Source organism: Xyrauchen texanus, chromosome 21, assembly GCF_025860055.1.
Source record: "Xyrauchen texanus isolate HMW12.3.18 chromosome 21, RBS_HiC_50CHRs, whole genome shotgun sequence".
NCBI classification, from domain to species: domain Eukaryota; kingdom Metazoa; phylum Chordata; class Actinopteri; order Cypriniformes; family Catostomidae; genus Xyrauchen; species Xyrauchen texanus.
Window position 1 is genome coordinate 36,203,915 of NC_068296.1, and position 144,179 is coordinate 36,348,093.

General features: G+C 39.4%; 1 long non-coding RNA gene across 2 annotated transcripts; it reads right to left on the reverse strand.

Moving 5' to 3' along the window:
- Window positions 1-50,524: 50,524 nt before the first annotated feature.
- LOC127661427 (uncharacterized) lies at window positions 50,525-106,628 on the reverse strand. Of its 2 annotated transcripts, none has more exons than XR_007972760.1 (3): window positions 106,420-106,628; window positions 57,523-57,608; window positions 50,525-50,664 (listed from the first exon to the last, which is right to left on the reverse strand). It is a non-coding gene; the product is annotated as an uncharacterized LOC127661427 (long non-coding RNA). The 2 variants fall into 2 exon arrangements; XR_007972761.1 differs by lacking the exon at window positions 50,525-50,664 and adding an exon at window positions 55,996-56,160.
- Between the last annotated feature and the right edge of the window lie 37,551 nt (window positions 106,629-144,179).

The window sequence follows — 144,179 nt, forward strand, 5'->3', positions numbered from 1 at the left end:
CAAAAATAAATAAGTTTTAATCTGTTAAAGTCAGTAAAAATCAACCCCTGGGACATGAACATGCCAGAATTGAAATAAACACCTAGGTGACAAATGACCAGAAAAGTTCATCTGCCTAGAAAAGTTCCAATGATTTTGAAAAGACAACAATGCAAATAATACACATTTTAAGGAAGAGTTAATCTTAGTGCTTTAGAAAAAAAAACAAGCTGCAAAATGTGTACTCTTAAACCCTTCAGAATATCTTGCCCCATTGACTTCCATTGTAAGTGCTTTGCAATAACTATGTTTATTTTAATTTTTTTAAACTGAGGAACAATTCAAAATAATTTTCTGCGTAATGGATATTATGCCACATTTGCTGTCAATATACCGTAACTTGTAGTGAACCCCCAGAACATTCCTGTAATTGTGTATGTGTGTATGTGTTGTGAATATATGTGAGGCTGTAACTCACTTGCCAGTGTTTGGATCAGTAAGGATGTTTTCTGCTGCTGTGGAGATGGGGACAGTTTAGATAAATACATGTATTTTCTCTTTTTGTGTGTCTGTGGCCCAACTGACTGAATCAAATGGGCCAAAGTGTCAGATTGTTTTCTGGGAGAAAGACTATTACGCCTGTGTGTGTGTGTGTGTGTGTGTGTGTGTGTGTTATACAGCTGTAAGCTGATGGGGATACATTCACTTCTCTGACCTCATTAGCCTCCGCATATTTAACATTTATATTTCAGCTCTACACACACACACACACACACTGAAAAGAAAAGCTGTTTTTAAATAAGGCTTAGAATTCTGTGCTATTTTTTGGGCTATGTTATGAATGTTTGCCAACACCATCTTTTATCTGGGTTTTGGAGTGCACACAGAGAAAGAGGCCAAGATAATACTTGTGTGTGTGTGTGTGTTATCATGCTATAAGATTGCGGAAACAGCTACAGATATGTTAGCTAGTGTGTCGCAATTGACAATTTTGCCAAAAAACACCTTTTAGTTATTGGCTCAGATTCTGCACCGGTAGGCTCTCATGTGTGTGTGTGTGTGTGACAGAGACAGGATTAAACCTGAGATGATTATAACACACTTTCAAGTATATGAACAGGTGGAGCAACATTAAGGGCAGTTTTCACACCATATCTTTTGGCATCAACATAAGTGCATTTGATGTCAGAGTTTGGTTCATTTGGTTGGTGTGAAAGCTGTTTTCCAATCTCTGGTGTGTACTTAGAAACCAAACCCGAGCCTACGTTTCATGTGAACTCTAGTACGATTCACAGCTGTTACGAAAGCAATCTGTTCTTATTTGCAGACAATAGTATTTGCATCTCTGGCAATGAATCCATGGCAGACATAGTAAAGTGTCATTCTAGGTTAGCATTCCATTTTTTGGGGGGTTTACATAAGATTACATAAGGTTACATGGGCAACAGTGACCATTGTCGATGCAACAAATTTGAGCAAATGTTCATGAACTTTTATGCAAATGAGGGTTTATTTTAGGGTTATTACATGTAAAATTAGCCAAATTTCAGAAACTTCAACGGCTGATATTTTCAAATTTTTTCACACTTCTGAAAGATAAACATAACTAATGATGAAAGCCAAAATATTAAATGACATGGATCAATATTTACTAAGTAATCCATTATTGTAGTCCGGGATAAACATTTTATTTTATTTTTTTTGCCTTTTGATTTAAAAAAATAAAATAAAAAATACATGTCAAAAAATGTACCTTAGAAAGGTGCAGGTATTGTTTTTTACACAAAGATTTGCAGGTATATTACTAAATCAGTTGACTTTAGCACCCCTTGTTGCATCATATGCCAGCAGAGTGAGTCCAAACACCTCTGTCCAAAAACATTCCAAAAAATAAGGCTGGGCATAGAAATGCATCAATTCTTCTACTATAAACTCTTCAGACATGTTTAGTAAGTTCTGTTCTCTGTTTTGTGTGCAGCTGTGTTGTGTTCTGTTGTCACTATCACTGTGGACCTGTTTTTAATAAAACAAATGAGTTTTCGCTTAAACACTCCAATGTCAAAAGGACGATGCATGAACTATTGGTTTCATGCCCTAACATAAACGTGCACAGGAGATCAACGGTCAGTGAACATTTTCACAAAATAATACATTATATTTAGGTTTGTTTCTCACCAAACCTTATCATATGATTTCGTAGCAATCATGAGTCTCATGAAATCATTTATTAGACTTCTGAATTATACTTTTGTATTCTTTTGAAGCTTGAAGAGGTGGTCACCATAAACAGCCATTTTATGACATCACTGAGCAGAATTTTTTTCACAATTTCTCCTTTGTGTTAAGAAAAAGAAAGAAAGTCATATAGGGTTCTAACAACACAGGGGTGAGTAAACAATGACAGAATTTTCATTTTTGGGTGAACTAATCACAATCTCAGGTTAAAACTCTGAATCGAAAGAGAACATTTATAGCGAGCGTCTTGTGATCGCTGAACCCGATCTAAACTGGTTTGCTTCTATCTAGTTTTTTCAACCTGAAACTTTGGGTTTTGTTCAAATAGCTTTCTGAAACAGGGCTCTGTAGTCCAACTTTGGAAAAACAACACAGAAAATTCCCCAACCAATCTCTGTATAAAAATACAATTATGATGCTGTCACCTTATTAAGGTTACTGTTGACGGAGAACAGCGATAATCATATTAACTAGTAACTGTAATCTGATTATAAGTATTTTAAATGTAATGCTCTACACTTTTGTTACTAAAAAGTAATGAGATTACAGTATTTAATGACTTTGTATTTAGATTACACTCAAAACTGTAGGAAACTCATTTAGTCAGTTTGTGAGACAAAACTAAATTATTCTCTGTAACAACACAAGAATGATAAAATACACAGATATCGCATTGATTATACTCTGAATGTACACTTTGCTCTTCATTTCATTGCAGTAGCAATCTGAAAGAAAAACCATATACTATCCCTAAACTAATGGATACATTTTATTCCTACCAGAATAATTTGAATGCACACTATAATTACCACATCCAAACTCATAAGAACGAAGACTTGAATGTAGTAGTTGCATCGCAACCAAAGTACAATGGTAAACAGCTGCCATAAGTAGCTAATAATACAGTTATACCAATGTTATAACAATTCTGACACAAAAGTATGAATTGTACATGTGAAAAGATTGAATTGGACTTAGATTGGAATTGAATTCAGATTCGGACCAAGTGTAATAGCTTATTCACCTAACAGTAAGGTTAGTATGTATTTCACACACACGCGCACGCATGCACACGCACACACACTTCAGCGTTATCTGAAGGAGCAGCAGGTGCATGTCTTAAGTTAAAAGATATTTCTTGACTGAATGCATAATTTCAAAAGAAGTCTGTGAAAAGTTCAACAGATAGCCCTTAAATCTGACAATATGCTTGACAATGAGCAACTCATGAGAACAAAGAACTGCCGTGTAGTAGCAGCACACTACCTCTTTGCCCTCCACCACAAGAGGAACAATGAGTAATCCTGTCTTTCACATAAACCTATTATTATCATCATCGGTTTTGTTTTCCTTTTTTATTAAAGCAAACTCTAGGGCACAGAATATCATAGTGACTTGGAGGTGAGCTCCTAGTTAACTCTGGGAAGCCCGATTCATTTGAGGGAAACACATCATTCGGACAATTCGATACATTAAACATTACAACCGAGTCATCACTCAAAAAGTGTTCTCAGAAGTCCCCGCGCAACATTTACGTTTATTTATTTTTCAAAAATTGTTGTTTATCACATCATTTTTACTAACAGATTGCTAATTATTATTTTTGTAATTATTGTTTATATTACAGTTATTGTGTACTGTTCTTTATATTAAGTAGACTTATTTATCGCATATAAACCTGGACCAATGACAAGGCTTCGTAACTGTATGAGATGGTGTAATCATAAGAAAAAGTTGGCATACAACATTTACTCCCATAGAGAAAAATAAACGAACCAACAAACAATGTTATAACGATTCTTTTTTACAAAACTTAACCCCTAACCCAAACCTAAACCTAAACTTAACTAAGTGTAACCTCTTACCTAAACCCTAAAACAAACCACGATTTAAATAACTTTTGCATAACATGGAAGAAAGAAAACACGAGAACGTGACGAGGGAAGCATATTACAGGTTTTTATATACATTAGTCATATATATTGCATAAATAAACGTGGAATAAGTGACTATATTTGTTTCCTTTCTTAAAATAAAGTGTTTGATAGGAGGCTAGGTGACATTTGATGTCTGTGTTGTATTGTTTTGAAATGTTGTTTGTTTATTCGGAGGGGTGGGTAAAAATATTGATTTCCTGATGCATTGCGATCTTCATTTGAACGATCTCGATAACGATTCTTAAATCCAAAGATTGATCTTTTACTCTTTGCGCAAACCCTCCGCTATAGTCAGAGGAAATCACTCGCATTTACAACCAAATTTAAACTTAATGCATTAAAAAAATTATATATTTGGCAACTAGCTGGTAAATATTTACATTTCACTCACCAGTGAATGAATTGTGTAGTATAGCGGTGGAGCATTCAGCCGCGAGATCCTTTCGTTGCTTGTTGAAAGTAAAAGTTGTTCTGTCTCTGTCCAAAGACGAGATCCACTCAGACGATTTGTCAATAAATAATATCTCTTTTAATACCTGTTATGTTCTAAAACGGTGTAAAAAAATTACATTTAATTTTAATCAGGCAACGCACAGATGAGATGGAGCCATTAGAGTATCTCTTGTTAACGTGCTTATTTACAGACACTTATTACAGAAATGGCGATTTTCTTAGACATTACTGGTTTTTAGCATGTGTTCAATGTAAATACCTGTAAATAGTACAAATTATACAATTAAACTATAAGCATGTAACAAAATATATGGAATGTAATATCATATTTATTGATTAAATACATTGATTTGCTCAAGATGAATCGATGTATCGAATTGATATCGGAATCGGATTGGGAAATCAACACACCGCCCTATTGATTCGTTGGTCTCTATGGGAATAAAAGTAGTACCTTTTTGTACGGGCCAAGTCATAGAAGTCGTTATCTTATGACTCCGCCTTCTCATTGGAATTATAAGCACATGTGGTATTATATGTATCAATATTTGTCATTCCAGTATGGCACAAAGCTCAGTTGGATATGTGAGATTAACATAATCTATTCAGATTAAACAGAAGTTTTCTGTTTCTACTAGATTAGATGTGTGTGTGTGTAGGGAGGGGCGGGCAGGTTTGGCTGGTTTACGAGGAAATTTATTTAGGTTATAAACAGGGTATTATGCTATAAATGTTGTTTATAAGAATATTTCTAGTGTCCCCATAATTCAAATCACTTAAAAAACATACTAAACAATGTTTATTTGAAAATTTAAAAATGCAGAAAGGTTTAGTGAGGGTTACGTTTCAGGGTAGAGTTAGGGTTAGGAGATATAATCTATAGTTTGTACAGTATAATAATCATAATGTCTATGGGGAGTCCTCATAATGATAGCCCCACCAACATGTGTGTTTGTGTATGATTGTGTGTGTGTGTGTGTGTGTGTGTGTGTGTGTGTGAATTATGCTCTCTGTACATCACACTGTCAGTGCCTAATACAGCCTGACACCCACACATCCATACTGATCTCTCTATCAGCGCAAGAGTGAAAGACAAAGAGCATTGTGGGTTTTTCTCGAGAGAATTGAGGCTCTATTGTGGGTTTAAATCGACGTAGTTCGAACCCCTGAGAGTTTTATAACCCCAACACAAAGTGCCCCTCATTAGCATATGAACGGGAGGGTGGCAGAGTCTCTTTATGGACTGTTTGCACAGAGCCGAGCATCCCCCTCTCCCCTCCCGTCTCCTAACACTGGGCTGCTGGCACTCACATGGGTCTGTATGAGAATGTGGCCCGTTACCATTCACACAATCACACAGCGTTTCCTCCCTCAGCAGCACAACTGTCTCTTTTTCTCTCTGTGTGTAGGAGGTGAAGGTTAAATATGTTTTGTTTTGTAAGAGGTCAGAGTGTAACACATAAAGAGCTTCACTTTTGCCATCTGGTTGCTAGGTGAATGGACCCGCGGCTACAAACAGTTGTCTACTAGTTTAACCTGTAATGATTCCATAATTAGCAAGTTCAAACACATATATCAAAAAGATCTTGAATAATATTCTTGAGAAAAAATATGCATACACACCTGTCCATACATGACTTTGTTAAAGGAATAGTTCATCCAAAATGTCATTATTTAAAGTGATTGTAACACTTCAAAAGACTTGAAATGCTTGTTTCTATGTGTAAGTGCATATGTTTTTTTCCCCCTAGATGTTGTTTATGCATAATGCTAATTTATCACAAGAAAAACAGGTTCAACGGGTTCTTAAATTCTTAATTTTGAATAATTGATTACTCATTATTTTATGTGTTGGAGTACTCGATTACAAAAATGCTCATGCTACTAAATGCATTAAGGCTACCAATACCTCAACGTCAGAAGCAAAATAATATGTATTGTATGTATTTTACTGTTAGTACATATTGAATAAAGACATCTTATAGAACAATCCCATTGTTTACAAATATTTCAGCGCATACGAAAGCCGGCAAACTATTGAAAGGCTAGATTTGAAAGACTATACTGTACAATTAAACAAAAGCATGACAAAAAAGAATCATAAAAACAGGCATATTCTTAGCTATACAATTACTGTATTATAATGATATGGGTTATTAATATAAATGTAATAATGTTTGCTGCAAACCCATGAGTTGAAATGATCTCCTCTGTCTAGTCAGCTCTGTTGATGGCTTGAAACCACAGCTGTCTACGAGAGCCTTAGAAATAATTTTTCAACAACGGAATCCGATAAAAGCATGGTTTTTGCCACCACTTCTGTGTGTGAGACATAAGCGGTGATGTTGCCAAAGGATTAGTCTATATAAAGTGGAACCGGATGTTTTATTAAGCGTAAGCTGTACATTTGCTAAATACTGTGAAAGTGTGAAAATGTTATTTAATTGTGTTTATTCAGGATATATAAAGTGTTAGTTATGAAACTGAAACGTTGCCAAAGGATTGGTCTATATAAAGTTGAACTGAATATTTTTTATTAAGTGTAAGCTGTTCTTTTGCCAAATTCTGTGAAAAGTGTGAAAATATGATTGAATTGTATACATTCAGGATACATAAATTGTTATCTATGAAATTAGCCTTCACAAGACAAAAGAGTCAGACATTTTATTTCAAAAACGTTAAAAATGTCATTTCCATCAGTGCCATTTCCACCTTAGAATTCAATTAAACACCATACAGTATTTGAGATGTTATGAAAATGACACTGTGGTAGGAATTTCAGAAAAACATGACATGACTGAAATCTTCTTGGGTGCATGTACATACGCTGTTGAACAATGTTTGACGAATGGTAGATTAATTTAACAGGTCTAAACAAGACTTTACATAGCAAAGAATATGCAAAGTTGAAGAAACATCCAGTTGTACTTCAATCGACTCAGTTCCGTATTGTTCAATCTAATTGAAAATGAACTATTTTACCCAATATTTGTTTGTGTGTTGTATTATTATGTTTTTTAGTGCATCATTAGCTTAGCACCATGCTAACACCAAACTTTGAAATCAACTGTGAATCAAGTCTCCTCTGCGTTTTGTGTGAGGAATACTATTTGTGTGTTTCAAAACAGCAACCTATGAGGTTTCATTTCAGATATGATGCTGTCTTACTCTCAGAAGATAGCTATCTATGTAGGCAATAGACAGCAAGGCAGCTCACTTGGTTATGGAACAGAGATTATGAGTTAAAGAGCATCTTCAATAAAGCTTTCATTGTTTTCCAACAGTACCTATGTGGTGACAATGCTGTATCATCGTCTGGTTGTACAAAGGCTCATACAGGTATTAGTCATTTAAAAGATTTACAGTTCACTTCTGAGTAATAAAGTACTTCCTGGAGTTATCACAGGATGAAGTGTCTTTCTCAAGAGCCCAATGATGAAACCAAGGATTCCAGTAATTTACCCACTGAATCACCCCTTCTGAGATTTGAACCTTTTAATTTTAGTTTAGAAATCCAGGTTTCCCAAAAGCATGGTAATTTATGTAGTACTTGAAAATGGCCTTCACAGGGCCTCCACTGTCTTCACTAATCCTGTAAGCTTTTATATTGAGAGAAATGTGTGAAAACAAAATATTACACATGCACGCCTGATTATGGAAACAGATTGTATAAAATAAATACATCGTTCTGCACAAAATGATTGTGAAACAATATGTAAATATATGTAGTTAATTAGGACTAAAATTTAAGAAAATATTTTTCAACAAATTTTAGCAAGGTAAATTACAAATGATTGTTACACACAAATATAATAAAGTTACAATGACGAGCAGCATTATATGGTCACATTTCAGCACTGTCACATGGACAGCGACTCTCTTAAAGGGTTAGTTCATCCAAAATTGTACTCACCCTCAAGCCATCCAAGGCCTACAAGACTTTCTTCTTTCAGCCAAACACAATCTGAGTTATATAAAAATAATATCCTGGCTCTTCCAATCTTTATAATGGGAGTGAATGGTACCTTAGATTTTGAAGCCCAAAAAAGCACATCCATCCATCAAAAAAGTTATCTGTATGGCTCCAGGGGGTTAATAAAGGCCTTCTGAAGTGAAGCGATTGTCACGAACCCCGCTCCTCTGCCCCATCCCCGCTTCGTCGCACACACACACTCCCTCGACCTCACTCCCTCGCTCCGCCCCCTCAAGCTTTTCACGCTCTTTTTGCTCGCTCGAGCCCTCACGCCCACTTTGCTCCTATTCGCTCACATGCTCGTAGGCAATCTTCCTTCCTCGAGTCCCTCACGCGTTTCCAATCCCCCAGAACATTATGACCACCTGCACTCGCGTCATCTGCACTCCCGCACATTAGTTTCATCACCTATCATTGTTTACACCTGCACTCGCCCCTATATATTTCACAACCCGTTCGTCTCACTCCTGTTGGTTATTGTATTTAGTTTCCCGTGTCTTTGCCCCCGCTAGTCTCGTCTAGTTTTGATTCCCTCTTGAACTCCTCTTGATTACCCCCTTAGCTTGCCAGCTCCTCATTCCCCTAGTACCCCTGACTACTCCCTTTGTAAGTTTACCCACCTCTCGATCCTGTTTACCCCGGCTTTGACCCTCGCTCCCCTCGACTACTCTCCCGGATTGGCCCCCTTTACTCTCTTTGATCCTACGCTACCCTGACCATTCTCCCTCTGGATTTTCCGTGCTGTACTTTTGTTTGCCTGCAAATAAACGCAGTTTTGATATACATTGTGACTGTCTCATATTGTGTGTGTGTGTGTGTGCGGGTTACAGCGATGTGTTTTTGTAAGAAAAGTATCCATATTTATAACCATATTTATAACTGCGTGTTCACTGGCTCCCTCTATCCTCTGTGCTTTTGCGTTGATCACTCCTCACAGGAGCTTACACTACACCTACGTCCTACGCTGGAACTCGACTCTCTCATGAATGTGAGGGCAGCCAGTGATTATAGTTTATAAAGATATAAATATTAATATTTTTCTTACAAAAATGCATCACTTCGCTTCAGAAGGTCTTTATTAACCCCCTGGAGCCATATGGATTACTTTTTGATGGATGGATGCACTTTTTTAGGCTTTAAAATCTAAGGTACCATTCACTCCCATTATAAAGCTTGGAAGAGCCAGGATATTTTTTAATATAACTCTGATTGTGTTTGGCTGAAAGAAGAATGACATATACAACTAGGATGGCTTGAGGGTGAGTCAATTATGGGATCATTTTTATTTTTGGGTGAACTAACCCTTTAAGTAGCACTTAAAACATGTCCTCCCTCGATCATGTTAAGTGCAGTTTTGGGAAACACACGTAAACAATAACAAACATTCGTAGAATCGCTCGTACCGCTCTTAAATGCTAATATCGATCGTTATTGGAAACGAGGCCCTGATCTTTAACCACTTACAAGAATCCTATGTCAATAAAACCTCAAAATTATTCTTGTACACATGATTCTTGTTTGTCTTTTGAAAAGTTTATCTTGTCCTGGGGTTCTGTGATATTTTGAAGATTCTCTCTATCTTTACTTTGGACATATTGATATAAAATATGAATTACTGAAAATAAGATAACTTTTAAAAGTTTTAATAAGTTTACTTTTTAGATTTTTATTTAATTTCATTTTCAATTCAATTTGAGTTAGTTTTAATTATTTATTATTTTTATTTGCAGGGTTCCTCTGGTCATGGAAAACCTGGAAATCATGGGGAATTTTAAATTGGTGTTTTCCAGGCCTGGAAAATTAATGGGCGTTTCTGTAGATATTTCTAAAAATTATGTAGTTTTCATTTGTTTGCAAACTCGCGTTTTTATTTGATCATAATAAAAATATTTCGGGGAAGAACTGCTACTGTGATGTCAATTGTCATCCCAACCTGGTTGGCTAATTCACAATGAATAATATAAAAATTAAATGAACAATGAAATAAGGTCTAAAAATTACTCGAAGAGACATTCATGTTTTGTTATAGAACATAAATTACACAAAGTCATACCTCAAATGTACATTTTGAAGCTGCCGTGTTTTAAAAAATGCATGTTTCTAACATGTTTGTAAAAAAAAAAAAAAAAACTACAATGGTTGTGTGATTCATCAAGCATGTATACTCACATGCCGGTGGTAATTGTAGTCCTTATTTAGCAAATAAAAATAAAACACAGCCGCTTCAAAATTGTCATGTTTAAGGCATGACTGTGTCATTTATGTTCTATAACAAAACTAAGTCTCTTCAAGTCATCCTAACCACAAAATTATTTTACTCATAAATTCAAAACTAGAGGAAGAGTGACTCACTCAGGAAGAACGATGCATTTACATACCTACCCACAGCATAATGAAGCTGATTTTGTCATGTGAAGTCTCATTCTGGTCCTGCATTTATATATGTCAGCTTTAACACTGAACAGATGGTGTCAACAATGGCAGACTCCACCCGCACCTCTCACCCCAAGCCTCATGCGGACGGGCCCGTACATGCGTCTGCCGTCTCCTTGGGAAAAGCTGTCAGCTCCTTGTGGTAAATCATGGCAGGTTATCTGTTATTTTAAAGGCAGAGTGCTCCCGTGATGCTATCAAGAGTGTAGTAGTCCAAAAATGACCTTCAGCTCTATGTCCAGGATCAACACATGCAACATAATCCAGCCTTAAAAGGAATGTTAAAAGTCAATTACTAATAGTATAATATCTGGACTTGATTTGCAACTTGATGGACTTAATGGTTTTTTGGCGGGTCAAAATTGACCCGCCAAAGGAAATGAATGGGAAATACTAAAATACATAGATTTTTTTATTTTATTTTATTTGTCAAATAAAAATGTATAAATCAGACACAATGCAGAAAACAACCACACATAAATGAAGGGGTGAGACTATAAAACATCCACAATGCAGAAATCACATGCATGCAAGCACACACACATACAGGTTGGTTTGATTATATTAGTGTTCTCTCATTGACTTCCATTGATTTCATATCAGGCTAATGATATGTTCTATTTCCAAACTCTACCCATAAACATAAACCTAACCATTACACAAACATGTGCACATCACTAGATTTGAAGATCAACATAATCTTACTCATTTTTTTTATTTTTTACTGATGAGGACATTTGGCCCTCACAGGTAAATACAAACCTGTCTATATAACATATCACTGTCATGTTCATTGTTGTTCTTTTGTGTACTTTTATTTTGAAATTCCTGTTCTATTCCTAGTCTTGTCACACCCTGTTTTCCCTCCATGTTTTGTATCTGGTTTTTATTGGTTCATTGTTTGATTACTTTGATTCAGTTCTTGTTTGTCATTGGTTTTAGTTAATTATCTTGTTATCCTGTTTCAGAGTTCTGTTTGTTGATTGGCCTTGTTACCCTTGTCCTTGTGTATTTAAACCCTGTTTATTCCTCCATTCCCTTGTCGGTCGTTGAATGTTTGCACTTCATGTGTATGTTTATGGTTCCTTGTTCGCGTCGTTACCTGTCCTGCCGTGTTTTATTTGTTCCATGTTCCTCCGTGGTTTGTTTCTTATGTTTTCGTCTTTGTTATCCCATCGTGGATGTTTTATTTATTCTCAGTGTTTTGTTTAATTCTGTGTTTACCTGTTTACTCAATAAAGAGCTGCGCTTAGATCCCCACTCCTCGTCTGCAATCCTTACAGAACGACCGACCCTCAAATGGATCTAGCAGCCTACTTCACGGAACTGGCCCAGGCGGATCTGTCGCCATCTACACCGGGTTCGACGACGCTTCCCTGAAATCCATCTACTGGATTGGGTTACCATCATGGCGGCGGAGGGAAGCGCCGGAACCCGGAAAGCACACGTGGAGGGAGTATGTGAGTCTCGTGGTAGAGAAACTCGCTGCCGAGGAACTACCCCTCTTGATTCCGGCCAACGAGCCAGAGCCCACGCCGGCCACGGTCAGCGAGCCAGAGCCCACGCCGGCCACGGTCAGCGAGCCAGAGCTCACGCCTGCCACGGTCAGCAAGCCAGCGTTGCTAGCCTCATCCGCCAGGAGGAGGAGGAGAAAAGGAAAGGCCTCTGCCCTCCAGCTTCTGCCTACCTCTGCCAAGCTGCCAGCGCCTGTAGCCTCGACCGTCCCGCAGCCAGCGCCAGTAGCCTTGACCGTCCCAGGGCTAGCGACCCTCGAGCCATCCAGGGCTCCTCCTCCTGAGCCATCCAGGGCTCCTCCTCCCGAGCCGTCTAGGGCTCCGCCTCTCATGTCTCTCGAGCCTTCCAGGGCTCTGCCCCTCAAGTCACACGAGCCTTCCAGGGCTCTGCCCCTCAAGTCACACGAGCCTTCCAGGGCTCTGCCCCTCAAGTCACACGAGCCTTCCAGGGCTCTGCCCCTCAAGTCACACGAGCCTTCCAGGGCTCTGCCCCTCAAGTCTCTCGAGCCTCCCAGGGCTCTGCCTCTCGAGCCTCCCAGGGCTCCGCCCCTCGAGCCTCCCGAGCCTCCTAGGGCTCCGCCTCTCAAGTCTCTCGAGCCTTCCAGGGCTCCGCCTCAAGTCTCTCGAGCCTCCCAGGGCTCCGTCTCTCGAGCCTCCCAGGGCTCCTCCTCCCGAGCCTTCCAGGGCTCTGCCCTCCCGAGCCTCCCAGGGCTCCGCCTCTCAAGTCTCCCGAGCCTTCCAGGGCTCCGCCTCCCGAGCCTTCCAGGTCTCTGCTTCTCGAGCCCCTCGCGCCTTCCAGGGCTCCGCTTCCAGAGCCTTCCAGGGCTCCGCCTCCAGAGCCTTCCAGGGCTCCGCCTCCCGAGCCTCCTACGGCTCTGTCCCCAGAGCCTCCAGAGCCTTCCAGGTCTCCGCCTCCAGAGCCATCCAGGGCTCCGCCTCCAGAGCCCCGCATCACACAGCTCTGTCAGCTTCCCCTGTGGCCACCTCCCTGGCCTCCTAAACCTGTCCTTACTCGGTGGACACCCCCCAGACCACCTGACCCGGTCCCCGTCACATACCCCCATGGACTTCCTGTCTGCCCCTTGCGCCTCCGAGACCTGCCTGTCTTGCCCTCTGTGCCCCCTGGACTTCCTGCCTGCCCCTTGTGCCCCCCTGGACTGTCGGTCTTCCCCTTATGCTCCCTTGGACTGTCTGTCTGCCCCTTTTGCTCCCTTGGTCTGTCTGTTTGCCCTGTCATGTGTTTAGGATCGTCTGGAATCCGATCCTCTGAGGGGGGATTCAGTCATGTTCATTGTTGTTCTTTTGTGTACTTTTATTTTGAAATTCCTGTTCTGTTCCTAGTCTTGTCACATCCTGTTTTCCCTCCATGTTTTGTATCTGGTTTTTATTGGTTCATTGTTTGATTACTTTAATTCAGTTCTTGTTTGTCATTGGTTTTAGTTAATTATCTTGTTATCCTGTTTCAGAGTTCTGTTTGTTGATTGGCCTTGTTACCCTTGTCCTTGTGTATTTAAACCCTGTTTATTCCTCCATTCCCTTGTTGGTCGTTGAATGTTTGCACTTCACGTGTATGTTTATGGTTCCTTGTTCGCGTCGTTACCTGTCCTGCCGTGTTTTCTTTGTTCCGTGTTCCTCCGTGGTTTGTTTCTTATGTTTTCGTCTTTGTTATCCCATCGTGGATGTTTTATTTATTCCCAGTGTTTTGTTTAATTCTGTGTTTACCTGTTTACTCAATAAAGAGCTGCGCTTAGATCCCCACTCCTCGTCTGCAATCCTTACAATCACATAGGTCGAGGTCTGAGTCTGGCCCCTGTGTGACAAAGTTTATGGTGGAATTTTGATGTTTACAATCAATGAGAGGTAACATATTAATTACTCTGTCTTTGTAGCACAATCAGATTTGACTGTAGCAGCATGATCATGTTTGACAGCATATTGGAGCATCATTGCATAATCTGGTAATTCAACACAAGTGGTTTAGAAAAAAATGCTACAATTTGACAAATCTTTTTCATAATGTCTAAAAATATATATCCAATCCATAACTTGTGATAATATCTAGAAATTAAGTTTGTTGCAACATTGACTTATAGAGATCAGCCAATGCATGGAGCACTGGAGCCATCTACTGTACATAGTTGTTATTTCATGAAATTATTTTTTTTTATTCCAGCAGATGTCACCAGAGACACAAGTGCATTACAAATTGTAATGTTTTGACACTTTCAATTTACTGAAATGAAGGTTTTTATTGAAATGAAGATAACATGAAACGTGTTTATTTTATATGGAAATAAATGGTGTCATTTTGCAATTTAGAGCTAAATAAGGTCTAAATGACATGAAAAGCAAAAACACTAAAGTTGGGTTATCTTAAAAAAATAAAAATAAAAAAAGATATTACACATGTATTTTCGGGTAATTTTTGACCTGCAAACACCACGAATGTGACTCACAAACAAACACTGCAAAATGGTTAATATGGTGATTTTATGAATAGAAGTCCCACCCTACAGATAAAAGAGCCAATCACACTTTTCATAGAGACATTGCCTCTTGGTTTTTATCGAGAAATAGTGTGGGGTTTTTTTTTAGCATGATTGTAGCTCAATTATGGCACAATTATGATACAAATCAAAAATATGTTATTTATTTTGGAGGACATCTACAAAATTAATTATGTTTCTACTGTCCTAAACAGATTAAGTTTTAGCTATTCGTCATGAATGTAATTACTGTGGGTGGATTTTTCTTAGATTAAATAGCCATTTCCTTGTATCCTTGCATATATAATGCTAAAGTTAAAGGATTTACTAGCTGTACACAGTCATGACAGGAGTTAAAATCTATTTAGATAAAACTACACTAAAAGGTTTGATAAGTGATAATTCGTACGGTATGGTGAAATCATAAAATATTGTATGACTTGGCTTATATGAAAAGGTATGACTTTTACTCCCATAGAGACCAACCAATCAACAAACAGTTGAGTTTCAAATTGATTCAAAACAGGCATCAAATTTGATCTAGCTTCCTATCCAACACATTAATAGCTTTGGGATTTGGGTAGGGGGTTAGACTTTATGGTTGGGTAATGATTTGGGGTCTGGGTAAGGGGTTAAACTTCAACTATCTGCAAAAATGGTAATACCATGTTCGTTGGCTTGTACATCTCTTTGGAACTAAAAGAGTTTCTTACGATTTCACCATCTTGTACTATTATTACAACTTATAAAGCCTTTTTATGAGGTCTTTAAGAGTGGCTTGTCTTTATTTAAGACTGTAATTAAAGGTTTACTCAAGTCTCTAAGAAGTCTCTTTGCTGAAAGTTCCGCAACCTGAAAATGGACAAATGCTAATAGCAAAACTTGTGTAACACTGACAATGACATCTGTTTTTTCATTTGCAGGTACTCTGAAAGCGCTGACCTGCTGTTCCGGTGAGTACTGATTCATGAATCTCATTTACATTCTGTTTCATAAGCGCCACAATACAGCAATAATGTCTCATCAAACGCGCTAAGCACGGCAATCGCTTCAGAACTCGACAGGAGCCCACACAGTCTCTCCCTGTGGTGCTGGCCTGCTTTCACAGCCAAACCATCCTTATTCAAGCTGGCTCTCATTTCTTCTCTCTCTCTGAACAGCAGAAATCGTGTTTTTTCTTTCGCTGAATGTGGACTTTAATCCATTTATTAGCCTGAAAGCTACTGGGACGTGAAGACAAACCACATGATTCCTCCGACCCTGCTCCTCTCTCACCCCCCACCCCAAGGGAGGAGAACTTTGCTCAAACTAACTGCTAGCATGATTTATACTTATCTTGGCTCCTGCTATCTCCCCTAACACCCACATAATGTGTCCCTCTTGCTGTGCCGCCCAGGCTAGGCTAAACGACTAAACGACTGACAGCAAAACAGCAGAGTTGGGTCAGATGAGCCATGTCCTCCAGTCTTCTAATTAGCAACCACTGCTCTCAATTACATACACACATACATACATACACACTCTTTATACAGCTAATGGCTCAAACACACATTCTTTCAAAAAGCATAGAAACCATTATACCTTTTTATACTAGCATCAATGATCGGCCGATTTTCACGTCCTACGACTCGATCGGTGAACGCAATTTGGCTGATTGGCAAAGGGAAAACAGCACGAGATGTGAAACGGTCCTTATTATCGTTCATGGTGGCAGCTTCTCAGACTCCACCAGGCATAGAAATCTCAGTAATATCTTGAGTTACAAGATATGGTGTAATTAAAACATCTTTTTTTAAATATCTTCCGATTAAATGGCATTAACAATAGTAGCACCTGTACAGTCCAGAAAATGTGCTCTTTCTCTTGCTCTCATGAGCAGGGCCGCATTAATGCACAGGCTAACCTGGGCTTAAAACAAGGGCCCCAACTCGCAGAGGGCCCTCACTCGCAACGTCTACCGCTACCATATTCTCCACCTTCGAACATCGCAGGAGGAGCACATATAAAGACAAATGAGATTCTGATAAGGATGCAGAGATGGAGGGTTAATTACTGGCATGCGAGCATTAGTGAGAGAGGAGTTTGGATTTTATTTAGATGAAGTCCCTCACGAACCAGCATGTCCGTCAACCTCTTGATGTAATCCTTCCTCGTGATCAAGCAGCATGTTTATGTAAATATGTGCAGAATGAGAAGCTAAACTATAAAAGTGTGACAAGACTAATCAAAAGATGCACTATTCACTATGGCAGGCTAGGCTAGCACCTTGCATGGCAGCTCTGCCGCCATTGGTGTATGAGTGTGTGTGTGAATGGGTGATTGGGACACAGTTTAAAGCGCTTTGGTAACCTCTAAGGTTAAAAAAAGCGCTATATGAGTGCAGACCATTTACCATTTACCATTTTATTCAACAGACAAATGCAGTGCTTGCAAAAAATGTGCACATCATGAGTGGGTGATACTGTAAACGCATCCGCTTTGCATTCATCAAGCAGCGCGGTTGAGCGCATTTCAGCCTTTGTTGTAGATTTTTGCTTTAAAAAAACACTTAATGCAAACAAGAACAAACGCTATCAGTGTTTTAGATTTTAAATTCACATTTATGCTTTTTAAACCACAATGATAGGGACTTATCATTAGCCTATTATGGGAAACAAGCAAACACAAACGCACAAAGTGGGGTTCAAAAGTCTGAGACTGATTCAAAATCTAAACTGTCAAAATTTCAAAATTCTAAATTGTAACAAAATCAAAAAGGTTGTCATTCCCTGGTCTAATACAAGTTCAAATAATAACGATCTGGTAACTTAATATAGAAAATATTTTTGTTAGCCTATTCTTGATTTAAAAGTTTTTTTGTAAAATGTTTTTTGTCAGCTAAAACTAGGCAAAGTGATATTACTGGGAAGAGGAAAATTAAATGAATAGTGACAGTGTACAGAAAGCTTACATATAGCCAGATATAACAGATATCCTGATAAAAGGTGAAATGACCAGTATCGGGATCTGTAATGGCCGATCGGTTATCGGCATCGGCTATAAAAAGCCTGATGGGAGCATCCCTAACTTAAGTGACCTTATTGCATTCAATCACGTTCACTACAATCTCAAAAATCTGGCCTGTTAATAATACCTAGAATATCATAATCTACAAAAGGAGGTAGATCCTTTTCCTATTTGGCTCCTAAACTATGGAATAGTCTTCCTAGCATTGTTCAAGTTTCAGACACACTCTCTCAGTTTAAGTTTAGACTAAAGACTCATCATTTCAGCCAGAAATACACCTAATTTATCCCTCATCTCATAGTTATGCTGCACTAGTTAGATCTGACAGAACAGGAAACACCTCTCATAATCTACATGTAACAGGACTGGATGTTGTTAGAATTAGGAAGCGAGGTGTGGCAGGGCGGAGGGCGGGTCCGTGTGGTGATTCTACACACCCGGTCCCTTATCAGGCTAATCAAGCCTCCGAGAGGGATAAAGGCCAACTGCGGAAGATGGTGCGGGAGAGAGAGATCGTTTACGGACGAGTGTCTTACACTGACACTAAAGTTCATAACATTAAAGAAAATTACAATTGTACTTTTAAAATAAAATTTTCACCCTACATTTTTTTAGAGGCTTAAATGTGATTAAAATAGTTGTAAGTGTAATATAAAATTACAAGGCGCTAGCCTGCCATTGGGAGCTATTTGGGGTTCAGTGTCTTGCCCAAGGACACTTTGGCATGTAGAGTCGTGTGGGCCAGGAATCGAACCACCAACCCTGTGATTAGTGGCCAAACCGCTCTACCACCTGAGCCATAGCCGCCACTTAAGCCAAGGCAGTCCAGCGCTTATGCCACCCATGTATAAAATGTGAGTAAAACACTTGCATACATGACCAAATTTCACTGAGTGACTAAAACATTTCAGATTTTCTTTACACAAAGCACTCGTATGGCTTTGGACAACTTGGAATATAAAACACAAGTCGTGTGGGCTACTTTTATGGTCCTTTATGCTGTTTTAGATCCTGTTTGGAGCTTCTTGAAGATTTGTCAAAGACATATGTGTGTTCCACGGAAAAAACAAAACATAAAAAAACAGCACAAGTTTAGAACAGAATTTCATTTTTGGGCAAAGCAGACCAAGCAGGAGCCTTTCAGCAAATCGGTGAGTGCCACATCACCTAATTAATATTCATGAGTCAAACTCATATGTGTCCTTCGCACGATGAAAAATAGCCACTGCCACCCGCCTACACACATACTCAGTTGTTAATGCCACACTCAGTCTGAATGCTCCAGGGTGAACATTTTGAGATGTGTGAGCCAAAATAATACAGCGGCCACTGTAAATATTTACTATTATATATTAGACAGTGTGGCTAGTGTGCCCCAAGCATCCAGACAACATTCATCATCATTCATCATTCAAATTGAGATATGACTGAATGATCAATACTGACAGAGGTGTCAGATCTTATTAACCATGGAAAGAAAGAAAGATGGAAAGAAAGTAAGAAAGAGAAAGAAAGCACCAGTTTGTTTTTATTCAGATGAGAGCACAATATGACTGCTTGCTAACGTTTCTGGCTGCAGTAATGTTTATTCTGATAGGAGTGACCAGACCAGCATTCTCTATCAAAGAGACATGTTGTTCATACTTTAACAGATGAGAAGATCTATTCATCTTCCTTTGATATCTAATTTCAATAGCTTTACAAATATTCTTGTCACATAACAGATGATTTTTTTCTATCCACCTGTAATGCTTTCATTAATATTACATAATCATCTTGACTTAAATCATGTCCTTTCAGCCTGTGCTGCATGCAATGATAAAGGTTTGTTGAAACATGACTGAATCAAATAAAAATGGGGCGAAGCTGTAGCACACAAACACAAAAACAGTATACATATTAATGTACAGTGCTGGATAGTAATGGATTACCTGTAATCTGGATTACATAATCATATATAAAAAAATCAAGTAATTGTAATTGGATTACATTTAAAAAAAATACTCATAATCAGACTAAAGTTACTTTTTATAGATTACATGATTACATATTAACAAGGCAATGACAGTAAATTGTTAATCATTTATTGATAGTTTTCGTATCAATATCATCATATTCTTACCCTGAACCACAATAGTCTTACAGATCAACATTTTGAGCATGTGCTCCTTTTACGGAGCTTTGGAATTGGAGATGGACTATTAGTAAGCAGTAACAGTTAAAAGTGTTTTATTGGTTTTTAGATGAAAGCTTTGATCTAGGCAACATTGTTTCTGTTGATTTTATGGTCATTATAATTTTCATGAATTTTAGGATGGTTTTATGTTGATTTTATGGTCATTAATGTTTTTAATGCTGCTATTGTCATATGCACTTAAAATGATGTCTCAGTGTCTCAATATGCTTAAAAATGCATATAGGATGTAAAATAGCATAGAAATACCATAAAAACGATTTCATCTTTTGATTTTGGGGTGAAAAATATCCTGGACATTTCTTCATCAGATTTACATGTACGCATGCCCTCACCATATTACCTTATCACGGTTATTTAAGGCGAGACTTCTCTCAAAGTACATCCATTATACACATACGTCTAAAAGATGAAATCTTTATATCACTCGCAATAATAACAGCTTTGAATAACTGCAGTCTGGGCATTGAATTCATAAATAAATGACAAAAATGTATCATGACTAAAGTTCATTGAAGCACCATATAGAATGGTTTAAAACATTTCTTAAAGTAGCCAAGTAGCAAGTCTGTCTCCAGGAAAACATCTATAGTGATTACTTTGGACTTCACCAGTTTGGCTTTAGTGTAAAACACATAAAGCAGCTGTCTTGACTCCAAGAACCCTTATGTTGGATTTGAGGCCTAAAACCGTGAGGGACTTTGTGTGCCATATACGGAGAGCAGAATATGTTGCTAGTGTCAACCTCTAATGTTTTTCAGACATTTTCACAGATTAAACCAAACAAACTGCAGTAACATTTCTGGACTACCATTTCTGGTAAATGCTTTTCACATGTCAGTTATTTACTTTCTGTCCAATTTGACAAATTTATTTCCACAATTTTTTTAAATAATTTTTTTGTTATCATGCCCTGACTTGAATCAACCAGCCTGATCTCATGAAAATTACATTACTGTGGCTACATTTTTGCAAAATGACATTACAGTTCATTACACATTTCACAGGTTCCGAGGGAAACTGTCCACTCTGTGGCGCTAAAAGCGAGGATTTTTTTAGGTTAATGCTCTATCGAGTTTTAAATCAAATAAATCGACCTACCTCCCTACCCTAAACCTTAAACCTAATCCTAACCGATTGTGTCATAAATGCAAATGTGAAATGAAAAACAATTGATGAGTTGAATTACTCGAGATGCATAAATCACTATGAGTGTCACACGGTCTGAAGCCCTTATTCATCATGGCAATCTGTCTGAGAAGTTGGAGTGTGAACAGACAGCGGTTTCTTCACAGTGCTTGTCATACTGCCCCTGAGCAAAAACACAAGTCTCGTCAGACATGCTCTGAGGCCTAGCTCGGCAGCCATTTTCTGATGATCAAAGCATGCAAAAGAGATACCATGCATGTCTTGAGCTGTCACTATTAAAAAACACTGTATAGAAATTAAGTATCAGAACGTAAGGAATAAATTTGCCCCTTGTCCTTATTGTCTTTTTATGTGTTATTCTGGGAGAAAATATATGAATAAGGCAATGGAGGAGCGGCCTCTTCCTTTCTCTCTCTCTCCCCTCCCCAGCTCGCACTGGAGAACGAGTTGGTCAAGGGGATGCCTTTGTTCTGCGAGGATGTTTCGCACTATCTGGGTAGCACTCATTGTTCCCCCATTAAATGCTGGGAACATTTTGTTGTCTAACCCGTTTGTTTCTTAAGTAAACTAATTTAGCTCAGTTTCCCCCATAAATTATGCTGGTGAATGGGCATTGAATATTTTCAGCTTGAGTTTTGCCTCTGCCTCCATGACTAACAGTCTCGGGGCACACTGTGTAATGAAAGATGAGCCCCCTTTAGTGAGCAAAATTGCCCATCAGCCAATATCAAAATGAGTTGCTTCAAACGTCCAACAACCAGAATATGGTTCAGTTTTCCCCCGCGGCTTGCCAGGGAGCGAAACATGTAAAATAAAAACTGCTTCCTGAATTAAGCCCGTCTCTCCATGACCAAGGGTCTCAAGATATGCGTAACAGAATTTGCTGTTTATCAAGGCACAAGCATATGCAAAGGCACACATTGAACATAAGCACCACATGTTGTCCCCCCATAAGAATGCAGGGGCTATTGTGTGAGCCTGCTTGTTTCTCAATTCCCTTCACATTTGCATTCTTCCCTGTTTCTATTGCTAGGGAAGATGGTTTATCTGGGGTGCTCTGCTGTAAATACATTCAGAGTGGCCGGCCCTTCTAATTACCTGATTTAATTCGGCCTCTTTCTCCTCTTTTCTGAACAAAGGCTCTGAGACATGCATAACAGAACTTGATGTACACAAATCACACAGTGAGCCTAAGCACCACATGTTATCCCCACATATAGAATGCTGAGGCCATTGTACGAGCCAGCTTGTTTTCTCAATCCCCTTCATGATTGCATTCTTCCCCATTTCTATGCTAGTGAAGATCATTTATTTGGCATCCTCTGCTATAAATACATTCAGAGTGGCCTTTATAATTGCCTGATCTAATTCGGCCTCTGTCTCCATGTCCAAGGGTTTGGAGACATGCATAACAGAATTTGATGTGCACAAAACAAACATTTCCCTAATGTGCATATATTTTTCCCCATTGAGAATACCAGAGAAGAGTTTATTCTATCAGTGTCACTGCTGCAATGTCATCTCAGGGTATTCATTTTTCATGCCTGAATAGAATAAAGGCAAAACATGATCAAATCCTCCTCAACCAGCCGGTATTCCCTCCGCTGTGCCGCTGGTTCAAGGACAGCCACCAAAAATAAGTCAAGCGTGCCATCTAGTGGTAACAAGTCACGCTGCAGACAAAGGCCATGAATGAATTTATCTGCCCATCAGCTGGCTTTGCAGTACCTGTAGGGCTTTTTGAAATGGGTATTTCAAACAATAAAGCATGACGCCTTGCGTCCCATTCTGGGTTTAAGCCGCTTGAATTACAAGCGAATGAAATGTCAATTCAGAATGATAACGCAAAAGCAAATAATTTCACAAGTGCAGCCGGGGGACTGGTTTGTGATAATAGATTTGAAGGATGCTTAGTTCCATAATCAGATTGTGGTGAAGCACAGGTGCTTTCTCAGATTCACTTTTGGAGGCAAAGCGTATACATTTTGCTTCCTTCCGTTCGGACTTGCACTAGCACTATGCACTGGATGCGATTTTGATGCCCTTGAGGCTTCAGGGAATCCATGTTTTGAATTATCTCGACAACTAGTTGGTGCTAGCCTACACAGAGACTCTGGCTGCCCAACATCAAGAGGTCATTCTCTGCTGTCTGAGCAATCTAGGGCTGTGTGTAAACCTAGAAAAGAGTGTCCTGTTGCCAAGCTAGATTTGTCCAGTTTCTGTCTCCAGTTTGCTCTGTCATTTCGCCAGTGTCTAGTGGTGTTTGGATGGGCCAGCGGCGATACTGGCACATCAACTGTCTGGAGATGTTCTCGGTGCTGTTGACATTAGAATTTTTCGGACAGGAGGACGATTGTTCCCTACATCAATCTCCAGGGATTAGTGCGCACTCATGACATAGTGAAGCTGGTGTGGCACATTTTTCTGTAGGCATGGGACAATGTGCTGTCTCTGCGAGCTGTACATGTTCTGTTTTTGTAGCTGCTGTTCGCATGGCCTGAATGTACGTCCTTCCCTTTGATGCAGCTCAAGTTCCTCGAGAGGGAATGTCTCGGTTACATGAAGCGTAACCCTGGTTCCCTGAGAAGGAACGAGATGCTGCATAAGCTTGACATACTCTCTAGTCTAGGCTTGTGCCTTCCTGCAGAAAATCTGATGCGCTGGTGCGAAACGAGCACCTTTATGGAGCTCATGACATAGCTCCCTGGTGGTGTCGCTAAGCGCCATCAGCCAATAAATTGGCATGATTGTAGAAGGGCTTCAGACCACGTGACACTCAAGGCATGTCCCCATAGCGATTACTCAGCGTCTCGTTCCTTCTCAGGTAACCAGGGTTGTGCTTCACGTAACCGAGACGGTTTAGCATTTATTTGTCATAAAATGTAACATGGACCTGCCATGGACACCATGCATTTTTAATGTTTTCATGAACAGGGGTGTTAACCAGTTCCAATGTTTCCTTAAAGTCTTTAAATGTCACTCTATGGTTCTTTTTTACCTCATTGAGCATTCTGCGGTGTGTCCTTTGAGTCATCATGGCTGGACGGACAATTCTAGGGAGAGTAGCCACTGTACTAAATCGTCTCCATTTATAGATAGCTGTGGACAAAGGAATATCTAAGCTCTTTGAGATAACTTTGTAACCCTTTACAGCTTTATGCCAAGAAACAGTTCTTGATCATAGGCCTTCTGAGATCCCTTTTTTGCATGGTCCACATCAGCAGATGCTTTTTGTGAATAGCAAACTTTAAATTATTTAGTGCTTTTTATAAGTCAAAGTAGCTCTAACTCACACCTCCAATCTTGTTTCATTAATTGGATGCCAGGTTTGCCAACTCCTGACTCTAATCAGCTTTTTTGCAGACAGTTATCCCATCAACATGTTTAAGCCGGATTGCTTTTGCGGTTGCGTGCTGTCTCCGTGTTTATATCTGTGTCTCCCGCTGAACACGTTAAATGTGTTCTACAATATGGAATAGTCTGTCTGTGGACCAACCCTCCAGTCTGGGCCCCTGTCAAGACCGCGCCCGGGACAAAAGGTCCAGTTGTCCCCATTATCAGCGGCCCTGGTTCTAGTGTTCATTTCACCAGGAAACTGCAAGAATATAGGTATAGTAAAGTAATTATATGAGACCAGTTTAAAAAGACACCTAAATTATGAAGAATTATCTATTCCTTTAAACAAACAATCACCATTGAAAACATTTGATGTTTTGATATAGTGTTATCTGTTGAAAAATATACTTCTGATTCTTCTTCAATACCTTCTTACAAGCTGAACAAAAGTACATCCCATCCACCAACAGCATCCAAAAACTCCCAGGCAGTGAAGAAAGTTGGTGTGGCCATTAACTCAGTTGAGTTAGTTCAATTGATGGGTCTGTGAACACTCATTGACAGACATTTTTCACTGCGTTTTTCGAACACTTATGTAAATGAGGCTCTTGCCTGAACACTGGTTGAAAAGTTAAGGAGCCACTACAATGGAAATGGACCATTATTGCATCTCCAAATCCCTGTCTCTAGGTTAACTTTTGTTGGAATTGAACTTGTAACCTCTGTGTTAACAGATCAAGTTCTTAACCATAAAGCCTGGCACAACAACTTAGTGATTTTCTAACTCTATGATCACAAATGATAAACTCAAAATCCAACGCTCTCACATGCATAAAAGACAGCCACACATACATCCACATATAAAAAAAGACTCCATTAAACCTCAACATTATATAAGATGTGTTATATAAGGACAACAGCCCACTAAAAATACAGACATTTCTGTGACCTCAAAAGGGCCATGAAAAATGTAAAAGATAAAAGGTGGACTCCAAAATTAAGACATTTATGCAACTGCTTTGGTTGCATGAAACCATGAACTCTTCAACTGTTGCCCTAAAGTAGGGCGTTAGAGCTCTCTCACTGCCTGTGTAAGAATCGAAATGCAATCACAGCATGTTTTTAACCGACAAAGCCTCCTCTCTAGGTCAGGGCTTCTCTAGTACAGCCAAGCAGGAAAATAATGGTGCATGAAAACCTATTGCAGCTGTGCATATGTGTTTATGTTCTCGCTCTGTTTGCAGGATAATTCCCCTTTTTGGCCCTTTGCACTCTGCCAGGCCCCTTTATTTCCAAACAACAGAACAGATACTCTGGACGGCTTTAAGCTATTGCTGAAACACTATCCACCCATTGTTGAACCATTTGTTAATGCCTGCATCCGTGGTGCTGCCTGCTCAACAGACTCAGTCAACACAGTCTAACCAGCCCCGTAGAGCAGCAGCAATCTCCTTGTTAGCAGGCCTGACAACACTCCATGGACATAGCAGAGGGGATTAGATTGGACTCTAGAGAGGGAAGACAGAAGCGCTCAGTCCGGGCTGCCCATACATGTGTATCGAACAACTCAACTGGGTGGGGGGGGGGGGGGGGGGGGGGTTAAAGAAGGATATGAGCAATGCCAGACTGGCAGTGACTCAAACCCAGTGAGAGATAAAGAGAGAGGAAAAGAGAGAGAATTGTTGTGTGTGAACAAGAAGGTGTAATGTTCCAGGTTCAATACAAGTTATTGTCTATTATAGTCTCAGTTTTTTTTTTTAACGCAACAGTTGCAGTTCCAGTAACCGCACATGTGCAGCACATTGCAATGTCACAAAACCCATTATGATAAAGAGAACTATCTATACTCAAAGACTCCAACCTGGTCTTAAGACAAGTCATACTAATAGTATGAGATGGTAAAATTTTAGGAAATTGTATGAGTTGGCTTGTACTCCCAATGAGAAAAACAGAACAACATTGTTATTACATTTTTTCCCTATATTTAACCCTTTACCGAAACCTAAACCTAACCATTAAGTTTAACCCCTTACCCAAACCCTTAACCTAACCATGATTTTAATAGGAAAATATGTAACACTTTACATTAATGTATATAGGGGTTCATTAATGACTAATAATTCAGTTTACAAATGCATTATAAATTATCCATATGTGGTTATAACAGCATGCATAAATATGTCTTCCATGTTTACTTACCAAATATTAAGCCATTTTACCTCACATGTTTTAAGTGAACCCATATGCCACATTTATTAAGGAATTGCCAACATTACAATCCTATGTACATAAAGTTCAGTATGGTTTAATGGTCATCAGGTTTTACTCAGTATTTATGATATACTGTATGCTGTGAATGAGCATAAAGACCTGAAAAGTGTTTTTCCAAAAGGAATTTATTTAACTACGTCTAGGTAAACCGTGACAACACTCGGAGTAGCACTATTCTTTTGACCTTAACGTGACAAGGAAAGTGACAACACAATTGAATCAGGACATACAGTAATGAATATCAACCCAAAGCGGACTGTTGCAAAATGATATAATCCCACTTTTTAATCTCATTATAAAAGTCTATTTTTGCTACATTGTGAAATATATAATAAATTAGGGAATTTTATGTTTTTGATTCATATAAGTATGAATAATTGTATTTATTGAACATTTATAACATATAAGCCATTTTTATGTATGTTGCTAAAACTGTATAGACAGTAAATGATTTATAAAGCATTTGTAATTAACATATTAGTCATTAATAAACCCCTTTATAAATACATAACAAAGGGGACATTAATGTAAAGTGTTACCAGAAAATGTTTTTGTGTAGGTGGCTAGCTACTTGACTTAAACTTTTCTGTATGTATTGTATCAGTTTGAAATTCTGTTTGCTAAATGGTTGGTCTGTACAGGAAATACAATTTATAACTTTTCATACAAGAAAAGTCATTGATATCTTACCATATTTCCATTTCATATGTCACAAGACTATGTTGGCACACCTTTCCTTCCTGTATTGATGTGTTACAAATTAAAACTGCAAGTTGAGGCGTAATGCCATTGAATGGTTCATTCTCGTTTTCATCACAAAACCATGATTGTGTTATTCCTATTGTTTCTTGGAGGCAGGTAGTATTTATAATCATGGGAAGTGGACATTCTCATTCGTGTATCAAGATTAGTCCTCAATCATTTTTGGATCCGTTTTCCTTCAGGAAGACTCTAAATATTAATGCTAATGTTAATGTTTAGTCAACTTTCAGGATTACACTAGCATATAGTATATTGCCTCAAGGCTAAAAGACATGGACTAAAAGCCACAAAACTCAAATATTTAATTTGTGGTGGTCTTTAAAAGTTATAGTAATTTAAAAAATAAACTAGCAATGTATGAAAGACAATGTCCCTCTCCATGCATCAATATGCATTTTAGGAAGTGGGAGTGGTTCGGTATTGTCTGTTGTAGTTTTTGTGTAACTTGTATAGCGCTACATCAAGCGTGGAGAGGAGAGGGGGTAGTTGTGCCCCTGACCCTGTCAGACTGATCCTGAGATGACTTCTTGGGGCCCCTCACCCACTCAAAGCGCTCTTTCAGCCCTGCTCTGTGATTGGCCCCAGGGTCAAAGGCAGAAAGATGAGCCCTAGGTGCCGAGTTTAGAGGGAATATGTTGTTTTGTGAAGGATCTGAAAGAGCTTTACAACTTCCGAAAGTTTTCCTGACCACCCCAATAACCTCTTCCCATGATTCCGATTTTTGTATGTTAATATGCATCAAATGCTGCTGGAATACAATGAGGGGGCTCGGGTTCGGAAATAAAAAGAGAGTGGGCGGGAAACCGACATAGCTTTTGCAGTCTTTGACCTGAAAATAATACTCTGGTTAGGAGCGTCAGCTTTGATCATTTCGTTTGACTTAAACAGTAGACTTGACTTGACTTGACTCTCGGTAATGTGCCAAAATGAAGATTTGCCAGAGCTACGGGAATATCTCAAGCCAAATAAATCCACAGGCATTATCTTTGACCTTTGCTTGTTTGTTTTTAGTTTTCAAACTCTGTAATTGTAATAAAGGGTCAAGTAGTAACAATACAGTCAACATCATTTTATCATCAGACATCAGGGATGCTTTGGCCTCAGAAATAAAAAGATTTTTGGATTGTTTATATATTATATATAATTCCTCAGGGCTATAACTGTCAAGAAATGTAGTTGAAGTTCACCCCAGAATAATAAAAAAAGGAGACAGCAACATTGGCTCAACAAATGGCATGATTTTTAAGCAGCACAATCTGTTTGTAACACCAATGGACGATGGGAGGAACATTTCTGGAATCTGTTCCATCCATCTATCATCATCTGTTTGCTGTCTATCTATCCATCCATCCATCCATCCATCCATCTGACATTTTCATGAGTGGTGGGCTTGTAAATCTTTCAAATTTCACACTTTTAATATTATTTTAAACTTTCAGGCAAGGCCTTTTGAAGCTAACCAAAAAGTTTGTACTCACACACTTAACCATAGAAACATATATAAAAAAATATAAATGCTAAACACTGGCTATTTCTTAATGCTAAGAATGCAAAGAATGGACTTGCCATCTCACAAAGACCAGTCTTACTTTTCCACCTTGAATCTATGAGTTTTGAGATGTGTTGCAATATGTAGATTCAAAAACCTCATATCCATTTTCTTTTCTTTCTTTCTGGCTGTGGATAATGACATCAAATGAATCCATAAGAACACACATTGTAAAGCAGCCACTTTCTCCTATGGACAGGACTGTTTGTCCGGCCAATACCCGAATATGCTCGGGAAATGTATTTGAAAGCATTTATTGTATTTGCAATTACATTTGGTGATGGTAGTGTTGTAGAAATTACACACTTCACCTTTAAAGTTTTTGTTTGAATCTGAGTCTTGCAGGTCTAGTCTTGGTCTGGGCCTAGTTTCCTAGTCTTGGCTCCGACTCTGCCCACTACAGTAAATTGTTATTGTCCTTGATTATATGATAGGGCTATAGTTCCGGAGTACAGTTCAGGGTTTGGCAACACATTAAAAATGAATGTTTTTTTGCTGATAGAAAACATGTTCAATCCATCTGCCACTACAGAGAGATCTACTCCCCCAGTCCTCTCTCTCTCGCTCTCTCTCTCTCTCTCTCTCTCTCTCTCTCTCTCTCATTTGTTCATCTGTCTCTTTGGCTGGTATACTGTATAATATGAGGGATGACCTGCTGCTGTCTGCTGCCTCTGGTATGCAAACTGCCATATGAAGGACATCCCAACCTTCTCACATTTGCCGTCTCTTCTGTAAGATGCCAAATTCTGCTTTTTAATTTTTCATTTCACAGCCATGTCCTGGGAATGCAACTGTGCTGTGTTCAGGTGCAGACGTGGATGGTTGCCATAGTGCAGAGCTGGCTCGTTCTAGCTCTAATGTTCCCTACCATCTGGCTAGGTTCCGAGCAGCAGTAAGTGAGGGGATGTTTTGATTTCTTTTAACACTCTGTTTAGTGTGTCCTGGCGTGTCACACCCACATTTCCTTCTGTTTTGATTCTAATGAGTGCAGTGCATGCACACGGCCACCCACAGGCTGAGCCTACTCTTCTAATATTCCTCTCAAACAGGTCATAGCATGCTCACTGCACTGATTCTGTGTGTTTTTGCATCTGTGTTATGTCATTTTAAAAACTACAGAGACGTGTTGGTTGTGACGTCACAAAATGGGGAAGGCTTAGCTCATGGATATGCTCAATGCTCTTTGGTGCCAACATGCCAGTTTGCATGACAAATTATATATACATATATATATACACTCACCTAAAGGATTATTAGGAACACCATACTAATACTGTGTTTGACCCCCTTTCGGCTTCAGAACTGCCTTAATTCTACGTGGCATTGATTCAACAAGGTGCTGAAAGCATTCTTTAGAAATGTTGGCCCATATTGATAGGATAGCATCTTGCAGTTGATGGAGATTTGTGGGATGTACATCCAGGGCACTAAGCTCCCGTTCCACCACATCCCAAAGATGCTCTATTGGGTTGAGATCTGGTGACTGTGGGGGCCATTTTAGTACAGTGAACTCATTGTCATGTTCAAGAAACCAATTTGAAATGATTCGAGCTTTGTGACATGGTGCATTATCCTGTTGGAAGTAGCTATCAGAGGATGGGTACATGGTGGCCATAAAGGGATGGACATGGTCAGAAACAATGTTCAGGTAGGCCGTGGCATTTAAACGATGCCCAATTGGCACTAAGGGGCCTAAAGTGTGCCAAGAAAACATCCCCCACACCATTACACCACCACCACCAGCCTGCACAGTGGTAACAAGGCATGATGGATCCATGTTCTCATTCTGTTTACGCCAAATTCTGACTCTACCATCTGAATGTCTCAACAGAAATCGAGACTCATCAGACCAGGCAACATTTTTCCAGTCTTCAACTGTCCAATTTTGGTGAGCTCTTGCAAATTGTAGCCTCTTTTTCCTATTTGTAGTGGATATGAGTGGTACCCGGCGGGGTCTTCTGCTGTTGTAGCCCATCCGCCTCAAGGTTGTGCGTGCTGTGGCTTCACAAATGCTTTGCTGCATACCTCGGTTGTAACGAGTGGTTATTTCAGGCAAAGTTGCTCTTCTATCAGCTTGAATCAGTCGGCCCATTCTCCTCTGACCTCTAGCATCAACAAAGCATTTTCGCCCACAGGACTGCCGCATACTGGATGTTTTTCCCTTTTCACACCATTCTTTGTAAACCCTAGAAATGATTGTGTGTGAAAATCCCAGTAACTGAGCAGATTGTGAAATACTCAGACCGGCCCGTCTGGCACCAACAACCATGCCACGCTCAAAATTGCTTAAATCACCTTTCTTTCCCATTCTGACATTCAGTTTGGAGTTTAGGATATTGTCTTGACCAGGACCACACCCCTAAATGCATTGAAGCAACTGCCATGTGATTGGTTGATAGATAATTGCATTAATGAGAAATTGAACAGGTGTTCCTAATAATCCTTTAGGTGAGTGTATATATATATATATATTATAATTATTTCATGTATATATAAATTATAATTTTACATATAATTTTACCCACCAACTGTGGAGGGCAAGATCACCAACAACACCCTTACAAAACTCGAGAGTTCTGGCAAACTTGTCGCAAACAAGGCACTCATTATTTGCACATGCAAATAAGTATTGCGGCAAAATCTGCATTGCCACCAAAAGTTTGCTTCAGGTTTACACCTTCCGGTGAAGAGCTGCAAACCTCTGGCAAGCATTTGTGGTAAATCACAAGCTCATGATTGGGAAATTAGTGGCAAGTTTGCAGCAATTTTGTGTAAAGTTTGTCAGAACTATAGATTTTTGTAAGGGGTGTCGCTAATGGTGACAACCCCCACCCAAATTGAGTTATTCGAGTCTACTAGTGTGGCGCCAGCTTTAAATAATTCGATTTTACCAGTGCCACATGAGATAGAGATGACAGTTTATGTAAGAATGTTTGATTACTCCCTTGCCTCCATTGCTGCATTCGCAATACAATGTGAAAAATGTCTACTCCCCTGCCAATTAAAAATGTATTATAACATGTTGGTCTAGTAATAACATTTTCACGTTCAATTTGAGGGTTTCAGGGTTCAAATTCAAACAAGTGTAACATTTTAATTGAACCAACATAGCAGCTGTACATCATTTAAGGTATATCAACAGCAAAGGGAACACATTTGTTGGGATTTGTTTTGTGATTTCACTGAAATGGATCACAAGCCACGGAAAAGCTGTAAATGAACACGATAGTAAACAAATGTTGTGATCACTGCTCTTGTCCTTGTTTTTCTGTATATAGTCTGTGTATAGTATATTGGTATGTATTTATTAATTTCTGTGTGTAACATCAACCTGCCAGAGGGTTTGCAGATGGAAATTAGCCTAAGGCTATAATCTGACATATTTACATTTGTGAAAATGTTCATTAATATGTATTGTCCCTTTTAAGAAATTAAATTAAAATAAATCCTTGAAAAATTATTGTTTATTCCTCAAATGAACAATTGCTTTACATAGCAGCATACAGTTCTCGAGTTTAACTCACTGACTAAATTTGTCTGTTCCTCACACAAAGCTATCATTTTACTGATTATTTTTATGACGCTTTTTTGGTGTTTTAATATGTGGAAATAACATATATGGTCACTCTGAACTGTTGTTGTATGGAAAATACCAGTTGTATGATTGGTCTTTATGTAAAAGTTGAGTGAGTTAAGATTCTTAAAAATATCAAATATTAAGTTCCACAGAAATAACAACATCCTACAGGTTTGGAAAAACATCAGTGTCAGTTAATAATGATTTGATTTTGGGTGAACTATACCTTGGTGATTTTGACAAAATTAGCTACAGAAAAAAGTGGTCCGGACAAGTCCCCATGCACCATTACAATTATAAATTATGCCTATGTTTGTGTGTCTCATCAGCGTCTCCTTGCCAGGGCGAGGAAAGACAATATTTACAAGCTGAATGGTACCTTATGCTACCTATCTCTCTTTCGGAACATCCTATCCTATCATTCTCCATGTTGACTTTGTTTGAGATAATCCATTGTTTTTGATAAGCTCATTTTCTCTCTTTCTTATCAAGCTGTGAGCAGAAGCGGGACAGAGAGGTGGCCGAGGATCCTGAGGGTCGATGGGGGCCGGGGCAGTAGGGACAGTGCAAACACTAATCAGCTTAATTTCAGGATCTCATCACGAGGTACCCTGTGTGTGTTTGTGTGTTCTGTATTAACCGCTCAGTAATGGGTCTTTCTGCAGTGCAGCTGTTGAAAAGTAATCTCGGACCATTCACAGACCGGATGATGCATATTGCATACTAAAATGGCTAAATTTGCCCATTCCATTCTGATTGGCTGACTATACGGAACGTCTGGGATTGAGGCTGTACATGTTTGTATCACAAGTTGTTTATAAGTCATGCTTACAAGGTACCAGATGGCTACAATGCATGCTTTTGTGTGTTTTTGAGGTTTGTGGGACCGAATCTTTGAAAGATACTGTGAGAAGAGCTATAACTTCTAACTACAGTAATTTTCAATCCTGTGACAAAATGTCCTTGAGGTTGCTCTTGTATAGCTCAAGAGACTTAATGGAGTTGTCAGTCATGTTTAAATTAAAAATCAACCTTATCTCAACATTTTCTCCTAATAGTATTGAGGAGAAATGAAAATAAACACAAATGAGATGATTGCTGACATAAAGTAAGAGGGTGTTCATGGTGAACACATTCTTAGTAAAAAAAAAAAAAGCTAGACGCAGAACAACAGATGGAACCAAATGCAGGAGTCTCGAGATGCGCTTTTAAAAGTCTTTAAAAGGTTTCTTAAAAGTTTTAAAAGTTCTTTTTACTTGACACTGGATCTTATAAACACATCTTAAAAAGATGTCTGTCAAGTGCATGTTTACATAGAAAAACTAATCCAAAACTGCTCAAACAGATATAAGAATATAATTATAAAATGAATGTGGATAGCATAGCTTAGATAATTGGATCGTGTTACAATTTAGGATTGTTACATAGGATGTTGGTGTGCTGGTCCCATTAGACTTCTTTAATAGCTTAAACTGCCCTTATATCATTGTTTTTATCTTTTCATTGTCTACACGACCCATCTGTCAAAAATGATCTAGCTTTTCATTGGCCAGCTTTATCCAGAGACAAATATGGACGATGCAAATCTTTACATCACTCGTGTTGACTGACTTGTTTGGCTATTTTGAGTGACTACCCAATCACAACTGCAGAGAAAATCTTGATGGAGGGCTCATTTTGTTCGTAAGACCCTCCCAAATATCATGTTTGGGTATTTTGCTACTGAAACACTACACTGTGCAAGATTTTGCAGAGAATGTACATGAATGATAACTTGTGTTGAATAAATAAAACCTGAACAAAGACAGATTGATCAATATTTCTTCATATTTGTACATTTTTGGACTAAAATCGAATGGATTTTATTTACTTACTTGCAATGAACAGCATACCGAAGTTTGGAGGATTGTGTTCATCGTCGTTTGCCTGGAATACAATAAAAGTCTGAACTTCCGGTTTCATTTTCCGTGTTTTGATTTTCACTCTTGACACGTTTAATAAAATGTTATTGTTGTAGTTTTGCGATCATCAAATTTGCTTTAAAATATCAAATCTTGAGACTAAGATCTTTCAAATGATATATTGGATGTCAATATTATTTTACAATTTCACAGTTTAAATATGCATTAAACATAAATTAAATGTAAATAAATACGCAAGTGGGTAATTTTTGAACCACCCGTCGTTAAGAGGTTAAGGTTTTTTCAAATTGTAATAGTAATTTTTCACATTATTAATGTCCTGACTATACATTGTGATCAGTTAAATGTCACTTTGGTGAATAAAAGTACCAATTTCTTCCCATAAGAGCAAAATCTATACATTATTCCAAACTTTTGGGTGCCAGTGTATATATATTCACCGATCAGACACAACATTCTCATGCTGCTCACTGGATGTTTTTTGTTTTTGGCACCATTCTGAGTAAATTCTAGAGACTGCTGTGTGTGAAAATCCCAGGAGATCAGCAGTTACAGAAATACTCAAACCAGCCCGTCTGACACTAACAATCATGCCATGCGATTATCTAATCAGCCAATCGTGTAACAGCAGTTCAGTGCATAAAATCATGCAGATACGGGTCAGGAGCTTCAGTTAATGTTCACAACAACTATCAGAATGGGGAAAAAATGAGATCTCAGTGATTTGGACTTTGGCAGGACTGTGGCATTAGGAAACTACATAAGAAGTCAAAAAAAGACTTAGGGGGGGTCCCCAAATATTTGCTTGCGAATGCAGAAAATTATTTGTCCGCACTAGTGAGAGTACAGCTGATCTAACGGCAAACGTTATTATTGCAGCCTACCATCAGAATTAAAACTTCCTAATGTATCTTCCCTCATATACCAAGGGGGAGATACACCACGTGAAGACGGTTTAAGCAGTTTCTTGATTGTTACTTACGTCAAAATTATGGACAGCATTTTGAGTAATGACGGATTAATCTCACGCTCACACGTAGGATTCTGTATAACAGTAAACAGCTTGTCAGCATACTCATCTAACTTAACATGATAAGCAAAATCACAAACATAAACAAAATAAAATAAGAAATATCACTCTACTAATAACAGCCTCTTTGCACAACTGCGTGAGGATGACGCAGACCATATTGACAGTATTCTGCTACTAACGTTGGTGCGCTGGCAGTCGCGTAGACGAGTGCTTCTGGGTTTCATTTTCTCAGAATGCAGTTGTAAGATGCGGGATGGCGCTGTTTTGGTGGCATGAGGGGGACCTACACAATATTAGGCAGGTGGTTTTAATTTTGTGGCTGTTTGGTGTACATACTGTATATTCAACTTTGTTATGCCTAATTTCATATTTACTTGCCACTTAAATGTCATGTAAAAACTAAAATAAAAAAATCAACAACTGTGGCTTGTCGCTTTACATGTTGGTTAGACAATCTCTTCTTATTATGTCCAGTTCTTGGCCAAAATGTGTTACACAGTGGACCAGAGTTTAGGGTAATAGTAAAAAGTCTTGCAAAACTTGTTTAACAGTACAATGAGAATCTAACTGTGCCTTTCCAGCTGGCTGTTTATTCTTGTCTGTTCTGAAAATGCTTACAAAAGGAGGTGATGAGGAGGAGACAGTGTGTTTGTGTGTGTGTGTGTGTGTGTGTGTGTGTGTGAAGAGAGAGAAAGAGAACGGGGACGATTTCTGACTTTTATATTGCCGCTGTGTTCCCCTGACACCTGTGTGCTAATTAGGGTATTAGTGCATTCCATGCTAATGACTTCATTCTGCATACAGTAGCTGTAAACATTTACTCACATCCTCTGCCCAATGCTGTTATCTCATCCATGGCATGCATTTGTTATAAACACTAAATCTTCTCACTGCTTTTTAACGCCTGCTAGAGATTTTTATCAGCTGTTAAATAGACTAGAGGTAGGCTTTACCAGCTGTAGATACACACTGAAAATCACACATTAAACCTGAAGTAGGCGTTGAGGAACATGGCAAAATTATTTTGAATGATAATCAACATTATAGCCACAAATGCTGTCGATTGAGGCTAACTTGTTTTCTAGAGGTTTCCTGCGTTTTAGTTGAGTTACCTGTTTGCTATATAAAATGAAAGTATATAAAAAAAATATTATCTATGATATTTAAATTTGCATGTGTTTCTGAGGGTTTGCAAGTGTATGATTGCATTTGCACATTTGTAAATGTGTGTGAGAATTAGTATGTGTGTGTATCTGACGCATCATTGTCGTGCTTTATGCAGTTCAGCGCAGAATCACACCATTGTTCAGGAGAAACGTTCAATGCTCTCAGGAGAAACGTGCAATGCTCTATTCATTCGGACAAAAAACACAGCTCCAGCGCTGCACTCTTAATTTAACGCTGCTGTGACTTCTCTCACAGACTGACATCAGATTACACAGGCACTGTATATATATACAGCCTAAGCCACAGGAAACACGACAATCACTGTTATGACACACTATGAAGACACTGGTGCTGTCCGATGGAGCATTAGATACTGCAGTTGACTTTATTCACATGGAAATATGGAGAGCTGTTTTCAGTTAAAAGTGTTTGTGTGAGGTGTTAAAGGGATAGTTCACCCAAAATGGAAATTGAATTAATTTACTTATCCAGATGTTGTTCCAAACCCATATGACTTTCTATCATGGAGCACAAAAGCAGATGCTAGACATGATGTTTACACTTTCCATACAGTTGAAGTGATTGGAAATGACAAAAATTATTTCAAGTCCATTATTTGCTGTAGCTTTCATATCTCATTTGCGTTCCTGTATGGGCGATTCTCACAAAACCTGACAAAAAAATGTCCTGGACCTATTTTATTCGAAAGAAACAAATAAGAAATTATATTTTGCAAATAGATGATGACGCCTATTTTTAGGGCCATTTTCATTTTTCACATTGTGACATTATCGTCATGACAGTTACATCCACCATTTCTTGGCCAAAATGTGTTACACAGTGGACCAGATTTTAGGGTAATAGTAAAAAGTCTTGCAAAACTAGTTTAACAGTACAATGTGAATCTAACTGTGCCTTTCCAGCTGGCTGTTATATATATACATTCACCTAAAGGATTATTAGGAACACCTGTTCAATTTCTCATTAATGCAATTATCTAATCAACCAATCACATGGCAGTTGCTTCAATGCATTTAGGGGTGTGGTCCTGGTCAAGACAATCTCCTGAACTCCAAACTGAATGTCAGAATGGGAAACAAAGGTGATTTAAGCAATTTTGAGCGTGGCATGGTTGTTGGTGCCAGACGGGCCGGTCTGAGTATTTCACAATCTGCTCAGTTACTGGGATTTTCACGCACAACCATTTCTAGGGTTTACAAAGAATGGTGTGAAAAGGGAAAAACATCCAGTATTCGGCAGTCCTGTGGGCAAAAATGCCTCGTTGATGCTAGAGGTCAGAGGAGAATGAGCCGACTGATTCAAGCTGATAGAAGAGCAACTTTGCCTGAAATAACCACTCGTTACAACCGAGGTATGCAGCAAAGCATTTGTGAAGCCACAACACGCACAACCTTGAGGCGGATGGGCTACAACAGCAGAAGACCCCACCGGGTACCACTCATCTCCACTACAAATAGGAAAAAGAGGCTACAATTTGCAAGAGCTCACCAAAATTGGACAGTTGAAGACTGGAAAAATGTTGCCTGGTCTGAGTTTCGATTTCTGTTGAGACATTCAGATGGTAGAGTCAGAATTTGGCGTAAACAGAATGAGAACATGGATCCATCATGCCTTGTTACCACGGTGCAGGCTGCTGGTGGTGGTGTAATGGTGTGGGGGATGTTTTCTTGGCACACTTTAGGCCCCTTAGTGCCAATTGGGCATCGTTTAAATGCCACGGCCTACCTGAGCATTGTTTCTGACCATGTCCATCCCTTTATGGCCACCATGTACCCATCCTCTGATGGCTACTTCCAGCAGGATAATGCACCATGTCACAAAGCTCGAATCATTTCAAATTGGTTTCTTGAACATGGCAATGAGTTCACTGTACTAAAATGGCCCCCACAGTCACCAGATCTCAACCCAATAGAGCATCTTTGGGATGTGGTGGAACGGGAGCTTCGTGCCCTGGATGTGCATCCCACAAATTTCCATTAACTGCAAGATGCTATCCTATCAGTATGGGCCAACATTTCTAAAGAATGCTTTCAGCACCTTGTTGAATCAATGCCACGTAGAATTAAGGCAGTTCTGAAGGCGAAAGGGAGTCAAACACAGTATTAGTATGGTGTTCCTAATAATCCTTTAGGTGAGTGTATATATATATATTTATATATTAGTACATAAATGACTATGTTACTGTAATGAGAATCATCATTGAAAACAGTAGGAATGGTAAAGTAAAACGTCTGGAGATGTTACGGTAATGAGAATTGGGGGTAAAATGTGCTTAAGTGTCTTGAAAATAATGTCAACAATGACTATAGTTTTAAAAACTTTTCTAAATAAGAATAATTCACATCTTTTTCTGTCATCTTGGCCAAAAAAAACAACATATTAATTCTCTTATTTTGAATTATTTATAAAGTTTTCTTAAATGCATTTAAGCAACATTATATCAAAATAGTATAGATTATCCTACTATCAAATTAACAATAGTTCAATTCTTATCTCTGGGTAATCTAAAAGTAATCCAAAAATAATCCAAGAGATTACGTTACTGATTACAATTTTAGTCATGTAATTTGTAATTAATACCAAAGTAATCAACCTAGCACTGTTCCCCAATGATCAAAACAAGCAAGCACAGCCCCGATTTTTATACCATGATCAATGGAAACATGAACTGTAAATGCTTCATGTCCCAACCCCCCACACACCCTTGCAGGATATTCACCATCTCTGTGAAATATGCATTCACACGCAATGCTCTTCGTATGATGCCATTAAATGCACATTATTTCCATCATAAGAGATGCTGCCACTACCGGCAGCATATGCTGCATTCATTATGGATTACATATTCTGGATTTACCTCAGAATATGTAAGGTCATGAGAAATGAATATGTCCTTGATTTTTTTTTATAAAAGAGTTCAATGTACTATGAAAACATACTGTAAGAGTGAAATGAGGAGAAATCTGCTACAAATTGTTCACACAAACACCAAGCAGTAGTCATTTATTTCTAACGCTCACACTAAGCCCATACACAGGATGTGACCCAACCTCACCAGTACTATCGAAATGTATGATTGAACATGGCTCAAACCCAGAATTGCTGGCTGTTTTTGTATTTCCCCATTATTCAATGTAGACCCAAACACACAGATTATTACAAGCGTTGACTCAAAAAGAAAGTCAGTCTGATTAATTGGCCAATATTTGGTTATTTTAAGAATATTGGCTGATAACTATACCCACTTGGATATGATTGCCACATTTCACCTGTTTAACAGTTCAAAATATACTAACATCTTTGTCAATGAATAATGTACATTTTCTCGTTTCATGTTAGTGTATTTCGATTAAACTTTTGTGTATATCTCTTTGAGTTTGTTAAATTATGCTATTGGTAACACTTTACATTATGCTGAATACGTGATACTATGCATTTATAACATGTAAGATAAAATGGCTCAATATTTTGCAGATATTGCATGGAAGACACCCTTTTTTATGCATGTCGTTACATATTTATAATGCATTTGTAAATGAATTAGTATTAATGTATGAATCCATTTATAAACCCTTATCAAAGAGAATGTAATTATAACGTGTTACACTAGTGTGTGTGCACTATATACAAATTTTAACCCAAATTTCTAAATGAAACACTGACCCAAATCCAGTCTGAAATATCTTACCTGACATGATCTTGAGGATTTGATCTGACGTGGATCTGTCTGAGTGATCTGTTATGGTTCCCCGACAGCTAGTGAACCTTAAATCACCCTTAGTAATGAGATTTAGTATGTTTAAATTAGGCCATTATCAAGGGATGAAGTGAGATATATTTAGCCTGATGTTCAGTCTTTATGTGATTGAACACTGTCAATAGTTTGCCATGCAGTCGAATGACTCATGCTAAAAAAGACTAGCATAAATGGTCAGCATATGTTGTGTTTTGGATCCTGTTCTCTAGCATGGGATGACCTTGTGCTGGTGTATCCTTAATAACTAGCTTAACCAGAAATACTTTTGTGGTCAACCAGCTTCACTAGCAAAGTTTAGCTGGTGAAGAGCATAGCTATACTGACTCCTCTGCTAGAAAAGACCAGTTTGGCTAGGCAGGGTGACCAGCAAGACCATCTTAAACCAGCTAAGACCAACAACTGAAATTCATACTGGTCTATTCTGGCCTTTTCCTCAGGGACAATAGAGGAAAAGACATGGGTGTGTTGATTGACTCAACAGTACAGTGGGAATAGCAGGAGCTAAAGATCAGATCAGATAAACACAAATGCTAACGCAAATCCGTCAGGCGCTTAGATCCATCAGACTTTTAAATCCGTCAGAGGTTAGAGATAAGACCCAGGTGGGCAGCAGTATGTCTGTATAAACACATTTTAGACAGGTTGCTCTCCAGCATGCTGGCCATATGCCTGTAAGTCTCTTGACTCACAATCCTTTCCACTGTCACCATGCTCAGCGCTCAGCTCACCTGTTCAGCAGTGGCACATGGGGGGCATGAGTTTTGTATTTAATACAGCCTGTCAAGTACAGGTCTGCTACCCGACTCAAGCCTGATGGGACCCGACAAACCATTGTGGTTCAATCTGGGTTTAAAATGAACCATGGTTTAATTATAGTAATTTTGTAGTAACCATTTTCTCTTTTTATAAAGCATAGTTTTAATGTAATTAAACATGGTGTTACTATATTAATATGGTGTTGATATAGTAACCATGTTTAATTTTCTGGTTACTATGATTTTACTACAAAATAAAACGTGCTTAAATCCCGCTCTAAAGAGAAATATTTCTCTCTAGTGCAGAATGCGCTATTCCCGCTCTACGCACATATAGACTTATGCTTATACAATAACTTAGCCAGGTGTCAGATAAGTAGCACAAAGATTTAGCTCTAGGTCCAGACTGAAGTGTCCTTCGGTCTGGATTACACCTATTGAGGACCCCTAGTGTAAATAGTAATAGAGCCACTATTTGCATGGGGGTTTAAATAGCATCTATCGCTATTTGCACATATTGTAGATAGCATCTATATAAAAAAAGAGTCTTTAAAAGTAAAAATAATTGTTTTATTTCCATTTTATTGAACATAACCCTATTATTGGCCTATTTAAACATTTTCGTCTATGTACTCATGCATCACACAAACACTTTTTGAGTGTCTTACTTTGGTGGCGTCGCATCTCACTCGTTTTTAGAATTTCTAGGAATACGGACTGTGTTTTTAAGACAATGCCAAATTAAACATATTTTGAAACATTGAAAAAACGTGTCTCAAATCCCTGCATTCTGTTGTGCTCAGTCCAGCTGTCTTTGAGCAAAAAAGGGCGTCTGTAGAAAGCTGAGCTGCTGCTCATTGGTTTAACAAGGCACGTTGCCTGTACACCTGGAATGCTGACTGCCCCCTACTGCAACATCAAGGTTGTATATCAAGCTTGAATTGCCACTATCGTAGGTACATTCTTTATTAAGGAATTTAAAAGTACAGATCATGGCATGATTAACTAAATATTAATATTATTATTGTTCTAAATATTTTATAATATAATGTATACTTTATATATTTAAAACAGTATAATAGGCTACATTTATTTAATATATACTATTATTTTTTAATTAATTATATATAATTTTGAATAATATTTTCACGCACGCACAGTCACTCACAGACATAAGAACAGAGTTGTTGAAACCGAACATGCCTGTAAATTCAATCAACCCACCTACTAAAATTTTGAAAGTGTGTGGTTTTGCAGATTTCTAAATAAAATATTTTGCTTCCAGTTATTTCAAATACCACTTGACTTTGTGTACACAACTGCAGGTGTAGCAGATTTCAACTGACCTCTGACCTTAATGACCTTGTGAAATGGGGCAACATTGCCCCATTGGGACACACAATGATGTTATTGTGTGAGTGTAGTTCATCCATTTGACTGTTAACATAATAGCTTGTTCTGCTGAGATTATATCTCTGTTTCAAAACCATAGTGAGCTACCTTGCAGTGCAGTGCCTACATAGGCAACCTCTTTATCCTCATGGAAGCTCATAAATGGATGTTTTGCAAAATCTGAATGGGCTGTAAAATACTGTTACACACACACCGTTCCTCACACGACTTTGCAGAAGTGATGTGAGTTTGGTATTAGCATGTCGCTAAGCTAACAACACAATAGTCTAATAAGCAAACACAAATATTGGAAGAAAATAGTTAATTTTAATGGAATACAAGTAAATAATGTTGTCAATATTCTTTCAAATTTGTCCGCATCTTAGATTAATTTGTTTCACTGTCTTGGTAGGGAGCTCACCAGGTTTTGTAACAAAATATATATCTAATAATACTACATTAAAGTCCACCTGTTCTATTTCTAGAACTCTCTTTCTACTTAAGTATGTTTTTTAAAGTGTGTGTGTGTGTGTGTGTGTGTGTGTGTGTACTTACTAGTTTAGGGACAATATGTCTAACCCAAAAGTGAGACAAATCGGACAAAGCCTCCCTCTAAGGACATTTTGGGATGTCCTCAGTTGGAAAAGTGATCAATACATGAATTAAATTAGGATTTTTAAAATTCTAACAATGCAAAATGTTTTCTGTTAGGATTAGGTTGTGGGTTAAAGTTCGTTTATAGTTAGCGTTTTATATATACAATATAAATTTATTGAATGTCCCCATTCAGATAGCTGAGCAAACATGTGTGCACGTGTGTATTAGTGTGTATTATTTTCCCTTGACAAGTAGAAAGGCAGGATAATGGGCTCTGTGTGTGTGTGTGTGTGTTTATCCATGGATAGACAAAAGACTGTGTGTTTTAAATAACTGCGTGTCTCTGAACAGAAAATACAAGCTCCAAAATAATTACAATAGGTTTGACAGCAGTTTTCGATAGACTTGATTTAATCGCTAACTATTGATATTCCTGTCCAAAGGTATTTGTCGGATCGACTGGAACCAGAGGTACTAAATTAACATGATTCATCAGAACAGGTGTGCTTTCCATGACAGAGTCTTGGAAATCTTTCCATACCTGTCTCCATCTGTGATCAGGTCTCCGAAACTTTAATTAATTCACAAGTTGCTTTCTGGTTTATACCAGATCTGGCACCAGACATCAGCATAACTAGAAATGTGTACTTGTCACACATTTTAGCAATCAGAATCAATCATCTGATTCAATAAATGTAGTTTGTAGAGGCTAATTTCTAACAAGGCTTTAAACATGATGTTCCAGGGTGGATATTAATTGTTTAACTGCAGGACTGTATGAATCGACAGAGAATTTGTTAATAAACACAGATCTGATGGGTTAAGCTGATATAATTGCTTATATTGTATTTCTGTCCAGCGATAGAGAAAAACACAAACCAGCCTAAATGTAATTCGACAGATGTATTCTGCTCAGAACCTCTAAATGAATGTGCTTTGAAAATGACACCAGTTCAGTCTAGAGTGCATTAACTTCTCTATTACTGTTGCAGCCTTGTGTGTGTGTGTGTGTGTGTGTGTGTGAGATGAGATGAGAGTGCTCTTTAATTCTGATTACTGTGCCAGCAGTTAGTGTTTATGGTAATATCTGCACAACAATAAAGCCATCTGCCTATGGCTTTCATTAAGCTGATTGTTTGGATGAAATTATGACACACACACACACACACACACACACACACACACACACACACACACACACACACACACACACACCATTATTAGCCGGGGGATAAATGGATAGCTGGTGTGTTTGGTCGTGGCATGGGGTTATAGGGGACAGACTTGTGTTCTACCTCAGGAAGTACGTCTATAAACTCTTGATTTATCACAGAGTAGATAATGATGATAACTGGAAATTGGGTTTGTCTATGAAGCATACTAACAAAAGTATTAAGAATGTATACTGTGCACAGTGTGGGTTGAGAGGTAACTCACTCTCTTTCTGTCCCTGCGTTCACTGTTAACTGGCACGAGACACTTCATTGTTTGACTTTCATATTATGATTTGTTCCTGTTGTGTCTCCACTAGTATCCACAGCCAAATCCCTCTAAATCTTGTTTTTAGAATCTTTCTGGCCACTTTTCACCTTTGTAAGTTGCAGGTCAGAGTCTGAAATGGATCTGTAAAACTTAGTGACTGCAGTCTCATAGGCTTAGCAGGAGTGGGGAGCTGAGCCGGGCGTTCTCACCAATCTGCGCCTTCCAAAACAACTCAGAGGAGATATTTAATACCCCAGCCAACCCCCTCTGCACCAACCCTCTGTTTTCCGCTTTGCCTGACCTTTGCTTTGGGTTTAAAGCAAATAAAATTACTGCAGAAAATAGCACATTAATTTTTAAACAGAAACCCAAGTTAGAAGATGGCGAAAACTTGACTTGTATGAAAAAGTTTGACTTTTGTTCTCATAGAGACGATAAATGTTTGGCCAACCAATTAACTAACCAATTTCAAACCAATAAAATACAGGCATCAAATTTTAACTAGCCTCCTATCCAACACTTTATTAGGTTTAGGGTTTAGGGTTTTGGTAAGGGGTAGGTTTTATGATTAGGTTTAAGTTTGTGTTAAGGGTTAAACTTAAGAAAAACCATAATAACATTGTCAATTGGTTCGTTAATTTTTCTCGATGGGAGTAAAAATTGTAAATTTTTGTACAAGCAAATTTGTGAGATTTCAAACGATTTCACCATCTCATACTATTATCATGACTTCTCATTAAAGCTGTTTTGTTTAATTTAATATGTTAAAATTCTTTCACATATCACAAATAGTTCACCTCATAATAATAATAATAATAATAATAATAATAATAATAAAAGTAATTCAGAGTAAATCATTTGCTCATGTTTTTCCAAATGCTTGTGACTTTCTTTCTGATGCAGAGTTGTTTTTAATGAATTTCACATGATGTCTTGTCAATTCAATGGCATTGGCCAATTAACCAGTAAAATATATTTGAAAATAGCAGTACTTGCAAGTCAGGTAAAGAAAGGTGTTACACCGGTTTCAGGGGTGAGCGAGGCATGAGCAGTGCGTTTTCATTTCGGCGCCCATATTAACAGTTTACACGCTTCACACTGCGAGCGTGAGACAGGAGGTGAAGCGTCCCAGACGGGGCAGTGAGCGAATAGTTTCAGCGCCGAGCCTATTTTTGCCGTGCGTCTCATGCTGAACTCATTGGCGCTAGGTGCAGTAGAAAACTAAAATAATAAGGGGATTTTAGAAAAGACGCAAAAACAAATAAACAATAATTAAACCGAACCAAATATACACTACAATTTATAGGTCTGCATCTTGACCAACCTTTTAGGAAATTTCAATTTTTTCCCATTCAATTAGATAGGAGTTGTACTTTTATGTTGCTTGTTTACAAAGAAAAGAGCCGTGGAATTATTTATTAAGCATTTATAACATTTAAGTTAAATGCTCACTATTTGGAAGGTATTGCATGAAAGTTGTTCATGTCTTTCATGTTGTTATGAATGCATATCAATGTTTTATAATGCATTTGTATGCATATTACATATTAAAGTCATTAATTAACCCCTTCATAAAGCCTTAACAAAAGAATATTAATATAAATGTTTCCGGTTAATTATATGCAAGGACAACAATACCAATCACAATTCAGTAAGTAAATAGATTAATCGGAATCATGAAAAGAATGCAAATATTACGATGACAGTACTATCAATTACATTTTTTTAATGTGGAATATTCTATCAATGTAAGTTTTACAAAAATGAATTACAAAAATGTAATACATAAAGTATGGTTTAGGGATTTAGAGCAAACCATAACCTCAATGTTTGAGGAACATCAATGCAGCGCTCTCTTGCAAGCATGATAAAAACTAGATTGTTAAAGTAGGCTTCATAACATATCAGGGTTGTATGTATTTAATGTGTATAAAGAAAGACATAGAGAGACAACGAGGGCAAGAAAAGCAGAAAAGGGACTGAATCCTGATAGATGTGTTAATGCTAGTAAAGGTCTGCTGATAGTGCTGTCCTCCAGTGAGCTGTGTACTGTTTCCTGACAGACTGATTCATGTGAGCTCTGTCTGTGTTTATCTGTGTCTGATCAACACTTCAGACATTAGCTATCCACCAACGTTTCAAACACTCAAACGCATAACTCTCATATATAAACCAGAAACATTCATGTACAGAGAAACACCTTTTCTCTATCTCTATCCCGCTCTTTGTCTGTTTTGATCACAGCACTCATAAAAGCAATGAGCTGCTCTGTCATTAAACATAGCCTAGTTAAAAGTATTTGTTGTTTATAGCAGGAGGTTCCAGCCCTGCTAGACGAGAGAGTGATGGAGAGAGGGTGGGATGGGTTTTGTTTCTGATTGTCTGTGTGGGTGTTAGACAGGTGTTGGAATGGGTTGTGAGGGGGTGGAGCAGAGATAGGTGGTAGGGAAGGGGATCATATAATACAAAATCAAATTTTCTGGGGATGTCATGAGAGCAGATTGGAGACCACCGATACAATACTCGCCAATACGTACAGTATTGTGAGACTTATGATGTTTCTGCAACTTACTCAAAGACATCATTAAAAAAAGTCATAAAATATATCAGTAGTATTTCAGTAGTCAGTACCTGTATACCTGTGAAATTTGACAATTCCCAATCCCAAAACTAATTCTAACTAATTTGTTCATTATAGGTAAACATTGTTTACATTTCTGTAAGAAATTAATCAGGACAAGGAAACAACAGTAATAAAATAAGACCAAAGAAACAAATTAAGAAAACAGCAGTATCAATATGTATTCAAATATACGTTTAGAAGAAGAAAAAAAAAAGAACACTTTTTTTTTTTACCATAAAACTTAATTGATCACCGGCTTTCACTGCATGATTATCATACATTAATATTTTTTAAAGCTACTAAATTTATCCAGCCAAGAGCAATAAATAGTCTCGATTTGTAGTTATTGTTGTTTGATTAATATTAAAGCCATAGACGGGCAGGTCTATCAGGTTTGTATGTTTACTTTAGACATAACTAATTGTGTTTTAATTAATACATCATGGCAAAAAAAGCATTTTACAGTGTACTACTGTCACAGTCACACTGGAGAACATCCGCATTACTGTAAATGCTCTTACCGCACACACACACACAGAAAGAAGGCATATGTCTGTCAGACGTAGGATGGCAAGTGGATGGTCCTTTATATTCATGAGAAATACGATACCAGATTGGTCCAAGAATCTATTACCCAACCCTCACCCTACCCATAAACCTAACACTATCCAATCAATTATCGTTTTACTCATTAATATGAATAAGTCTTCCCCTGCCATCCTGCATTTCAGAAATCTGTGCACGGTGGAGCCAAAATAAGGAAATAAAACATGATCTTCAATATTATCATTATTTGTGTAGTTTATATCGCTTTCCATTTTGACCTGTTAACGAGATCGGCCAGTGGTTGTCTTGCGATCGATTGGTCGATCACGACTGACGTAATAAGCATCCCTGCCCTAAACCAATGCCTGAACCTTACCGATTGTGTTCTAAAAGCAAATGTGAAATGAAAAGCACATTTTCTGAATCAACCACTTCATCTTGTGTTGTTTCTATGACACTTCCATCTGATGTGTCAGTTTGCGTGTTTGGCTGGGCTCGAGACTCGATCAAAGTCCAATACTCTATCAGGTGAGCTACCGTACTCTCATTGGAGTAATAGAAAATGATTCGGTCTGAAACGTAATTGTCCTCATATTCCATCGAAGGTTGCGCAAAGTAACATTAACAACGCTATCAAACAACAGGCACAACAACACCGCTAGAACATGGGCCGCCATCTTGATTGTTTTGGGTTGAATGGATCACATGACTGCATCACATGACAACAAATATGTCATTGTTATCAGATATCAGCAGTTCGTGGACAGCAGTTTGAGGGGCAGATTTTAAGAGGACATCAGCAATAAATTATAATAAATAAATAAAATATAACATCTTTAAAGGAGCACTCAGTAATTTTTGGTTGATGTCATCTTGGACTTACACTGATCCCTAGGGACCTGAATAGAGCACCATTGAAATGCAATAGTTTTCACAATGCAAAAAAAATCTTAATTACTATTTTTGTCTTGCTTTCCAGTAATAAATGTTCTTAAACCAAGATATATTTACTTGACATGCAAAATGGCACGAGATAATTTGTCTTGTTTTCAGAGAAATCTGAAAAAAGTATGTAAACTTCATGCATAAAACAAGAAAAAAAAGGGGCTGACCTGTTTTAGACAAGACAAAAATACTAATTAAGAAAATGATGCCACTTTAGAAATGTACAGTCAGCCATGATTACTTTAATCCATGTGTGAAATAATCCATTAACAGGGCAACATTTCCCAAAAGCATCACAAGCTTAAGTTAATCGTAGAGACCATTGGCGCCAATGGTTTCTATGATCTACATAGGCTTACCATACTTTTGGGAAATGCAGCTCTGTAAAAAAAAGAGTGCACCTTTAAAAAAGCAAATGGTAAGCCCCATGTGTGTATGAACCTGCTTTCATGTTTGTTTGTGTGTGTGGTATAGTGATTAGCAGTGCGTTGTGTGTTATAGTTCAGTTCAAAGGGCTGAAGTTTGTCTCATTTATCCGTGCTGTCAGTGTGAGCTGATCAAAGTTAACTAAGACACACACAGATCACCGTTTCTGTCACTCTCCATTAATCCATGTTTGATCAGCACAGACACACCTTTCCAAGGACGTTCAGTCACTTTTTAAACACATCTAAACGTGTTGAAAAACAGAAGGTGTCAATCCACTATTGTCCTTTGTCATATCCTCTATTTCATAATTCTAATTAATGTATGGCATCGCCAAACCCCCATACACACCTGCATCAGAGTGAGATACCACTTTTGTTTTAGATCAGTGGTTCTCAACCCATTTGACTCCAAGGCCCTCATAGTCCAAGACTATATTTGAAGGCCCCCTCATCCGAAACTAGACGTGTCTGATTAAAATAATCAATCATGGATATTATTTTACACTAGAAGTTTCAGAGAGAGTTTGTGTAAGTCAACTTGAGGCCACCATTTTCATGTAATGATTAGTATTCATTTACAACCCTGACATCCATATTAGTATACAGTACATAGTCACCTGATAGATCTCCTGCTGCTGAAATGACACCAGTTTGCCAAATAGTGACTAACCCTTAACAACATTCTGAGGGTCGTTTAGCACTCGTTTAGGCCCATCTGCAGTCACAGCCCCATGACCCTTGATCACCCCAACACACTCACTGCTCACTCACTCACAGGGCTCCCTGTGGGGCTGCTGTCATGCTAAACTACATACATTTTAATGGCCAAGTGGCAAAATGTGAGTTCACTAAAGGTCTCAGTCAGTGGGCTGGAATTTAGAGTTGTGAAAGTGTGCAAGTTTACAAAATTTGTTCAAGAGAACCATGTACCTTCATGTCAGATTTTATTGATGTTCAGAGTATAAAATAAAACAGCATGATAATGTCTCTTCCTGTTTTACTGTTTTTGTTTAAACGTACATTTTTTGTGAGGTTAATGTATTTTTCCTTCCTCTTGGGTTTGGACACTTCCCACAGACCTACACGATCAATCTGGGCCTGAGGTGGAGTTGATTGCGATCTTTGTTTTACAGATGGTCCGCCTACAGAGATACAAAAGTTTTATCTTACTGTTTGTTTTTGATAATTTCCTTGCCAAATCAGTTGCTTGCCGGTGCTCTTTTTATTGATCTCTTACCTGAAGGAAGTTCCATAAAATCTACTTCAAGCAGTTGCACTTTAGATTTAAGAGTTCAGATACAGTTCAACTTCTGTTGATTCACTTAAAGCTGAAGTGTGTAACTTTTTCAGTGTTACATAAATACTTCCTCCTATCTCAGCTTAAATAAGTAAGCCATTTGTAGGTTCATTTAAAAATGTGATCTCAGAGTACAGAGCGATTACCTTTCTGTCAGCTCGAAACAGTCTGGTCATTCTCCGTTGCCCTCTCTCATCAAAAAGGCATTTCCGTCTGCAGAACATCCGCTTACTGGATGTTTTTTTTTTTTTTGGCACCATTCTGAGTAAACTCAAGTGACTGTTGTGTGTGAAAATCCCAGGAGTTCAGCAGTTACAGAAATACTCAAACCAGCCCGTCTGGCACAAACAATCATACCATAATCGAAGTCACTGAGATCACATTTTTTCCCCAATCTGATGGTTGATGTGAACATTAACTGAAGCTCCTGACCGTATCTGCATAATTGTATGCATTGCACTGCTGCCACATGATTGGCTGATTAGATAATCACATGAATAATTAGGTGTACATGTGTACCTAATAAAGTGCTCAGTGAGTGTATATCCATATGCACTGTGTAGGTGGGCACATTTTCAGAATTTCACAGAGCCAATACAGATGCCTGGATCAGACCGGTGGAGCGATGCACAAGATTTTGGTTCACATCACCTCAACTGCATAATTGCTTTAGTGAATCGGTTTTAAAACAACACAAACAGCTTGTGCAAATAAACAACAATATCAGCGGGTGCAATTAATTCTTAGTGAATTCCTCCCTGAATGTTCTTCTTTGAAGTACTCCGAACCCAATGGCCATTTCGACCCCTGTAACTCTCACAACACATGGCTTCCTACTCAAACAGCAAAGAACACTGCATGGTACTCAACCAAACTAAGAATTTGCCAAGAAGAGTCGCCCACCCAATGAGAACTGCCCAAACTGAAAAAAAGCCAATTGCTTTAAAAGTCAACTGAACAATACTCACTTCTGAACCCTGTAATCTGTCCTGGCCCGTCATGTTTGATTAGACCTTGTCGCAGCACTGATGGAAGTATCAGACAAACTCTTAGCTCACAAACTTTCATCAGCAAAGAGTTTGAGCCAAAAAAGTGTAGTCCTCTGTTACTGCCAAGGAGGTCCAATATAGCTGAAGAAAGCTGTCTGTTAGCCTTTCAATTCATATCAAAGGCAGTTTCTTGACTACTGCATGCAGTCCCCGAAGTACGCAACCTGCATGATGCCATATTTGCTTATAGGCACTCAGTTTAAGAAACATTTGTTTGAGCCAATCACATAAAGGCCATGTAACTTATTCTGTATTTTAAAGTAAAACTAAGGACGACAATATAGGTTTAGAAAAATCAAATAAAAACATTTATGTCACGTAATTCCGAACAAAATCTGGCCAAAAAGAACGTGTTTTTGAGTTTGTTGTGCTGGTTTGAATCAGCTTGCCTGCTTGAACTTTCAGGAAAACTTTGTACTGGGCTGTTAAACACATTCATACTCCATTGGTCCAAGTCATAGGTGGGCTACACCTACTTTGATGGCAACATCTTGTCACCCTTGGGAGGAACCAGACTCTGGCAAGGCACATGTTACATATACATAGTATGCTTACTGCACTACTAGTCACATTATGATCATTGATGAGTGAATACATCCCAGTCCTCTATGTCTCTGCAGTTGCAGTAAAGGTTAAAATTAGCTGCACTGGTAACCATCTGCACTGCTTCAGTGAACTTTAAGACCTTCAAGCGGCATCCTGTTTCACTGCCAATCGAGTTTACGGCTGGTCTGACTCAATGGAGTTGTGTCCAGAGAGCTGATAATTCAATATTAATGCTCCAATGTTACTGGCTCTAATTATGCCATCTTTAATGCAGCCAGAGATTAAATATGCAATATAAAATCTGAGCTGGAGAGTGGGCAGTGGACAGCTCTATTTAACAGGGCTGACTGAAGCTAAAACCCACCCAAGTGTCAAACCAGCTGACTGCGATTTACAATGACACTCTCAATTTCAAGCTCACTTGATTACTGAGGAGGTTCAAGAGGTTTGTCGATGGCCGATATATGTTGTCTGTAACTGCTCATTTGTGATAAGCATCACCAAGTGTCTCAAATATGTCTATTATAGCAACTGACGTTCTGTTAAATATTAAGCTGTTATGAAAGGTTGCAGCTGTCTGACCGCTCATGCAGAGCATAGTGTTGTTCTGTAGTTGACTGGCTGTTTTGACAGTTCTGAGCAGGGCTTACACACAGCAGGCTTTGTCTTCAGGACTCTTAGAATGTGTGTCGAGCCGTCGGTCAATGTGCTGTATTAGTATTTAGACACCTTGCGTTTACTTTCAATGTAGACTAACCTCAACATTGCTGAAGTACCAGATTGACAAGTGCTTTTGAGAATGAAGTAATAACTGGATTTCCCAAAGTTTGCCAGGTGAGTGGCATCAGATCTTCCAATTTTGTTTAAGGAATGTAGTTCAAGATGTGTATTTTTTTTAAATGTAAACTGCTTTCTTGTAGCCCAGCTTTATTTGCAGAGTCAACTGTAAGTAAGCCATTTATTGGTTGATCACCCCAAAAAGTGTAAACACTTTGCCTAAATGCCTCTGTGGTGCTTTAAAACAATTATCTATTTGTTTGAGTGGCTCAATACTGCAACATTAGCTCAACCAATGGTGCGAGTTTGGAGCGGGTCAATCTTTTAGATCAATCAATGGCAGACGGAATGTATTCGGAAAGTTGTTTAAAAAAATACTTATTTAAAATGAATCAGAATAAGAATCAGAATGAGCTTTATTACCAAGTGTTCTCACATACACAAGGATTTTTTTTTTGGTGATAGAAGAAACAAGTGCACACACAAAATTACAGTGAGATACGGAGCATAAAACAAGGTAAGAGTATAAATAGACGTACAAATAATAGGACATATAACAGAATGGTGTATGTATATGTGCAAGTGGTAATGTATGTGCAAGGTAGGGGTATGTACAGTTATTGAATTAAATATGTGAATTTACATACAGGTCCTTCTCAAAAAATTAGCATATTGTGATAAAGGTCATTATTTTCCATAATGTCATGATAAAAATTTAACTTTCATATATTTTAGATTCATTGCACACCAACTGAAATATTTCAGGTCTTTTATTGTTTTAATACTGATGATTTTGGCATACAGCTCATGAAAACCCAAAATTCCTATCTCAAAAAATTAGCATATTTCATCCGACCAATAAAAGAAGTGTTTTTAATACCAAAGAAAAGTCAACCTTCAAATAATTATGTTCAGTTATGCACTCAATACTTGGTCGGGAATCCTTTAGCAGAAATGACTGCTTCAATGAGGCGTGGCATGGAGGCAATCAGCCTGTGGCACTGCTGAGGTGTTATGGAGGCCCAGGATGCTTCGATAGCAGGCCTTAAGCTCATCCAGAGTGTTGGGTCTTATGTCTCTCAACTTTCTCTTCACAATATCCCACAGATTCTCTATGGGGTTCAGGTCAGGAGAGTTGGCAGGCCAATTGAGCACAGTAATACCATGGTCAGTAAACCATTTACCAGTGGTTTTGGCACTGTGAGCAGGTGCCAGGTCGTGCTGAAAAATGAAATCTTCATCTCCATAAAGCTTTTCAGCAGATGGAAGCATGAAGTGCTCCAAAATCTCCTGATAGCTAGCTGCATTGACCCTGCCCTTGATAAAACACAGTGGACCAACACCAGCAGCTGACATGGCACCCCAGACCATCACTGACTGTGGGTACTTGACACTGGACTTCAGGCATTTTGGCATTTCCTTCTCCCCAGTCTTCCTCCAGACTCTGGCACCTTGATTTCGAATGACATGCAAAATTTGCTTTCATCCAAAAAAGTACTTTGGACCACTGAGCAACAGTCCAGTGCTGCTTCTCTGTAGCCCAGGTCAGGCGCTTCTGCCGCTGTTTCTGGTTCAAAAGTGGCTTGACCTGGGGAATGCGGGATGTTTCTACTCCAGACTCAGTCCACTGCTTCCGCAGGTCCCCCAAGGTCTGGAATCGGTCCTTCTCCACAATCTTCCTCAGGGTCCGGTCACCTCTTCTCGTTGTGCAGCGTTTTTGCCACACTTTTTCCTTCCCACAGACTTCCCACTGAGGTGCCTTGATACAGCACTCTGGGAACAGCCTATTTGTTCAGAAATTTCTTTCTGTGTCTTACCCTCTTGCTTGAGGGTGTCAATGATGGCCTTCTGGACTGCAGTCAGGTCGGCAGTCTTACCCATGATTGCGGTTTTGAGTAATGAAACAGGCTGGGAGTTTTTAAAAGCCTCAGGAATCTTTTGCAGGTGTTTAGAGTTAATTAGTTGATTCAGATGATTAGGTTAATAGCTCGCTTAGAGACCCTTTTCATGATATGCTAATTTTTGAGATAGGAATTTTGGGTTTTCATGAGCTGTATGCCAAAATCATCAGTATTAAAACAATAAAAGACCTGAAATATTTCAGTTGGTGTGCAATGAATCTAAAATATATGAAAGTTTAATTTTTATCATTACATTATGGAAAATAATTACCTTTATCACAATATGCTAATTTTTTGAGAAGGACCTGTATGTACATTAGATATTTATTTACATTATTGCACTGTAAGGGAGTCCTGAAGACAGTTTAATTGTTAAAAATGGCCTGAGGGTAAAAACCTGTACATCTCCAGAGTGAGGAAACTTGCAGGCAGAATCACTCTGGACCCCACACACCCTGCCCAATCCATCTTTTAACTGTTACCCTCTGGCCGGCACTACAGAGCACTGAGCGCCAGGACATCCAGGCACATTGTGATTCTGCCTGCATGTTTCCTCGCTCTGGAGATGTACAGGTCTTGGAGGGTGAGCAGTGTGGGTCCAAGAATACAAATTACTGAGGAGCACCAGTACTAATAGTGAGGGTCCCGGATGTAAGTTTCCCCAGTCTCACAAGCAACTGCCTATCTGTTAGAATGCTGGTGATTCATCAACAGATTGGGGTGGGCATGGAGAGCTGGGTCAGTTTGGATAAGAGAAGATTAGGCAGGAACTGAAGTCCACAAATAGGATCCTTGCATAAGTCCTGGTCTGTCAAGGTGTTGCAGGATATAATGCAGTCCCATGTTGACAGCATCAATTCCAATTATTTTATATTATTTTATTTTAAACATCTGGGCCTAAAGCTTTCCTAGTCTTCTGTTTCTTGAAGACCAGCACACATCCTCTTCACAGACCATAAGTGCATGTTGAGTAGCAGGATGGGGAGGAGTGGGATTCCATGAAGTGTTGGTTTGTGTGTGAAGTGAAGATCAGAGCGGGGGAGGGGTGTGAGACTGGACTTTTCAAACCTGCAGTAAAACACATTCAGAGCAACAGCCATTTGTTGATTCTCTACAGTGCGAGAGGGTGGTGTCTTGTAATTGGTGATGCTTTTAAGGCCTTTCCACACAGTTGCAGGATCATTGGCTGAAAACTGTTGATTCTTTTTTCACGCATGCTTGTGGCCGGATGTACACACTCACCAGAATAAACAAGGAAAACTCCCACGGAAAGGCTTACAGTTGATGAAGAGTGCTTCTAAATTACGACAGCACATCTTTTTCAATGCTGTGACATCTGTAAACAACTTTCGGTGATGTAAAAGCATGTTCCACTGCCTCTCGTTTTAAGCATTCATATATAAGACACAATTTTCTTGACTAGCTGCTAGACTAACCATACACTGAACAACTCAGGGAAAGGAGAGACACTGAGAGGTTGATGAGTTTTTCATGAATCATTAATGTTTAATGCATCTGTTATTGTGGTTGAATGAAAAGATGATCCATCTCATTTAGACCAGCTCCTCATCACATATTCACTGAAAAATACTGCCAGATAAAACCATTTAATAAGGCTTTGAACCAGAGGAAATTCTGGTTTGCAGCATCATTATGATTTACAGTAGCTTATTATAAGTGTTCGGGAAGCTACATTGAAACTGCCAAGTTACAAGCTACTTATAGTGTAAAGTAGTAGCGCTAACTAGTTATCGATTACGCTAGTCAACACAGACCCAACGCAATGACCTGATCTTGTGAAAATGATGTGACTTTGGCAACCTTTTTGCAAAATGACATTTCCTGGTTCGTTATATGTATTGCATCAGTTTTGAGGTGAAATGTCCACTGTCTGGCACTAAAAGCAAGTTTAATGTTCTTCCAAAGAGACAAGTTTTTTAAGGTTAATGCTCTATGGAGTTTTAAATCAACAAAACATATCTTCCTACCTAAACATTAAACCTAAACATAACCGAACTTGTCATAAGTAGTAAATGTGATAATAAAACGCAATTGTATAAGAAACCACTTAAATTTGTGGTGCATCTTTGACCCTTTGTCTCACTTGTTGATTCATGTGGATTAAATAACTCATGTAGTTGATGTAATGGAAACTTTAAAACCTATCACCTTGCAAGTCTTACATTATAGTAAAAGTATTTAGATGTTATAAGATACCATTTTCTGAGTAAGTATAGTAACGTGACTCTGAGTCAAGGTTGCTGGTTGACCAGCATTTTGAGCTGATGAACTACATGGCTATGTTGGTCCACTAGTTAGCTAGATCATCACCAAACCCGCACTAAACAGCAAAACCAGCTTGGACCAGCATGGAAATTCATGTTTGTCTTAACTGTGCTTTTGAGCAGTGTGGTACTTGTACTCTCTTACCTTTATAAACTGCAGCAGATGGAGGCTCATCTCATTCAGTGGTGGACGAGGAAGAACATGTTCAGCGCTTCAATTTTCCACAGGTCCTGTACAGGAAAAAGAAAAGAACAGTCTAAGAGTTCATCCAAAATAATAATCATCTATAACTACTCCAGGTATTGTGATAATTATTGTAATTTCATGGCAGGCAAATGTCAGCATCCTCCGCACTATCCTGCAGCCCTGACAGATACCAAAAAGCATGTGAGTTGTCTATTCATGTTTTTAGGAAGATCAGAGGTTCCAGACTACTTGGACAGTTTTTATCCTACATGAGAAAATATCCCAACAGACTAATCTTTCTCTGAGTATGTGATTAATTTTAATCTGCATGCGTGGATGAAGAGGTTCCGTGAAGTTGCTGTACTCTTAAAGATTAATGAACCCAATTTGCAAAACTGACCTTTGGCGGTCAGACAGCATGGAGCGTAAAGCTTCTAAATAGCTTCTGCTCAAGAGCCGCCCCACAGATAAGACCCACAGACAGAAAAACACGTAATGAACTAACTTTAAGCATTCAGCTCCTCTGATCTATTCAAAGACATTTCAGAGGAAGGAAAAGAGTGGACTGCTGAGTTTAAACTGCCCTACGCTAAACCCAGCCACAAACACACGCCCTGGCATTCAGATATTTAGCCTACATTCTCTTTACCCGCAAAACTGCCAACATTTATTTAAAAAATATTTTTAAACCACACAGAGAATGTGTTTCTAAATATAAACAGTTTAGTCACATTACTCACGTTTTCTGAATAGAAAAGAAACAGGATATTTTGATACAGCTTTGTATAGATCATTTCAAACTACTGTATTTTAAAGGCATAGTTCACTCTGAACTGACAACTGTATTATAATTTATTCACTTCCATGGCATTCCAAACTGCAATGACTTTCTCTCTTCCATGGAATACATGATTTTCAGTGAATAATGACTCACATTTAGGCAAACTATTCCTTTAACTCTGAAATAAAATATAGTGCCTTTAAAAACATTGTGTCAGGTTTGACATCAGTAATGTTTGGTCACGAGACACATGAGAGCCATGTGATGTTTTATAGAATTTTGACGTCCAAACTAGTGCAACACATATGGACCACTATTATGGTGATTTTAATTTTTGTCAGTTTGAAGCTTGATGTCCCCAGTTCCCATTCACTTTCAATATATGGAAAATAACAGACAAGATATCCTTCATATCTGTTCAACAGAAGAATGAAAGTTATACAGGTTTGGAACAACATGAAGGTGAGTAAATTAAGTTGCATTTTTGGGTGAACTATGCCCTTACATAAGACCTAAAGGCTTGTTTGCATTGATTGCAAGTATTTTCGTGGTGTTTATCTCATCAGTCGGCATGTGAAAGTGTATTTTAGAGAGAAGGTCTCACACTGTGCTGTGAAGTCTAAGCCATAATTTAGTGTTAGCAGTGAGGCACAATAACTGATCTGACATTGACACTGGCATTAGGATTGATTTTTGCTCTGTGTGTATGACATTTGTGTGTGTGTGTGTGTGTGTGTGTGGTACAGCACATGGCGAATGCATCAGTTTAGTTTAGTAGTGGCTCTGTTGGCAAGATAATCTTTTTACCTGAGGCCTTTTGGTATCCATTACTGAACTGCTGCTGTTTCTACTGCTCTCTGGATTTGCCGATTAATTGCTACTTTTGGATTGTTAGTTATCAGCAGAAATGATCAGCAATAGTATGCCGTGTCTGGGAAAGACTTAAGAATTTTTTCTTGGAAAGAAAACATCCCGGTTACTGTGTCAATATAGTGACACTAGGGGTCACCCTTGGGAGCCCAAATGTCAATTGGAATTGGGGAGTGGAATTTGCATGCCACTCCCCTTGACATATGGGTATAAAAAGAGCTGGCTTTCAACCACTCATTCAGGTTTTATGCTGAGGAGCCGAGACAAGGTCCCGGCCATTTCACCGGGTAGTTCAGTGTTTTGGCAGGAGGGACACAACATCTTGTTCCCTCATCAGGAAATGGAGGTTACGACAGTAACCGAGACATTCCCCTTCTGTCACTCTCTCGACATTGTGTCGATGTAGTGACACTAGTGGTCCCTATACAAAACGGCATGCCTAACTGAACTGTGTTAAGTGGACTGGCAGTGCAAGACGGAGAGACCTCTGTGTGCCTCATAGCCAGCGCACCCTGCAGTCACGTAACCTCCCCCAATGCTCTTACAGTGTCCCATCCAAGGGCCAGACAAGGAGGTTCTAGAGGTCTGGTTGTAGGTGCCAGATGGTGCCTCGTCCTTGAGAAAGAAGGTCTTTCCTCAGGGGAATTTGCCAGGGAGCGGGGCACGGCCGTAAGTTGCGCTCTGACCCCAGGAACCAATCATCGAGCCGCGAGTGTTCGGGGAGGAGCGGACTATTCCCCTCCAGCCCGACGCTCGCAGCCGCCCAGGCAAGCATGGCCACCAGCTCCACGTCAGCCTGCGACTGGGCTACCGCACCTGAGGGTGGGAGCCTAGCCGAGTCCTCCGCATCAGACTGGAGGAGCCCGCTCTCCGATGATGCTATCGAAAGCCAGTACCGCAACGTTTCCATGGTCATGTTCTCACAATGAGACAGCGATCGTGGCCGTTAGAAGTGGAGAGATAGCAACCGCAACCATCTTGAAAAAGACGCTTTCGTAAGTACCACTCTTTTAAATATACTCTTTATAAGGAAAGAATATACTCGATGAGCTGCTGAAGCACCCTGGGGCATTCTCTGTACAACGGCGGTGCAAGAGGGGGAGAAACCGCTGTAATGTGTCATAAATCCAACATCTTTACTGAATACAGAGTTGAATGGATCGGCAGAGTAATTCAGTTCTCTGAACACATCCGCTCAGCTTGGAAGAAAAAATCTGAATGAGTGGTTGCAAGCCAGCTCCTTTTATACCCTTATGTCAAGTGGAGTGGCATGGAAATTCCTCTCACTATTTCCAATTGGCCTTTTCTCAAAGATCAGAGGGGTTTGGGACTCGCAAGGGCGACACCCAGTGTCACTACATCAAGACAACGTCGGGTGAGCGACAGAAGGGAACATATTCAATAAGTTGATTTCTGTCAGTCGATTAATCTGTAATAAGCTTTTTCCACCAATTTAGTGTCTGTGATTTTCAAAATGAACTATTGTTTGTCCTCACTGAGATACTACAAAGAAGTAAGAGAAAGAACACACAATTTCTCTCAGTTGCCCACTGTTAAAGTATACTACAGTTTTGACGTGAACGCTAAGCATCCGAGTACAGCCGAACGCGAGCCTGTCAAAGTATACTTCATTTTCCTGTGTGGTTGGCGCATGCATGCTATGACTGCTATGCGATACAGGATTAGAGTTTAGACACATGAAGCTGTCTTTATATTCTAGTTTTTATGGGATTCGTGTTTCATCTGAAAGCGTTTCTTACTGTTTTCTGTTAAACTGTAGAAACAAACTGTATTAAGTTCCTTAATGTCAACATATTTTTCTTTTCACTTATAACAGTGTAAAAGTGCCTTTTGTCTGCTCATATGAATGTAATACATAAGAAAGTGTTTCACTGCTATTCAAACGTTCCTCGGACCACATTATTTATATAGATAAATGTTTTCCAACTGAACAGACAAACATTTATATGAAACAAATGACAATAAAATGGAAAGTAAGCTCTTCAGTAATCAAAATAGGCTACTTCTTGAATTTAACTGTATTATTAATAATAATAATAATAATAATAATAATAATAATAATAATAATAATAATAATAGGGTAGCTCAGTGGTAAAGATGCTGACTATCACCCCTGGAGTTCACTAGTTCGAATCCCAGGGCATGCTGAGTAACTCCAGCTGGGTCTCCTAAGCAACCAAATTACTAGGGAGGGTAGTCACATGGGGTAACCTCGTTGTGATCACTATAATGTGGTTCGCTCTTGGTGGGGCATGTGATGTAAACTATTATTATTAATAATAGCAATACTAATATGTTTTATTTATATAGCACCTTTCCACAAGCTCAAGGACAAATTACAGTCCATATATATTTAACAGGACAAAGTACATTAATATACATTTCAACAGAAGTTACAATCTCAATTACAAAGGGGGAAATAAAACATCAGTCAATAAAAGACAGATAATGCACTGAGAAAAGATGTGTTTTATGATGAGTCTCTGAGGAGATGTCATGGAGTCTCTTAGGTAGAGAGTTTCACAGTTTAGGTGCAACTACACTGAAGGATATCCCACCAAAAGTGGATAGGCGAAATGTACAGACAACAATTTGGAATCAGAAGAATGAAGAGTGTATGCTGGTGTGTATGGATGCAGCAGATCACATATATAACTAGGTGCCAGATCATTGAGAGCTTTGTATGACAGGAGAAGAATTTTAAACTTAATACGGCATGAGACAGCCAGTGGAGACTAAACAAGATGGGAGTAATGTGTGCAGAATGCTTGGTATTAGTGAGAACTATAACTGCAGAGTTTTGGATGTGTTGTAATCGGTCAATAGTTTTAGCTGGTAGGCCAGTAAAGAGGCAGATACAGTAGTCGAGACATGATGATATGAAAGCATGAACTAGTGATTCTGCATCCTTCAAACTGAGAATGGGGCGAAGCCGTGCAATGTGACATAGATGGAAGAAAGCAGTTCTAATGTGGGCTTCAAAATTAAGAGATGAATGTGATTCCCAGATTCTTAATGGTTTTAGAGTGTTTGGTCAGATTTCCATCATACTGACACAATTGTCAATATTTCTTATAAGTGTTTGTGGCCCAGAAATCATGATCTCAGTTTTGTCAGCATTGAATTTGAGGAAATTACTGTTTAACAAATTTTTTACTTCATTGATTCAGGCAGTTAATGAGCTGATGGCATGTGTTTCATCAAAACGTGCGGATGTATAAATCTGGGTGTCATCACCAACTGAGACAATGACGACGGATGATCTGACCTAGTGGAAGAACATAAATTATGAACAGTAGTAGATCCAGTACAGAACCCTGGGGGATACCCTGAGTGAGAGGAGCAGTAGGGGATTTGTTTTTCTTAATTGAGATGAAATATTGTCTGTTAGTGAGGTAGGAAGAAAAGCAGGATACAGCAGTGCCAGTAATACCAATATCTGAATGTCAGGAAAGGAGTGTTTTATGGCATACATTGTCAAAAGCAGAGTTCAAGTCAAGCAAGATCAGAAAACTGAGAAATCCAGAGTCAGCAGAAAGGAGGAGATCATTAATAACTTTCAAGAGAGCTGTTTCAGTGCTGTAGAATAGGTGAAAACCAGATTGGAAAGGGTCATAGAGATTATTGGCTGCAAGATGTGATTGTAACTGGGAGACTACAACTTTTTCCAGAAGTTTACATATAAAAGGCAGGTTAGAAACAGGACAATAGTTGCAGAGGGAAGAAGGATCTAAGTTGGGACCTTTAAGGAATGGTGTAACGTTGGCAATTTTAAGATCTGTTGGAACAATGGCAGATAAAAGTGATGTGTTTATCATATGCAAAATAGATGCCAAAATGACTCACTCACAGTGTTTAAGAAGGGAGGTTGGTATTCTGATTACCAATGATTTATATTTTAACTTTAATTGAATACAGTTCCTAATATTTTGCATTTTAAATATGCAACGCCATTACATGTATTTTTAGCTACTTCCCAACCCTTCATGGTAGCCTACATATCAAAGAACTACGGTATAACCATTTGATATCATTACAGTACCACCATAGTACTTTTTTAAAGCACACATTGATATAAGCTGAAAACCCACATTTCCTCTCAGCAATGCCACCTACCCGGCAAAAAGCATAGTTGCGTGGCAACTGAAAGGGGGAACGAATTCTTCAGAGGACTTTTTCCATTTTTGGCTGATCATGAGGATATGCAAAATAACTTCGAAAATCTCAATTGATTTGAACCACCTGCTTTAAAGGAAAGGCGAGGATTCGAGAGTCCTGGTCTAAATTCTGCATGTATGTTCAGGTCATGATGTCGTGAGTGTTTTTTCTGTGTCTTTGCTTTGGCCGTTTTGGAGAGTGATGTCATTCTCTACAACACAACACTCTGAAAAGCCTGTAAGTTGGGTCAACCCGGGTCGGGTTTGTCCCTGCACAGGCTCTTCTGCTGTTCTGTTTGTCCTTCACTGTGGTTCAGAGCCGATTTCACAGTTTTCCTTTGAGTGCTAATGAAAAGAGGGCAGATTCCTTCCTGCCCAAAAAACTCTCACACCAACCCGCACGACAATCCTGAGAAAATCCAAACCTTTTGGCATCATAACAACTGCTCTGGACTGGACTTGCGTACACTCACAGAGCTGTCCCATGCTGCACAAAATATGGATTTACATATAATATATAAATATATGCACTCAAAAATATTTTTAAGTCTATTTCAATTATAACAAATTAAATTGAATAATCTTTAACAAAATTAAGTTAATAAAGGTTAAATTTTTTTTATATTTAAATGTTTTTATTTATTAAATCAATATTTTAAGTGTGTTTTGGGAGTAAATTTGTTTTAATATTTTTTTATAAATTTTAATATCAATTAAATATAAATATACAAAAATGGCCATATATATATATATATATATATATATATATATATATATATATATATATATATATATATATAATGTATCTTAAGAAAATATTTCTTATTTATATATTATCATATTATTTAATAGATGTATTAAATACATTTATATAAATACATTTTACAAATATTTTTTTAATAATAAGATAAAAATGATGAAATATATTTTTTTATAGTTTTTTATATATATTTGAATATCACTCACACACACGCACGCCCGCACACACACACACGCACACACACACATATATACACTGTACATACAACCCCAATTCCGAAATAAGTTGAGACAGTATGAAAAATGCTAATGAAAACAGAAAGTAGTGATTTGTAAATTATATTCACCCTTTGCTGTATTAAAAGCACTACAACTACACATTATATGATGTCTTACCTGAATTACCTTTGAATTTCATTGTTTAAAAAAAAAAAAAAAGTAGGCCTACAGTCATTTCAAATCAGATGATTGCAACAAAAAAGTTGAGAATGGGGCAATATAAGAATAATAACAATTTGATGAGTTAAAATAACAAGTCAATGTTAAACAGGTGAGGCAATCGTGTCATAGTATATAAGGGGCCTCCAAAAACAGCCTAGTCTTTCAAGAGCAAGGATCATTCAAGACTTGCCAATTTGCCAACAGATGCTTCAGCAAATAATCCAGCACTTTGAGAACAATGTTCCCCAAAGACAAATTGGAAGGATTTGGGGCATTTCACCCTTTACAGTGCACAATATAAATAAAAGATTCAAGGAATCTGGTCAAATTCAGTGCATAAAGGGCAATATGAAAACCACTTCTGAATGCACGGGATCTCTGATCCCTCAGACTATCTTAAAAAACATCATTCATCTGTAATGAATATCATAAACATGGGCTTGGGATTACTTTAGTAAACCTTTGTTAGTCAATAGCACTCACCGCTGTAAAGAATTGACTATCAAAGCAGAAGCCCTACATCAACTGCTGACTTCTCCGGTCTCGGTCTCGGTCTCATCTTAGATGGAAAGTAGAACAATGGAACTGTGTTTTTTGGTCCGAAGAGTCCACATTTCAAAAACTCAGCCGTCATGTTATGCGGGTCCAAAGAGGAAAAGGACCATCCAAGCTGTTATTATCATCAGGTCCAAAAGCCAGTGCATGTATGGGCCAGGGGTGTTTCAGTGCCCATGGCATGGGTAACTCACACATCTGTGAGAACATTATGAATGCAGAGAGATATGTACAAATTTTGTAGCAACATTTACTGCAATCCAGCACCATTTTTTCCAGGGACGTCCAGGAATTTTCCTGCAGAACAACTTCAAACCACATACTGACCAGATTACAAGTGTAAGGCTGTGTGAGCAGAGAGTGCGGGTGCTAGACTGGCCTGCCTGCAGTCCTGACCATCTCCAATTGAGAAAGGGTGGCGCATTATGAAGCACACTATATGGCATGAAGACCTCATACAATTGTGTAGCTGAAGACCTACATAATGGATGAAAGGGGACAATTCCACATTTTAAACTCAACAAACTTGTGTCTTAAGTGCCCAAATGCTTAATAAGTGTTATTAGAAGAAATGGTGATGTTTTACAGTGGTTAACACTGGACTGTCTCAACGTTTTTGGAGCATGTTGCAATCATCTTATGTGAAATGACTATATATTTTTTTTAAATAATGAAAAACATCAATGTGTAGTTGTAGTACTTTCAATATAGCAAAGGTTGAATATAATTTACAAATCACAAAATTTTACTGTACCAACTTAATATATACTATAAATAACAATATATATATATATATATATATATATATATATATATATATATATATATATATATATATACACACAGTATATAAATGACTATGTTACGGTAATGAGAATCATTAGGATAATATACATTTATTTATATATTATTATATAATATATAATACATATATTTAAATATATAAAAATATTTTATACACATATCTGTTAGATATTTATAGATTTTTCTGATATATTTTTGGCCATTTTCTGAATATTTTAAATTAAAAATTATGAAATATTGTCTAAAATATATTTCACAAAAAGTACATGCCAGTAACAAAAGAAAGTAGTTGCTTTATTCCAAAGTTCTGGTTGCATTTCTTGTCCTGTTATACATTTTAAAATATGTTTTAAGGTTTAAACAAAATATATTTCCTATTTGGAAAATATACTGTTTACAGTATCAATAATGCTGTTTACAGCACATATTAAATGTATGAATTAAATATTTTTTGGCTGTATGAGGGATGTTTGACATTTTTTAATTAAACATTTTTTTATGGTCTATGTCTGCTGTCTGTGGTTAGAAGTAGAAAACCATTGTTCACTCTATGAGGACTGACCCCACCAGATGATGGAGAAGATAGAGAACCTTCTTTTCTGTTCAAAGACAAGTGGACTCATTGGCACAGGCTGGCGTCCTGCCGGTGCTGGCCTGCGCAATAGAGGAAAGGGCATCCGTGCCAGGCTCTTTCACTCACTGTGCCAGCTAAAGCGAGTACCAACCACAAACAGCCCTCTGAGGTCTGTTGTGTACTGGAAACTGGACTTCAAGCTCATATGCACTGAAGCTGAAGATTATGTTCCATGTTCTATGAATGCTTTGAAAGATGAGGCTGAGTAAAACCAAACACAGCAGACACATGGCATGTCACTCATGGGGTAGTTTGGCTTAAATCAGATGGGTCTTTTCACATGTTTGGAGGGTAATCTGATGAAAGAACACAGCTGTGATCCTCTACTGGACCTGGCATCTTCTCTGAGCTCTTTAGGCATAATGTTTTGAATGCAAAGGACAAAAGTGTGACAGTATGGATTTTGAGATACTCCAATAGATGGCACACATGTCATTTTCTCCATCTATAGAAGATTGAAAAGACCAGCTTATGTGCCTTTTCCACTGCACGGTACAGCTCGACTCAACTCTGTTGCTTTTTGGGGGTTTTCCAATGTGGATAGTACCTGGTACTTTTTTTAGTACCACCTCAGTCGAGTTTCCAAGTGAGCCGAGCCGATACGAAATGTGACCTCAAAACCCTGCATCATTGATTGGTCAGAGAGAATCGTCGCTACCAGCGTCACTGGATTTGCGACACAGGACATCAACCCACTAGTTTTAAAATTAGCAAACGTGATAGTAGTATCATTTGTTCATGCTACTTTCGAATTGTAAAAAGAAATGGCTGTGTACAAAACCACCCTGTGGTCAAAAAACAAGGTGCAGACGTTCCTCTCGTAAGCGACGAACGAAATTACGCTAAATGAAAAAGTATTTCAGGAAGTGCCGCACTCGTCTACCACCGGACCTACCAACAGTGTAGGGAAAAGTAAAAAAAAACCTAAGTGACTACAGAACCATCAAGGACCACAACAGCCGCAGTGGTTCAAACAGAAGAAATTAGAAGTGGTTTGACCAAATGGATACTATCTATGGCAATGGGAGGGAGAGTGCTCTGGACTCGGTCACAATATTATTGGAGTCCATGATGGAGGATGGTACGTTTTGTTACGTTAACTCTATATTCTGCTTGAAAGCTGCACTTTATATAGTTGACCAGCTACTGCTTGCATCTAAAACAACCAGGCCAATTTAACTGTTACACTTGTTTAAAATCACCATGCAACAACTCCTTTATACAGCACAATGAGCTAGTAGCTAACAGCTAGCGGTTGTGTTATTGTTTATTGTTTTGTGTCACGTTTAATATGATGTCAGTAGAGGCGGCGCAACTATGATGATCAGCCTATAATCCCACCCACGTTGTGGCGGCACTAAACTGCAGTGGAAAAGGAAACTCAGAAAAGTAAAGCGAGCAGAGTCGAGTCGAGTCCAACCGTAACATGCAACATGCCATTAGATCATCTTGAAATTACATTCTGGTGGTTATGTTGGTTAGTGCTTGTTTGGTGCTGGTCTACTTAGTGGAGCAACATACTGTATATAAAATGCAGATAAACCATCATGATCTTTTTCCATTGAATCGTATTGTTTTCTAGGGAAAATAAACTGAAATATTAAGAGGATCTCAGTTGTGATAGCGATTGTCTCTCTTTCTCCAACATATTCTGTCTCTCTCTCTCTCTCTCTCTCTCTCTCTCTCTCTAAGTGTTCCAGCTCTGTTCCAAATAAAAGCTTAGAGAACTCTCTTTCCCACAATCGAACAAAAGCGTTGATGGGCAGAATGAAGCGGCTCTGAGAGGGAGGAAAACAGTGCGCATAAGTAAAGCTCTCAGTCTGTAGGAACTAATCAGACTCTAGCTTAGCAAACGCAGGCATTCCTGCTGATGAAAAGAGAGGAGATGTAAGGCGGGACTGGGTCGGACTGAGCTCTTACAACTACAAAACAAAAGTAAGCTGACTCCATTATCCACCATACGGCCTCATTAACCAGCACCCCACTAAGGCACACAACAACTAGCACACACTCACCCCCTAACGCATGCATAGCTCACTTTTGTAAAACTATTTATGAAAGAGCTCTCTGGAATACTTGATTCTGATTGGTCAATTGCAGCATTCTAAGGTCAAACATCTGTACTGTATAATGACAACAAAACTGTATAATTGACTGTTGTGCCAAGCAGTCGATTTTGTTCATTGCTTTGTTAGTTTCTTGTTATGTTTCTTGTATCACTTAAAAACTCTCTTATTACATAAATAAATTTTTACTAGACTTTTCAACTTGTTGATTGGCTCTAAACCTTTGGTTGACTCTTCCCGGGGTGTCAGTATATCAGCTAATCATTGATCAGGTTTATATGCACAGTTTTAAATGGATTATGCTTAATAAGTCGACAACGTGTGCGGTCAAATAAATGCAATAAACCGCGTTCCTTTATGGGCGTAAAGTCCATAAACGTCTTATGAATAACCAAATTGACATGGGTCGATTTTTGCCCATTACACCTATTTCGGGTACCATGTAAATACCTTACCCGTGTACTGGCTTATCTGATTTGCGGATGTGTTGAGCGCATGCCTCTTTATGGTTTGACGTCAAAAGTAGAGAATAACGTTCAAGGATTTGACATTTTGACATTTAAGCCATATTTTGTAGTGTAAAATTGCTTAACTTGTCTGCTACCACAATGTATGTATACGAATAATTGTATTTTAATTATATGAATTATAATCAGAATCAGAATCAACTTTATTGCCAAGTATGCGTACACATACAATGAATTTGTCTTGGTGACAAAAGCTTCCAGTGCACAAAAAATACAACAATAAGAAAGAGATAATAAAAAGTGAATAGAAAAAACAACAGGACAATATATATATATATATATATATATATATATATATATATATATATATATATATATATATATATACTGTACAGAAGCAAGGGAATGTAATGGCAGAGAAGATATGGTATGTTGGATAAATATAAATAGATAAGCTGTGTATTACATATTAATTATGGCTCAGTGGGGCAGTTTTAAATGTTCATAAGATGGATAGCCTGAGGGAACAAAATGTTCCTGTGTCTGATGGTTCTGGTGCTCAGAGCTCTGAAGCGTCGGCCAGAAGGCAACAGTTCAAAAAGATAGTGGGCTGGGTGAGTGGTGTCCAGAGTGATTTTACCAGCCTTTTTTCCTCACTCTGGAAGTGTATAGTTCTTGAAGGGGGGGCAGGGGGCAACCAGTAATCCTCTCAGCAGTCTGAACTGTCCTTTGTTGTCTTCTGATATCCGATTTCATAGCTGAACCAAACCAGATAGTTATTGAAGTGCAGAGGACAGACTCGATGACTGCTGAGTAGAGCTGTATCAACAGCGCCTGTGGCAGGCGAAGGAAGTACAACCTCTGCTGTGACTTTTTCACAATGGAGTCAATGTTGGTCTCCCACTTCAAGTCCTGTGATATGGTAGTGCCCAGTAACCTGAATGACTACATGTTGGACCGCTCAAACAGAGCATATTTTATTGAGCTATAGTTTCTCGAATCTGTTTAAAAACAGGTAGTCCTGCACAAGAATCATGCTATTGGCTGATCTAGTAGTTGACATGTTGGACCACTCAAAAAAAGTAATTTCTCGAGCTGTAGTTTCCTGAATCTGTTTAAAAACAGGCAATCCTGCCCCCAACTCTCAACATTGGTTGATCTAGATGTTGACATGTTGGACTGCTCAAACCGAGCACATTTTCTGGAGCTATAGTTTCCGGAATCTGTATGAAAACAGTAATAACTTTTGCAAATTTCATTTGGTGACTAGTGGTGCACAAATTACACGCTTCAGTTTTAATCTTTTTGTACTGGCACATAAAATCCCCATATTTCATCTAAATCAAAGCATTATTTAAAGCTAGGCTGTTAGAGTGTAAGGTGTTACAAGCTCTTGGGGAATATATTGAAGTTGTTGACTAACTAAATTAGTTGTTGTTAATTTAGCTCCACTGGGATGCTATGTGCAAAGAAAGTTATTATTCAGGCCTGTAGCAGTCAATCACTGTGCTCACTCTATTCATGTCAACCATGTAACTTAGATAGCAGCTTAATCCTGTATAAAACGCACAGGAACAGGGGCAACTATTACAACTGAACTCCATGGCTGTGTTACATTCAACTTAGAAAGTCATAATTTCCGACTTAGGGAAAGTGAAACAGAATGCAACCTGAAATCAGACATCCAACATGGAAACTTGTGCAGAAATCCACAAAACTCTAAATTCGCCAGGATACAGATGTACAGTATGATGACCATACAGATGCACATGGTTGTTGATCCCTTTTAAGCAATGGTGAAATAAAATAAGTGTATCAAAGTTCCTTGGAAACCATGCTTGGCCACAGTCCAATTTAAAATTTTCTAGAAAGATGCATAAAACAAAGACTTTAAGACCAAACAGAAGCCTTTGCTAACCAGTTTTATTGGCATTGGACTGAACAGCTCAAGTGGTAAATTGTAATCCTAATATGGCTAGCATCTGCTTACCTTCCTTTTAATTAGGATCATTGTGTGGACATTACATCACCTAATTAATATTCATGACCTAAGTTAACATTCAAGATGTCTCCACACTTTTCAGATCGATCTTACACCCCTGCCCAGAAGTGCTACTTATCTAGACCGAGGAATACAGACCTCAAAGACAGAACTGGACAAACTCAATTTTCCTGCTGAAAAGAGCAGCATATGTTGACTGCACTGGTCCATTAGCAAGACCAAAACCAACCAGCACTAACCAGCATAAACCAGCTGAAATTCAGACTGGTCTAAGCTGATCTTTTTGGTAAGAAAACACAAACATTATAAGAAACACTCCTTGAGATATTTTTGATAGTCTAAAGCTATCACTGAAGTATATTCAGCTCAGAATGTGCTGTATTACTTTAATTTTGCTAATCTTAAAGTTAACACCTTTCAAGTGTTCTTATTATTTTTGAAGGTTTAAAGAGCATTCTTTTATTTAATATTGATTTAGAGGATTATCCAAATAAAAAATGCTTTTAAAGAACCATGCACAATCGTTTTCACATCATTTGGTGCCATTTAAAATTAATGTCGACATTTGGTTGGCATTAACTGGATATGGAGACGGCCTGCGGCTGTTTATTCACTTTGAGCAAATCATTCCTGAAATGTTGTTTATAATAAAAGATTAGTGGCTTAAAACTGCTTTCCTCTCATATGCTTCATTAAAACTTTCTAAAATATGCCCGAGATTGGTATAAGAGATTAATTTAACAGAAAAAAATATACCTCATTTAGTTTATTTAGCAATCTAAAGGTTTTGATATTGGGTCTTAGCAAATATGCATATCCAACAAAAGGGCATTTCATCATAGTACAGGATGCTTTGCTGGTTGGGGACAATCTCTGGATGCATTTGGATGTTTCTTTGATTTTGAGTGATGAAATATTCACACAAACTAAATGCTTCAGAGTATTTCAGGGGCCAGCTGCAAACCACTGAAGTCAGAAAAAATAAACCATCCAACATGATGTCCTGGTTCACGTAGGAGAAGATGACACATGCATACGTCAAAACCTGACGTGAAGATTGACGCAAGACCTTGGAATGATGCTGCAGGAAATGGGCTGAATTGGGTTAAGTGCAGGCATGTAGCCAGAATGATTTCTTCATCTGTAATGCATGTATCTCAGATTCCACCCAGATTTCATTCTGCAGGTCCAGGCCTGAATGCAATCTGTCTGTGCTGCTAAAGAATGACGTTTAAATACTTTCACGGTTCAATAAATATTATTCATCATACTCATTTGCTGTAGTGCAATAGAGTTCTGAAAGTAAAAATCCCATTTATTTTCTCTATTTAATCATTTTTTTAGGCAATGACATATATATATATACACACACACACTGCCATTTAAAAGTTTGGGGTCACTTGCCTGAAAAGTTTCTCATGATCTTAAAAACCTTTTGATCGGAAGGTGTATGCTTAAAGGTTTGAAACTAGTTTTGTAGACAAAAATATAATTAATTTATAACATATTAACTTTTTTAATTACAAAACAAAAAAAAGATTTTGAAATGGATGACTTGGACCGAATAATTAAGAAAATAATCCACGAAGTGCCCAGCATGTAGATGGGAACTCCTTCAATACTGTTTAAAAGCATCCCAGAGTGATTCCTCAAGAAGCTGGTTTCGAAAATGTCAAGAGTTCATTTCTGCAAAATCTAGGCAAAGAGTGGACACTTTTAAGATGCTAAAATATAACAGTTTTGATTTAATTATTTTAGTCACAACATAATTCCCATAGTTCCATTTTTATTATTGCATAGTTGTGAAGACGTTACAATTATTCTAAAATGTGGGGGGATAAATAAATAAATAAATAAAGAATGAGTAAGTGACCCTAAACTTTTGAACTATAGTGTATATATATAAAAATTATACAGATGTAGGGCCCTATTTTAAAAGCGCTAATTGATAAGTGCAGTGCTATGCGATTCGTTATATGCGCAAAGTCAGTAGGCATGGCCATGAAGTTTTGGTCTAGTCTAGGTGCAAGTGGGTTTGGAAAAATTGCATGCGGAAATCGTAATGGGCTGGGTCAAGTACAATTTAATTCTGAGGTTATTGTACTGTCTGCATCCTATTATATACAGTAGTCCATTCCCTTTTAAGCGCCAGTGATATAAAGAAAGACAGCACAATCATAAGAAGTTTGTAGTGTAAATGCAATGTACGCAATTAATCGGTTGACTTACATTCATTTGTTCATTAACTGCGTCCTTGCTGAATGTCAGACATATTTCTATCACAGTGACATGCTCCTTTTATACATGTTGGAAAATGTGGTTCTTGTCAGGATTTGAATGTATGCTGCATTAAATCATTAAAAGTATTATTAATCATATTGATCAACTGACACACATATCATGGATGGAATTAACTGTGTTTGTATTGACCTTTAGGTTATGCTGTGGATCGTGCAATTTTGCAAGCACTTCACTTCTACCTGGTGATTTTGCTTTAAAAATTGTATTCATTTATTGAAACACAGATACATTATACCAAAAATATTTCTAAATATAAATTACACTTCAAATGAAAGGAAAATATAATGTCAATAATTAAGTGCTCAAAAACTTGTAAACAACCACCTCCCCAAATTCAAACTTTTTCCACCGGCCCCTTTTGCAGTGTCTTAAAAATCACTCTGCAATATCAGGTGGAAAAAATAACAATACATAATTATATATTCATAATAATTGTGAATAAATTAACTATGACCTCTAGAAAGTTTAACAGAAATCTTAAAACGACTACAACAGTTATTGTCATGGACATAAATTGATGTTCCTTAATATTCAGAGTTTGGATATAAAACTTTATTGCCTCCTGCTAGTGGAATCTCCAAACCGCATATACAGGAACAGAGTTTAGACACTGCAAGGAAAACAAATGTGGTTCTCAAACGTCATAGTGCAATGACCTATTTCTTAGGAAAATAGCAAATTGCGCTTTTCGCCACTTCATTAACATACCCACAGTTTGCGCACATACACCCAAACGTAGAGCAAACACTCCCACCCACACACACTTGTGCTAGCACGAACGTTACACTTAGAATTAGCGCTCTAAAAAAATTAGATAAAACATTGCGCACGGTCATAGCACGTCACGCTGCACCTAGTGTGGTCACAAAAAATAGAGCTCATACTATGAGATCAAAGGGTTTTAAGCTGATGGTATATGCTTCTGTAGAAAAAAATCCTTCTTAAAAATAAAGAAAATTCATCATAATTTATTGCCAAATTTCTGGGAAAGAACTATACTTCCCTTAATCCTAAAGACAAATCCACCAATCAGAGAAGTCACTGTAACCACTGAAATTTTAGCAAAATGATATTACGATGTCTCAAATAGGCAAAAATTATTCATATATTCAGTTAATGTCAAATAATCTTTTACAGTTTTGATAAACAGTCTTGATAACCAATTCAGGTGCTCCAATATATTAATATAATTAACTGACAAAGGTGGGTAGTAACACGCTACATTTATTCTGTTACATTTACTTGAGTAACTTTTGGAGAAAAAAAACTTTTAGAATGTGTTTAAAAGTGAGTACTTTTTACTCTCACTCAAGTAAATTTAGAATAATTTTTTTTTACTTTTACTTCTTTACAGAATCCGGTGTTCCTGTCATTACATTACTGGGATTAATTTTAGTTAATGTGTGATTTATTGAGAGATTATTAAATGGGACTTTTACAAGAACAGAAGTTCACACAGCTGCTCGTTCTGTCACAGACTGACTCAAGTTATCAATGCTGCAGCATCAAACTCTTCAAAGTGAAACAAATTCTTCGCTCCAACAGTGAAAAAAAGAATAGTTTGGTCATGCATTGCCTTCATTTAACACCAAGACAAGCTGATATTTCAAGATTAAAGTCACAGCTTCAACTTGAGGCAGCAAGCTGAATAATGTTTTGGCTCTAATCCTAATGCAAGTTTTTCTGTGTAATGAGATGGTCATTTTCAGGGTGATTCTGTAACTGGGCTCTTATGACATCAGTTTTTAAGTGTACATTTTTAAATCAGTGCAGCAATATATCAGTGTGCTTTGTCCCACGTCCTGCATGTCATGAGCAGTATTTACGCATTTATTGGAAACTATTGCAGCTACTTTGGGTGGTTTAACTTTATAAATCCATGTAAACATCCAAGTTAAGTGTAAATGCCTTTTGCTCTGCCATTCACGTGATTGACAACTGGAGAGCGAACAGACAGCATTTCTGCACATGCACAGCGAGGTGTGTGGGGCACGCATATGGCAAAGAGAGTGGCTGTGTCTGAAGTCGTTCACACATTTACTCATTCACAAATTCCTATGTAGTAAATAGCAGTTAGTGCACTATATCTCATGAAATGAGTGAGTGAATTTGAACGCTGATGTGTCGGAGCTCTGGGGCTGTTGCAGAAACGTCACATATGAACTTTTAAAATATTTGGGCCTTACTTGTTATTCATATTAAATAATATATGAATACAATAACTCTTCATTCTGTTTGTCATTTTTAATATATACTGTGTGTAAATATAGAGTAAACACATTTGATCAAATAAAGAGTACATTTTAAAATGTATCTGTATGTTTTGTCTCTATATATGTTATTATGTTATTTTAATCCAGTAATTATTTGTCAAAAAGTAATTTACTACATTCAGCATGAAATAAAATATTGCAGGAGTGAAGGAAGCAGTAAAATCTCAGCTCGTATGTCTTCCCCATGGTGGATTGTGGGCAATTAACCATTGTCGAGTGTACATCAAATGTACAGAACCAGGTGGTACTGCTGTACAGAACTAATTATCTAAATTATTTCGACACTGAAATCTGTAACTATACTGAAATAAAAATCCACGAAGGACTTTGAAATAGTGAAAGTATGCATTAATAAAGCATGATCTTGTTTTGGTTTAAATTTCAGCATTATATATGTCATTGTGGGACATTTTAACATTTTCATGGTAAAACCACAAGAAGAAGAATGTGAAAGTGATCTGTTTCTCATCCACACATTCTCATATCATATCGCTTTTGAAGATACTGATTTAACAACTGGAGTTTTATGGATTACTTTTATGCTAATTTATGTGATTTTGTTTAGCTTTAAAATGTTGCCACCCATTCACTTGTTTTGTATGGACCAAAAGAGCTGAGAAATTCTTCTAAATATCTTCATTTAAGTTTAGCAGATGAAAGAAAGTCATACGCATCTGGCGTTACATGAGGGAGAGTAAATAATGAGAATTGTAATTTTTGGGAGAACTATCACTTTAAGCACTCTTATCAGACCTGGATTAATTTTTTTAAAAAAAAGAGAGGTTTGGAAACATTTCTAGTAATTTGGTGATTCACATTCTTCTCTGCATATTGCCCCCTGCGAAAAATGACAACTATTGATCTGTTTCTCACCCATACCTAACATATCACTTCTGAAGATATGGATTTAACTATTGGAGTTTTATGGATTACATTTATACTGCCTTTATGTGCTTTTTGGAGCATCAAAATGTTGTCCTACAGAGCTAAAATATTCTTATAAAAATCTTAATATATGTTCTGCAGAAGAAAGGAATTCTGACATCTGGGATGGCATGAGGGTGAGTAAATGATGAAATAATTTTCATTTTGGGTAAACTATCTCTTTAAAGTGATAGCTCAGCCATCAATGTTGTCATCATCCCTACCCTACTATTGTGATTCATTAGTTTCTTGACTTGACTTTTTATTTAACATAAAAAAAATAAAAATCCCCAATGGAGAAAATGAATAGGAAAAGGTTGGTATGAAGGGTATGAAAGCATGGTTGTCTTTGGAATTGTAGATACAGTGATTTATGTTTTGTATTTGTGGGCTAAAATCATGTTCTTGTGCATCCATAGTTGGTATTGCAGTTATCTGATGTCTTATTTTACCTGAGAGGAACATATTGTTAATGTCTCTTGCTGTTCTGAGAAGACACTGTCTCATTACAGCCCATATGCTACCAGCACATCCATGCAGTGTGACATGCATTATACATGTGTTGTCACGCAGCCCGGCCCCGCCCTGCCAACCAGCTTTGCTCTCAACTCTCAATTTCCAGAAATAGACAATAATGACTCATTCATACCATTGCTTTGAGGCATCTTAACATTTTAATATGTGTGTGTGCGCATGTTTGCATGCATGTACAATGTGTGTGTGTGTGTGTGTGTGTAAATATGCACATGCTTTCCATTTGTGTATGTTTCTGATTGTTGTCATATGCAGGAATATAATAAAAAAAGGGATAGTTCAACCAAAAATGAAAATCATGAAATAGTGTACCCCCCTCATGCTGTTTAAAACCAGATTTAAGTGTATTTTGACACTACCTCCCTGCAATTAAAGTGAATGCTGACTAAGACTGTCAGCCTCTAGCATTCTGTGTAACATCTTTTGAGTTCAACACAATTGAGATCATGTGTTTGGAATAACATGGGAGTAAGTAAAAAATTCACAGAATTGTAATTTTTGTGTGACCTACCCATCAGCTAGGGTGTGGTAGAATGGTCTCTTAGCTTATTTTAGCATGACCATTCTGGGAGACCAGCCTAAACCAGCTAAGACCAGCGAACCATCAGTGTTATGTACAGTATGTCATCACTTTTTTCTTCTTCTTTTTTTTTTTTAGAGTGTTTTTGGCAGTCTTGTGTGTGTGTGAGTGTGTGTGTGTGTGTGTGTGTGTGTGTACAGGTTTAACCTACATTGTGGGGAACAGTCAGCAGTCCCCACGAGGGAAATGGCTTAGTAAACATACCAAACTATGTTATTTTGAAAATGGAAAAATGCAAAAAGGTTTCTGTGAGGATTAGGTTTAGGGGATATAAATTATCCTTAGATCTGTATAAAATCCATAGACGTCTATGGAAAGTCCCCACGATGAGATAAAACAAAACATATGTGTATGTTTGTGTGTGTGTGTGTGTGTGTGTGTGTGTGTGTGTTGTTTGATGTTCTTATTAGCAGAAACACATTTGAAGAGTAGCAAAAATAAATAATAATCTTGGAGTAAAAGGTTTTAATATCAGTTTAATAAGACCTTCATATAACAAAAAGAAGAAAAGGAAGAAGGAGAAATGTGCTAGATTTCATAAAAATCCACCCCTGGGACATCAAAGCACCTGCAATTGAACACCAGTATATAAATGCTCTTAGTCAGTGAAGAGAAACTGTCTGAAAAAAGACAGCGTGCCTGAAATATTTCATACAGACGTGTTAAAGGTGCTCAAGAAAGACTGAACCAGCCTGCGAGAGGTGAGGACCTTCAGTTTAATAAAACCATATTATTGCCTCAGATGATAGAAAAAAACTGTCTATCCCTCAATGCACTACAGTTTCTGTTGATATCAGGGTCTTGATAAATTTCATCTCTCTTTCTGCTCCTCCAGGAAGATTTTATAGAGATATTAATTATTGATGTTTATATTAACCTCCATATTAGTGGTTTGGATCATATCAGACCAAAGCGAGCCAGCAGAATGTAAACTGCAGTGTTTATCATATACAATCCACTGTTGTACAGCCAGTGCCATCCCACACAATCATACACATAACAAATGTCCTCTTGATCAATGCAAACATGGTGGAGAAAATGAGTGTGATTTTCGCTTATTTGTTTATTGAATAGTTTTGTTGGTTCTTGTCCTTCAGATGAGAATCTACTGTGAAGTAGTTTAATCTCAATCCATCATAATCAGAGATTCATTAGACATGGATTTTTACCCAAGGTTAAAATGCTTCTCAATTTGCTCTATTGATCAGATTAGATTCCTTTGTGAAGCTGATTCTCAATAGCCACGTTTCCACAATTGGGCTAAATGATGGCATGCTAGTGCGTGCCAGGACCAATTGTGTTCCCACTGTCACTTCCAGGGATTCATTGTGCCTCCTCGGGGCCAAGGGCCAAGCGCCTTTGTCCCACCAATTACCTTTGGGTCAAAGAAGACCAACTGGGGATTGAGGTGGGGTAAGTTTCACGGAGTCAGGTCTCACTTTCCACCAAGCAAAGACCAAAATAAGCAAAGAAACGGCAGCTTCAGTCTCCATCATGTTCATTCCGCGGGTTAGCTAGTATCCAGAGTCTGATACCTCAATTTGAACTTCCCTCTTGCTTTTGAAAAGGGCAGGGTTTGGGACATTGGCACCAGGGCGTCATAATGCTGCAGGAATGTAGATCAATTTTGGTGTCACTGCTCGAGGTCTGAGGCTCGCACTGGCACGATAGCGGGAATGCGGCTAATGAATCAAAGTTCTTTAGTGAAGGGACATGATGAAGATCATAACAGATATGTGCATCTACCAATAACTGATCAAATTATTCAACTTTTTTCATCAACTAAAAAGAAACGAAATGTTTTATGGCATTACCCAGAACCAGATTATGGTTCCCTGGGGTGCCAATGACAGACAGGGAATTAAAGGGGTGGTCGAAGTGTTTGAGAAACCTGTTTCTAAACCATAATTTTATTTGCCTATATGTTTTGTGCTGCTTCTAGTGCACAAATGACACACTTACGTTTAAACACTCAGACTTTCTGAATATTTAAACACATATGAAATTATCTTGAAAATTTCGTTTCCAGGTGATCTTGACTCACTGTGTGTGTGGTGTGTGTATTTACCTGTACATATGGTCCTGCAGTAGAGTATGGTTAGTCAGCCTTAATGGCTTGTGACAGGCAGTTAGCAATAACATAACACACACACACATACACACATACAGTCTGGCCAATACATCCGTAGGGCAGTTTGAATACTATGGAGGTTATTAGATGTACTTACACCACTATTGTAATTATAGCTGTTGTCATCTCCTCTGGATAACAGGGCACACCACAGTATGTGTGGGAGTGTGTGTTGTGGGTCAGTTTGTGCACCAGTGTTAGTCCAGGTCAGGAGGATTTGCTGCAAACATGGTAATTACGTGGAATTAAAGTCTAAAGTCACAGACATTTATACCACACCTGACAAACCTTGTGTGTATGTGCTGACATCTGTTCCTCAGCCAGATAAAGGGCCCTGATTTTGGAGTGTGTGAGAGGTTACAAGACAATCTGGTGTCTGTTGATACAAAGCTGTGTCATGCTTTCCAAATATTTTAGCTTCAAACCCAGCTTGATCTCTAAAGACAATTCAGCAAAGAAACCAGAGACAGTATAGGATGAGACGGGTCACTTGTATACTTATGAAATTGTAATGCTGAAAATGGTGGCTCTAGTAATGGAAGTCCCACCTTACATTTTAAAAGAGCCAGTTTTTAGTGTGATTAGTTCTAAAATTGCATAATTTATGATACAATTATTGTCAGAATTTACAGCTGATTTGAAATATGTTATTTGATTGTAATTTAACCAACTATTTTGGCAATAATCACGCCACCATAATAAGGAATTTTCCAACCAATGGGGCAATTCAAGCATAAAGGGTCACCTCCCTGTTTTTGTGAGTATCAGTATCACCAGCTGTACAGGCAATGCAAATCTGTACAAGTAACAAACAGACAGCTGATCAAAGACAGCTGGATGGAGCAGAGTACAGGAGTCCCAAAATAATGTTTTTTAAAGTTAAAACTATAATTAACTTAACACAATAACGTTAAAACATGGTAAAACATTATACAGTTAAATTAAAATGCGTCCTGTGATTGACAGATTAACAAACTAAATTTTATAAATGGATTGCTATTGGACTGGATTGCAATTTTTCTGTCCACACTTAACACAAAATTGCTGAAAAACGTGACACATTCACAGACAATCAGAAGATATTTGATGTTTAATGTATGCGGAATGGAATATTGGGCCAATGAAATATCACTGTGACTACAGGCCGCCCACTGCGGTTGTGTCTGACCAGGACACGGTGTAAGTGATTACTACAAGGGAGAAAACAATACAACTAGTTGTACTTTTAATTCAATAATTAGTTATTTACAGCAAAAAAACAAGTAAATAAAACAAACACACACACACACACACACACACACACACACACACACACACACACACACACACACACACACACACAAATGCCTAATAATGGGAGTGAATGGTACCTATTTGAAGCCCAAAAAAGTGCATACATCCATCAAAAAAGTTATCCATACAGATCCAGGAGATTGATAAAGGCCTTCTGAAGAGAAGTGATGAGTTTTTGTACAAAAAATTTTGATATTTATAACTTTATAAACTATAATCACTGGCTTCTGGCAACGGGTGCCCTCGCATTCACGAGAGAGTAGAAGACCGGCGTATGACTTAGGCTTGGCGTAAGCTCCGGTGAGAAGTGACGAAGACGGAAGCGTGTGTTGTTTACAGCAAAGGAAAACAAAGAAATGAAGTGAGTTGTTTTAGCTATACTGTAGATTTGTATTAGTCTTAAAATGGTGAGTTTGTGCATCTATCCAGTCATTCAAATCATCCATTCATGGCAGCAAACACTCAGCCTCTGTTAGCATTATCTCACATTTCCTACATGAGCAGCATCACATCTCCCGTACTCTCTGTCTACCAGAATATTTGGTTTGTGCCGCTGCTGCTGCTCCGGCAGCCTTCTCCATCTCCCGGAGTTCCTGGTCGGTGTACTCCGGTTAAAAAAAATAGGGTTGGGCAAGAAACTCAATCTCCTCTTCTCTTATATCAAAATCTTCTGACATTTTTCTGTAAAAATCATCATTGTTGACTTGTAATTCGTGACCTGCGTTTTGTTTTGCTCTATCCTCTGCGCTTCAGCGTTCGTCACTTCTCACCGGAGCTTACGCTACGCCTACGTCATACGCCGGAATTCGACTCTCTCGTGAATGCGAGGACGCCCGTTTCCGGAAGTGATTATAGTTTATGAAGTTATAAATATAGATATTTTTCTTAAAAAAAATGCATCGCTTTGCTTCAAAAGGCTTTTATCATCCCCCTGGAGCCATATGGATTACTTTTTTGATGGATGGATGCACCTTTTTGGGCTTCAAAATCTAAGGTACCATTCACTCCCATTATAAAGTTTGGAAGAGCCAGGCTATTTTTTAACATAACTCTGATTGTGTTAGGCTGAAAGAAGAAAGTCATATACACCTAGAATGGCTTGAGGGTGAGTAAATTATGGGATCATTTTAATTTTTGGGTGAACTAACCCTTTAAGCCCCTTGTGACCAGACTACAAATAGGTTTGACACAAACATGCACCTAATCTCTCTCTCGCACACAAAGTGCTATAGCAGCTGTGGGTAATGGATTTAGTAGATTAGTATGTGGTTGTGTGTGCATGTGAATTCTGACCCTGGGGATATGTTTAATCATGTTGATCTGATCTGACTTGATCTGGTCTCTCAGTATTATGACCGCCAACTTGAACAGCAGGATCAAAACTAATAAGAAACAAGCAAAACATTATGAGAGTTCAATATTTCAAACCCCACAAATATATTTTAAGAATTTTCCTGCAGAAAGATGGCATAACCTTTGCTTCCAAAGGTTGGGTGTGGTTTTGTGTGTGTATTTTTGACTTTGGCTCTGAGGCGCAACACTGCCCATGCCAGGAGACCACATCCCGACGCCCAATGGCACTCACATCCGCTAGTCTTTAAATAGACCTTAGCTGAAGACATGCATTTATTTTCTCAGGACGTAAATTTACTAACATGGTTACTAGGGCATTGTAAATGGGTCAAACTATTTTTCTGATATGAATACTGCTATAAAAGAAAAAACAGTTATGCCTGTTTGAGGTGAGTAATCAAGATTAGGTGAATATTGAGATGTGCCTTGAGGCTTCATTTTAATGTCAGTTGTTTAACCAGTTTTTAGGGGTATGCTTCATTAATGATGAAGAAGGAAAGATACGTTTCTGGACCTGGACAAGCCATACAATTAGACAGTTGTTCTAAGAGATCTGGCACAAAGGTAGAAGAGCCAGGGTCCAAGCACTGTTACATGTTTTACCTAAGTGGAAAGGCTGTGGTGTGAGAAAAATAAATAAGTAGTAAGGGACAGGGGCAATCCCCCTGGGGCAACCTAGAATTTTAGGGCACAATGGTGCTGGCTCACAGCTCACTCAATGCAGGCTTCAAAACTGTGAGGACTGATAAGGTATGCTGAAGAAGGCTGTACAGTCTAATAAAGTGCTGGAGGAAGTGGCAGACCAGACCATCAGCAGCTTTATACTGTAAGATGGCAACAATGTCTTTCATTAACAGTAATTCTAGCAGAGACTGACAGCCACTGTAGAGAACTGAACTATATATTCCTGAGGTTAGAAACAAGTCAAGAGGCAGCTTTTTGGTGTTTCTTGAGTACATGCATGGAAGAGTAATGCCTACGAGGAGTTTGTTGTAGCCCTGAAATAACTAGAGCCTATATTAGGAGTTGGGCAATGTAATGAACAAGTAAGAGCCTTTTTGTCTTGTTGATGAGGCAGGACTGGGTGATTGCAACAATGTGGTCAACAAAGGAGAGCGTGGCAAAGGTTTTGACCGGCAGGAAAAAGGAATAGATGGATGTAATAGAATCTTGTGGTCTTGGTCTAAAAACTCTCAAGACCAAATAAATGTGGGCTTGGTCTGGATCTTAAAATCTATAGTCTTTGTCTGCATCTTGTCTTATTGTCTTACACAAGACTATATCTCAAGTCAGATGGACCATTAAAAATGCAGGAATTATATGGCTCTTAACAGCTTCTTGGCCCCAGTGTTTAAAATGAATCCTGCTTTAAATTCAAAATTTGCTCTATTTTAGTTCCTTAATAAAATTCACAAGTTGGTCCTTGGACCAACAAGTCTTGGTCTGGATCTGGTACTCTAGGGGTCCAGTCATACCAGCAGCCATTTCACCATGTAGTTCTAAACTGGTTGCCCACTGAAGCTGAGCAGGTTTGAGCCTGGTCAGAACCTGGATGCGAGACCTCCTGGGGGAAACTAAGGTTTCTGCTGGAAGAGATGTTAGGAAGGCCAGCAGGGGGTGCTCACCATGCAGTCTGTGTGGATCCTAATGGCTCAGTATAGTGTCAGGGACACTATACTCTAAAAAGACACCATCCTTCTGATAAGATGTCAAACTGAGGGCCTTACTCTCTGTAGTCTTTAAAAATCGTAGGGGTGTAACTGTTGTGTCCTGACCAAATTCCCCCCATTGGCCCTTATCAATCATGGCCTCCAAATAATCCCCATCCATAAATTGGATATATCACTCTATTCTCTCCTCTCTACCAATAGCTGCTTTGTGGTGTGCATAGTGGTGCACTATGGCTGCCATTGCATCATCCAGATTGATGCTGCACACTGCGGGGTGGTTGAAGGGAGTCCCATATTCACAATGTAAAGTGCTTTGTGTGTAGTGTTATAAAAGCGATATACAAATGTATAATTCATTCATTCAGTCTTGGTGTGTTTTTTAGGGGCTCTGGTGTTAGTCTTGGTCTTGGAGGTTCTGACCTTGAATCCAACTCTGGAACACATGCACTACTGCTTTACTGCTGCTTTGGGCCCACTAAATTCGGAAATGTCTCAGACAACAATGCATAACACAATGCAAGTATGTTTTGCATTCTTTGCGTTGCCACATGGGCTGCTATAGCAGACATAATAGTAAAGGTTCGGTCACATTCACCTTTGCACATTAAATTCTGGAGGAATAGAAGTTCGTGGCCGGATGTGAAGCGCATGTGAAACCTTCAAAATCCACTTGCCATGCAACCTCTTTTTTATGCCCCACTTTGTACTCTACCACTAAAATGATTAGCTCATCTTTAGGGCTGTCAAAAGGTATGATAATCTAAATTCAAATTTTCTCTTAAATATTACCAAAATTTGATATATTTTTTTTCTTTTTAATGACAGTATTTCAGGGCAAAAGCTAAAAATGAGCACCAGATTTTTGAATATGTGTTGTCTCCTAAGTGCAGCAAAAACATATGCCAACGCCTAAGTCTTCATCAGTGCTTTGAAGAAAACATAAATTCAAATATGCGTTTTTTGCATTCAAATGTGCTTTTTAATGTAAAATTTGACGAATGCTCTAATTTTGAATTTTTATTTGACAGTCTTATTGTCCATAGTGAATATTTAGTATAGCTTTGTACAAAGCACTGCCTACAAAGAGGTCTTTGCCAAGCCAAGCAACTCCCTATTGGTCAACGCAGCCATTTCACGTGTCAAATTTCACCAGATCTGAACACTATGCAAAATGTCCACTGGAAGCCCATAAGAAGAAATTCCTGATAGTGTGGATCCATTGAGATGGCTGTATTTTACCCTCTGATTTTCAATGTGCAAAGGTAAATGTGACCTAGTTTTAACTCTCTTCTTCTACATTTTCTATTTTAGTTGATGTACTGTGGCAGAGCAACAATTTTAGAAGAATCTTGCTCAGCAAGTTTGTTAATCTTTATGCATTTTAGCTACCTTAATAATAGCACATCTGGTTTAGTGGCACAGACAATTCAAGGTAACTGTCAACCTCTTGAGTATTGAGGTTTGTTTCTGTCACATTAACACATGAAGACATGTTAAGTGTGTACAATTGTGCTTGCAATGGGTTGTCTGTGTCGTCAAGTATATTGCTGGCCTGATGCTGCAAGAATCGGATGTCTGAAGTGGAATCTTCCTCAGTGGCATATTTATAATATTCTTCCAAAAGGGATTATGTAATAGCACTTATAGCTAATGGAGGGGTTAATTCCATTATTTGAAATCAACATTTTCTTCTTTTCAGATGTTTCAACTCCTCTCCCCTTAGAGGAGAATCTTATAAGCTAGAAAACGAGAGAAACACACACACACACACACACACACACACACACACACACACACACACACACACACACACACACACACACACACACACACACACACACACACAAACACACACTCTTGCAGACAGCTATCGATGCCCCTAAGGGCAAAGATCTAGTTAGCTGGGTAAACATGCTCCATCTTAGACAGTGATAGAAGGTATGCGCTCTGCCCAATTTGGAAATCACAGAGAGAAATTGAAGGGGATTGGCTGGGAATATAGGCGGTTTAATCTAATTGGCTGGGTTGATTCGCTTATAGTTTGCACAAGGTTGCTTGACACATACATACAGTAGTTTTACAGTACCCATTTGACCTTTTTTCAATTAGACATCTCTAGTTTTCTCTCTCTCAGTAATGCCACTGGTCATGCTGGTCTCTTTGAGCTCAGTGTGTTCTCTCAGGAGATTAATTAGCTGATAATCAGACAGTACAAGTGTTCCACTACACTGACACTAATTAACAGTATGCTTAATTAAAGCTTTTCTTTTTGTGTTGTTGAAACGTTCTTTGTTCTTCATGTTCTGTAAAATGGTTTATGTCATGCTGCTATTGCTGCAGGTGAATGTGATCGCTCTGTCTCTCTCTCGTTCCCTCTCTCTCTAAGTGAAATACTGTCTTATTATAGTTATGTACATGCATATGTATCATGTTATGCCATTTCATGTTACATGTTACACCGTCTAAAGCTGCCAAGGTAAATTGACTCTACAGGTTTGACAAAAGGAGGGGTAATGGACTTTATTTTGGGGAAAGTGTTGCTTAAAGATGGTACATTGTAGCTCAATAAATCAAATCCCCACTGACTTTCATTTGAATCATTTCTTTCTCACTGGAGACGTTTGCTCATATCCAATATTTTCGTTTACATCTAATAAAATAGCCAGCATGAGCAATGTTCAGTGACATATAAATGACAAACTGCTCAACTCACATTGAAATGATTAAATAAAATGTCTTATCCTGCAGCCACAAATGTTTGTTAGTGGATCATCCTCTTTTGCACACTGAAGACTTACAGCTACCATGTAAAAATGCTGTTTTGTTTGGAAAAGAGATAAAGCTGCTGTAAATCGTTTTTTAATGTTAAAATACTTTCTCTTATCCCAGTTCAATGTTCAAATATAAGTCAATTAGTTTGACTTCCTGAAGAGTGTAAACACTATGGCGCTTTCAAAACTATCAGAAAGTGCAACACTCAAGATGCCAACTGTTGGGAAGGAAGTCTTGACTTTATTGAGCTTGACGTTAATGAAATGTAAGCTTGCCATACGCATTGGAGATTTTGGTGTGTCCTCATTTTAGTAGATAGCAATTTTACTTACATGTAGGACTGGGCGATAAAACGATATTGATTTTTATATAAACATTTTTTTCAATCAATATATATGATAAACTTTTGAGTAATTTTCTATATTTAGCCTATGTTATACATCTAGACAATCAGATCAGGTACATGTTAATAGAGACACATGCAGCTCGGCAAAGTTATACACAAAACTAGCTAACTGAATCACAGTCATGAAATCAGCTGCTTGGGAAGTATAGCACCTGATAGCAGACAGCCCTGCTGTCATGGGGTGTTCCTCATATCTGAAATTGTACCATTTCCTTGCTTCACTTCCTAGCTCCATCCTCTTAGGAAATGAGGAAAGGATCCAAGGAAAGGAAATGAGTACGGAGAAATCAAAGCAAGACGGATTTGTAAAATGAAATGTCCTGCTCACTCATGCGTCACTTCAAAGTGCATTTTTGTGCATCAGCAGTACCTAGGTGTGCTTGTCATTATGTTATTAAAACTTTATTTATTAATATATTCATAATAAATCCAAATAATTCAAGATGCACTGTTGAAGTATGTGTCTATTATGGTTTGTTTAAACTGCATAGGAAATGAGAAGCACCCATGGAAACCAGTAATGAGGCCAGTTGAGGCTCGGTAGCTGCTAGCTAGCAGCTAGTTATCTGGCTAATATGATATCATTGTGTACCAGACAAGACAGCATTGACAATGCAATACAGCTATAGATTGAACACAACAACAGCTCCGACATCAACACCATTGCTATGTCATGATCCATAGCGCTGTCATGGGCAAGAACGTTTTTCTTCTTCTTGTGATGTTAATGTAGGTTGACAATCTAGCTTTTAGTGCATTACTGCCACCTATTGAGGACGTGGTGTCACAAGAAAAACTTTCAGTGGAGTCAAATGGCAGCAAAAGATTAAATTGGTGAAATTTCATCAAAAAGGTCTCACACATCTTATACTGAATATAAAGTTATCTTATCCTCTGGAGTTTACTTGTAAACAAAATTTGTGTTTCATTCATCTTGAGGTCTAACAAACATTTGGAATGCAGTTCCACCCCCATTCATGGTATGAAATGTATATCATGATAAATATTGATTTCAAATGATATGAAAAAAAAAAACTACAAAAATCCATATCGCCATATCACCCAGCCCTATTTGCATGCCAGGGGATATTTCCAAGATGGCTGCTGAGTGAACTGGCTTGGGGTGTGTAAATCGTATATCGGTATATTGTGAACACGAATTAAGGCACTAGCAAGAGTGTTCATCCACACTAATGACTCAATCACCTGTGACACAATAATACGTTTGTACATTAAAAACAGCTGATAAACATCTCCTTTAAGGGGCGGTCACACTTCACTTAGCGTTCAATTCACTCTCATTCAAACGCATCCAAATGCAGCAGCATACCAAAGTTCAAGCTTGGTGAACTCTGAACCGTGAATTCGTATGACAAGAGGAATCATGACCTATAGGAATTGTTACACTCAATTCAAAGGATATATTTTTAAAAGCTGCGAGATTTATTGTTGAAGGAAAGGATTTTTTAAAATATTTTTTATATAATATTATATGTTATTTGTGATTCATTAATTACATACACCAGAAGCTCTCCCATGTGACATCATATCCTGGTTTGTTGCATTGTCTGAAAAAAAAAAGAATTATTGTGAGCTCAAAGCCGAGTGTGACTGCCCCTTTAAAGTGGAAAAAAAAAGAAAAAGTTTTGATGCATAGGTTCTCAACCTGCGGCCCACAGGCCCTCACGCATGGAAGTGCGGCCCACGATATGCCACCCACATTTCAGTTTTACAATTCCTTTTCATTTTTAAATTAATGTAAAAATTATTATATATGTATTAAACAAATATAAGTATGACCTATAGGAAAATGCCAACGAAGGAACACATGCAAACAAGATGAGTCGAAGCATCAGAAGTGAAGGTAGGAGAGTGCTGGATGAATGGAAGAACCAGTTTGCTGTCACTGGTCGAGACAGTCAGCCTTTCTGATTGCTCTGTAGTAAAGTACGAAATGCGATTGCTGAACTGAATATAATGCAAGCTAGTTTAAAAGTGTCCCAGGCCATGACATTAGCAACGTTCAGAATTTCATGGCTCCTTGCCAAATACGGCAAACCATTCAGTGATGGGGAACTAGTTAAAAACTGTTTTCTGGAATCACAATGTCTATTTGATGATCTGAGCAACAAGAGTGAGATCATCCGCAGGATAAAAAGTTTACAGCTCAGTAATGACACAGTTACATGTCGAATTTCAGAAATGAACTTGACAGAACCACTAAAATCTAAGCTAGCCACTGCTTCAGCACACAGTTTGGCAGCAGATGAATCAACAGACATCGGAGAGGTTACTCAGCTTTGCATTTGGGTGAGGTATGTGAATTCAGGAACGTTTGAGGTTACAGAAGATTTATTGGCATTGAAAACGCTTAATGAACGAACAAGGGGCGAGTACATTCATAGAGCACTTAGTGAAGCATGCAAAGACATGAACATACCGGCATCCTCTGTCGTCTCCATCTCTACTGATGGTGCACCCTCAATGACGGGAAAACACAAGGGTCTTGTTGCTGAAATGCGAAAAATGTCCCCTGTATTGTTGGCATTTCATTGTATTGCACCAGCAAGCACTGTGCAGCAAGTTAGCTGATGGATACCTCTTGAAGGTTATGGACACTGTGGTCAAGGTGGTCAACTTCATTCGAGCACACCCTCTACTGCACCGCTGGTTTGTTGCATGAACTGGAAAGTGCCTACGGAGACCTCGTTCTGCACAGCGAAGTGAGATGGCTAAGTTGGGGAAAGGTCTTCGGCTTTCTGGATTTACTCCCAGAGATAGTTCACTTTCTTGATCACAGTGGCGAGGGAGAGAGATTTCCAGTCTTGAGAGACAAGGAATGGTGAACCAATCTTGCCTTTCTTGCAGACATCACAGTTCACCTAAACAAGCTAAACCTGCAACTCCAAGGTGACGGAAAACACGTCGATGACCTGTTGTGCTGTATTGAGTACAAAATGAAGCTAGGACTGTACGCTGCACAACTCAACTAATATCCCACAACTGAATGTCGCGAGTGAGTGTGTATTGGACACACAACAGATAGAAAGATTTGTTGCAACTGTCAATCAAATGCAAGAAAACTTTATCTCTCGTTTTTCAGATTTTGAGAAACTTCAATTTGCTGGACATTTCATCAGAGTGCCGTTCACTTTCCCTGTGGAAAAAGCAAGGACTTGGCTGCAACTTCTGTTTTGCCCCGCCACTCACTTGAAGATGAATTGATGAATGTTCAGGCAAGAGGAAACATCCATACAGCGCAGCAAACATCCTCAGTTACAGAAATGTGGCAAAACATCCCTGGACAGAACCTCAGATTATTAAGTTCGAAAGTGCTTTAAATATTTGGATCAACATACATTTGTGAACGCACATTTTCAGCAATGTCGCATATCAAGTCACACTTCCGTGCACGACTTATAGACTGCAACTTACAGTCGCAACTTCATTGTGCTGTGACTCCTTTCGAGTCGAATTTCACCAAATTGGTCAGCTCCCGACAACACCAGGTGTCCCATTAATGGTGAGTGTTGTGTTCTTGTATGAGTAATTACAGTCAATGAGATAACACTGTGGTTCCATATGCTAGTGTCTAAAAAAGATGAAGAACAAGAGTGTGTAGGCTTCACTAGATGCTGCCAATAATGTAACACGCTGGCATTATTTGTTTGTCCTCCTTGATGTATTATTAATATATCTGAAACTTACAAGTGACTCCTCATGCTTACCAGAACTATACATAACAATGAGTAGCATTATACTCTGTTTAAATGTAATTGTCTAGGTATCACAATATTCATATTATTAACTGCTAATACCATAATATTATATCCGGTTGGTTTTAATTGATGATGTCATGTGTAAATTATATGCGGCCCTTGAGATTTGCACTTGGACCGTAGTGCGGCCCAGTAGAAAAAAAGGTTGAGAACCACTGTTTCCTCACATGAAGCATGATCACATAATATGCAACTTTTATGTTTTTTTGCATGGTGAGATAAAGAGCTATTTTTTATTGAATTGAAAATTTAATTTGGCTGACAAATATTCAGTTCTGTTGTGGGTTAATTCCATTGAGTTGTGGGCTAATTCGTTAGTGTTTTGTGGTAATTCCATTGAGTTGTGGACTAATACTGTGTTGTATGAGTTAATTCCGTTGTGCTGTCAACATTCGTTTGCGTTACAAATGCCATTACGATGAACATTTGCACACAATTCCATTCTGTGGAAGTAAATAAGGTTGTGTTTTATTTCAGCCCTGAGGAGTATAATGGTAGAGTGACCTCTTAGATTGGCCGTTCACCTGGCGGTTGAACTGACCATCCCTCCCACACTTTTCCACACCATCAGGTTTTCATGGCCTGTGAACTGCATGTGGTTCATGTTGATCCAGCACATATGAGAAGTCATTTCTTCAACTACAATATAAAGGAAACTTCTTAACAATTAGAGGTGAGGAACAGAACACAAGAGCAAGCGTGTTTGTTTTTCCTTTGTGTTTTGTTGGAAGGATGATAGTTCATCTCATGTAGCAGCAATCTGAACCGACAGGAAGAAAGGGAAGTCTGTGTTTCTGTGGTTTCTCTGTAAACTCAACATCATGACTGAATTATTTAAACTGTTTTTGTATCAAAATGTATTTGTATTTTCTATTTCCAGCTAAACATGTTCTAAGCCTGCACTGACAACAGCTAATCTCATACTGATGACCATACAGTGTGAAAAATGAGAAATGTGGGCGAAACAACAAGGAAAGAGAGTTTAAAATGAAAGGTTATTATTTTGTACTGTCAAATCTCTTGCCTTTGGTAGTTTTTCTACTAGGCATTTTAAAAAACAAGGTAACAAGACTTCTCATGTCAGTAAATTAAACTGTTTTAACTGAAATATCCCATCAGGTCAGTCTTGCGTAACCAGACTTTTGACTGTCGGCATAAAGTCTGGTTCACTTTGCAGCTTATTCTGGCACCGACTTAAACAGAAAGAGACATCTGATTAACACATGAAATTACCAATCACAGCTCATTTAATTTTTAAGTGCTGTTTATAGGTGAGTGTATCTAAAATATATAAGACCACAATGATAGACCTACATGAAAAATACTTCACAACCAGCTGTATTAAAAAAAAACACACACATATAGAATACATTTTTGTGAAATGTGTGTATATGTGAGTATAGGGATGCTCTGATATGGAATTTCTGGGCCATTATGATAACCAATAATTCACAGCTCATTGTGGCCGATACTGATAACAGATCATTTGACTTTTTAAATTTTAGCCCTTTAAATACGAACTACTCTTTAAAAAAAGAGGTGTTGTTTGGAAGCTTGGAATCTGTACTTCACATTCTGACCATCACATTCTGACCATCTTTTAACTTCTGCTATTGAAGGTTTGATGTAACATCAACCAGTGTGAGTGTGACTATTACAGATGTTTGCTGATTTCAATGAGAAACAAATGACATTACACTTGCATTAATGGTATTGTGTCCATTTATATAAGTATTTACATTAATTCTCTGCATTAATTACATTCATATCTGATAACCAATACAATAATGGTAATTCACAACTTATTGTGGCCGATATTATCAATAATTAAATTATTTCGTTATAACCTTTTAAACTAGATCTGTTAGCTAATTAATTAAAAGCGAATTACATTTCATATATACATGGTAGAAAATATTAGCGGTAATTCTACTATCATCGCAATAATAATATTTTGATTTCTCCAGTTATCGGCCAATCATATGTCATCTGCTGATATATCATGCACCCAAATTTCAGTTTATTCAGAGATTTGATGCCAAAAACATTGCAAACTTTGGCAAATCAAGTAAATATTTTTTTCTTAATTTTTTCATAATGGTAACATGTAAACACAACACAACAAAAAGACTAGTGCATCCTGACTCATCAAAAACTGATTGGAACTGCAGGTTTTGAGTCAGCTCTTCTTATTTTTGTGTTCAATATGAGATGGTCAGTGAACTGACTGTGTTGTCTGAAGGTGTGTAGTCTTAGGCTAGTTAGTGTGCTGTTAGTGACTAGTTAGTGTGCTGCTGCCTCCCAAAACCACCAGGCTTACTGGACTCATGGACAAATGCTGAGGTACGCTTTGTGGTCCAATTTATGCACATGTAGGGCATTTCAGAAGCGACTTGCAGTGCATGCAAACTATACATTTTATGAGTACATGCATTCCCTGCGAATCAAACTTGTGACCTTGGCAGCTTCATGCTAAATAAAGCTACAGAAACACATTCATGTCCAACTCTTTGATATGTTTGAATTCATCCTTATGTCACAGGTTTGGTCCAATGGTAGCGTTGTCCTCTATTAAAATGTCCTTGTTGCTAAAACCATGTAAATTAATTGCATTGAGAACAACAGTCACATATTGGACCTGTTATCAGCTCTGTAGAGGTACAGAGAAAAATTCAACAGCGACAGCGTCTGAACAGCTGCCCATGAGAGCAGAACAAACGGTCCAATCACAGAACTGGCAGGATGAAAAGAGGTTCTGATTGATGTAGTGCCATAACATTGAGTAGCGCTAATTTACTGTGGCTTCCATGCGAGAGAGCATGGTTCTCCACCCATCCAGAAGACCAGAGCTTACAACTCTTCCATACTCCAGCTGATTACAGCCAAGCTGGACTGATGGATCATTAATGAGATTGGACTAGAAGTAGAGATGGATGGAGGGGAGAGATAGAGACATATATCTAACTGTAAAAAAAGATGCTTAGGTAAACAGCATGATTAAGAGGCTGGTCAATTAGAAACCATTCCCATAAAAGCACTGCTGTAAAAGCAGGATGAATCACGATGCGGCCATCTTTATAACACTTTTGGATAGGCTGGATGGCTATTTCCTATGTAAACAAGTGGCATAAAAGTATAGCTCCTATCTACTTGAATGGGGACAGTCCAAAATCTCCAAAACGGTCAAGATTATGATCAGAAGAACAAACAGTATTTAAAATCAGCAGTAACATCTTACAACTATAGTATCATAAATTGTGCTTCTTTAGTTAAGATCATGCTAAAAAACAAATTTTCCTGGCTTATTCAGCTAAAGCGCATTCAAGCTCTCGAGTTGATTGACAGGTGATGTCTGTATCTAAAAGGTGATTAGCTATTTTACCTGTAAGGTTGGACTTCCTTTGCAATTTCTCCCATTAATTTTAATACCATTGGTTTTTCTCTGCTAATCTGTCTCTGGCATGATGCAATATTAGCACAGCAGGCTAACTGGTTAGCATTCTGACTGGAAACATATAGAGAAATGTTTAATTTGTCCATTTGTTGCTTTAGTAATAAATCATGTGATATATCATAGAGCTAACGTGACATTCATTTATGTATTTTCAACATAATGACAACAAATCTTCAAGCAATAGTGTAGTATTTCCCTTACAAAAAATCTAAACTAGCCGCAAACTTGCTGCAAATTTGCAGCTCATTATTTTCACATGAAAATTAGCTTTTGATTTGCCGAAAATGTTTGCCAGAAGTTTGCAGCTCTTCGCTGCCAGTAGTGGTGAACCTCTGGCAAGCCTTTGGCAACAATGGACAATTTGCAGCAAAGTTCACTTGCATGTGAAAATTATCAGTAGGGAATTTGCAGAAATTTGTTAAGGATTCTTAAGGATTAGTATCGAGGGATCTCAGTTCTTCATGACACCATAACTACACCAATGAAATAAATGTTTTTGAAAGCAACATACAAATTGTAAAAATGTCTTCTTTATAATTGAAGATGTTTTGCCATAATTAAGTTCTCCTGAAAAGTTTGTACTTATCAGGTCAGAAATCGTTCATATGATGTGATCACTGATAGCACACATACATCACCCAGACATCTATTTAATGTGTGTTTAAATCTAGAAGACGATTTTATTTAGAGTGTATGTTTTAGATGGTTAGCTCATCTGCAATACATCTAGAAGACATTAGATCTCAGATTTCAAAAAGCAGCAGATGTCTTTGAGACATTTATGATTTAGAGTGTACGAAATCTGATGGTTTTAAGATGTTTATTAGATGTTAATTAGAATTTGATGCTTACCAGATGAAACACTCTTAAACAGACATATCAGAGATGTATGTGTCCTTTCTGTGGTGATTTAGTGGAAAGAGATTTAGTTGGAAAGAGTTTAATTACATTTTTCTTCCACTCTTTTTAACTAGCCAACAAAGACATAAAGCTTTTTTAGCACCAATGTAAAAAAAATAAAGAGCAAAGCCACACATTCAGTGTGTAATTGATGCATTATCTATTTTATCATTCTTGTGCCACCACATATAATGATGGGACATTTTTGTTTTGTTTTATGTGTCTGCTGCTTCATAAACCAGCTAAATGAGTCATATTTTCTGGCAAGCTATCAAGGGCAAGAAAAAAGTATGTGAACCCTTTGGAATTACCTGCATTTATGTATACCTTTGTCTTACAATAATAAAACAAACACAAGCTATTTTAACTAATAACACACAAATTATTTTAACTAATAACACAAATTATTGTAAATATTGAATACATCATTCAAAGATTGACAGTATAGATTTTGAAGAACAATGTGAATCCTTAGGCTAATGAAGTCAACAAAACGAATTAGAGTCAGGAGTTGGCAAACCTGGCATCCAATTAATTAAATGAGATGGTGTGGGTTAGAGATACTTTGACTTAGCAAACTCAAAATGTTTGAGTGCTTTTTATATTCACAAGAAGCATCTGCTGATGTGGACATGCTTCTACAAAAAGAGATCTCAGAAGACCTACAATCAAGAATTGTTGCTTTGCATTAAGCTGGAAGGTTTAGTACTGTGGCTGCTCAACCTAGAAGTGGCCATACAGACAAGATGACTCTAAGGGCACACAGCAGAATGCTCAATGAGGTAAAAAAAGAACCCTAGAGTGACAGCTAAAGACTTGAAGGAATCATTGGAACTGGTTAACATCTCTGTTCATGAGTCTATTATATGGAAAACATTAAACAGGCATGGTGTGTGTTCATGGCAGGACACCACGAAGGAAGCCACTGCTTTCCAACAAACACATTGCTGCGAGACAGAATTTGTCAAAAACGTGTAGACACTCCACAACACTACCGGGAAGATGTTTTGTGGATTGATGAAACTAAGGTTGAATTGTTTGGGAAGAACATGCAGCACTACGTATGGTGTAAAATGGGCACCACATACCAAAAAGAAAACATCTCAACAGTTAAGTACAGGGAGCATCATGATTTGGAGCTACTTTGACAGTATAACAGTCTCAATATTAGATTGTTCTCTTAGGAAAATCAACATCCGGAGAACATCAACATTCAAAAGGAGTCATATTCAGTCATATTCAAAGTTGAGCTTTATCACCAAGTTATCTATAAGCCAAATGTTTGTGAGGGGTCGCTTGTGTGTGCGGTTAGTACGACAGAGAGAGAGAATAAAGTGCACCAAAGCCAGTTTCCCAATAGTGGGAGAGAAAGCAGCTGTTAGTTTATCACTCAGAGACACACGGTGAACAGCTCGTAAACCGTCCTGCGGTCTTTGGAACTTTAATGGCTAAACTCAGTGTGCTGGTCTCATCCACGATGGCAGAAATACACAATAGTCCAACGTGGTTGGATTACAACACAGCAAATTCTAATTTGTGATAACAGTACACTACGTTAAAACCTTGAGTATTATTAGCAGCAATGAGTGGACTCGGCGGTCTGTAAACTGTACAAGCAATAACCTTTATACACAAGAATCACACAATATAATATTCTCTCTCTGCCCAGACGTAAACCTCTTACATGGATCGTGTAAGGACGCAGGCTCGGGTGATGATGGGAGGCCATTTCGTTGCTCTGTTGGTGAACAGTACAGCTGCTGATTCTCGGCGAGCTGGCGGAGAAATCAGCGACATCGACTTGGTTGAAGAGGGAAGAGAAATCTTCTTCTTCACTTCTGAAGGCCAACGGATGGGGATGCGGATTGCTCAGCGGTCTCCTTCGAATCTGTTATGAGTGTTCGGTGGAACACAGAGTAATCTCAACTTGTCCAGCGAGATGGAGATTGTATGGCCACAGTTTCAAGTCTTACGTTACTTCCTTGTGCAACAAGGCTATACCTGAGAGCAGCGATGAGATGCATCTACATACAGCATGCAAAGTCGCTGGAACCACGATGCCCAGAAGGATCTCAGAGTTATTTCTACTCCCGATGACATCATAGTTGAGGGGCATTCTGTTGTGCGCCTCATCCAATAGGAGTTGAGAGTTCGATCCTTTGGAATTTCACACATAGGTGTAAAGTGAGCAAGGCTTCATTTGTTTGATTTTGGCATGTTTTTTATCAGTAAGATTTATGTCTGTGTGTGTGTGTGTGTAGGCCTCCGTCAGGCTTTACGACTGTGTGCAGGCCTGACTTTGTCTTATCTCTGAATACATGAGGCCCAACAGAGCCCAGACCTTAACCCAATATAGATGCTGTGGAATGACCTCAAGAGAGCCATTCACTCAAGACATCTTAGGAATATGGCCGAGCTGAAGCAGTTCTGTAAGGAATAATGCTCCAAAATTCCTTCTGAATGTTGTGCTCAAGCTAACAGAAACGCTTGCTTGAGGTTATTTCTGCCAAAGGAGGATTGACTTGAGCAGGACGTTTCACAGTGGTAAGTTTTAATTTAGTAGCTTTCTTACAAGTACACAGTTGATTATTGTGAACCTTACAAAGCTTCAAGTAAAAGACAGTGCATCTAAGTTAGTCATCTTTTGCTGGAATGGATGCAGCCAAACTTTTTTCGCACAAGCTATGATCGGAGAACTGAGGCTTGTGAGCAAGTTAGCCGTGGACTACCGTGGATAGCAGGTGTAACATTACAGCTTGTAATTATATAATTATATAAGACTCATGAGATTAAACATTTTGTTACAAAGTTTTTGGTAAAAGCCGGCCCACAGCTGAATAGTAAACCCTTACCAAAATAATAGCGTTACATAGCAAGTTAGCCGAGCACTAACTCTCACTAACTCACAAAAATCCATCTCCACACTTGATCACTATTCATGATAGTAAGAACGAAGAGTTATGTTACACACTAAATGAACGGTAAAATCAAAAAAAGCATAATAGGGCCTCTTTAAATAAATACCAGACTATGGTATTCATCTTTGTACTTAGTTTCAGATGCCTTCTAATTTAATGACAAATCACAACTTTAAATGACGTTGTATGTATACACATGCAAGCATATATCCTGGTATTGCTTCCCATATGTTCCAGATATTTAATCTGGCAAACAAGTTTAAGGTGTCCACAGACACATCTTTTAATCATGTCTTCCTCAACAAGCATTTGTAAAAGCATGTTCGCAGTTGTCTTACAACACCTAATCATGAAAACAAAAAACAAACTCATATGTTTCTAGAAGTGCTACGATCCTGGCTCAACTATTCGTCTGTTACCCCAATTTTCAGCATCATTTAATGCTGCAAATGCATGTTTGACATATTACTGTATACATTATCCGTAAATGTTATTTTATTCATAAACCCATGGAGGCAGCAATTAGTGGTAGCCCTGCTTACAATGTTTTCAACAATGTACACCTATTAATTAGTGCTGGGCTAGGCTGTTATCACAGCAAAACACAGATGCCTTCCCAGACTTGCCAGCCCAGACCCAGACCTATGTGATCTATGTCTGACAACTTCAGGTTCCTTCGGCCACATTCACTAATGGCTCTATTTGGCTCTAAATGGCTCTGTTTTTAGGATGCAGGATACATAGCAGAGTACATCATTTATGTGAATCAGATCAACAAAAAAGGACATTCAATATACATTTTCAACCTGATCGATTCCGTCTAGCTCTCCCAAGTTAAATACCCAAGCGACCTGAAGTGTTTCTGCCTATTTTCACTCTACTCATTCTCTACCTATCCTGTAACTCTCAGTTTCCTATACCCTAGCGTGAGGCTGCCTCCGTTTTGTTTATTATTCCTCAAGCTTTCCTCCAGGGACAGCGAGCCAAACTCATTTACACTATCCTCATGGCAGGATTACACTAACTTGCAAACAAATGAAATGGAGAACCGTATATAAACAGCTGTTTAATTATGACTTTGTGGTGGCTTTTATGTGTCCTCAAATTGTAAATGTTAACAATGACTTAACACACTTTTAGTAGTATTATATTATACATGGTAGCCAACACCACAAAATAAACTGTAGTTGGTTGCTTTACATGTTTGCCAGACAGTTTTTTCTGTCTAAGTTTGCAGTTCTTAGCCAGAATATGGTGCAATATGGACCAGAATTTATGGCTCTGCAAACAAGGTTTGATTCAATGGTCTTGTTATTTTATTTATGAAACACACTTGTACCTTAGCTTAAGCTTAGTTTGGGGGTGGGTAGGCAGATGTTGATGAGACAGTTTCTTATTGTCTAGGTAGGCAGTATTTGACCAGAATAGACTTTAAGCTGATAGTCAAAAATCTGGCTCTGTGAGAGCAGGATTGGTGCAATAGTCCTGATATCTTATTTACTAAAATGTCCTTTACCTCAGGGCAGGTTTTAGGAAGAAGTGGGGGGTTGGCATGAGCTCAGTTTGATGGTGAGTGAGATGCTTGGCAGTCGAAGAGAGAGAGGGCACTTGCCCAGGGCAGGGAGGTGAATCAATCCACCTCTGCCAAGAAACAAACGGTACATAAAGAGGAGAAGGAAACATTAGAAAGTGTGAAGACATACAGTACACTCAAGTCCTGGTGGACAAACATCAAGCTGTGAAAGAGAAATGAAGAGGATACAGCTGGGTGAATGTTCAGAGAAAGCTTGTAGGCTCAAGAACTGATAGAAAGATACAGATATGGCTGCAAGCAATTGCATATATGCTAATCACTCAGATTCAACAGTAACCAAACTCAGAGCAGGTCAGGAACTTTTACCTGCTCCACACAAGTAAACAGAAACCTTGTTATTCTCGTTATGCATTTGCATTGTAGATTAATTCTAATTTCTGCATAAATAGTCTCCCTCATCCAGGGACACTGCAAATATGACTATTGTGTTCCACAGTTCACTGCTTAAAAGGAATAGTTCGGCCAAAAATGTAAATGATGTAGTATTTACTCACTTAAAACACATATGCAGTTATTTTTTTCAGTGGACGAATTGTCTCGTGGTTCTTTTCCATATAGCATATTATAGTGACCATATTAAACCTGCTCTCATAGACTCACATTACTATACCTGCATTTTTGCTAAATTATTTCATGTGGTTTTTTGTATGTATCACAGCAGTTTCCTGGTGAAATACTGGATGCACTACAACATCAATGACTATATTCCCTTTCACACAAATCACAAGCAAAACAGCAGAGTGAAATCAAACTGCGCAAGCCATGCAAAGGACCAGGTACAAGTCCCAAAGAGTATTGACAAGTGGGCCAAAATGATGTGGTTGCTCCAGCAATTGCATTTTATTTTCTCACATTTGCTTATTATGACACTATCAGTTAAGTTTAAGGTTTAGGGCAGGGAGGTAGGTAGGTTGTGTTGATTTAAATCTCGATATATCATTAACCTTAAATACCTCATCTGTTTGGGAGAACATATAACTCGCTTTTAGCGTGACACAATGGACATTTCACCTCGGAAACGCCACAATACGTGTAATGAACCACGTACAGTAATGTCATCCTGCAAAAATTGTATTTGCATGAGATCAGGCTCAGCACATCTGTCAAGCTCGAAAAGGACAAAAATAAGCACCATAAAGTAGTCCATATGATTTTATGTGATATTTTCTAAGTTCCAATTTATGTTGTTAATCACTGAAAATCTTTCCCTCTGTCAAAGCTTTGAAATGCACAACAAAAGTATCAACTACAAAAAAGGCATGTCAATGGCATTTGATTCAAAATACCATTGATTTTCGCATGTCTTGTGGACAATGGACAGACTGTACATTTTAAAGAATGTAAATAATTATTTGAATTTAGTTTTGTTTCTCATACAGCACCATCATATGGGTTCAGTAGACTAGGAGTATACACACAAGTTGCATAGACTGGTGCAAAATTGCATGAGGCTGAATAAATAATGATAGAATTCTCACTTTTGGGTGAACTATTCCTTTAAAGTTTAAAAGACCTGGAGAAGATGTGTATGTTCTACAATTCCGCACATGATCTCAACAATAGTGGGGTGGAAAGAAATAGAGCAAGTGAGCGAGAAAGAGTGATACCGAGGGAATAAACATCGACTTCCTTTGAACATGTTCCTGCTTTATATTTCCTTAAGCTGAGGGAGTCTTGGGACCCTAGCTGGATCATTCTGGACTTGCTGATTCACTCAGTCTCTGTAGGTACTGATGTACCACTTTTAAATGGGCTAAAAGTGACCCAAATTTGTCTGAACCTCTCTGAAACAGGTCGACTGAGCCGACTGGCTGTACTCAGCAAAATTCAGAAAGCCCACAATCTCAACGTCATGTTTTATTTATCAGATGTGAATGTGGTTGGGTGGGGTCTCATGGGCAATATAGATGCTGCCTGATCAAGCTAAGCCCTGGCAAGAAAACAAAGACACACACACACAGGATTTCATATGCCACTGGACTGGGGGAAACAAGAGAAATGGACCCAACGAGCCAAGGAACAGAACAACAACTGAAACAGAGCACCTGTGAGAGACTCAGAGTTGGGAGAGATGCTAATGCTAACAGTTTTCAGTGCCTTATCGAACCCTCACCAGACTGTTGAATCCCCATTACCATGACTGTTGGGCATATGTTACATTCGTAGAAGTGTTGTATTTAGGCAGTCCACTCTAATATGTTTTCATTTGAAAATGCATTGATTTGACTATGTTTACACCTCTCATCCACATTGGAACAGCATTTTATTCCACTATAAACCGAACGTTTTGAAAGTACCACATTCTTTGGAAAGTGGTGACGTTAGAAAACAGAAAATGTAATTTTCAAATGAAAACGGATTAATGTGGACGTGGCCACAGATAATGGTGATTGTTTATAGGAATAGTCCACCCTTAAATAAAAAGTATATCAATATTTACTTACACTCATTCTGTTCCAAATCTGCAAGCTGTTATTTTTCTATTAAAAACAACGGGAGTCATTTTGAAGGATATTTTTAAACCTGTTTTCCATTCAACAACATTTCAAAAGTAGACAATATGACTTACGCACTACATTACAAGACTATTGAAGCCATAAGATAGCTTTGTGTGAAGAAAAAGACGTAAGTTCTTCCGCTCTGTTGAAGCTCTGATATCTGTTTGAGTTTTGTCGTCTTTGATGGCAATCATGTGTAACACTGTAATAATCACATGAAGTTCTCAATGAAACCTGAACTTCTTCATAATGTCGAATCCTTGCGAAACATACGCAAGAGATGTATTGAAAGCTAGGTACAATGCAACGAATGAAACAAAGAAGGTGTTTTGAGATGTGTTTTAGAAAATATTGTATTTTTAACTTGACACATCTAAAAATTATGGCAGTCCTGAACGCAATGCTGAAAAAACAGCGAGACATGGTGGTACGGTAAAACACGTCAGTCCAGCACATTTACATAGAAATAAAATAGACAAACAATGCCAATGCAAAACACAACGCAAAACAGGTATTATAACTAACTGGAAGTTATACTTAAAAACTGACTCAAACCCTGAAGGATTGCTGATGACCATCACGCTCGGGTCGGGTAGCAGATGTCTAATGTGTCGTAACTGAATGTGATGCACTATATTGAATATGCATAGTTAAAAATAATCTATTGTATGGCTTTTTAAGACTTGGAATATAATATACAGTATACTGTTGAGGTCCGAATTTACATACACTTTAAAACTAATTTTCGATCCAATCCACAGATTTAATATTAGTAAACTATAGTTTTGGCAAGTCATTTAGGACATCTACTTTGTGCATGACATGAGTAATTTTTCCAAATCTTTTCCAAAATTGTTTATACACAGATTGTTTCACTTTTCATTGACTATACCACAATTCGAGTGGGTCAGAAGTTTACATTCACTAAGTTAATTGTGCCTTTAAGCAGCTTGAAAAATTCCAGAAAATTATGTCAAGCTTTTAAGCAATTAGCCAATTAGCTTCTGATAGGCTATCTGGCTAATTGGAGTCAATTGGAGGTGTACCTGTGGATATATTTTAAGGCATACCTTCAAACTCAGTGCCTCTTTGCTTGACATTATGGGAAAATAAATCAAGACCTCAGAAAAACAATGGTGGACCTCCACAAGTCTGTACAGATGTGTGTAACTAAAAATGAATTGATCTTAATTTAGAGAGACAGAAGATGGATCAGTTTCTCCAAATATATATACTAATGAGCAGAAATGAGCTGACACCGTGAAATATTTCTCACTACATTTCACCTTTAATTCAGTAATAGCTTCTCAGATAAGGGCATGGCTGGTGTGCTGTGTCCAGTTCGGAGTGCTAAAGTGCATCCCTGCAGCTAGACACATGCTGTGGCTTTATGAGGCTTATTAATTATTCACAATTTAGCATTATTTAGCATCGACTATTACACACACACACACACACACACATCATCATCACCATCATCTTCATTATCAAGAGGCTAAACCTCATACAAACAGTGGCATCTCTACATTAAGGGCAAGTGGGGCTGTGCCCCACCATATATGGCGCTGCTGTGCAAGGAATTATATATTTATCTCATCTTAAACTTGTTTTATGTTCATTATAAAATAAAACTCCTATGCATGGGGCTAGTTCGTCATCCTCGAGTTAATCAAGGGAAATCTTGAGAACGTAACGTGCATGTGCAACAAGCATTCAATGATAACCTGAGGGGTGCATTTGTCTTTACCTCTGACCTGGTCCTTGGAAGTTACCGCTCTTCAGTTCAGACCTGCTTAGTGAACTTCACTGGTATGTTTTAAAAGCAAATCTTATATTTTATGTGTTTCTGGTTGGATTAGTTAGAGCACACTGCTCATCATTTCAATGAATTGTATACATTGCTTTGATGTGTTGTTGATGCATTGGTTTGTATTAGATTACAATAATTGCAAAATATTCAGAGTCTTTTGTATTGATTAGTTGTGTTATGTTCATGCGAGTCAGTGAGATGATATGCACAGCCTTTGACGATTTGCCTATATCTTTTTTTTGAGGTGCACATTTTAGTGGTGTTTGGTGCAGAGATGAAATAACTAGGGATGTTTGTGCATGGCATCGTGTTGCGCTAGAAAAACTTTTTTTTTCCGTCACTCTGACGGATTTCTGTCATGATCTATTTTTAATCTGTCATACTTGTTTTTTTTATTTTACATGCACTAGGGCTACATTCTGGGGCCTATCATCCATTATAATTGTATATACACATGACAGTGGATAGGCCTCTATGATAGATTTGACTCATGCTTGAGCCTGGTGAAACCAATGAGTTCTAGCGTGAAGTTCTGTCAGTTACTAGCTGCGGTTACATCATTTGTATTTTTATTTTATTTTTACTTTGCTGGTGAGAGCGCATTCATAAATGCACAAGTGTCTGATATCAACATAAAGTCTCACAGATGAGAAGCACAAACATCTCTGAAGCTCATTTAATACATTTACTTCACTTAAATAACTGAGAATTGTGCTAAACGCAATGTTTGCGCTTAATGAAATGCATTTTAATTAAATACCATCTTAATATTAAATGCAAGTATAATTGTCAGAAAAGATGCACCATTTTTTTAATACTTTCTTTTTGATATAATTCCTTTTTTGTGCTTTATTATCATGCATTAACACACATATTTATTGATGTTTTTAGTCATGAAATCAGACACCATCTCTCCACGTGAGAGACGCATGTTACCAGGTGTAAGTGGTGATGGTATCTGTTAATACACATCTTAATGCATCTTAATACCAGGGAATAATAAACAGAGCACACAGACATAGTGGGTGTGAGCGTGAAGTCAAAAGTGATGCACTAGATTAAAATGATTTTGCATCTGTCAAAATGAGACAACTTTTGGAATTGTATGTCAATGTTTCAAAAACTGGTAAATGATATGCCGAGTATTTTCAGTTAACGCAACCCCTGACATGTGTTATTTGATTGTTTGTGTCCCACCAGAAATAATGAGCCTGAGACGCCACTGCATACAAATATATCCATTTGCGCACACAAGTCACAAAATAATTACTTCCTGTTCCATACAACACAAAAATAAATAAAACAAGGAAACAACTAGGGAAAAGAGGACAGAGAGATAGAACGTATTACACAGCAAAAAAAATAAATAAAAAAAATTACAACAAAAATACAGATTTTTTATCAGTATTCTTGTCTTGTGATCCAGTAAACATATCTAAACATCCTTAAAACAAGATTTATTTACCTTGAAGCAAAATGGCATAAGATGCTAGAGTTGTTTTCAATGAACAATGAATTTGTTTATTTTTTAGGATTATATTTAAAAAAAAGAATGCAAATGGGGTAAGAAAAGACAAGATATATCTTGTGAAAACAAGACTTTATATATTATGCAATTTTGCTTCTAAAGTAAATTAATCTTGTTTTATGGATGTTCAGATATTTTCCTGGGAAACAAGACAAATTCCTGATTAGGAAAATTATTATTATTATATTTTTTTTCTGGATGCAGGCAGACTGTAGCTCATGTTTGCAGATTCAGTAAATTCTCAGGTGTGCATTCAGCCTGTCATGTAAACATGTGCTTACATCACAAAAGAACAAAGCGCCTGTGAATATGAAACCTTTAGCTGAGCGCACCGTTTCTGTGGATCTGGCAAACAGAGTCAAAATAACTCAGCATCCATACATTTCCCACAAACACCAGCCCTCGAACCAAACACTGACAAGTCATCCTATACATCTGCCATCATACACCAAACACATGCACCTGCACCAACACACTTTTAAACAGCAGAAGGAAGACCAAAGAGAGAACAGACAGGTCTCAAGTCGCTGCACGACTCACAGATGCTCAGTTGCAACAAATGCAATAATTATAGACTTACGTTCTAAAGGATTTCTGAACGCACGTGCCAGGAAAGAGAGAGCATGCTCCACACTCTGGACTGTCATACACACAGACTGCGAGACAACGGTCCACATGCACGCTGCTGTCTCTGTCGCACGCAGCTGTGAGGCAGAGAGTGTGTGTGATGTAGCTTACTGAGCAGATTGTGTGTGTGTGTGTGTGTGTAAGACACACCCTTGTCTGTTAAACTCTTGGGAGTTGAGCTCGGCACACACACACAGCACGGCCAGCATCGGTTCTGATAAAGCCGGGTTTTGGGAGCAGGTTCGGGACGACAGCCAGAGAGAAAGTTGCGTGGTTATGGTTGATAAGACCGCTCAGCTGCTGCAGACAAAAGGAATAATGCGAGACTAATTGATCACTTGCTCCCTGTTTGCTTTATTTGTTCTCAAGAATAACAGCCGCGTGTGACAGGATATGAATCGTTACAGTGTGACGAAGGGATTAGCCAAAAAAGATGATTTTATTTCCTTTTTTGTTTTCTCCAAGTGATGCATTATTCTCAGAGTTATTTTATATTGGTCTTATGGCACAGCAGAAAAGGTGTGGTTAGCAGTTTGTGGTGGCATAAGTACACCACTGTGGTGCTATTGTGAATTTGCCGCCTTTTCACAGAATTTTATTGGGAACCAAGTGAGTCCAGGTGTGAAATTAGCATATAGAGTTTGCCACACTGAGGGTCGAATTCACAAGAAAAGTTACACCACTTTTGCACACAGTATTTCAGCCAGTATTGGGAAAGCTACTATTGTTACTCATAACTTCAAGTTGACTGCAGTCACTCTTTTAACAAAATAGTTAGCTACAATACAAGTTAACAAAAAGTAGCTAAATACATAAAAGCTATTTCAAGAAGAAAATATTTTTAAATGTGTAAATATCAGAAGATATTATTTAATTTTGTTTGGATGGGATTAGTTTACCCAACATCGGTCTGTAAAGTAATTGTTACGGCTGACGCCTGTAATGTACATATAATATGACTGATATGACTTATTCGCATGGGATTAAAATCATGGTGAAACTCTGGAAATTATTACATTACCCCAAACCCTAATATAACACTAATTCCATCCGAATTGGCATTTATTCACTAACCAGCCGCAATTCAGTTTAACCATCAGCTAAGTGTGCTGAAATAAAATTTATTTAGAGCAAACAATCTTTCTATGTAAATTGAATTATTATAGATTGTGCATTGTTGACAGAAATATTTTGGTGCTATTTGCGTGTAGTGCTATTGCCGCTCATGGAAAGCAGGCAGTAAATGGTTGGTAAACATTATTTTTAAAGAAATGTTTGTGTACATTTTCATTGAACATAACATCAGTAATTAATCAGATGATGGACGAATAATGAAGAGGACTGTTATTACCGGGCATGTCTCCAGACAGTAGTCAAACACACTGTCTGCATTTTAAAGAGCTGATTTACGTGCCTGCATCACAGTGATGCAAAGCTGCTATGAAGGTAAAATAGTGCCTAAATGAATTACATGCGCAGAGTAATGGTCACGAATGTAAGGCAATGAAGGCAGACAAAGGTTGAGGATCCAAATGCAGCTTACTTTCTTGTTCACAAAAACACAAAGGAAAACCCTCAGTGGGGAAATAAACATAAACAGAGAACTCGGGCAGGGAACACAGACCAGGGTAACAGCATTCACAAACATTCAACGACTGACAGAGACTGAACAAACAGACAGGGTTTAAATACAAAAACATGGGACAAAGGGGCCAATGAACAAACAGAACACAAACTAGATGACAAGGTGATTAACAGAAACCAAAGGCAAATTAACAAGGGCAGGTGAAAACAATGACAGAGAACACGAACGCTAACAAGGAGACTATGGAGTTAAACAAGGGACAAAAGTGAAAACTAAGGAGTGCAAAAGTGACAAACAAAAGGACAACAGTGAAACAAGACAAGGTATACATAACAGAGCCCCCTCAAAGGATCGGATTCCAGACGATCCTAAAGAAAAAAACCAAGGACAAAAACTCACAAAAAACAAAATGAGGGCACCAGGGGCAGACAGGCAGACCAGGGGGGCACAAGAGCAAGAGGGCAGTCCAAGGGGCACAGAGGGCAGGCAGGAAGTCCAAGGAGGCCGAGAGGACAGGCAAGCAGTCTATGGGGGCACAAAGGGACAGGTTTAGGGGGCCAGGGAGGTATCGACCGGGCAGGGACAGGTTTAGATGGCCCGGGGGCTGGCCATAAGGCAAGGGCCGGCTCAGGGGGCCTAGGAGGAGGCCACAGGATAGAGGCCGGTTTTGGTGGCCTGGGAGATGGCTGTGAGCCAAGGGCCGGTTCAGGGGACCTGGGACGTGGCCACAGGACAGAGGCCTTTTTGGTTGCCGAGGAGATGGCCATGGGGCAAGGACCAGTTCAGGAGGTCTGGGAGCTGGCCTCAGGGCAAGGACAGGTTCAGGAGGCTTGGGGCCTGGCCGCAGGGCAAGGACAGGTGCAGGAGGTCTGGGAGCTGACCTCAGGGCAAGGACGGGCTCAGGTGGCCTGGGAGCTGGCCACAGGGCAAGGATAGGTTCAGGAGGCCTGAGAGCTGGCCACAGGGCAGGGACCGGCGGTGCCGCGTGAGGCGGAGCCAAGGAGGACTTCGGAGGCGGAGCCGTAGAAGACTTGGGAGGCGGCGCCGAAGGAGGTGTAGGCAGGACCGTGGGGGGCTTAGGAGGCGGAGCCGAGGGAGGCCCAGGGGGCGGAGCCAAAGGAGGCCCAGGAGGCGGGGTCGAGGGAGGCCCAGGAGGCCGAGCCGGGAGAGGTGGAGCCGGGAAGGAACTAGGAGACGTCGGAGGCGAGGCTGAGGGAGGCTTCGGAGGCAGAGCCGGGAGTGGCTCTTGCGGCGGGACCGTGGGAGGCGGAGCCGTAGGAGGCTCGGGAGGCGGAGCCGTAGGAGGCGGAGCCGTAGGAGGCTCGGGAGGCAGAGCTGTGGGAGGCTCGGGAGGCGGAGCCGTAGGAGGCTGAGCCATAGGAGGCGGAGCCCTGGAAGGCTCGAGAGGCCCGAGGGGCGGGGCCCTGGTAGGCTCGAGAAGCTTGAGGGGCGGAGCCCTAGAAGACTCGAGGGACTTGGGAGGCGGAGCCCTGAAAGGCTCGAGAGGCTCGAGAGGAGGAGCCCCAGGAGGCTCGGGAGGAGGAGCTCTGGAAAGCTCAGGAGACTTGAGAGACGGAGCCCTGGAAGGCTCGAGAGGCTCAAGAGGCGGAGCCCTAGGAGGCTTGGGAGGAGGAGCCCTGGAAGACTCGAGAGACTTGAGAGACAGAGCCCTGGGAGGCTCGGGAGGAGGAGCCCTGGAAGACTCGAGAGACGAGAGACGGAGCCCTGGGAGGCTCGGGAGGAGGAGCCCTGGAAGACTCGGGAAGCTCGGAAGGCAGAGTACTAGGAAGCTCGGAAGGCGGAGCTCTGGAAAGCTCAGAAGGCTCGAAAGGCAGAGTACTAGGAAGCTCGGAAGGCGGAGTTCTGGAAAGCTCGGAAGGCTCGGAAGGCAGAGTACTAGGAAGCTCGGAAGGCAGGGCACTGGGAAGCTCGGAAGGCGGAGCTCGGGAAAGCTCAGAAGGTGGAGCTCTGGAAAGCTCGGAAGGCGGAGCACTGGGAAGCTTGAGAGGAGCTGACTCTTGGACGGGCGCGACCACTGGCGCTGGCCTTTGGATGGTCATGGCTACTGGCGCTAGCTCTTGGAGGGTCGTGGCTACTGGCGCTGGCTCTTGGACGGTCATGGCTACTGGCGCTGGCTATTGGATGGTCGAGGCTACTGGCGCTGGCTCAGGGACGGTCGAGGCTACTGGCGCTGGCTCAGGGACGGTCGAGGCTACTGGCGCTGGCTCAGGGACGGTCGAGGCTACTGGCGCTGGCTCAGGGACGGTCGAGGCTACAGGCGCTGGCTCACTGACTTCTGAGGTGACAGGCACTGGCTGGGTTACCGTGTTATGCGCCGGCTTGGGTTCGCTGGGCGCTGAGGGCAGAGCCAAGAGGGGTTTAGGGCACGGGGCTGCGGCAGGCGGAGGCTGGAGAGCAGAGACCTTTCCCCTTCTCCTCTTCCTCCGGGCTGATACGACTGGCGAAGCTGGGACGCTGTTCCTGGTCAGCGTGGCTTCAGGTTCGCTGGCCGTGGCTGGCAAGGGCTCCGGCTCGCTGACGGTGACATGCGTGGGCTCTGGCTCGCAGACCGGGGCAGGCGTGGGCGCAGGCTCGCTCACCGTGACATGCATAGGTTCTGGCTCGCTCACCGTGACATGCGTGGGCTCTGGCTCGCTCACCGTGACATGCGTGGGCTCTGGCTCGCAGACCGGGGCAGGCATGGGCTCTGGCTCGCAGACCGGGGCAGGCGTAACAGGGAGAGCCTGGGACGGCTGAAGAGTCTCCACAGTAGGTGGGGAGGTAGGGTCCTTCCCAGCATGGCCCACGGTGAACGGGGAGCCGCACAACAATAAGGTCAACTCCAGGAAGTCGCGGAGAGTCCAGCCGCGTGATGCGGGCCGCATCCACTCCTTCAGCCAGCCACTCAGGTTTTCCCTGAAGAAGACCACAAGGGAGGTGTCCGGGAAGTCCGCAACAGCCACAAGACCAAGGAAGTCGCGGACGTGGGCCTCAATCGGACGGTCCTCTTGCCACAGGTAGAGCAGGTGGTATCTGGCACGTAAAACCGCTGGATCCATGGTGGTCAGTCGTTCTGTCATGAATGTAGGCAATGAAGGCAGACGAAGGTTGAGGATCCAAATGCAGCTTACTTTATTGTTCACAAAAACACAAAGGAAAACCCTCAGTGGGGAAATAAACATAAATAGAGAACTCGGGCAGGGAACACAGACCAGGGTAACAGCATTCACAAACATACAATGACTGACAGAGACTGAACAAACAGACAGGGTTTAAATACAAAAAACATGGGACAAAGGGGCCAATGAACAAACAGAACACAAACTAGATGACAAGGTGATTAACAGAAACCAAAGGCAAATTAACAAGGGCAGGTGAAAACAATGACAGAGAACACTGAACGCTAACAAGGAGACTATGGAGTTAAACAAGGGACAAAAGTGAAAACTAAGGAGTGCAAAAGTGACAAAAATGGCAAACAAAAGGGCAACAGTGAAACAAGACAAGGTATACATAACAGTAATATTTGTAAAAGCGTAAATGAAGTTACAAGCATCATAGAAAAATTTGCATTCGCAGAGTAAGATTTCTGAAAGCATGAATCAAATTGCAAGCGTAAAAATAAATAGCATGCGCACAGAACATTTTGTAATGTGTACTGTAAATCAAGTTGCAAGCTTACAAAAAATGATTGGCAATACTTTAATGCTTTTGTTGCAATTCTCTGTTGTTTGCCTTGTGTTTTGCCTGTCATTTGTTTCCCATGGACTACACTTCCCATAATTCCCTGCTCTGATCACTTCCAGCTGTTCGGCATTGTTTTCACCTTTCATTAACTCATTACCTATTGTGTATTTACTGCCCTGTTTACTGTTCACCTTTGTCGGTTGTTAATGTTTCTCCCCAGTTCATACTCCGGTTTCAGTCCTGTTTGTTTTAGTTTTGCCGTCTTGCCCTGTTTCCATGTTCATCTTGTTTTGTATTTAGTTTTATTCTTATTAAAATAGCTGCTCTTAGATCCTGCCCTCGTGACCTACCTCATTGCTACTGAACAACCGAACCAACCAAAATGGGTCTAGCAGCGCCCCTTCATTCGGCTGTTCCGAGCGAACTTACTACACGTCACATCCGTGTCACAGTTGGCTCCATGCCGTGTCACAGCCATTCCCGAGTCTGCTCCATGTCACGGCCACACCTGAGTCTGCTCCATGGCATATCACAACCATGCCTTTGTCTACTCCATGGCATATCACAGCCACGCCTGAGTCTGCTCCATGGCAATATCACAGCCATGCCTTAGTCTGCTCAATGCCATGTCACAACCGGGCTTGAGTTTGCTCTACGCCATATCACAGCCACGTCAGATTCTGCTCCACGCCATGTCCCTGTCAAGTCTGAGTCTGCTCCTCTCCATGTCCCAGTCAAGTCTGAGTTGGTTCCACGGCATTTCATTGTCTTGCCTTCCGTGACTCCCTGCTTGAAACCTTTCTCGGCCCTTGTCTCCAAGTTGAGCCAATGCCCACGCCTGCCACGGCCAACGAGCTGGAAGCTTTGGCCATCCCAGAACCAGCATTTCCAGCCTCGCCCGTCCCAGAGCCAGCATTGCCAGCCTCTCCCGTCCCAGAGCCAGCATTGCCAGCCTCACCCGTCCCAGAGCCAGCGTTGCCAGCCTCGCCCATCCCAGACCCTACTTCGGCCACCTGGAGGAGGAGGAGAAAGGTATCTGTCCCCGAGTCATTTCGAAGTCTGCACATGTTCACGACCACGGAGGTAGTTTCCAAATCTCTGCCCATGTTCACGACCACAGAGGTCGTTTCCGAGTCTCTGCCCATGTTCATGACCACAGAGGTCATCTTTGAGTCTCTGCCCATGTTCTTGACCACAGATTTCATCTTTGAGTCTCTGCCCATGTACACGACCTCAGAGGTCGTTTCCATGTCTCTGTCTACGCCCAGGACCACAGAGGTTGTATCCGAGTCTCTGTCCATGTCCACGACCACAGAGGTCATATCCGAGTCTCTGCCCATGTTCATGACCACAAAGGGCGTTCAAGAGTCTCTGTCCATGCCCACGACCACGACCATAGAGGTCGTTCTCAAGTCTCTGTCCAGCTCAGGTGTAAGTGCCCTTACCGCTTCCCTCTCTCCGGACGGGCACTTGACCACACCCCCGCTGCCACAGACTGATTCTACATGCTCAATCCATTTAGCTTTTCATGACACCCTTTCTTTTCTTGCATATCGCTGATTGCAGGTTTGCAATTTTTTGGCCATGTTTAGCCGCAAAAACAGTGCCAAAAGTGTAAGCACGAAAAAAAGAAAGTCAGACAAATTTACTCACAGATTCGCAACACATGTATTAAACTTATGCAAATCATTAAATTATTGCTATTATTTTTTTCTTATGCTTGCAACTTGATTTACACCTTTACAATATGTTCTGTGTGTATGCAATTTATTTTCATTCTTGCAATTTGATTTACGCTTTCATGAATCTTACTCCGTGCATGCAAATCATTTAGGCACAATTTTACCTTCATAAGCTGCATAGTTGCAGTAAATATTTTTATCCCAGTAAAGATGACAGATTGCATTAATTTGCTTCATCCAACATAGGACTGACCCTCAAGATCTGGAATTGCCCATGAAAATTGCGTTCAGCACAATTTTGTTGGGCGTGTCTGCACAGTTACCTGATTTTCAAAATTCATATAAAGAATTGGGTGCTAAAACGGCACAAACAGCAAGTGCAAATAAATAATCAAAGGGCAAAATTTATTCTTTGTGAATTCTTCCCAGTTAGATATGAAAGTGCGTTTCTAGAGTTTTTCTCATTGTCTTCAGGCTGATCATGCATTGTGAAACATGATAAGCTTGTGCTGGCAGTTTGGAGACAATCAGACACCCAGTCAATACTTGTGGCATGAGCAGGCAACCAGACCGAGAATGCAGACAGCCCTGAGGGTGCAGTCTCTGATAAAAACTCACACTCTCAAACACACACATGCACACCATGACCCATCCCCCTTTATGCCTGCTGGCTCTTCTGAGCACACATAACACCTCTGCAGCGTAAGATAAGCCATTCTGAAAGGTCACTAAAGGTCAGCGTGTGGCAGAAATCATTTGTGCAATACAATATGGGTCAGTAGGAGACTTTGGCCCATTTCCATGGACTCAGGGTCACATTCTGATGAGATGATTCAGAATTTCATCGAGAACATTGAATGCATTACGCAGGTCAGTGAAACAACTTACGATGATTTGTTTTAAATGTAAACACAAGTAGAGGCAAACATGGCTCTAAAAAAGAGCAAGACATGTCACAATGGTCAATGATGTTTGGCAAGAAAAAATAGTTTAACCTTTTACATGACTTTACAATGTCATTTAAAGGGTTAACTTCTGCCGCACCGAGTCCTACGGATGCAGCTTCAATAAAAGTGCCTCTAGTAGTAAGAAATCTCTTTATGTTTTTAATTGAATCCTATTTGGTTGTAAAGAGTTTCTAGTTTCATCTGATATGTCGCTTCAAAAAATAAATAAAAAAATGTAAAAAATAATGTGGGACATTATTCCCTCAAAAGTAGAAAAAACATGTTTGTTTTTTGAATAACTTTCAATGTTAACACATCATGTAACACATGTTGCTTCATTTTATTATACATTTTGTTATATTTTATTTTGTTATCACTGTGCAATACGGTTGTATAATGCATTCCTATATTTACTGTGCATTTTCACATTGATAATAAATGGATTCATCAAAAAGCTGAAACATTTTGCTTTCAGAGGCTTTTTTTTTTCAGAAACGCAGACAGGAAAAGGGGAAAAAGAGCCTGCGTTCTCATCATAGTAAGACGTTGCGCAAATCGTCCCACGCTACCCAGTATTCTACTGGCAAACATTCAATCTCTGGACATCAAGCTCTGCAAGTTGAGATTGTGAATCTCTTTCCAATGAGAGACGAGGGACTGCTGCATTATCTGCCTTACAGAAACTTGGATGCCTGCAAAGATTCCAGACTCAGCCATCAAACCCGTCGGGTTCTCCGTGCACCGAGCGGACAGAGAAAAATACCTCTCAGGTAAAAGCAGAGGTGGTGGTGTATGTTTTATGATCAACAAATCATGGTGTGAACAGAGGAACGTACATTTTATCAAGTCTTTCTGATCTCCTGATCTGGAATTTCTCATGCTTCTGTATCGACCATTTTGGTTACCGAGGGAATTCAAAGCAGTCATTATCACAGCTGTGTACATCCCCCCACAAGCCGAAACAGACTGGGCACTCAAGAACTGTATGATATTATAAGTGAGCAGGAAACCGTGCACCCTGAGGCCGCGTTCATTGTAACCAGGGACTTTAACAAATCCAATTTTAAAACAATCGCACCAAAATGCCACCAACATATAAGCTTCAACACACGAGGGAACCAGGTTTTTGACCATTGCTATTCTCCTTTCCGGGATGGCCACAAATCCCTCTCCCACCCACCATTTGGCAAAACAGGCACTCTTCCGTTCTGCTTCTGCCCGCTTACAGGCAGAAACTGAAACAGGAAGCACCCACCCTCAGAATGATCCAGTGCTGGTTGGAGCACTCTATGCTACAAGACTGTTTTGATCACGTGGACTGGGAGATGTTCCGGTCTGCCTCTGATGACGACATCAAGGTTTACGCTGATAGCGTAATGTGTTTCATCAGGAAGTGCATAGAGGGCATTGATCCGACCAAAACAATACGGATCTACCCCAACCAGAAACCGTGGGTTAACAGCGATGTTCGTGCGGCACTTAATGAGTAGACCTCCAGTTTTAATTACGGGAACACGGAGGAGCATCTGTCCGTAAAACTATCAGAGCAGCCAAACGCCAGTACAGACACAAGTTTGAAGGACAGTTCAACACCACTGACTCTAGATTCTAGATGTTCTAGAGTCTAGAAGCATGTGGCAGGGAATTAACATCATCACGGACTACAAAGGGAATAAAAGCTCCACCGTGAAAACCACTGCCTCTCTCCCGGACGAGCTAAATACATTTTATGCTTGTTTCAAAATAACACGGCCCTCGCGGAGAGAGCACTCGCGGCCGACGCTACATAGGTTGGTTCACTCTCCATCTCTGTTGAGGATGTAACCCGATCCTTCAGATGGGTGAACATCCGTAAAGCCGCGGGTCCAGATGGCATTCCGGGCCACGTCATCAGAGCGTGCGCGAACCAACTGGCTGGTGTTTTTAATGGACATTTTCAACCTGTCCCTCTCCTTGTCTGTAGTCCCCACATGCTTCAAAAATAACTTGTTTAAATTACTGGCATCATGTTGCTCTGACCCCCATCATCAGCAAATGCTTTGAGATGCTAATCAGAGATTACGTCTGCTCTGTGCTGCCTGCCTCACTGGACAGTTTGCCTACCGCAACAACCGCTCCACTGATGATGCCATTGCATCTACAATACACATTGCTCACTCCCACTTGGAAAAAAGGAACACATATGTGAGAATGCTGTTTGTAGACTACAGCTCAGCATTCAACACCATAGTGCCCTCCAAGCTTGATGAGAAACTCCAGGCTCTGGGCTTACACAGCTCGCTGTGCAGCTGGATCCTGGACTTCCTGTCAGGCAGACGTCAGTGGTTAGAATGGGCAGCAACATCTCCTCATCACTGACTCTCAACACTGGAGCCCCGCATGGCCGTGTTCTCAGCCCACTCCTTTATGCCCTGTACACGCATGACTGTGTGGCAACAAATAGCTCCAATGCCATCATTAAGTTTGCTGACAATACGACGGAGGTAGGTCTGATCACTGACAATGATGAAACAGAGAGCAGGTGCACACTCTGACATGCTGGTGTCAGGAGCACAACCTCTCCCTCAACATCAGTAAGACCTAGGAGTTTGTAGTGGACTTCAGGAGAAAAGATGGAGAACACAGCCCCATCACCATTAATGGAGCACCAGTGGAGAGAGTCAGCAGCTTCAAGTTCCTCGGTGTCCACATCACTAAGGAACTCACATGGTCCGTCCACACTGAGGCCATTGTGAAGAAGGCTCACCAGCGCCTCTTCTTCCTGAGATGGCTGAGGAAGTTTGAATGAATCACCACATCCTCACACAGTTCTACACCAGCACTGTAGAGAGCATCCTGACTGGCTGCATCACCGCCTGGTACGGCAATAGCACCGCCTACAACCGCAAAGCCCTGCAAAAGGGTGGTGCGAACTGCCAGACACATCGTCGGAGGTGAGCTTCCCTCTCTCCAGGACATATATACCAGGCGGTGGGTGAAAAAACCAGGCGGTATCGCAGCATCAGGACCCACACCAGCCGACAGATTCTTCCCCCAAGCAATCAGACTTTTGAACACTTGATCTCTCACGATCAATATACATCAGCACTGCACTTTATTAATCTTATTATCTCACACTGGACTGTCATAAATTATACTCTCTTTACAATACAACCTACTGTATATGTATGTGTGTGTATATATATGTATATATATATATATATATATATATATATATATATATATATATATGTATGTGTGTGTGTGTGTGTGTGTGTGCGTGTGTTGTGTAAATATGTTGTTTATTGTAAATTGGTATATGTCTCCTCAATGTCATGACTGCTATGTTGCTCGGAACTGCACACAAGACTTTCACCCACTGTTGCACTTGGGCATATGGTCGTGTGTCAATAAAGTGATTTGATATATGGAGTTATGATGACAATAAGGTGGATTTCAAACTGTTCTGAGACCAGTGAAGACTGAGAACACACTGGAGGTTAAGTCATTCACTAAATAGGAAGCAAGGGAACATCCTATAGCTTTCTTTGCTGCTAAGTGCATTCAGTCCTAATATCCAACTAAAAGTTCAGTTTCAGGATGCAGATGATGTTTGGATAAATCGATATGTTTGGCAGACATGGAACAATGATAATCAGTACATAGATTCAGAATTTTATCATTCAAAATTTGTATTTAACGTGGTTTGCAGTGATTTGATGATGCTGGAATAAAAAATATTTATTCAGCTTTATAGAAAATCTGATATAATGTCTGTAACGTCTCAAAAACATGAATAACCAACACTCCTGGAAACATAATAAACAACTTGATGAAAAAATTAAAATAATTTAACTAAGTAGTTCCACTGTCCACATACTGTATGTGGACATTAATTTTTAGGAGAAATATTTGCTCTAGAAATGCTATTTTATTTATTTATTTTATTATTGTTATTATTTTTACTTATTTATTAGATGCTACTATATACAAATCAAAAAGGTAAACGAAAATGCACACAGCAGTCACGATTGGGTCTCAGGAGGTTAAAAACAGCATAGGCGGACACAGGGTTGTGTCCTGTGTAAACAGCCTCTTAGGTTCGACACATCTTGCACTCAAGTTATTGCAAATTTTTCAAGCTACACAAGCATAATGTCACAGATTGCTGCATTTCAATTTATAGGGCTATGCAAGTATGCATTGCATGCTAAGTGCAACAATGGATTCTACAGCAAGCAAATAGAGTCAATTGTATTCTCTGCTCAGTTTTTCCCTTTCAGGACAACTACTGTCATGGCAGAGCAACAGTTTGAAGATAATCTAGCTGATTGATCAAGAAAGTCTGCTGATTAAGCTTGTTAAGAAGCCTGGTAGGGCCACCAGCATCTAAAACATAATATATAGAGGGAAAACATATTTCTCAAGATAGGTTCACATTTTTGAAAGTCAATTCCTGCATAGCCACTTATCTTTAAATATTGGCTACAAAATGCTATGAACAGTTTTACAGTTTTTGACAAGGAAAATGGATACAGTTCATTGTACACAAGTTGACCTTTAGTGACAACTTGACACAGTTGCAGGGCATTGAAGATTGTATGAGGGAAATTGTTACAATTGAACTTGCTATTAAATCAGTGGCGTGGGTTACATGTGAAAATTGAGGGGTGACAGGAGAATGTGTCTTCACCATCACAACCACCAAAAACAAAATCTACACCGCTCTTTAAAACTATACCTGCATTAAACAGCTTATTAAAGGCTTTTCAGAAAAAAAAAAAAAAACATTTTGAAGCAAAACTATTCATTAAACAACAAAAATGGAAAAGGTAACATACAAGAATAACAAAACATTATTTTGACCAACAAATATTGTAATAAATTGTTTATATTTATGACATTTAAAACATGTGACAACGTGCCCTGACCTGACTTCATGATAAATACCTTTGTATTAAGACCACAAATCCATAATAATGTCATACATTTTGCAGTACGATATGGGTCAGAAGGAGATGTCTGCACATTTTCATGGCCTCAGGGTTGCGTAAGTGATATTAAAGGAATATTTCAGCCATTTACTCACTCTTATGCCATCCCAGATATCATATGTAAGACTTTCTTTCTTCGGCACATCATAAATGAAGATTTTGATTAGAATTTCTCAGCTCTGTAGGTCCTTACAATGCAAGTGAATGGGTGCCAATATTTTGAAGCTCCAAAAATGACATAGGTCAGCATAAAAGTAATCCATATGACTTCAGTGATTAAATCATTGTCCTTAAGGGATATGATAGGTGTGATGGTAAACAGATAAATATTTACATACATTTTTGCTATAAATTCTCCTCCCTGCTCAGTCAAGCTCCACTTTCACGTTCAAATTCTTCTTGTGTGTTTGGTTATTCACATTCTATATGACTACACCCCCTATTGGGCTGGGGGTGAATTTAAAGCAAAAATTGACTTAAATATTGATCTGTTTCTCACCCACAGCTTTCATATAACTTTTGAAGATATGGATTTAACCACTGGAGTCACATGGATTACTTTTATGCTGATGTATGTGATTTTTGGAGCTTCAAAATATTGTAACCCATTCTCTTGTATTGTATGGACCTACAGAGCTGAAATAATCTTCTAAAACTTAATTTGTGTTCTGCAGAAGAAAGAAAGTCATACACATTTGGGGTGGCATGAGGGTGAGTAAATGATGAGAGAACTTTCATTTTTGGGTGAACTATTCCTTTAAGTAGGGATAAATGGACTGTTCTCTTGCAATGGGTTGGCCTAGCATTTGATTTAAATTCTTTATGTGGCTGCAATGTAAGACTGCGAGTGTAAATTGAATGGCTCAGCTGACCGCATCGCTGTACTAAGCCACAAACATGTTCCCACTGGACACATAAACCTTACGAGCATCAGGGTCAGACACATACTCACACACACTACCTGTATGAGATCAGTGCTGTCAGACTCAAGCTGAAGCTGCATGCTGCAGTCACACATGACCTGACAACACTGATAGGACACGTGCTGCTGGATACATGTGTTAAAAGATGAGTGTGCTATACATTAGGGGCCATCTCAGTGACCTCTACAACCCTGCAGAATCTGTTCAACAGCTGTTTCAACGCAGTAATGTTTAACATGACATTTATCATTAAATGATTGAGGGCCAATTTGCTAAAACCAGATTAATACTATATTAACACTATAACCAATTTAAAAAAGGTTTTCAATATTTTAATACATTCTCCTAACCCAGCTTAATATGCAAAGATAATCACAGTAAGAAAACCATTTGTAGGCTCTCTCTAAACATTTCTTATTCTGTTTGAGCATCCAAGGTTAGTTCATCCAATTGCATAAGTTGGGGGCGGGGCTATCTGTTTCCAAACCAGGTACAACACCTACCTCTGGGAAGTGCTTAATCATTCAAAGAAAATTCACACTGACAATTCTATAACACACACATTTTATAGAATAAAACAGTGCACACACTGAGAATATTCATGCTTCTCTCTAAGAACCTAAAAAGCATTTAATTAATTGTTGCTGCAAGGCTTTGTTCATACAGTATGTTTAAAAGTGTGTGTTAATGAAGGCACTGGGATGGCGTAACAGTTATGGATTTGGGCAAAAGCAAAAGGCTCAATCCCAGCAATGGGTGACCTACTAAAGTTAAAGCTTCTTTCTGTCACTTCAAGCAGCTGAAATGCTATCCCTACACTGTTGGCAAGTGTGCCTGGTGTTGGAATGTCAGGTAAGCTTTTAAAATGAGTTCAGGTTCAAGCCCAGATAAAGCTTTTGGCATTCAATTTGGCTAGGGACACTAGGGTCTCAAACTGGGACACCTGGGGAGGATGAGGGGGTGGGGGCTTAAATGTGATAAGTAAACATGTACAAATTAAATGTATTCTATCAATTAATATGATGCCATGGAAAAATTGCATGTCAGGAACATTTTATAACGCAAAATATTCACAACTTCAGAAGCTGAACTTTTACATAATATTCCATGTCTAATATTTAAGTGCTTGTACTATGTAGTGTTCCAGTGTCTGATTTACTTCTTTGAGCATTGGGAAATGAACACTTTCACTGACAGCAAAACACTATGTCTGGTCACGCTTATTTTAGCTGAATAACAATTTGCATACTTCTACTACACGCTAACAGTACTGCACTGCTGATTGCATATTGTATGTGCTTTTAAAGTGTTACACAAGAAGCAAACTGTACCGTATGAGCCAAAATGTCTTGTATTTTGACACCTATTGTCCAATATTTAAGCAGAATGGGAGAACTTGCTTTCCTCGGGTGATATGATTGTCAACTTTTTGCTACGCAAATATGGGGCGCTTAAGCATTTTGGGGATAGGTTTGTCCCCCTCAAGCTTCTCAGCACAAAAATACAGGACAAACAGCATCTTGTATGCAGCATCTTTATTTTCGGCCAAATTACAGGATGTCCTGGCTAATATGGGACATTTGGCAACCCTAGCGGGTGGTAATAGTACAAAGTTAAGTGTGCCAGGCAAATTGAGTGAAATTTTGTGTATTAGGCACAATCAAAATTAACAGTCAGTATCTGTTGTGGCCACCAGCTGCATTAAGTACTGCAGTGCATCTCCACCTCATGGACTGCACCAGATTTGCCAGTTCTTGCTGTGAGATGTTACCCCACTTTTCCACCAAGGCACTTGCAAGTTCCTGACCATTTCTGGTGGGAATTGCCCTAGCCCTCACCCTCTGATTGAATAGGTCCCAGACATGCTCAATGGGATCGAGATCCGGGCTCTTCGCTGCCCATGGCAGAACATTGAAATTCCTGTCTTGCAGGAAATCACGCAGAACGAGCAGTATGGCTGATGGCATTGTCATGCTGGAAGGTCATGTCTGGATGAATGATGCTGTGACACACCACCCCAGACTATGACAGACCTTCCACCTCCAAATCTATCCTGCTCCAGAATACAGGCCTCGGTGTAATGTTCATTCCTTCGACGATACACGTGAGTCTGACCATCACCCCTGGTGAGACAATTCTTGTTGCACTTAAATCTGTTTTGTATACATTCTGATGATAGTGAAACTTTGTAGTATGGCACTTTTCGTACCACTGTCTCCTTAAGATGATTCGCTTATGTTTTCCTCTTTTGTAAGTCGCTTTGGATAAAAGCGTCTGCCAAATGAATAAATGTAAATGTCAATTTAAAACCGTGACTTGTCAGTTAAGAGCACTTTTTGCCAGTCCTGTCTGGTCCAGTGAAGGTGGGTTCGTGCCCATAGGCGATGTTGTTGCCGGTGATGTCTGGTAAGGACCTGCTTTATAACAGGCCTACAAGCCCTCAGTCCAGCCTCTCTCAGCATATTGCAGTACAGTCTGAGCACTGATGGAGGGATTGTGCGTTCCTGGTGTAACTCATGCAGTTGTTGCTGCCATCCTGTACGTGTCCCGCAGGTGTGATATTGGGATGTACCAATCCTGTGCAGGGGTTGTTTCACGTGGTCTGCCACTGTGAGGACGATCAGCTGTCCTTCCTGTCTCCCTGCAGTGCTGTCTTAGTTATCTCACAGTAGGGACATTACAAATTATTGCCCTGGCCACATCTGCAGTCCTCATGCCTCCATGCAGCATGCATAAGGCACGTTCACACAGATGAGCAGGGACCCTGGGCATCTTTCTTTTGGTGTTTTTCAGAGTCATTAGAAAGGTCTCTTTAGTGTCCTAAGTTTGTATAACTGTGACCTTAATTGCCAACCGTCTGTAAGCTGTTAGTGCCTTAACGACTGTTCCACAGGTGCATGTTCATTAATTGTTTATGGTTCATTGAACAAGAATGGAAAACATTGTTTAAATCCTTTACAATAAAGATCTGTAAAGTTATTTGGATTTTTACAAAATTATCTTTAAAATACAGTGTCCTGAAAAAGGGATGTTTCTTTTTTTGCTGAGTTTAGCTCAGTGTTATTTCAGCATATTTTGCACTTGGTTAAAATGGGTTGCGGTTGCTTAATGAATAAAACAGTTTCTTGCATTGAAATACATTACGCGAAACAGCATAGCTGTTTACTGAATTCTCCCCTTAATGTGTATCAGTCATGGTCTTATTCACCAGATTTATATGAACATTACACTCATACAGATTCATGAATTCACTTTATTATAAAACAGATGCTAGGAATACATTTGTGAGTAAAAACATCCTATGATTTGCTACAGGCTTTAAATTCACTGATGAATTTTCGTACTCTGAACGGGAACTTTGCTGCTTTGCTGGCCCATTTGCTTGTGTTTCTCCTATTGCCTGCAAAACAACAACAACAACAAGAAAAGAGGAAAATATTTTCCAATTAGGAGAGAAACCAGAGGGTATGCTGTCTATCATCTATATACACCCCATGCTGAGTTTTTGTGTGTGTGTGCATGTGTTTGTTTGTCAGAATGCTCAGCTTTATTCAGATTACATCATGAATATGTAAATTAGCCAGGTCAAGTAGACATCAATGAGTCTCCTCCCCCTTTTAGTAACCATACACCACACAGGGAGGGACTCTTTGCTGATACAGCCATCAAACATGTGTGTTTGTTATATAAATGATTGTCCTCTGATGACAGAGACAGTATTTAGCATATGTGATGAATCTATTTGGGCACTCTGGTTGTGGGTCTGTGATTTTTTAGCTGTCAGTTAAAGATGAAGGCTGAATAAAATAAAAAAGAAATAAAAAATGGATTCTATCACATTTCAAATGCACGCATAATGTATTTGGATTTATCTGCATGCGCACACACTAAAATCTTCATAGTCTTAGAGCTAACACTCAGTGGCTCTGTTCCAAAACATAGTGAGTTGCCATGTTGTAGGCCTAGTCCTTTTAAGGCAGAATCCTAACTAAAATTGAATTTCAAAAGAGTTTTCCATTAGCATTTTGCTAATTTAACAACCCTTCCAAAAATGGCGAGTTCATAGCAAATTTGCCACAAATTTTCTGCAAATTGTCCATTGTTGCTAAATGTTTGTTGCAGGTTCAGCACTGCTGGTGAAGAGCTGAAAACTTCTGGGAAGCATTTGCAGTGAATCACAATTACATTTGCATTGGAAAATAATGAGTAGCAAATTTGCCACAAATGTGTGGCAAGTTTGCAGCCAGTTTGCCAGAACTCTAGAATAAGTGACAGAATAAGAGAACACAATATTCTAACAAGGGTAAAATACATAGCACACACACATATTAGATAAAAGAGGTCATTTATAACTACAAGTCTTTTTACTAGAGCTGTCAGTCGATAAAACATTTAAATGTGATTAATTGCATAATTTTCTTTAGTTAATCGCAAATAATCACAGATTTTGAAAATGCTGAAATTTGACACTACTTCATTTCATGTCAAAATGCATTTATTTCCATCTTAGGGTAGAACACAATCCAAAATGTAACAATATAATGCTTTTTAAAATTTTCAAAAAAAATCCTTCCACAGTAAAGATAGAAATGCACTAAAATAGCACCAATTCAAGTAACGTTAAACATTTACCAAAGTCTAACTGAGAGTTTGACTAATTAAAAGAACTAGTCTCCCCATAGGTTGCATATGCATTGCAATAGGCATTAAATATTTTAACTCTCATCCTCCACAATATTAATCTGCCTGTAGACTGTGTCTATCCACCTTGTAACAGCCAGAGTTGGGGGACTCGAGTTACATGACTTGATTAAAGTCTCATTTAAGAACTTGTGACTTGCTTGACTAAATGAAGAAAATGACTTGACTTTGACTTGAGAACCAGCTACTTGAGACTTGACTTGACTTGAACTGCATGACTCGACAATGAGTTGAATGATTTTTATTATTATTATTTTCAATAACATTATAAACGTTAAGGAAATGTGTTTAAAAAATCTTGCGACATCAATTCAATCATATGCAAAAAATGTGACCGCCAGCACCACTGATCTGCATCTGCACAGTTAACGCTATGCTTACAACGTGCCAAAATGACAGATGATTGTCGAGTTCCAAAAATAATCTCCTTTGGATGTAAAGATTTGAAATTGGACCATGTGAATAAAAAAAGTATGAAAATATCCAACGCAAAAATATCCGATACAATCACCACAACCTCGAATTTCAACAGACATTTGAAAAACCACAAGGAAAGGTAAGTAAATCATTTCATTATCATTTCATTATCCAGAAAGATTCATATGTAAAATGACTGTTTATATATTTGAGGGTTGTCAGTAGATTACAATGATTCATGATTAATTTCATGTTTTGTAGCGTGACAAGTTTGAAATGACCCGACATTGCCTCTAAATGTGTGTGTGTGCCTTTTCTAAATCTTCAGTCAACAATATACCATAACTATTTGTTGGCAATATAAAGCATAACAGGCAGATCTGCAGTCTCAACAATATTTAAACATGACACGTAGTATAAAATATACAGAATGACTCATAACGAAATCTAAGCGCTCTCATAGAGATTATGACTTTTGAAGTCTTTAACTAAAGCCCTTGAATGCAAAACCTTTATGACTATTTTATATAAATGTATCTCTGAAGGGAACTGACTGTCTTCAGAAAAGTTTCGATGCCATTTTCTTTTCATCTTACCTCCATATAATGCCTAATAAAATATTGTTTATAAGCGCAGGGCTGCTTTGTGTACAGGCATTACCAGGGAAACAGATATATTTCTTCTGCATAAGCGCCATCTACTGTCAGAGCGCGAATTTGCATTTTCATTCAGCCCATCTGCCGTTTTTGTTAGATCAAAGTGAAAATCTGACCGCATTTTTACACAGCATACACGCAGTGTTATACATTTTAACCGGTTAATTCTAAAAATCTAAAATATATATATATAGTATCACACATTACTGTTATACAATTCATATAAAAAATTAATGTAAAGATACGTATAGAAGTTAATCTTTTCAGAGCAAAAATAAATGTTTATTTCAAAAATGAACCTCTATTTATGTTAGTACTGTGGCTTGACTCAAATTGACTTGAAACTCATCAGGACTCGACTTGACTTGCTTGAGTTGTCTGCAAACTTGAGACATGACTCGCGACTTGATGGTTAAGACTTGAGACTTGCTTGTGACTTGAACATGTGTGACTTGCTCCCACCTCTGGTAACAGCAATCGTGAAGCTGCATACAAGATTCTTGTCAGGGTGTCATCGCCAGTGGAACTTTGAACTCAACATTAGCTGTCAACCAATATATCGGTTATCGCCAAAAATCCACACTGATAGTTTTTCCCCATTGTGTCCGGTGCTAGAGCAGCTGGGAAGGGTCCGCTGCTGTTATATAGTATGAGAGCGGCCTCTAGAGGCGAAATAAAAACTATCACTTCACTGATGCCTTGTGGTGTTTGTTTTGACACGTGAGACTACACTCTGCATGGAGCGGATCACTTCAGATGCAGATTTAAAACATGAACAATGAAAGGTATGTATACAGTACACTACAGTACACATTGTCATATCATTGTAAATAATAAATTTGTTGACTAGATGCCACACGAGTAGAGAAGCCTTGTTTGCCAGCAAGGCTGGGAAGACACTAACATTAAAGCTACCCTCAAGCGGTTAAAACAATGTGGCAAAAATATACACAAGTCCTACCATTTAAAAATGTTTAAATGATTGTTACCATCTATTACCATCTATTTGCATTAGTTTATATCCAGCTGGTCACGTTTATGCATTCGTTAGCCAGCTAAGTTGCATATTTAAAGCTAGTGATATGAGAAAGTAAATTAATATCTTCATGGAGTCGAGAGAATCGTATAAACAAATCAAAAACGGATCTAATTTCAATTCAATTGTTTTATCCTCACTGTAATGCAATGACTTGAGATTGATCACATTCTTGCTCTAAAAAAGGCTAGACACAGCACAACAAATACAGTTTAACAGAATGCATGTGTCTCAATATGCTTTTAAAGTTCTTTTTAATGAGACATATCGTTTAAAAAAACAGCACTCCTGCACGAGATGCTGAATAAACAAAAAGAAACAGAAACAAAGATGTTCATCTAGCAAACATATATATAGAAAACAAATGGATGGTTGCAAAAGCGTTCGGTGTGAACAGCCCCTTACAGTTGGTGGAGGTCTTTGGCCGTTGTGTCTTGACCTCTTATAAGCATTTCTTAGATTAAGCAATGATTTGTTTAAATGCTTTGTCAGGAAAGATGTTAACCTTGTTTTTTCATTCACTATACATTTTAAAAACTATTGGTTGATTAATTGGTTATCTTTTAACGGGATCAGTAAAATGCACTTTTGGTTGACCTCTACTCTACGTGAAGAACGCTTGCAGACAAAAACATCTCATTCTGCTTTTGTGGAAATTAACAAGCTTGATTTCTATCACAAGTACCATCTGGGATTGTTTTGTACATCGAATAGCATTAAGAGGTCCTTCCTCCATCTTTTTATCATGGAAGCAATGTTGTGTGTGTGCAGAGATTATTTTATTTAATGAGATAACAACATCTACGGCTCTATCAAAGGAGAGAGTGTAACGGACTGCCGCATTGTGCTATTTTATGATAAGCTTATAGGCTCACCTTGGTATCTGGTGTGTGTTTGTGGTCTGTGTCAGTGTAATGACTCCAGCCAGACACATTACAAAGGTTCTGCCCTTTCAACAAATGTTTATGTTTATAGTAATGGTAAATGCATTTAATCACGATTAAGAACAATTAACGTTTTAAGCTTTTTAAATTATCTGCAGGTGTTAATGCGTTAATTCTGACAGCTCTACTATTTACAAGAAAAATGTATCTTGCTTCATTCGCCGTCTTGGGTGGATTTGTTTTATTTAGCTTGTTGCAATGTATTCTGGGATTGCCTTCTCTGAGAAAGAAAACGTGATGCTGCTTTTGAAATTGGCCAAAGGAAGGTATCTTAGAAGGCAGTCTACCTTTTGGAACTCCCTTCAACATGATCACACAGGAAATGGACATGTTGCTTCACTGTGTAATTTTTACAAAGAACAACAAAACATATATAAACAAAATCAACAATTAACCCCCACTACATATATACATCCACCAAATACATGGGTTGTTTCTCCATTTTCCAATTGACATCACCAGCAGGTGGGTGTGTCTTTAAGACCAAGCCTATACAATCTAGAGGGGGTCCAATAGAATCGATGTAAAATCTTGAATTGCATAAGGCACATCCTTGCATCTATAGATGCAGACATGACGTTTTTTTTAAATCCTAGCCCACACGCCCTCCTCTAGCTCTAAGTTTAAATCTTTCTCCCATGATCTTTTGATACAAGTTAAAGCTCCATCCCCAGACTCTGAATTAGCAGGGAGTAATACACAGATGCCTCAGGACCTTTTACAAATGCATAAATCACCACTCCCAGAGTGTCTGCCACTTTAGGGGGGTGTATGCTACTCCCAAATATAGTACAGAGCAGGTGGTGGAGCTGTAAATACCTAAAAAATATAAATCTGGGAATCCCAAAATGTTGAACCAAATTTTTAAAGGATCTCAACACTCCATTCTCATATAGGTCATCGAGTGTAGCAACCCTGTCACAATCTACTCTGACCAGCAGAAATAAGACTAATTAATACATAATTTTGGGTTCAGCCATATGCTCAAGGCAACTTTTAAATAAATGTCTGAATTAAACACTCTGGACACTTTTGTCCTTACCAAGGGCAAATGTGCGATAACGGGGTGTAACTTAACTTCTCTAGTTTGTTTGATAGAAAGGCTTTGCAATGACAAAATAGGGGCAATAACTTCCTGTTCAATACAAAATCAGGGAGGGGCTTAATAATAAAACAAAATCTTTGGTAGGCCTAGCCTACCTTTGTCAATTAGCCTATTCAGATTACTGAAATTTAATCTGGAACATTTACCATTCCAAATGAAGGACTTCGCTATACTTGATATAAGAGAGGGGGACATCTATAGGGAGAGACTGTAGCAGCTAGTTGAATTTTGGAATACTATTCACTTTAATAACATTAACCTTCCTAATCATAGTAAATGTAATAAATCCCACCTGTCCACATCACTTGAAAACCTTTTTATTAAAGGGTCAAAATGAACTTTAACTAAATCACACATTTGCTGGGTATAAAATACCCAAATACTTAATGCCCTTTTTGGGCCATTGAAAGGCTCCCAGCTGAAAAGACGTTACCGGCCGGGTGCCCCTATCCAGAGTAAAATAATCTGAAATTAATCCATTTGTTTGTACAGCCACCACCGGGTGTCTATAAAGTAACTTAATCTATCCATTAAAAGTTTTCCAGAACCCGTATATTTCCAAAATCTTAAAAAGATAATCCCATTCTACCATATCTGTTACGCAGGCAGACGAGGAGTGGGGATCTAAATGTGGTTTATTGAAATGAACAAGACAAACAAGACTGGAACAAACAAAACATCCACAAGGGGAAACAAAAGATATAAACAAGGGAAAACTTCCACGACGGGCTCAGGCAGGAACACAGACCAGAATCTACAAGATATAGACATATAGACATTTAGACATTTACATTTACATTTACATTGACATTTACATTCAAACATACAACGACCGACTACGAATGGAAAAACAACAGGGTTTAAATACACAAGGGTAATGATGACTAAACGACATACAGGTGAGAACAATGACTGACTGCTGGCAGTGATGAGGGCAGGGAATTATGGGAAGTGTAGTTTATGACCGATGACAAGTGAAACACAGGGCAGACAACAGGGGATCGTGACAATATTAAACGCCTTTTCAGCGTCAAGTGAGATGGCAGCGACTGGAGTCTGATCATTTGCCACTGACCACATGCTATTGATGAAACGTTATCTGAAGAGTTGCGGTCCCGAATAAACCCCACTTGATCTATATGTATGAGAGGTGTCATAACTTTATTTAATTGGTTAGCCAACATGTTTGACAATATATTTACATCTATCTAGATCAGAGAAAGGACGGTAACTCTTACACTCGCTTGGATCTTTTTCCTTTTAAAAATTCGGACTGATAGTTGACAGAAGCTTTCCATTCTTTAATGATTCTGTAAAAATTGGAGCCAGTTCTGTAGCATAAGATCTAAAAAAAAAGCAGTGGCAAAGCCGTCTGGCTCAGAGCCTTGCCTGTAAGCAAGGCCTTAATTACCTCACCTCCAATGTTATCTCAGAATCAAGAGAATATTTTTGCTCAGTCGTTAGTTTAGGGAGTTCTAATTGTTCTAATATCTTCATAAGTAGACAAAGATGTAGAACTATAGAGAACAAGATTCTTTAAAAGCATTATTAATATAATTGGATGAGGTAAACATTTCCCCACCAGCAGATTACACTAAGGGAATGGTAGAAAAGATTCTCTCTGCTTTATATATTTTGCCAAAAGTTTTCCTGCTTTGTCCTCCATGTACCGCCTTAAGTGCCTTCCAAGCCACGCCCGCAGAAGATACTGAGGACCAGTTGGTCTCCATATAAACATTGATTTCGGCCTTTAACATTTGTTGAAATTCAAGATTTTGCAAAAGGGATACATTAAAGCGCCAACTATATGATGTATTTTTCTTTGTATTTGGCAATACCTCTAAACTCACCAGGGCATGATCTGAGACTAAGATGTTTCCAATTGAACAATCAACAGATTTAATGAGTCTCCTCCCAATATTTTATCATGAGTGGTGCCTGCTGCTTGCAACATCCCTTAATTAATATTAGCCAAAATCAACCTTTGCCCCTGAATTTCTGCTAAAACTATAATGACTCTTCCTAATTTAGATTTATTCTGTTTGAGATATTTGAATTGTAGATGCTTAGTTATCAATGTAATGACTCCCCTACTCTTACTTGAGCCAGCACTAAAGAAAACATGTCCATCCCATATCTTCCCAATTTTTTCCACTTCCTGTGGGGAAAGATGCATTTCTTGAAGAAACACTATATCATCTTTCTTATGTTTAAGAAAAGAAATAACCTTCCTTCTTTTTATGGGGTTCCCCAACCCATTAACATTCCACATGGAGAGAGACATTCCAGTTGTAGCAGGTTGGGTTGTCAACATATAACACTGCACTGGATAATGGTAATTGTTCTGAAGCTTTATTCTGATAATTCTCCTCATGCATGATGAGAAGATGCTTCCTGTTACAAGTTGGGCAGAAGGTCTTCAATGTGTAGTTGGCAGCTTGATGGCCACACCCACAGCACCAGTACCTGTTGTGGCTCTTAACCCATTCCACCTTCTGCTCTTTACTAAGCTGTTTAAAATTCTCACAGCTGTTTAAATAATGCCGGTTGTTGTCACAGTATGGACAGAAGGCCTTTTGCTTTCCTTCTCTGATGACAACCGACTTAGACTGACAAGGTGATGGAGTTGGGGTGACCTCCGCCTTGTGTGTACCAAGGAGAATGGTTGTAGGTTTACGTGGCTGCTTATTCTCTCTACTCCCCTCACTGCTGCATACTGCCACCTCCTGCCTTAGTTGAATGGCATACTGGCTATGGTCCTCCTGGACCTGAAGCTCATACTCAAGCCAATCTACAAAGTCTTACAAGGTGGGAATGGTAACATAAGGATGGGTGTACCTCTTGAAGCTGAACCTGAGATCAAGTGGTAATTTACTCAACAGTCTGGACACATGTGACCCACATTCCAAATCAACACTGCCATTCTGCCCCAGCATAGTGACAAGAGAACAAACCTGGAGTCCAAACATATGAAAAGCCCTGACATCCCCACTACGTACATTTGAAGGTAAATGGTTTGCACTTATATAGTGCCTTTTAACTTTTCAAAGTGCTTTACTCTGCATCTCACACACACATTCACACACCAATGACAGCAGAGCTGCCATGCAAGGCATGGCCTGCCATTGGGAGCAACTTGGGGTTCAGTGTCTTGCCCATAGACACTTTGTCATGTGGATTTGTGTGGGCTGGGAATCAAACCACCAACCCTGCGATTAGTGGACAACCCGCTCTACCACCTGAGCCACAGCCGCCCCGTCAATCCATCCATAAATTCTGCTATGCTTTGTAGGGGTTGGCAATACATTTTAATGAGGGCTCTCATAGTGTTGGTGAAGGGAAACCTTGAGTTACTGTATGAGTATACTGTCTTTGATCTCAAAGATGGCGGCGCGGTAGCACACAGCGGCCACTCCGGATCCACAATGGTGCTATTTTTGTTAAAAAAGCCCGACTTTTGCAACACATGGATATCGGAGCAACCAGTGTTCGTGTCTACCATCGCCAGACACTACTCAAATATAAGACTCATGCAAAAACCAAGCTGCATGATGACCTGCAGGAGGCGCTACGCGTACTCGGCTTGCTGCGGAGACCAGGCCTCCAGCCCTCGGCGTCGCCTGATGCCGGTGGCCGGGGAGAGGATGTCGTAGCGGTGTCGCGAAAGCGAAGCCGGAAAGAGGGCGGGGTCCATGCTAGGCTAAAACAAACCCTAGCCGGCCGGCTCTCCCGTCTATCCTGCTCTCAAATGTTTGCTCCCTGGACAATAAACTGGACTATATCCGACTCCAGCAGGCTACGCAGCGTGAGTTTAGAGACTGCTGCGTCTTTGTTTTCACGGAGGCGTGGCTCAGCGACAGAGTTCTGGATGCCGCCATTCAGCTAGACGGGCTCGCCTCGTTTCGTGCCGACAGAAATACAGCTCTCTCGCGGTAAGACTCGCGGTGGTGGCTTGTGTGTTTACATCAACACGAATGGTGCAAGAACTCTATGCTAGTCTCTAGTTACTGTTCATCGCTGTTGGAGCTTGTGACTGTTAGATGCAGACCTTTTTATCTACCACGGGAATTCACCACTGTTTGCATAACCGGGTTTACATTCCCCAAGCTAGCAGCTAAGGAAGCGCTCTGTGAACTGTATGGGGCTATGAGCGAACTGCAGAACGCTCACCCCGACCGGACTGTTTATTGTCGCCGGAGATTTCAACCATGCAAATCTCAAGACAGTGCTCCCTAAATTCCATCAGTATGTGGACTTTGCAACGAGAGGCTGAACAGCTTGATCTTGTTTACACAAACATCCCAGAAGCGTGCGGTGGAGCCCGCCCCCACCTCGACTACTCAGACCACATCTCTGTTATGTTAATTCCAGCATACAGACCGCTCGTCAGGCGCACAAAACCGCTTCAGAAGCAGGTGAAAACCTGGCCAGCAGGAGCCATCTCTGCTCTTCAGGACTGTTTTGAGTGTACTGACTGGCACATGTTCAGGAGGCTGCAACATATGGCGATTCTACCAACTTGGAGGAATACACAGCATCAGTGACCAGCTACATCAGCAAGTGCACTGATGATGTCACTTTCTCAAGACCATCACCACACGCTCCAACCAGAAGCCGTGGATGACTGCGGAGGTGCGCACGCTGCTGAGGTCCGAGACTCCGCCTTCAGAGCAGGCGATAAGGCAGCCCTAAGAACAGCTAGGGCCAAACTGTCACGGGCAATCAGAGAGGCAAAGCGCGCTGCGCCCAGAGAATCCACAGTCACTTCCTGGACAGCGGTGACACGCGGTGCATGTGGCAGGGCATCCAGGCCATCACCAACTACAGGACAACATCAGTTGCCTGTGACAAAGATGCCTCCCTTCCAGATGCGCTGAGCGACTTCTACGCTCGGTTTGAAGTGCAGAGCGGCGTGATGGCGAGGAAGTCCACCCCTCCTCCCAGCGACCAGGTGCTCTGTCTTACCACGGCAAATGTGAGGAAAACTCTACGTAGAGTCAACCCACGGAAGGCTGCTGGACCAGTCAACATTCCTGGCAGAGTGCTCAGAGGATGTGCAGACCAGCTAGCAGATGTTCTTACCGACATCTTCAACATCTCTCTGAGCAGCGCCGTTGTTCCAGCGTGCTTCAAGGCCACCACCATCATCCCCATGCCAAAGAAGTCTTCAGTGTCCTGCCTCAGCGACTACCGTCCCGTCGCACTTACACCCATCATCATGAAGTGCTTTGAGAGGCTCGTCATGAGGCAGATTAAGACCCAGCTGCCCCCTCACTAGACCCACTGCAGTTTGCGTATCGTTCAAACCGTTCAGCGGACGATGCCATCACCACAACCCTCCATCTGGCCCTCACCCACCTAGACAATAAGGACTCATACGTTCGAATGCTGTTCATAGATTTCAGCTCAGCATTCAACACAATCATTCCCCAGCACCTGATTGGAAAGCTGAACCTGCTGGGCCTGGACACCTCTCTCTGCAACTGGATCCTGGACTTCCTGACTGGGAGACCTCAGTCAGTCGGATCGGGAACAGCATCTCCACCACCACCACACTGAGCACTGGGGCCCCCAGGCTGTGTGCTCAGTCCACTGCTGTTCACTCTGCTGACTCACGACTGTGCAGCAATGCACAGCTCGAATCACATCATCAAGTTCAGCCGATGACCACGACCGTGGTGGGTCTCATCAGTAAGAACAACGAGTCAGCATACAGAGAGGAGGTGCAGCGGCTGACGAACTGGTGTAGAGCCAACAACCTGTCCCTGAATGTCGACAAAACAAAAGAGATGGTTGTTGACTTTAGGAGAGCACAAGGTGAACACACTCCGCTGAACATCGACGGCTCCTCTGTGGAGATCGTCAAGAGCACCAAATTCCTTGGTGTTCACCTGGCGGAGAACCTCACCTGGTCCCTCAACACCAGCTCTATCACCAAGAAAGCCCAGCAGCGTCTCTACTTTCTTCGAAGGCTGAGGAAAGCACATCTCCCAACCCCCATCCTCACTACATTCTATAGAGGGACTATTGAGAGCATCCTGAGCAGCTGCATCACTGCCTGGTTTGGGACTTGCACCGTTTCGGACGGCAAAGCCCTGCAGAGGATAGTGAGGACAGCTGAGAAGATCATTGGGGTCTCTCTTCCCTCCATCAAAGACATTTACAAAAAACACTGTATCCATAAAGCAACCAGCATTGTGGGCGACCCCACACACCCCTCACACAAACTCTTTACCCTCCTCCCGTCTGGCAAGAGGTACCGAAGCATTCGGGCCCTCACGGCCAGACTGTGTAACTAACTTCTTCCCCAAGCCATCAGACTTCTCAATACTCAGAGACTGGTTTGACACACACGTGTCCTGAGTTGCACTTTAATTACTGTCACTTTATAACTGTCTGCTACATCAATAACTGCTATGTGCATAGAACATTATCTCATAGTATGTTATGTTTACATTTTAGAAACTGTCATCTTTTTGCACTACTGAGTACTGGTCGGCACTGCACTGTCTATTGTCCTGTTCATTGTCAGTAATTTGTTGTACTGTCCTGTACTTTTTGCACATGTTTGCACGTGCACTTTATATAGGTATATATAGGTAGTTTATATAGGTATTTTATTTCGTTGTGTAGTCTCATGTGGTCCTATGTTGGTCCTTTGTTGTTTTTATGTAGCACCATGGTCCTGGAGGAACGTTGTCTCGTTTTGCTGTGTACTGTACTAACTGTATATGGTTGAAACGACAATAAAAACCACTTGACTTGACTTGACTTGACTTGAGTGTGCCAGAAGAAGTGCCTCTTCCAGCTTCAGGTGATCAGTGAGGATCTGATACTTAAACTACTCTGTGGCATCATCAGGCAGAATGTTCTCAAGAGCAATCCTCAACCTTGAAAATTCTCTGGAGGTAAGGAGATCTCAGAAAAGGCAGGTCCTCTGTAGGGTCTCTCTTGGGTTGATGAGGGCAAGAGATAACCTGGACTGTATGCTGCTTGCATGTGGCATGTCTCTTCCTGATATGGGTCCAAAAACTCTGGCTGCTGAGGTGGAAAAGGGAACTGAGGAGAGTTAGAGTATCTTGATAGAGGTGGGTTATGTTAATGTGTTGAGGAAATGTTAATGTGCCCCAGATCCTCTGTTAGTTCAGAACAGTCACTCACAGCTGGGTGTGACTCTCTCAGAGCTGCAGATGGAGGCAGCCTGGTACGTGGGACTGGCATTGGGCGGTATGTCTGTGAGATCTGAAGGCAAGCTGCTGGAGCATAGGTATGAGGTGAGGGCCTTAGTGGAGTAACTGACTCAGGTGAAGCTCTCCTTTCGTTTTTTAAATCTCTGCAGCTCATGATAAAGTGTGGTGCTCTCTTGTCTAATCTCCTGAAGCATTGAGATGATCTCAGGGAGCTGGCTGGCTTGTCGCTGCAAGTCTGTGTCCTCTTACTGTTACTCCAGTAACCAAACAGCAATTAAATATAAAATATAAGAGTAAATGCAGCAAATGAAACTAAAGGTCACTAAAACATATGCAGACTTAATAATAATCAAAGGGGGATGTAGTATGAGTAAATTAACTAAAACTATCCACAGTGCATGTGAGCCTGGCTGCTGTGCACATGAGCATTGCCACACAAGGAGGTAAACAACTCTAGAGCACATGCGCTATTCTCGCAATGGATTATGCTTTGATGTTTAATAACATGAGTATAACTACAGACTAATAATGATATAACAGTAGAAACTTGTAAAATACTCAAATAAACTGACAGTATTACAATGACAATAGATCACAGTGTAAACTGTGTCAAAAAGCATTATGGCGTTACAGTGCACATCAAAACCATTTTCAGTAAAATTATACAATTATGCAAATTGTACTTACGTTTAGATGCATGCACTTGCACAAATGATAAAACGAAACTACTTATTAGAACTAAACAGACACATATATTTACAACAAAGCCTCACTGGTTTTTCCATCACCGTTTTCTCCTCTGAAACAGTTAATTGTGCATCCCAGCTTCAAGGAAAGATTTGGGACATACCAAACTCTGCTAGAGAGAGGGGTGCTTGGAAGAGTCAATTTTGTAAAGTAGCAGGGCCTTTTTAACAACACCCTCATTTGGCCCTGTAGTGGAAATGTGGTTAATGAGTACGTTTACATGCACTTTAATAGTCTGATTTGAGTCAGACTAAATCAATAATTAGCTAAATATTTTGGTCGGATAATAATTCAACCGAAATAGCACCATTCTGTTTTTTGCTAAATCAAACTAACAAATGTAGATCATGTGATTGTAGTTTGGTTACATCTAGCATGTAAACACCTCAATCAGGCCACAATAGGCTACAAATGAACATCATGAATGAACAGCTTTATACCTCAATCCAGGAAGTCTTAACTGTGTGCATGCAGGTTTATCATCCTCATGTCAGTTGTAGCTGTGATTGATTGATATTCCCATGTGAATGTCTCAGAGGACGGAAAGGGCGTGTCGCTGGCAGTCTGTTTCATGAAGATGGAATGCCATTTGGATTCAGAAATGTTCCTGCATTCATTCTGAAGGTTTATTCTGCTGTTCTGAGCTTTAGGTGATTAGATGTGATGTGCTTATCATGGTTATAGGTGGCTAGATGATCAAACCCAAGCTAAAGGGAAATTACCTGGTGGCTGATGGTTGGGAAAAATTCAGAATTTTAGAATTATCTCCCTACCAGTTATTGAGTTGAATTGGCCACACATCACGTGATGCTAAAATGGAAATTCATATGGAATGACAGAAAGATCAGTACTATCAAAACTGTTAACACAGCAATCAAACATATTATAAATGTGCCATTCAGCACCACAAAATGTCCACAACATTGCTTTCAGATAATAGAGAAACAAATATTGACATCAACATTTGAATCCAGTAATTTTATAATAAATTAAGTAAATTAGAACATTCATGGAGATAAAGTGATCTTCTACTGTGGACCATAAAAAGAGAGTTTATTAAATATGATGAATAATGATATACATGTATGTGTAGGTGGCATTTGAAATTATTTATAATGTCTCATGTTTCTGGAATGTTCTCATATGTCCCTTAAATTCAAATTTAAATTCACACACCCACAACTGTTCTCTTTCCACATCCCATCCTCAGTTTTTCTCTTTCTCTCCTCTCTGTCTGAGATCCCCAAAGTGCTTCTTTCTAACCTTCCTACCACCTGTCCCCATGACCCAATTCCCTCCCATCTTCTGAAAACTGCCTCTTCATCAATCTTACCCGCACTCACACACATCATCAACACATCACTTACAACTGAAAAGTTTCTAAACACATTCAAGCAGGCTTGAGTAACCCTACTGCTCAAAAAAACAACACATAACCTCACAGTAGTTGATAACTACAGACTTGTCTCTGTACTACTAAATCATCTGTCCTTATCCTCCTTGACTTGTCTACTGCTTTAGACATAGCGAACCACCAGATTCTCCTGTCCAATCTCTCTGACCTGGACATCACAGGAGTTGCGCTTGGATGGTTTGAGTCATACCTCACAGGCAGATCTTTTTGTCACATTAGAGGAGAGCTGTCTAAGTCACACCAGCTGACCACTGGTTTTCCTCAGGGATCAGTGCTTGGACCCCTCCTTTTCTCGATCTACACTACATCACTCTGACCTATCATTAAGGCAAATGGTTTCTACTACCACTGCTACTCAGATGATATGCAGCTCTTACCTGTTGTTCCAGCCTGACAACCCCACCATTTCAACTCGTATTTGTGACTGTCTCTCTGAGATCTCAGCCTGGATAAAGGAACGTCACCTTCAGCTCAACCTTGCCAAGACAGAACTCCATTAGATCTCAGCTAACCGGTCTGTTGACCACAACCTCTCTATTCATCTTTGTTCAACTATGCTAACGCCAGCCAGGACAGCCTAGAACCTGGGAGTGGTGGTGGATGCCCAGCTTAACTTCACTGCCAACATCTCATCAACCAGTTTCATACATTTCTCCAAACTATAGTCAATGCTGTATAGTCAAATCCTATCATATTCAGCTTTAGACGCACAACTAAACTATTGAAATAACATATTTAATCATAAATATCCACAACAATGACCTTTGTTTTCCATGTTTTCTTGAAATTTCTCTAAATTAGATATTGTTTATGCCTCTCCTTTCTGTCCTACCAAAAATATAATCCACTTCCATGGCTTGATATGTTTTCTGAAGCTATGGCTCCAATGAATGAACAATGTGAAAGTTGATTTCATGCATCTCTGCAAGCCTAACACTTTAGGTTGTGGTCTCACACTTTACACCTCAAGTAGGAGAAAAACTCCACAAATGAATTCAGAAAAGGGAAATATTTTGGAAGAAATATCATTACAATATGTAGGAGGTTTTCAAAACCCTCATGCAGCACAGTATGTGTAATTTAACGTTTACTAAGGTTGTTCTTGCTCTTTCTTTGGTTCTTGCTCTTCCTGAAGAAGTTTACTGTAAAAAAAATTAAGAAAAAAATAGTACTCTTTCTATATACAGTATTGAATTGCCCCAAGACTGGACAACAAACCACAGATATTGGGTGATTTTCAAATTGCATTTTTACTCTCTTGAAGGGCACTGCAGGAAGGGGACAGTCCAAGAAAGCTTGTTCCATAATGAAAGTGAGAAAATGAATCTTTTCTTGAAGGTCCCTTCCACAAAACTTTTAGCGAAGTGTACATTCATACAGTAATGCAATGTTCCCCTTGGAGTCCCACTTCAAGAGCTTGACACTTCGGAGTGAGTACGGCACAGGGAGGATCACTTAGACTGGAATCTGCCCAGTGATGTTGGGTCCTTGTTGACCCTTTTTGTTGATTGTGGCATGCAGACCAATTTATTTTTGTTATTAATTTTGAAGTCCTTGTAGGTCTGCTTACATTAGGCCAAAATCTCTGTCTCACATCATGAAATCATGATTCATAACATGATCAATTAGAATGGCTCTCAGATCATTTGAACCTCTTCTGGGTCTTCTTTAGTCCCCTCTTCCACTGTGCATGCCCTATCCTCTCTGCTCACCATCATTTCACCATTTCCACTTGATTTTTTTCTCAACGTTCTCTATATTTTTTTCCCCAATGCTCAATCTTCAGCTTTCCGCATCACATCTTCCTATTTCCTCTTTCTCTTCCCAATCTACCTCTTCTCAATCTACACCTCTTCTTCGTCTTATTATTTATTTTCTTAGTCATCTTCATTCTCATGTTTTGTTTGCTCTTAAGTTTTCCCAATTGACCCCTTTTATAGATAACAAATTCATAATAGTTGTGTGAACAATTTATTAAATTGCCTGTTCTTCACTGTATGCACTACTAAAGCAACAGATAACAATATGAAGGCATTTGACAACTGTAACGAACCCCGCTCCTTCGGTTCGCCCCGCTCCCTCGAGCTCACACGCTCGTTCTGCTCCCTCGAGCTCACATGCTCGTTCCCAATCTCCCCCCTCGGGCTCACATGCCCGCTCCCAATCGCCAGAGTATTGAATACACCTGCACTCGTCTCAATCACCCCTTCATTGTATACACCTGCACTCGTCCCATCACCTAGTTATTTGTTTCACCTGCACCGCTCGTTTGTTCCCCTATATTTATCACGACCCTTTCGTCTCACTCGTGTTGGTTATTGTTTAGTTACCCCTTCGCTTTGCCAGCTCTAGTGTTCCCCTAGCTCCCCTGTTTATTCTACCTGTTAGTATTACTCGCTATTCTGATTCTGATTACCCGGCTTCGACCTTACGCTTTCCTCGACCACTCTATTTGTAGATTTGCCCCTTTGCCTTATCCTGATTCCCCGGCTTCGACCTTACGCTCCCCTTGACTACGCTTCTTCTGGATTTTTCCTATTGTACTTTTGCCTGCTCTTAATAAAAGCAGTTTTCATCTACATTGTGACTGTCTCTTCTTGTGCGGGTTACAACAACCTGACATTTGCATGTGAGAAAATGGCTTTTATTTATTTGTCTGCATACTCTTTTGAGAGCATGAACCTGGCTGTGTTTCAAGAAAATTATGGAAAAAAAAAAAAAACTTGTTCAAGACAATTTTGTGTTGTTCATAGGAGTTAATTGTTTTGACATTATTGACCTTAGTTTGGTTAAAAAACTGTAAAATCAATTGAGCAAAACAACAAACAATGTCATGATGATTTTCCCTAAGTTTAACCAAACCAAAACCGTAAGCTAAACCTAACCATACAGTCTAATTCATTACCCAAACCATAAACCAACCATGATTTTAATAAGATCATAACTTTAGTGTACCAAACAATGGAAGCCTATTGCAGGTAATTAACATAAATCAGTCATTTGTATTGCATAAATAAATATGGATATCGATTTGAAAATATGTTGGTTGATTGGTTGGTGTCTATGGGAATAAAGTTACAGTATACCAATTAATATTTGAAGTTTTCAACATCTTGTATGAATATGTATGAGTTGTCATGTGACTACGTTGCACAAAACCCATGGTGTCTGCTGACAGAACCAATAATATCTGATGATGTCAGCTGTGATTAATGTTTTAAAAAAAATATACGGTTCAGAGTGACATGCAGAATGATCAGGTGTTTTGAAGGCCATCATTGTGATGCCATTTGGATTTATATTGATTGATCTTTATCTGTTGTAGGGGAAGTGTGTATATTGACAAATGATAAAGCAGGCAAGATAAAAGGCAAGATTGACTTGAGTTCATCCTTCTCACCTTCACTTTATAAAATAGAGGTCAGACTGAGGTAATCCTTCAGTTTATGAAGGATTTTAATCCTTCAGTAATGGTTGTCTTATGACACACACACCACACAAATATGCATATATATATATGACCACTACCGATGTTAGGGATGCCACAATTCTCAATATAAAATTGAACCGTTCGGTACGACAGCCATGGTTCAATACGAGCCTGCTCAGTTTTGCGTTTAAATAATTTCTCTCCTAATTTGCTCTGTTTGTGTGTGCCCATGAGTCTACGCACTTAGATGTAGTACATATCCAATCACTGTGCACTAAAGTTAGGGGGCGCTTAACCATGCTTGCAATGCTGATGTCAGATTTCACACTTTAACATGGCGAGCGGTGAAGTGAGGCTGCAGTACGAGGAAGCACCACCGTCTTTCAAATCTATGGTGTGGGGACATTTCAGTTTTGCCATTGTGTATAATGCCGAGGAAGAAAAAATGGTAAACAAAAGATTTGTGTGCAAGCATTGTTTTACACATGTTGCCTACTCAAATGGAAACACTTCCAGCATGACTACACATCTGCGGAGCCATCACCAAGTTATATCACTGTCTGAAAGCAGGATAGCAGGGCAGGTAATACAGTCATCCAAAAAGCACCCGTCCCTCGCTGATTCCTTCCAGCATACATACCCAAATGGTTCTGAGAGACACAAAAAAATAACAGGCAGTGGGGGTGTTCATTACCAAAGATTTGCAGCCGTTTTCAGTTATTGGAGATGTGGGCTTTCGATGTTGCATATATATACAGTATATATATATATATATATATATATATATATATATATATATATATATCCCTCTGGACACACACACACATAGTCTTGGTCCTTTAAAATATGAGGCAGTCCTATTACCACCCACCATTTGATTTTACAGCACATCTTGAGCATTGAGTCTTAGAAAGAGTCTGAATATGTTCAACATGACTCCCAGATATAATTTCCCAACAGTAAATGAGGTGAGCTTTAATTGGATCAGTTAATCATGAGCTGAAAGGCAGCAGGGAAATAAAACATTTATTCCCATTGATTTCTGTAAAGCACTCTAATATTCAAGGTCAAGCTAACACACTGACAGTGTAATATAGGAAGCTAAACATTGGTGTCCAAATGTCAGTCAGGGGTCATTAACAAATAAGGACTGCATAAAGATTCATTTTGACAAGCTCATGTCGCAGCAAATGGACAAAATGTGCATGATGTTTCCAGTGCCTGATTCAAAGAGACACCAGAGATAAGCTGTTATTCTGTGTCAGATTAATTCTGTCATTGCTGTTTCAGCACATGAGAGGCAGGTGTCATGCTACAGGCCGCTCTGTCAGTGTAATTTAGGTGTGTCAGGTGCAGAGGTGAATATCAATACAGCCTGTGTGCAGGTCAAGGATGACATGACACAGCTGACAGCTCCTTGTCAGTTTAATTCATTTGCACACACTCACCCTGTGACCCTATTACTCTGCCTATATGACTATATCAAATCAACAGACAGAGGGAAAAAAAATACCTGATGAATATCAAATCTAAACAAAAATTGTTGCATATGTTTGTGTGCATGAAAACACTATGAGTCAAATATTTGGACACACTTAAAGTATTATTCTCATGATCATAAAAATCGATTGCTCTATTGTAGTAGATTGATCTATTGATTGATTTAGTAGAAAATATTAATTATTTATAAATTCCTCTACTAACTGACCATACGAATCGTACAGTGCCACTTCAGCTTTTACTGAGTAAGCTGAGGCATAAATGCGCAAGTACCCCGAGGCCACGTTCATTGTGACCAACTTCAAGTCAATAGCACCAAAATACTACCAACACATCAGTTTCTACAAATGAGGGGACTGGGTTTTGGACCATTGCTACTCTCCCTTCCGGGATGGATACAAATCCCTCCCCCGCCCACCATTTGGCAAATCGGACCACTCTTCCTTACATGCAGAAACTGAAACAGGAAGCCCCTGCCCTCAGAATGATCCAGTGCTGGTCAGACCAATCAGATTCTATGCTAGGAGACAGTTTTGATCACATGGACTGGGTAATGTTCCGGTCTGCCTCTGATGACAACATCGAGGTCTACGATGATAGCGTAACATTTTTCATAAGGAAGTGCATAGAGGATGTAGTGCTGACTAAAACTATATACCCCGACCAGAAACCGTAGATTAATAGCGATGATCACATGGCACTTAATGCGCAGACCACTATTTTAATTCAGGGAACACGGAGGAGGATAAACAAACCAGTTATGACCTCTGCAAAAC